We start from the raw sequence: 131,248 nt of genomic DNA on the forward strand, positions 1-131,248 counted from the left end.
CTCTCACCCATAACGTGTAACAACGCTCATGAGCTCAATGGCGAGCAGAATCAGCCAATTACTCGCTATGACTCATGCGAGTGCGACAACCAATGACGGCATGGGAGTATGCAACATGCAGGGATTATGCAACCCAAGTCTTTGAGCGAGTCCGCGATGCCGGGCCTCCAGGAGGGTTGGGCTCATACGCCCTTGACGACCCGGGGAAAATGAGCAATCGATCAGATGAAGCCGGCTCTTCATGAAGAGCAGTAGGCCGGACCGTCCGACCTTCCATGTCCTGAGCACGCGAGGCCGACACGAGCGGCAGTGTGAGAGGCATCAATCACGCAGCTGTCTGGGAACGGGACAGAAACACTCTCCTGAGGACCGGCGTCAGCAGACGTCGTTCTGGCACACCCGACACTCGGCCCCTGCGATATGGAAATGAAACATTCACATGGCGCAATAAACAACTTCAAACGAGAGGGGTGAACAAACCAACTTCGCTTACCAAGCCGAATTTGGACACATTGTGGACGCACGACCCGAACACAATTAACCGGCTCTCTCCAGGGTTGCAGCAACTTATGGGATGTGCTCACGGGCACCTGTGGACAATGCCACCAGGCCCTGTCACCCGGCGACCAATCGCACAGGGAAACACGAGCCCCCTTCAGTCGCTCGTCAGCCAACTGTCTGGCTCGGGAGTTGACACTGGAAGCTTCCTGCACTTCGGAGAGCTTTGCAAGAGTGAAACGAACGGAATCTGAATTTTTTGACACTTTCAGGACCGGCGCGGCTTGCAACTGGGTGGATCATATTCCCGTCCATACATCAAAAAGAAGGGAGTGTAGCCGGTGGATGTGTGAGGGGCCATCTTGTAGGCGGCGAGAACCTGCAGGGACATGCAAGTCCCAATCCAGCTGTGACTCGCTGACCAGGTGACTCAACATGGAAATCAGCGTTCTATTCAGGTGTTCGACCATGCCATCCGTCTGCGGACGGTATGGTGACGTGCGCACCTTCTTTGTCCCCAGCAAATCGCAAACCTCATGCAGCAGTTTCGACGATTTTTTTACCTTGATTGGTCAGGGGCCACCCTTATCCAGGAGATAGCCATTAAGGAATGCCTCGGTCACAGCTATAGCCGATTGATTTGGGAGTGGCCAGGCCATATGCCAGCGTGAGAAATACTCAACGTCAACGAGCAAGTATTTGTTGCCTCGCACGGAAGTTGGAAATGGACCGAGAATATCGTGAGCAACTAGCTCGTTAATTTGCGACACCTGAATGGATTTCAGCGGAGGGCAACAAGATTTCGCCGGCGGCTTCCGCCGCGCACATTGTACGCAACCTTTAAGCAAGTTTTCAATGTCTGGGGCCATGGCCGGCCAATAAAAATCCAACTTGAGCGCGGCCAGCGTTTTTTGCACACCCAGATGTAACAGACGTTAATGGATGGCCAAAACAACCTCGCCACGCAGAGTGGTAGGGACAACAATAGCGTACCAGCATAATCCACTGTCCCAGTGCATGAGCAGCCTGTGCCGCAGGACAACCGAGGCGACACCACGTGTAGCCGCCTCACCAGCGGTCTCTCTGACTTGCCGTCATAATTTAAGCAAGGACACATCTTCTGCCTGCAAGCCCCCCCACACCTCGTAGTCCAACCCGATTACCGAATCCCACGTGGCCGGGATGTTGCCCAACCCACCCATCGTGTCCGCGGCGGACACAACGAAAGGGGGGGGGGAGGTTGACTCGGCCGGTCTACAACGACCGGAACCCGAAAAGCATGCACACCCGCCACCCGCAGGCAATCGCGACAGGGCATCAGCGTTCGTGTGATGAGAACCTTTGCGATACGTTAAACGGAACGAAAAATCCTGTAGGATCTCAAACCAGCATGATAATTGGCCAGAGGGCTGATCCACACGCAGCTGTCGGGCTGTGACGGTTCCACCTGAAGACGGAAGCTTGTGTTGCTTCCGAAACGTCGTGATTTTTATTTTATTTAACTTTTATTAATTTTAATGTTTTACCTACATGACTTTACCGAAAAAACCTAAGAATATGAATCCCATTGCAACCCAGCCAGGACCAATTCCATTAATCGCTGGAAAGTTGCCGGCGCTAAGTGGAGCCCCATTGACAAGCGGTTAAATTGGAATAGGCCGTGCGGCATACGGAAAGCCGTTTTTGGTTTAGATTCATCATCCAGAGGGAGCTGCCAGAACCCTGACAGTAAATCCAACGTGGAGAAGAACCGCGCCCCCGCCAGGGCGTCAAGCGATTCATCCATCCGAGGGAGCGGATATGCATCGGCTACAGAGATCTTGTTTAGCCGATGAAAATCAACACAAAACCGCAAGGAGCCATCGTGTTTTTTCACTAACACGATGGGTGCACCCCAAGGGCTGGTAGAAGGGATATGATGTCCGCAGCTAGCATGTCATCTACGGCCGATTTGACATGATCCTTTTCGGCGGGACTCAACCGAAAAGGATTTTGACGGATTGGTGTGCTGTCACCCGTGTCAATATGGTGTCGCAGCAGTTTAGTACAGCCAATATCATATTTGTGTCGACTAAAAACATCGGAAAAATCGCACAGAAGGGTTCGTAGTTAATCACGCTGTGAGTCGGACAGGTCCGATGATTCCGCACAAAGCGCATCCAGCCACCCCTCATCACGGTCCGAATGCGGTTGTGACGGAGGAGTGGTGCCCACATGTCCAATGACCGGTTCCTCACAAGGTACCGGCGTTGCGTGCGCAAGCATGGTCCCTTGAGGAACCACAGCCGTTTGCAACCCAACATTGAGGACCGCGATGAAGGGGTCCCCGTCCCCTTTTACAATGGTCTGGGCCGCTATCAAATCAGGTCCATTGACCCCGGCCCTAGACGGTCCCAACAGAACACCCCGATCCCCAATCCCCTTAGCGAATGGTCGACGCAGCCTCAGAGGCACGAGCATCTGAGCCCCCAGCGGTACGCGTACCGTCCTCGTAACAAGCGCTTGTACCGTTGCAAATGCCATACGGACAGTAGCGGGGGAGGACAAGAACATCATACGTCGGCCCGATGGGAGTTCGATGCAATCTTGGTCAATCAATATTCGAATTGGTGTTTTGGCCAAAAAGTCCGTCCCCGAAGGAGACCAATACCGGCCCAGATAATTTGATGTCCCCAATACAAATTTGCGTGCGGATCTGTCTGATAATGCCCAGCGAGCCCCCTTTGGCAGCATAGCACGGAACATCAATGGGGAGCAAAGGACGGCTTTGAACGGGGAGAATGTTGTAAATTAAATCGGACACAATTGTCGCCGATGCTCCTATATCAACTAAGACCCGCACATTTTAACCCCATCAATATGCCCACAACGACCGACGACCCCGCCGACGCGGCAGCAACGCGGTGGGCCAACTCAGACCACTGGCCCGGTTGGAACGCCCTCCCCATCGCGGCACATTTCGATGCAACGACAGCCGATTTCCGAACCCCATTCATTGCAGTGCGTGAGTGTGTCACAGGTGTGTGTGTAGGCCAAACATGTGGGGTGCCACGACTTGCCGGAGTTCGCTGTGGAGCCTTGGGTAAAGGCGCATCGTCCGGCCGAGGCGTCGCACCGCGCTGTCGAGGAGCCCGGCATCCCGAAGCCACATGGCCCCGGAGGCCACAGTTGTAGCACCGCGTGAGTGCCCCAGTCGGCTTGGGTTGATCCTGGTGGCTCGGCCCGTCCCGAGCTGGCCGGCCCCCGGATCTCCACTCCGTCGGGCGACCCACAGCGCAGACCTCTTCCAATGGGAGGGTGGTTGCAGCCACGGTATGCCTGGCCGCCGCCTTGCTGGCCTTGCGACGTTGGGACAGCAAGTTTGCGTGGATGTGCCGTGCGGCCCGCAGGGAACACATCTCCTTATCGTCTTGCGCCAAGACGACGATGTCCAAATCGTCTGCCAACAGCAATATCTTCTCAGCCACCATAGCGTCCACCCCTTCCTCGTTCATCCGCGGGAAAGCCGTCTTCGCCAAGGCCAGGAGAGCCGTGCGGTATGCCAGGGGCGATTCCTTGGCGCCCCGCTGATGGTTGTAAAACAGCTGTCTGCAATCGGAAGGTGGTCCATAGACTGCAGACAGGAGTCGAAGCGCCGCCTGCAGCATGGCGCGCGCCGATCTCGGCGCCGTAGTGAGGGTGGCGAGAGCGTCGCTGTCCAGTGTCGCCGGCAGCGTGCGTAGCGCCTCGTCGTCCGTCCATCGCGACATTTATTGATGGGCGAGGAACCATCTTTGGAAGGTTCCCCAGTCGCCGTCTTCCGCCACAAACTCTTTGAGGACCGGCAATCGCTGCTGGAACGAGGCCTCCACAGCCGTAGATCGCCAACCGTCGTTCCCGCCATTCTGTACAGTATCGGCGGGAACGGCGGACGCCATCAGCGGTCGCACTGCTGGTGACGCGCTGGCCGCTGTCTGGCATTTGCCGCCGTCGGCCGCTGTTGATGACGTGGCGGTTTCTGGTCGGCGACAGTCGGTCACATGATATGGCCCGGCCCCACCCTCAGCACCCACTGTACTGATGGCGGCAAATTAAACCTCCAGCCCCCAGGCGAGTGATTTCTTCCAGCTTGGCGGCTGCCGCGTAGAGTAGCTCCACCAAGCGGGAGTGAGCCACCTGCAGCCCGTCAGCCGACGTTCCCCACCCGTCCGGCTGCTGCGGTATCGGTGGACTCGGCCCCAGTTGCTCGGACCCGCCCTCGGCGAGTTAAGGCTCTGAGTCGGCCGAGGTGTCCTCCTTGCCAGGTTCCTTTGTACGAGCCGTCCACCTTGTGTCCATCTTTAGAAGACCACTTCTGACTCCAGTTGTAGTAGGTTCAATGAGACTTGGACGACGTAGTCGGAGGCACACTTATTTATTAAACGTTTCACTCAATACAGGCCACGGTATACAACACTCGAAGGGGTATCGGCCCTTTCACCCGTCTAACAGGGAGATCCCACTATCTCTATCTCGGCTAGCCTACTCCCAGGTCCTCCACTACAGAGCTAGGGGAGGCTAGCTGATCCAGCTCTGGCCAAGCTAGGATCACGGCACCCTTAGTCACCAGACCGGCTCTTACAAGAGCATCAGCTCTGGGCTCTCGGGGCCACACCACTGGCTTGTCCTGGTCGGTCCGTAGAAGGACAGCGATCCAGGGGAGTCCCAGGGCCTATCTAGACGGTCTTTCTTCTTCGCTGGCTTAAGCTAAACACTGAACCCCGAGCCCACCGGCTCACCGCCTTATATAGCAACTCCCCCCCCCCCCGAGGGGTGGGGCCGTGGGGGATCACAGCGCCGTTTCAGCCCCCCAGGCTAAACGATGCGGACGTGGATGTAAGCATCCTTCCGCGTGCAGGCATAACCACCCCTGGTGTATTTGGTCGCCCTCCCGTAACACCTGTACACATGGGAAACTTTGAAACATGAGCACTTGCCTCGAGTACATTAAAACACACATTTTAGTTTAGATATGTTGATGACAATTTGGTTGTCTGGCCACATGGTAAAGATACACTTAATGATTTTCTAAATAATCTCAATGCACAAAACCCGGCCATCCAGTTCACCATGGAAATGGAGGTGAATAAAACACTCCCGTTCCTAGATATTTTGCTTGGACATGGCAAAATAACAAACAGCGTTTACTGAAAGGGAACGCACACTGATGCCTATCTCAATGCAGATTCACATCATCACCCAGCTCAGAAATCCTCTCTTATTAAGACGCTCATACATCGGGCTAAACAGTGTCAGATGGTGAAAGTCTAGTGAGAGAGATTAAACATATTAAAGAAGCACTACGACAGAATGGCTACAATAATGCTCAAATTAACAGAGCACTGAATGCCAAATCACGATCGAAAAGCAACACGGCTGAAAGTGATCAGATTATTAAAAGAATATAAATACCGTGATTTTAAGCTTTCGTCGCTGCAGGAATCCATACTTTTTGGTTCTTTTGGTAAAGTCACGTCGGTAGAAGAAATAATAGATCACGACGTTTCGATCGCAACAACAAGCGACCATCTTCAGGTGAGAGAATCAGACTGCTGTGGACGAGGCATTATATTGACCACGAGAGGTGGGAGGGAGGGGGGGTTGCTGCATCGGGCAAGAGGGTGGGGCCAGCGATTGTGAGAGATGGACTGTAGGGCATGTGAGCATGAGAGTGCAATCCAAAGGACATGTGAGCATGAGAGTGCAATCCAAAGAACATGTGAGCATGAGAGTGCAATCCAAAGGACATGTGAGCATGAGAGTGCAATCCAAAGGACATGTGAGCATGAGAGTGTAATCCAAGGACACGTGAGCATGAGAGTGTAATCCAAAGGACATGTGAGCATGAGAGTGTAATTCAAAGGACATGTGAGCATGAGAATGTAATCCAAAGGACATGTGAGCATGAGAGTGCAATCCAAAGGACATGTGAGCATGAGAGCGCAATCCATAGGACATGTGAGCATGAGAATGTAATCCAAAGGACATGTGAGCATGAGAGTGCAATCCAAAGGACATGTGAGCATGAGAGCGCAATCCATAGGACATGTGAGCATGAGAGTGCAATCCAAAGGACATGTGAGTATGAGAGTGCATACTCTTAGTTCTTTCGGTAAAGTCACGTAGGTAAAAAATGAAATTAAAATTAATAAAAATTTAAAAAGAAAAATCACGACGTTTCGGAGGCAACACAAGTCTCCGTCATCAGGTGGGACCGTCACAGCCAGATTTGCTGCATCAAGTGAGGCAAAGATTCAAGATGTAAGCCCTTAAATGCAAGTTGAGGGGGGAGGAGAGGGGGGGGGGAGCTTATCAGAATGTGGTAGCCAATGAATAGAACGCATCGGGAGGGAGGGGGGCGGAGCTAAAAGAAGGCACGAAGTGCTACGTAGAACGTATCAGGAGGGGGGAGGGGGCGGGGCCAAAAGAATGCACGAAGTGGTACGCAAGAGCCGGCGACGTGGACGTGGTTGTGTGCAAGTAACTATTGTTGCACATGCTAACGTATTGGACGGGGAGGGGGAGGGGGGGCTAATATAAGGTATGGGGTGCAAGTGTACGTGGAGCGGTAGTGTAGCGGTTAGCGCGCTGCGCTATGAACCTGGCGACCCGGGTTCGATTCCCGCTCACGGCTAACACCAGTGACAATTATCTGAACCGGTCCTGGGACTCCCCTAGGTCGACTCAGCCTTAAATGAGTACCTGGTGCGGTGTGTAAATCATCGCCACTGGGGAGACAAAGGCGGTCGGGTGTGGTGCTGGCCACCCACCCCCTCGTGTACCGTTCCAGCCTTCATAGGTGCTCGCTAACAGCACTTGCCCCTACAGTCTGTTAAGGCTATACGGGGGATCTTTGTTTATCTTTGTACAAGCACCTGTTGATACACATGATAGAAAAGAACGAAAATGCCCATGTTTATACCAGTGTTGGCTGACAATAAAGAGAGTACTGTTAAACACTGGGGATGTTAACACTCGGTAAAGTAAAGTAAAATAGTGCCTGTCAGGTAAGATGGTCCAAAAATGTGTAATTAAGTATTTTTTGCATGGTTGATAACATCTTTCCAATGATTACTAAGTTTGTACCCATCATCACGGTTGAAATTATGTCTGTGTTTGTATATCTGAATGGCTTCGTGTACAAACCTTTGATGGTAGCCAGAGGGTTTGCAGAGCACCTTAGTCTCGGAGAAAACAATCTCATGACTTAACCGAAAGAACCAAGAGTATGAATCCTTGCAGTCACGAAAGCTTCAAATCTAGAATATGAGAGTGCAATCCAAAGAACATGTGAGCATGAGAGTGCAATCCAAAGGACATGTGAGCATGAGAGTGTAATCCAAAGGACATGTGAGCATGAGAGTGCAATCCAAAGGACATGTGAGAATGAGAGTGCAATCCAAAGGGTATGTGAGCATGAGAGATCTAAGAGAGAGGCATAGAAAGACAGAGACACACAGAGTCGGAAATAACAGCTGACATAGGCAGGTAGGATGGAAACATCACAGTCATTTAAGACTTTACCTGGTTAATAACGTCCTTCCAATGATTGCTCAGTTTGTACCCATCCTCTCAGTTGAAGTTGTGTCTGTGTTTATATATCTGGATGGCTTAATGAAAAAATCTCTGAAGGTAGCCAGTAGGTTTGCAGAGTACTTTCGTCTTGGAAAATCAATTTCGTGTGAGCCCACAGCGTTAAAACAATAATCAGCAACGGCAGAGGTATTGGTCCTACCGTGCCTCACATCTGCCTTGTGCTCACGAACGCGGTCCGAGATATGTCGTTTCGTTTCCCCAATGTAACTGCTGCTGCAACCATAACTCAGTTTGTAGACGCCAGAGTATTGCATGTCAGGAATCACATCCTTTACAGATGGAATCAAATCACGGATTTTGTGTACTGTGTTAAAATGAACATGGATCTTGTGTTTGTTTAAGATTTTGAAAATATTTTGGTAACCCCTGCTATGTACGGTAAAGTGATGGTTTGATTAGATCCTCAGAAGGTAGTCTCCGCATGGCTGGTGAGACAGCTTTGCGGATTGTACGGTCCGAGTATCCGTTCATCCTGAGGGCTTGGTGTACGTGCTCCAACTCATTGGCTAGGTGGTGCTGGTCGGAGATGCAATGGGCCCTATGGTGTAGTATTTTGATGAGGGAATTATTCTGGGCTGGATGGTGGTGGGAGTCAGGCTTTATATAGGCATCCGTGTGGGTGGCTTTCCTGTAGACCGAATGTCCCAACGAGCCATCAGGTCTCTTCTCGATCAAAACATCCAGGAATGGTAGCTTGCCATCCTTTTCCACTTCCATGGTGAATTTTATGGCTGGGTGTGTGGAATTGATGTGGTTGATAAATTGGTTCAGTGCTGGCAGGCCATGTGGCCAAATGACGAACGTGTCATCTACGTATCTCTTCTACAAGGAAGGACGTAGGGTGGATGCCTAGATGTCATCTGTCTCAAATTTTTCCATGAAAACATTCGCTACCACTGGCGATAAGGGAGAACCCATTGGGATACCCTCATTTTGTTTGTCGAATGTGCTATTCCAGGTGAAGTGTGTGTTGCTAAGGCAGTGCCTTACCAAAGTTGGTACATCTGGATTCAGTCTTTGTTGGACCGAGTCTTCAATTATTGCTAAGGTGTCAGGTACAGGTACGTTGGTGAACAGAGAGACTACATCGAAACTGACAATCAAATCATCTGGAGACAGTGAGATGTCCTTGATTAAAGAAACCAAGCGAGCAGAGTTAAGTACAGCTGAGGTGGTCTTGCCCGTGGAAGGAAGCATGGTCTCAAAAGGAAATCGGGCCAGTTTGTAGGTGGGTGAGTTAATGGTGGAGACGATAGGACGGAGCAGGGTACCTACTTTGTGGATTTTTGTAAATAAAGTGCAATACAACACAGAGAGTTGGCAAACATAACAGTTAACACCCTACCTGGTTGATTACGTTCTTCCAAAGATTGCTAAATTTGAGAGAGACAAAACACAGACACGGAGACACATAGACAGACACACAAGCAGAGAGAAACTCACACAGAGACAAACAGAGAAAAACACACACATAGGCACACAGAAACACAACGCCTATGTGTCGAGGCCTTAAATAGAGAGAGAAGGGGGGCAGAAAGGGGGGGGATTTGGTAGAGAACAATGAACAAACAAGCACGGCCTGCCCATAGTGGACGGGAGAGCTCGACACTGGATTTCTAAACAACTGTAGAGGAGCACTGCGGAAACCCAACGAGGGGCAACCGTGGGAAGGGGTCCAAGCAGAAAGGGGAGTGCCAGAAGGGCGAGAGAGGAGGGTAAATAGAAAGAGTGAGACGTCTGCTGGTGGGGAAACCAGGTAGAAGGAGGAGAGTCAGGTAAAAGGGAGGAGCCTGGGCTAAGGGGATAGAACCTGGACGGAAAGGGGAGAGAGAGAAAGGGGAGTCAAAGAGAGAGAGAGAGAAAGGGCAATCAGAGAGAGAAAGAGAGGAGGCAGGTAGCAGGGAGAAAGTTTCCTGGGCCGGAGAGACAAAGGAGGCTAGGGATGGAAAAGTACGGGGTAGCCCGGACGAAGGTCGAGGGAGTCGGGAGAGAGGGCTAGAGACAGGGAGTAGTGAGTACTCGCGACGGAACGAAGAGTGCAGACGTTGGTGTTAATAAACGGCAAGCAGCCCTGAATATTCAACCCTGGTCTCCGTCTGAGTCTGCAATCCCACAGGGCATCCTGAAGCACGACTCTACACAACCAAGCCCATAGCGGACGGACGAGCTAGACACTGGACTTCTAAACAAACAAGCACGGAGAAAGCAAATTTAGTAAAATTAGGAAGTTTAACGCAATGCAACACAGAGAGTCGGTTATTGCATTGCGCACCGCCTTGCTCTCGCAATGCAGCGGAGCGAGACAGGACCATGAGGGCCACATCATAAAGGGAGCCCATGCCCCCACAACAAAGGAAGGGGAGGGGAAAGGCTCATGGGAAGGCCGACCCCCCAATCCCCACCCCCCACTACAATGGGGGGGCCGCCCCACACCACAAAGGGGGCCCATCCCACGTCACAAGGGGGGGGGGCACTTCACACCATACGGGGAATCCAGCCCGCACCCCAGTGGGGAGCCCACCCCACATAATAAGGGGACATTCACCCTGCGACCCGTTCACATCCATCCCCCGTCACCTCGCCATACACCGCAGGATAGTGAGCCGCCGCCTGGTCAGTGGCCGGACTCAGCCACACAATGGAAGAAGCTGGCAAGGTGGGTGGTAGTGGCTGCGTCGGGAATCTTGGTCCTGGTTGGTGCAATCGCGGGAGTCCTGGTTGACACGGGGGCATCGGCCACGATCATCTCGAGCACCATGCACGAGATGCTGCAGGATAAAAAACGGCCTTTAGTCCCCGTCAAGACGACGTTTGTCACAACAAATGGAGAGAGTGTTGACTTCTGGGGCCAGGTTGAAGCCCCGATACAGATTGGGCAGCTTTCGGTAGCAGAACCCATCCTTGTCTCTGCAACGTTGCCCGTACCCTGCCTGTTGGTGATGGATTTTCTGAGGCAAATGTTTATGAAAATCGATCTAGCCAACGGGCGGGTGGAAGTCCAGGGAACACATCTCCATTTCCTGAAGGTGGAGCGGGCCGGCCAGGGGGTAACCTATGTGCAGGCTCTGGTCAGTGAGTCTGTCTCCGATCCCCCGGCAACCCAGATGCTGATATTGCTGCAATATCGGTCCTTCCTCGTGACAGCCCCGCCGGACTCACCCATCCTGGTGTCTTTGGCGCCAGCCACCATGGATCACCACGCACTGGTGGGGGTTGAAACTATTGTCCAGGGGAACCAGCATCTGTTCATTCAAGTGCTGAACACCTCAGAGAGAGCAGCGACGGTGCAAGCGGGAACAGTTCTGACCCACGTTAGTCCTTTTTCACTAGGAGTCCCCGGGACGGGGCCAGAGATTATGGGAAGCATCAGCCAGTCCGAGGACAGAGGGGACGACTTATGGATGGACCAGTTGGCTGAGCTGGATTTGCAGCCTGACCAGAAGCACCAGCTGCACTCATTACTGCTTGGAGTTCTCCAACGTGTTCAGCCAGGAACCGTTCGACCTAGGATGCACGCATCTGTTGCTCCACCACAATCAACACAGAGGACGCCACACCCCTATGCCAAAACACATATAGAATGAACCCCATCGAAAAAGGGCACATTCAATAAGCAGTGCAGGAGATGCTACGGGCTGACATCATTTCCCCATCCTCAAGTCCCTGGGGGGCACCGGTGGTCCTAGTCAAGAAGTCAGATGGGTCATTGAGATTCTGTATGGACTTCCGCCGCCTCAATGCTGTCACGCTAGCTGACGCATATCTCCTACCACGTATCGTCAACTCACTTGATTCACTGGCAGGAGCTAGAATTTTCAGTACGCTGGATTTATTGTCCGGTTTCTCGCAGATCCAACTGGACGTGAACTTCCGGCCAAAAACAGCGTTCCAGACACCGCAAGGACCTGTTCGAGTTCAACTACCTGCCTATGGGCCTCCAGACCACACCGGTGAGGGAGCGAGAGCGAGCATCAGTCAGCCAGGGTTACTCTGGGGCATGACACTCTGGCTGACCTGTTGTCACGTAACCGAATGATACCTGGAGGGGGGCCACTGGTGGACGGGGGCCGAGGGGCGGTCACGTGGTCCCGAAGAGCTCTCGAGAAGATTTGAGAAGGAGCTCAAGAAGCCTGGAAGGTGGGCGGGGCTAGGGGCAGAGCCAGCCCCAGCCCAGGAGAATATAATGAGAGGTCCGTGAGGAGCTCGGGGTTCTTCAAGTGTTGGTGTTCGAAGATCCACGTCGGGGAGAAGAAGTCTCTAGCCACGCAGTCCGAGCTTGTGGTCCGAACCAGGATAGCAAACCGTGTCTAGTTCTGCCGTAGCGTGGTTAAATGGCCATTCGAGACCCGAGCGTAGGTTGTGTTATGTTGCACATTGGTTGTGAATAAATAGTGTTGCCCCCAAGTTAACATCTGCAACTCAGTTGGACTCACTACACCTGCAAGAGTACAGGTACCAGGTGGTGCATCGCAAGGGGACAAGACACGCCAACGCGGACGCATTGTTCCGGCTGACACCCCAGGGCCCTTGTGCATGCAGCACAGGTACGGCACGCTGCAAGGAGGCAATGCTGGAGGGAATGGTCATCGCTCCCGTACACACGGCAGAGGGCGCACAGGGTGAGGTCCAGCTGATTGACCACGACCTGGGGCTAATCTTGGACAATTAGAGACGTCTACAGCAGGAGGTGGCCCCCCTGCGAGCACTACGTGCATCAGCGGAGGTAGGGGGGAGGAGTATGTCATATGGGAGCACCTCCTCATGCGATTGAACCCAGAGGGACGCCAGTGATGCCTGGTGGTTCCGGAGTCACTGCGTTGACAATTGGTCATGGAAGTGCACTGCCGCCAGCTGATACACCTGGCTGGGTGGAGAACACTGTCCACATTACAGGGTCGGTACTTCTGGCCAGGCATGACCGCTGACGTGCACCGATGGGTCACAACCTGCATCGAATGCAAGCTGCGGAAGCCACCACCCCAGGTAACCCGGGCCCCCCTGCAGCCTATCACGGTGGCTAGGGTCAACGAATTTGTCACGTTGGACATCCTGGGACTACTGCCGGTCACGCCACGGGGAAATAAATACCTGTTTGTTGGAGTTGAGTACTGCACGAGGTGGCCGATGGCGTAGGCCCTCCTGGACCAAACAGCACAGACTATTGCCGATGCCTTCATGGGGGGCTACGGTATGTTCTTGATAAGGGGGCACCGGAGCGGTTGCTCATGGATAAAGGCAGGAATTTTTATTCGCAGCTACTAAAGGACGTCTGCTCTATCCTGGGCACTGAAAAGGTCCAAACATCTCCGTATCATCCCTAGACTGATGGGATGGTGGAGCAGCTTAACCGCACCATAGCAGCCATGCTGTCCCAGTGGTGGACGAGAACCACTTCGATTGGGACCTCCACATCCCGTCGGTCTTAGCGGCATACAGGGTGGCCCCACATGCAGTGATGGGGTTTTCGCCATTTTTCCAGATGTGAGATCCCATTCCACCTATTGAGGTGCAGCTGAAATACATTCCCGGGAGAGCCAACGCATGGCCAACGGCAATAAAGGCCTCCATCATTTATTTGAGGGAGGTCCACCAAGCAGCCGAGGCCGCATCGGCCACCAGCCAAGGGAGCAATGTAGGGATACGGGAAAGGACAGTGACAGCCAAGCCCTTTAAAGTTGGGGACCAGGCATGGCTATACTGTCCTCAGGTGCCAGTCGGCCTCTCACCAAAACTGCACCGACCCTGGAAAGGCGCCGGTCAGGGTCGTTAAAGCACTCCGACCTCAGTGTGTCCAGGTCTAACTGGGTAAGCGACGATGGTTGTGCACCCCACCCGCCTTAAGCCATACATCTCTCCACTTCCATCACCACCATCGTCACCGCCATCATCATCACCCCTACTCGGGCCAAGGTCACTGGCCACCACTCGCCGACCTGCAGGGTGATCAGTGCTCTGTGTTCCCTTTCCACCTACAGCACCCCATGTGAGGCCTGACTAGGAGGCAGCACAACCGGGGATCACAAGAACTGGAGAGACAGCAGCACCGGACAAGGCGACACCGGCGCCACCGAACCGGGGACTGCGACGAGAGGGCCTCTGACGGAGGGAGCCTCCGCGGTCATCTGCAGCCTGTGGATGTTCGGACTGTTACGGGGCTCTGGCTGGAGACCCGGACAGACCGTTCAATTGTTGTTGTTGTGTTTTATTGAATTGTATGGTTGTGGGGGGTTAAGGGCTGTTGTCACTGTAAGTGGGGGGGGGGGGGGGGGCTCATGGGGAGACTGAAATGGTCGATGGGGTAGGCAGAACCGCGGACGTTTTTTCCGGGGGGGGGGGGGGGTGGATGTAAGGGATGTCAGGGGAAGGATTCCCACCAATAGGAGGAGGGCAGTGGGACGGTGAGAGGGGAAGGGGGAGGAGCAGGTGAGGAGATGTAAGAGAGGAACTGGCAGGGAAAGTGGGGAGAGAAGGCTGGGGACGAGGTGGACTGGGGGAACCTTGTGTCGGCTCTCCTTTACAATTGTATAGGGTGGCTAACATTGTGAAGTACCGGTGAAGACGCTTGACGCCGAGGTTGAGGCACACGTATATTTATTCACAATACGACAGTGGGCATATACACACTCGAGGGGGTATCGGCCCCCTCACCCGTATAACTCGGGATACACCCCTAGCTAACTCTGTCCTAGCCCCGAATCCTCCACTAATGGGCTAGGGGAGGCTAACTGGCCCGACACTGGTAAGTCGGGCCCGGTACCCGGAGTTCCAGACCAGCTCTTACAAGAGCACCGGCTCTGGCTTTCGGGACCACGCCACTGGCTCAGTCCTGTCCGGCCCTGAAAAGGACATCGAACCAGGGGAGTCCAGGGCTCTATCTAAGACGTCTTCAGTCTTCTTCCCTTAGCTTAAACATAACTGACTTGAGCCCTTTGAACATCCCCTTTTATACCCAACCCCTCCCTGAGGGGTGGGGCCCCGGGGGATCATAACGTTCGAACCAGCCCCCCCCAGGGTGTCTGGCTCGGACGTCGTAGAGGGCACCTCCTCGTGCACTTACGTAGCCCCGCCCACTGTGTTTGTTTTCCATAGGCTGCCATGCATAACGAGCCCTCTCTTTAACACCCCTACATCACCCCCCCCCCACCCCCCGCATAGCTTGCAGCCGTCCCGGCTGCCAACATACAAAAATGACAATAAAAGTGCATTTACACCTTGACCGCGCGTGTGCCTCACTATTTTTCAACAATAACAAGAACAGCAACAAGAACACAACAAAATGCAACAGCAAGAAGAGAAAACAACCCGACGCACCCCCCCTTGAATAAATACGAATTCCGTAGAAAAACAACCTATATACACATCTTCCGGCCTCATAACAGTCTGCGCATTTTTGCGCGCGTCCTTGCAGCGGGCCCCTCACACGGGGTAACCCGGGTGGCGGACCGTCAGGTGGCAATTGTCCGTCCCGGAGTGAGTCCTCATCCGATGCCGCGCGACCGTCGGTATCCCCAGGAGGGGTGGTCGGGCGTGAGCCCGTCAGTCCTGATGCACCTGGAGGTGGCACGGCCGGCAAGGCATTAGGTGAGAACGACGGAGACGGACCCAATGAGACGGTCGACCCCCCACACGTTTGGCCACGCATGTGTGAAGTGGGTTTGTGTACCGCAACGAAGGGTTTTAACCTAGAGGGGTGCACGAACCATCGCCGCTTCCCCCATTTAATGCGCACGCACTGTGGTCGCAAAACTTCGACCACCTCCACAGGGCCCCGCCACGGCCGCGCCAGCTTAGAGGAGGTAGCCAGGGGCACTTGGGGACAGTGCAACCATGCCTTGTCCCCCGGCTTCCACTGTATCATGTGCGCCCGACCCAGCCTGAGGCGCTCATTCGCCTTTTGACGGAGGTCCGAGTTTAGCATCGCAGCATCCCGCGTCTCTGTTAATTTGGCCAGATTAAATTTGACGTGGTCAGCCAATTTAGTTTTCCCTTGCGGCTCGGGGATCTGCAGCTGGGCACGAACAGGCGGGTCGGGTTCGCGACCGTACATGAGGTAAAAGGGGGAAAATCCCGTAGCTGCATGGGGTGCCATCCGGTATGCCGCCAAGACCCCTTGAATATGCAGGTCCCAGTCAGTCTGCGAGTCCGAGACCTGCTGTGACATCATTGACGTAATGGTGCGATGCAGGCGCTCGACCATCCCGTCAGTTTGCGGGTGATACGGGGAGGTACGAATTTTCTTCGTGCCTAAGAGGTCACAGACTTGTTTGAGTAATTTACCGGAAAAATTTCTGCCCTGGTCGGTCAGCAGCCGCTCCGGAGCACCTTTGTCCAGGACGTATCCCTGAACAAAGGCCTCCACAATGGCTGCTGCCGACTGGTTGGCAAGGGGCCAGGCCATAGGCCAGCGTGTAAAATACTCGACACCAGTCAACAAATACCTATTGCCCCTGGGGGTGGCGGGAAATGGGCCCAAAATGTCCAGCGCGACAAGCTCATTTATTCTGGACACTTTGATCGATTGCAAGGGCGGGTTAGACTCCCGCGCCGGCGGTTTCCGTTGCGCACACCGAGGGCATGATCCCAATAGATCCCCAACATCCCTCGTCATGCCAGGCCAAAAAAAATCAAGTTGTAGCAGTGCAAGAGTCTTTTGGGTCCCCAGGTGTAATAGGCGCTCATGCGCGGCCCACACCACCTTGCCTCGCAACTCAGAAGGGACCACCAGCCGATGTCGCTGAGATTTGCCGTCCCAATGCATCAGCAGACCTTGCACCATTTCCCATGCATCCGAATCACCCTTCACCCGCCCAGCACCCCCGACGCGACGACGCCACCCGAGGAGGGAGGTATCCTCCATTTGGAGGCGCCCCCATTCAGTGACGGGCAACCCCAACAGGGAATCTCTTCCCTGTTGTTCGATCGAATTAGTAATTAATGTTTCGTCGTCGTCGGTGGCTGCCAAGACCGGAACCGATGCGTCCCCTGAAGGCCTGCAACGTCCCGACCCCAGGAGGCATGCACATTCGGGGGTGGTTGGCATGCGCGACAGAGCGTCCGCATTCGTATGGCGAACGCCCTTACGGTAGGTGGTTTCCAAATCAAAGTCCTGGAGAACCTCCAACCATCGAGACAACTGTCCCGATGGTTGTTGAACTCGCAGGGCATACTGTAGTGCCGCATGATCTGTGCGGACGGTGAAATGCCGACCGTACAGATATGGGCGATACTGTTGGATGAAATAGACAATTGCCAACAGTTCCCTACGGGTGACACAATATCTTTGCTCCGCAGGAGACAACACCCGACTACCGTACGCGACCACCCGTTCCACGCCATCAACCACCTGGGAAAGCACACCCCCAATACCCGTGTTGCTCGCATCGGTGTCGAGCAAAAAGGGCTTAGAAAAATCGGGGTAAACCAAGAGAGGGGCTTTTACCAGGGCGTCCCGAAGGGAGCAGAAAGCAGCCTCCTCCTCTTGACCCCAGTGGAACCGAACCCCTTTAGATGTTAAAGCGTGCAGGGGTTTGGCAATTGTCGCAAAATCAGCGACGAACCGTCGGTAATACGACGCGAACCCAATGAAACTCCTGACCTCTCCCACCGAGGTGGGAGTCGGCCAGGAGCTGACACACTGCGTTTTGGCGGGATCGGTAGCAATACCTGAGCGTCCCACGATGTGCCCCAAATAACGCACCGAATCGCGCAACAAATGGCATTTTTGGGGTTTGAATTTCAAATTAGCAGCCCGCATCTTTAGGAAAACCGCCCGCAACCTCTGGAGATGTTCATCAAAAGTTTTACCAAAGACGATAACGTCATCCAAATAAATGAGGCACGACTCCCATTGCAATCCAGCCAAAACCAATTCCATCAAACGCTGGAAAGTTGCCGGCGCTGAGTGTAAGCCCATCGGCAACCGGTTGAATTGGAACAGGCCGTGCGGTGTACGGAAAGCAGTTTTAGGCTTTGAATCATCGTCCAGAGGAAGCTGCCAGAATCCCAAAAGTAAATCGAGTGTGGAAAAGAATCGCGCTCCCGCCAAGGCGTCCAGCGATTCATCCATCCGAGGGAGCGGGTATGCGTCGGCAACCGAAATTTTGTTAAGGCGCCGAAAATCAACGCAAAACCGCAACGATCCGTCCTGCTTTTTAACCAGGACAATCGGCGCTCCCCAAGGGCTGGTGGAAGGAGAAATGATGTCGGCGGCCAACATGTCATCAATAGCCGATTTGACATGGTCCTTTTCGGCGGGACTCAACCGAAACGGATTTTGACGAATTGGCGCGCTGTCACCCGTGTCAATATGGTGACGCAGCAGGTGAGTACAACCCAAATCGTATTTATTCCGACTAAAAACGTCGGAAAATTCCCGTAGTAGTGTTTTAAGTTGTTGACGCTCTGAATCTGACAGGTCCGTTGATCCCGCACAAAGCGCCTCGAGCCACCCTTCATCGCTGTCCAAATGCGGTCGCGGCGCAGGGACAACGCTGATGTGATTTGCGACGGGTTCCTCACATGGCACCGGCGTTGCGTGAGCAAGCACGGTCCCCTGTGGGACCACCACCGTCTGCGAGCCCACATTGAGGACCGCGATGAAGGGTTCACCGTCCCCTCTTACTATGGTCTGGGCCGGAAGTAAATGAGGTCCACTAACCCCGGCCCTAGACGGCCCCAGCAGAACCCCTTGGGCCCCAATATCTATGGCGAAGGGCCGCCGAAGTTTCAAAGGAATCAACATTTGCGCCCCCGGAGGGACGCGCACCGTTCTCTCTACGAATGCCGGCACCGTCGCGAACGCCGTCCGAGTCGTAACTGGCGATGGCAGAAACGCCATGCGTCTGCCCGACGGGAGCTCAATACATCCCTGGTCGATTAATATCCTAATCGGCATTTTGGCCAGGAAGTCCGTCCCCAGCAGGTACGGAACCGCCAGCGAGGAGGAAACAAAAATCGGCCCAGACAATTTAATTTCCCCAATACAAATTTGGGCACGAATTTGTCCGATGATGCCAAGTGAGCCCCCGTTAGCCGCATAGAATTGTACGTTAACAGGCATCAAAGGACGGCTCCGGACAGGGAGAATATTGTAAATTAACTCCGAAATAATGGTCGCCGATGCTCCCGTATCGACCAGGATGCGCACTTCAACCCCGTCGATGTGCCCCACAACGGCCGACGACCCCGACGATGCGGCTACCACACGATCGGCCAGCACGGACCACTGGCCGGGTTCGATATGAGTACCCGGAGTGGTGCGTGATGGTGCGATGGTGCGCGATATCGGCCCCCCTCTCGTTGCGGTGTTTGAGTGCGTGACGGGCGTGTGTGTGGGCCAAACGTGTGGGGTGCCGCGACTCGCCGGGTTATGATGGTGGAGCTTGTGATGAGGCCCATCGTCCCGTTGAGGTGTCGTCCCGCGCTGACGAGGAGAGCGGCACCCCGAGGCGACGTGGCCCCGGACGCCGCAGTTAAAACACCGCGGGAGCGCCGTCGGAGGTGACGGATGGTCGGAACGGCCCGACCCGTCCCGGCCCGACCGTGCTCCCGTCGCCTGTTGCCGTCGGTGGTCGACGGCGTAGAGCTCCTCCGTCGGAAGGGTGGCTGCAGCCACCGCACGCCCCGCCGATGCCCTGCTGGCTTTCCGCCGGAGCGACAGGAGGTTGGCGTGGAGGAGCCTTGCCGCCTGGAGCGATGTCATCTCCGCGTCCTCCTGCGCGACCACAGCGATGTCAAGGTCGTCTGCCAGGAGGAGGATTTTCTCCGTGACCATAGCATCCACGCCGTCGTCGTCCATACGAGGGAAGGCCGACTTAGACATCGCCAGGAGGCTCGTCCGGTATGCTAGGGGCGACTCCTTGTCACCCCGCTTGCGGTCGTAAAATTGCTGTCGGCATTCAGCCGATGGTCCATAGACCCCGCCCAGCAGCTGTAGTGCCATCGGTAAAGTAGTCCGCTTCTCTCTCGGCGCCGATGTGAGGGCGGCGAGCGCGTCGCCGTCGAGGAGCGCCGGCAGCGCGCAGAGAGCCTCCTCATCGGACCATTTCGCCATCTCCTGATGGGCGAGGAAACGTCGGCGAAAACCGGCCCAGTCTCCCTCCGCGCCGATGAACTCCTTCAGCGGGGGCAGTCTCTGATGAAGCGCAGCGGTTGTTGTAGACTCCCGCAGGCTGATGTCACCACCACTCGGCTGTGCGTCGGTGCGAACGGCCGATGGGATCGCCTGTCGCGGTTGTGATGACGCTGCAGCTTCAGCGACGGCGATGTCGGAGCGGATGTCCAGGCTGGCCACGCCCTGAACAGCTGTAGCGTCGATGGCGGGAATTTCAAATTCGGACTGCTCCGAAATGGCGGGAAGGCGCCCTGGTCGTTGGCTCGCCTCGCCCCGTGTTGGATCACCGGCCCCTAATCGCGTGATGGTCTCCAGCGTGGCGGCAGCGGCATACAGCAGCTCCGCCAGCCTCCCGTGAGCCAGCCGTAACGCGTCTGGCTGCGGCCCCTTTTCATTTCGATGCCCCGGTAAGGAGGCGTCAGGCCCCGGCTGCACCATGTCTTGTGGAGCCGTCTCGGGCTCGACGATCTCGGCAGTGTCTTCCTCCTGCGGTACTTTGGCCCGCGCTGTTTTCCGCGTGTCCATGTTCGAATTACTTCTGACACCAGTTGAAGTACCGGTGAAGACGCTTGACGCCGAGGTTGAGGCACACGTATATTTATTCACAATACGACAGTGGGCATATACACACTCGAGGGGGTATCGGCCCCCTCACCCGTATAACTCGGGATACACCCCTAGCTAACTCTGTCCTAGCCCCGAATCCTCCACTAATGGGCTAGGGGAGGCTAACTGGCCCGACACTGGTAAGTCGGGCCCGGTACCCGGAGTTCCAGACCAGCTCTTACAAGAGCACCGGCTCTGGCTTTCGGGACCACGCCGCTGGCTCAGTCCTGTCCGGCCCTGAAAAGGACATCGAACCAGGGGAGTCCAGGGCTCTATTTAAGACGTCTTCAGTCTTCTTCCCTTAGCTTAAACATAACTGACTTGAGCCCTTTGAACATCCCCTTTTATACCCAACCCCTCCCTGAGGGGTGGGGCCCCGGGGGATCATAACGTTCGAACCAGCCCCCCCCCAGGGTGTCTGGCTCGGACGTCGTAGAGGGCACCTCCTCGTGCACTTACGTAGCCCCGCCCACTGTGTTTGTTTTCCATAGGCTGCCATGCATAACGAGCCCTCTCTTTAACACCCCTACAATTGTATAGGATAGTTAACATTGTATAGGATGGTTAACATTGTATAGGGTGGCTAACATTGTCTAGGATGGTTAACATTGTATAGGATGGTTAACATTGTATTGGGTGGCTAACATTGTATAGGGTGGTTAACATTGTATAGGGAGCTTAGCATTGTTTAGGATAGTTAACATTGTATAGGATGGTTAAAATTGTAAAGGGTAGCTAACTTTATAAAGTGTGATTAACATTGTAGCCGCAAACCGTATGGACAAACCCAGTTAAAACCGGTTTTCGGTTTGTCCTAGGTATGTTGTTGTTGATGATGTAAACCTAGGATGGGATGGTGCTGTTGATTATGTTGTAGTAGTAAAACGTAATATTGATGATGATGTAGACGCCTTTATGATGGGCTGCTGATTATGCCGATGATATAGATGTAGAAGCTATGGTGATGATGTTGTAGGAATAACGATAATGATGTTGTTGATGTAGAAGCTGTGGTGATGTAGGAGGAGCGTTAGGGATGATGTTGATGATGGATTGAGCGTGATTCATAATGGAGGAGTGTGGGAGAGAGGGAGGGAACGCGTCTCTAACCAGATCCACGTGGCCCCCCTCCCCCGCCAGGCATCGGACCCCTTTGAAGGGATCGTGGCACCCCGGGGTTAAGGGGTCACCGGGTCCCAGGGGTCTCAGGGGTCGGGCTGGAGGGGGTAGGGGGGAGGGTGTCTGTTTGAAGGTGAAATGCTCTGCTTTGTGCCTGTGTGGGGAGCGGTGGCGCAGCGGTTAGCGGCCACCCGAGTTCAGAATCAGAATCATGGCCAACAACAGTGACGATTATCCTGGGCCTCCACCTTGCGCGGTGTGTAAACCACCACCCCCCTAGCGTGCCATGCCAGCCTTTGTATGTGCTCACTGTTCCGGCATTCATAGGTGCTGTTAGCAAGCACCTATGAAGGCCGGGACTAGAGGGTAATCTTTGTGTGTGTAATAGTACGAGTGTGTTTATATATGTCCGTAACCGTGTATTTGCGTAATGCTGTGGAAGCTACCTGGTCTGTCGCTCCACACGTAGCGTCGGGTTTTCTCGACCACAGTCATGCCGTCCCTTCTCTATGCTTTTGAAATGTTGACCCCTCTATTGGAACATCTGCGCCGGTTATAAACCTTCAGGCTGGCCTGCCTACAATCCATCCTGGGTTTAACCAGGCAAGATTGTGTGAGGAGCTCACAAATCTTTGAAAGATCTGGACAAAGTCCCATCAGTGAGCTCCTCCGGCAGACAAGGCTGCATTGGCTGGGTCATGTAGCCCGCATGCCCAGCCACCGCATGCCGAAACAGATTTTGTTTGACCAGATCGAGGGGGCTAAACGGGCACGACACGGGCTGGAGAAAAGATGGAGTGACGCGCTACGGGAGCATGTGGAGCTGAGTGGACTTGTCAATTACTGGTACCAGTGGTGTCATGATCAGCCTCTATGGAAGAGGCTCGTTGAAGGAGGCATACTCTTAGTCGCCCTCAGCAACAACGGAGGGCGGAGGAGCGACGCTCACAACAACGAGCGGAGCGTCGGGTGTCTAAAACGCAGCAAATTGGGACAGTTGGGGGTATAGGTGGTGCATCTGCCAGTCATCTCAGTCACCGGACCCATGGCACCTGGGTCAGTCGCGTGACCTCCTGCCTTGGACACCGCACGTGATGACCTCAAAGTGCACCCAGCCTGGTACAAGCACCGTGGCGATCGGCAGTTGTTGCTGCAAACACGTGTGCACGTGTTTGTGTGCGTGTACACACGTGTATGTGTGTGTGTCTTTGTGTGTGTGTTCACATACCTCGCGTATCCCTTATCCTGGGCTGGGGGAGGGGCAGGGGTATGGGGGAGTGGGGAGGGCAGGAGTGGGGAGGCAGGGGTAGGGGTCTCATTATTGCTCAAGGGTCACAGGACACGTGACTCGAGAGCGAGAGAGGAGAGAACCGAGCAGATCGAGAGAGGGAGAGAGACGGGAGACGAGAGCAGCAGAGGTAAGGGCACACGGCAGAGTGCGAGACCCAGAGACCGAGATCCAGAGACAAGGATGATGGTGGTGGTAATGATAATGAAGGTGGTGGTGATGATAATGATGGTGGTGGTGATGAAGATGGTGATGATGGTGGTGGTGATGATAATAATGATGGTGGTGATGAAGATTGTGATGATGGTGGTGGTAATGATAATGATGGTGGTAGTGATGAAGATGGTGATGATGGTGGTGGTACTGATAATGATGGTGGTGATGAATAAAGTGATGATGGTGTGTATGTTGACATCGGTGATCATGATGATGATGATGGTGGTGACGCCGATGATGTTGGGAGTGATGAAGGTGTTGATGATGATGATCATGGTGATGGTGAGGATGGTGGGGGTGGTGATGACGATGATGCAGACGGTGATGACGATGGTGATGATGGTGAAGGTGGATAATGATGCTGATGATGGTGACGATGATCAACGCAAGTGACGATTATCTGAATTGGTCATGGGCCTCCTCTAGGTTGACTCAGCCTGAAATGAGTACATGGTGCGGTGTGTAAACATCGCCACTAGGGCGACAAAGGCGGTCGGGCGTGGTGCTGGCCACCCACCCCCTCGGGTGCCGTGCCGGCCTTCATAGGTGCTCACGAACAGCACTTGCCCCAACAGTCTGTTAAGGCTATATGGGGGACCTTTGTCTTTGTCTTTGATGATGGTGATGTTAATAACGTTGTTACTATTGTGAGCGATGCACGCGGTTGCTGCAGCTGCTGCTGATGATGCTCCTGATGCTGTTGCTTCTTCGAGTGATGATATTGATGATGAATGTTGAACTTATTTCGCACCGTGAAGATGGTGATGATGGTAGCCAACGGAGCTCGACGCCCCCTGCACTAAGGAATCCGTTGCGTGAACAACGGAACGCATCTTGACCGCTCCATTCAATAGGACCTCTCGCTCCCATCTCTTAATCACAATATTAATATTTTACCCTGCTAAAGCGCCTTGGATCCGGTGTACACAACAACGACAACAGTAGCCGCCATTCGCCACTAAGTGGCCGTGACGTCACCACGGCGCCTGTGCCAGGCTGGGTGCACTCCGAGGTCATATGAAGTGTCGAAGGCTCGCTGCTGGCAGGAGGTCACGGGACAGACCCAGGTGGTGCCATGGGGTTGACTGACTGAGATGAGTGGCCGATGCACCACCTCTGTCCCCCACTGTGCCAACTTGCTGCGTTTTAGCCACCCGGCGCTCCGCTCGTTGTTGTGAGCGTCGCTCCTTTGCCCACCGTTAAACAAAAAGACAAAGATCCCTCGGATAGCCTTTCGCAGACTGTTGGGAGAAGTGCTGTTCGCGAATACTTGTGAAGGCCGGCACGGTACATGAAGGGGAGGGTGGCCAACACCACGCCCGGCCGCCTTTGTCTCCCCAATGGCGATGTTAACTACACACCGCACCAGGTACTCAATTGAGGCTGAGTCGCCCTAGGGGACGCCCAAGACCGGTTAAGATAATCGCCACTGGTGGTGACCGCGAGCAGGAATCGAATCCGGGTCGCCAGGTTCGTAGCGCGGCGCGCTGACTGCTACACTACCGTGAAACACACACGTAGGCACACACGCACACAGTCCAACGGACGTGAATTCCACATCCTGAGGGGGGGGGGTGGACCACAGGAGGAGAGTCCCGGTCACCCATCATCATCGTTGTACGGAAAAATGGCCTGGCCACACACAGCCAAGAGCGGCGTAACGAGCAGGGGGGAGGGTGGGGGCTTGCCTCTCCCCCCCTCAAGCTCTGCAACCCTCTACATATGAAGGTGTTATCGGCCAATTCATTGGGTGCTTTTACGTGTGGGAAGATACCGGAGCACCCGGGGAGAGAGTACATGCGCGTACGTGCGAGGGGGAAACACTCTATCCCCGTACAGATGGAACAGACGCAGGGCACAGCGCCTCGACGCTCACGGCAAGTGAGTCTAACGACAGCCGTGTGCCATGGAGCGACCTTCCAGGAAGCGCCGTGTGGCGGTGGAGCCACCACCACCCAGGCCGATGTCTTGCGAGGGCCTCCCTAACCCACCTCCCCCACCCTCCAAGTAGTGGTTCTTCATTGCAAGGCTCGCGGTGGCCTGCAGTGCGGCCTGCAGCAATACACAGCGAAGCGCATTCCCACCTCGTCGTCGTCATTGTGATGCTGTGACGAACCCAACAATGGTTTCAAATGGAGTGGGGGGCCCTCCTCACACTACTGACGATGTCTTGTCGGCGAAAGTGCCCCCCCCCATCATCACCCTCTCTGACAATGAGTGGAGGACACTGCTCTTAAAGGGACCTCTCTTAAAGGGACCCTTCCCTTCCCGTCTCTCACGGGACCCACCCTGTACCGATCCCCGTCTCGTGCAGGGACCTCGCGTGCGTCACTGACAGCGCCATTCCTCAGCATCAACCCAAGAGCAATGGCTCGCCCGGGCTCCCCGTTCTGGCAGCTCGCCCGAATGGCGCCTCTCCTGCTGCTGCTGCTGGCGGCAGCGGTGGTGGGGTCGGCCTCCGGCCTCAACTACTACCGACCCCGGCAGGAGGGGGGGAGCCCTGCCCCGCTGCAGGGGGGCACGCCGCAGGGGGACTGCCCCGCGGAGTGTGAGTGCCCGGCGCGCTGGCCCGAGTCCCTCTACTGTGACGGTCGCGGCCTCAAGGTGATGCCGCCCATCCCGGCGAGGATCCGCTTCGCGTTCTTCCAGGTGCGTGAGAAACGGGGCCCTTTAAGAGATGGGTGCCCTTTAAGAGAAGGGTACCCTTTAAGAGATGGGTATTCTTTAAGAGGTGGGTACCCTTTAAGAGAGGGGTACCCTTTAAGAGATGGGTACTCTTTAAGAGGTGGTTGTCCTTTAAGAGAGGGGTACCCTTTAAGAGATGGGCACCCTTTAAGAGATGGGTACTCTTTAAGAGGTGGGTACCCTTTAAGAGAGGGTACCCTTTAAGAGATGGGTACTCTTTAAGAGGCGGGTTCCTTCAAAAGACGGGTCCCTTGAAGAGGCGGGTACCCTTTAAGACGCGGGTCCCTTTAAGAGGCGGGTCCATTTTAAAGACACGGATATCTTTAAGAGACGGGTCCCTTTAAGAGGCGGATCGCTTTAAGAGGCGGGTTCCCTTTAAGAAACGGGTCCCTTTAAGAGTTGAGTGCCTTTAAGAGTCGGGTCCCTTTAAGAGACAGGTTTATTTAAGAGGATTCCTTTAAGATGCGGATCGCTTTAAGAAACAGGTCCCTTTAAGAGGCGGGTCCCATTTAAGAAACAGATCCCTTTAAGAGGCGGGTCCCTTTTAGGATCGTATCCCTTTAAGCGGCGGGTACCGTTAAGAGACGCGTCCCTGTAAAACATGTCCCCTTCAGGCATGGACTGTACCTTCAATAGTCGATTCCCTTTAATACATTTTCCTTTCAGAGATGCGTCTCTTTAAGAGGGGGTCCCTTTAAGACTTGTACATTTACGAGAAGGGTCCCTTTAGGGGCCGTCCACAAATAACGTCACGCGATTTTTGACGATTTTTGACCCCCCCCCTCGTCACACGGCGTCATAAAAAGACTGACCCCCCTCAAATATGACGTCACAAAGCTCGCCCCCTCCCCCAAATAAAACATGCTTCAAATCGCTTGAAACTATTGTCATTGTAGTGCGTATTTAACGTGGCGCTGCACTCTGATGTTGTAGGAGAAAACATTTATTAAAAAGTCTATTTAATTAAGTAGAACGTGTCAATATTTAAGAGAGGGGTAAGAGAAGGGTCCCTTTAAGAGAAGGGGCCCTTTAACAGACGGGAAAGAGAGGCACCTTTACAATGGAACAGGTGCAGCCAAGCGCTGTCAGACGGGTCTGTGACTTGGTGAGCGAGTGGCGTGGTGAGCGAGTGACTGGGTGAGCGAGTGACTGGTCGAGCGAGTGACGTGGTGAGTGACTTGGTGAGTGAGTGACGTGGTGAGTGACTGGGCGAGCGAGTGACGTGGTGAGTGACTTGGTGAGTGAGTGACGTAGTGAGTGACTGGGCGAGCATGTGACGTGGTGAGTGACTTGGTGAGTGAGTGACGTGGTGGGTGACTGGGCGAGCGAGTGACGTGGTGAGTAACTGGGCGAGCGATTGACTTGGTGAGTGACTTGGTGAGTGAGTAACGTGGTGAATGACTTGGCGAGCGAGTGACGTGGTGAGTGACTTGGTGAGTGAGTGACGTGGTGAGTTACTGGGCGAGCGAGTGACGTGGTGAGTGACTTGGTGAGTGAGTGACGTGGTGAGTTACTGGGCGAGCGAGTGACGTGGTGAGTGACTTGGTGAGTGAGTGACGTGGTGAGTTACTGGGCGAGCGAGTGACGTGGTGAGTGACTGGGCGAGCGAGTGACGTGGTGAGTGACTGGGCGAGCGAGTGACGTGGTGAGTGACTTGGTGAGTGAGTGACATGGCGAGTGACTGGGCGAGCGAGTGACGTGGTGAGTGACTGGACGATCGAGTGATTTGGTGAGTGACTTTGTGAGTGAGTGACGTGGCGAGTGACTGGGCGAGCGAGTGACGTGGTGAGTGACTGAGCGAGCGAGTGACGTGGTGAGTGACTGGGCGAGCGAGTGACGTGGTGAGTGACTGGGCGAGCGACTGACGTGGTGAGTGACTGGGTGAGCGAGTGACGTGGTGAGTGACTGGGCGAGCGAGTGACGTGGTGAGTGACTGAGCGAGTGAGTGACGTGGTGAGTGACTTGGTGAGTGAGTGACGTGGTGATTGACTGGGCGAGCGAGTGACGTGGTGAGTGACTGGGCGAGCGACTGACGTGGTGAGTGACTGGGCGAGCGAGTTACGTGGTGAGTGACTGAGCGAGTGAGTGACGTGGTGAGTGAGTTGGTGAGTGAGTGACGTGGTGAGTGACTGGGAGAGCGAGTGACGTGGTGAGTGAGCGACCGGGTGAGGAACTCGGCACGTGAATAACCGGGTCAGCGTCGGGTGAGTGGATAAGTGTGGGTGTGTAAATAGGTGACCGGGTGAGTGAGCAGGTAAGCGGTTGAGTGAGTGCCTGGGCGAGCAGGTTTGTGATTGACTGGGAACATGGATGACTGGGGAGCTGGACCGGTACCACCTGGGACCTCTGTGGTCTACAGGAGGTTCTGCTGGTCCGGTTCTGGCTCCAATCACTCCGAGGGATGGAACAGTCTTCCATCGACGGGAGGTGATGAACGGTGGTGGTGGCGGGGGTGGCTTTACCCCCCCCCCTCCGCCCCATCGAAGATGAACATCCCAAGTGCTGGCTAAAGTTGCCCCTCGGGAGTCACCCCGTCAGGTGAATTTCATGCCTGAGTGGGCCATGATGGCGGCGATTGAGCTGAAGTTATTTAAAGGCGTGGAACAGATCAGCTGGGATTTAGATTTTTTCTTTTTTGCAATCTTATGCAGCGGTAAGGGCCCCAATGAGCTGCTGCGACGCTCTATGTCACATTTATCAGCGCGGGTCTCGCTTACGACGGCAGGAGGCTGTGACGGAGTGATTTCAAATTGTCTGGGGGCGATCGCTGCTATGGCACAGCCTTCTCGGGCTTGGCCACGTTTGGGGGTTTGGCGACCTTATAAAGGCCCTGACGGTAGGAGGCCGCTCGACTTTCTGTGCAGCCCATTCGACTTGTAATCACTAACGCGCTCTTTCGGCATCGACACATTGACACAACATCAGTGATGCCCGCCGGGTCCGAGCAAGGACATCTGCTGGACTACATAGTTCCTGAACAGCAAATGTGGGCCCATGTCCTTGACACCAGGGCCTACCATGGAGCCGATTAGCCCACTGACCATCGTCTTGCCATTTGTAAGATGCGCCTGCCTGATGTGGTACAGGAGGATGTGGAGCTGAGTGGACGTGCCGATGACCGGTACCAGCGGTGTCAAGATTGACCTCTCTGGAGGTTTGTGAAGGATGCTGCTACTAGGCAGTTGGAGGCAGTCGTCCTTCAACAATAACGAGCGGAGTACCGAGTGACTAAAAACGCAATGAGTTGGCGCAGTGGGGGAGCACAGGTCATCTCAGTCAGTCAACCCATAGCACCTGGGTCTGTCCCGTGACCTCCTACCAGCAGCGAGCGTTCAACACTTCACGAGGCCTCAAGGTGCACCTGGCCTGGCACCAGCGCTGTGACGATGTCACCGCCACTTAGGGGCGAATGGTGGTTGTTGTTGAGTGAATGGATGGGTGAGTGGGCGAGTGGGTGAGCGAGTGAGTGGGGGAGGGGGGGCGGGGGTGAGTGGGTGGGTGAGAAGGTGGGTGAGTGGGTGGGTGGGTGAGTGATTGGGTCAGTAGGTGAGCGAGTGGGTGGGCTAGTGGGTTAGTGAGCGAGTGAGCAACTCTATGCAGGATAACCAGCTGGACGTGGTGCCGGAGGGTGCGCTGAGGAACGCCACGCGCCTGGAATGGCTCGTGCTGCAGAGGAACCAGATCACTGAGCTGGACAGCGGAGCTCTCGCACGCCTCGGGGAGCTGCAGAGACTTTACCTCGACTTCAACAACCTCACCCAGGTGGCTCACCACCACCACCGCCAACGCTCACCAGCAACACTCACCACCAACAACAACAACACGAAGTGGCGGTGACGTCACCACGGCGCTTGTGCCAGGCTATGTTCACGTTGAGGCCACGTGAAGTGTCGAACGCCCGCTGGCAGGAGGTCACGGGGCAGACCTAGGTGCCATGGGTCAACTGACTGAGATGACTGGATGATGCACCACCTGTGCCCCCTACTGTGCTAATTTGCTGTGTTTTAGCCCCCCGGCGCTCCACTCGTTGTTGTGAGTGTCGCTCCACCGCCCTCCGTTGTTGTTGGAGGGGGACTGCCTCCAACTGCCCAATGGTGTTCTTCACAAATCTCCTCCACAGAGGCCGATCTTGACACCGCTGGTACCAGTCATAGTCAAGTCCACTCAGCTCCACATCCTCTTGTATCACATCACTCCATCTCTTTTCCAGCCTGTGCCGTACCCATTCAGCTCCGAACAAAAGCTATTTAGGCATGCAGTGGCTGGGCATGCGGGCTACATGACCCAGCCAACGCAGCCTTGCTTGGAGAAGAGCTCACCGATGGGACTTTGTCCAGATCTTTCAAGGGTTTGAGAGCTCCTCACACAATCCAGCATGGTTAAACCCAGGATGGATCGTAGGCAGGCCAGCCTATATATTTCTCACTAGCGAAGATGTTCCATTAGGGGGGTCCACATTTCGCAAGCGTAGAGAAGGGAGTGCATGACTGTGGCCGAGAAGACCAAAAGCTTCGTGTGGAGCGACATACCAGGTAGCTTCCACACAGCGTTAAGCAACTGATGAAAAGATAATGCCGCTCGACTGATTCGGAGTGAGACCTCTGCTGTCAAACCGCAGCCGGTCCAGTCTGGTCAAACGCAGGATTGATCGTAAGCATGCCAGCCTGAATGTTTGTAACCGGCGCAAATGAAGGGAGGGCATGACTGTGGCCGAGAAGACCCGTAGCTTCGTGCGGAGTAGCAGACCAGGTAGCTTCCATACAGCATTACACAGCCAATGAAAATATAATGCTGCCCGAGTGATTCGGAGCTGGTCATAAGTACACTGCCCAGGTATTGGAAACTCTCCACCCTCTCCACAACTGCCCCATCACCAATTGGGAGTTGTGGGGGTGGAGTGTCTGATGATACAAAATACCCAGGCAGGTGCTTAGTTTTGGTGGAGCTGATGATAAGGCTCGACCTCTTAGTAGCACGCTCCAGGTTCAGTAGCAGCGCCTCCAACTCCTCCTCTGAGTGAACAGCAATTACCAGATCATCGGCATACGTAACATGGCTGACCAATAGGGAGCCATCCCTTGACCGCACCCTGGCATCGATAAGCCTCCCATTGTATCTGTACCAGATGGAAATTCCTCAAGTACAGCCATCGAAGGCTTCACGAGCTACATGATCGAAATATATGGCAAATAACGTGGAAGCCAGAGGACATCCCTGTCGCACCACAAGGTGAACAGGGAATGACTCGGACTCCCAGCCACGTAGTTTTACCCGGGCCTGCCCACCATCATGAAGGCCTTTAATAAATGTGAGCAGAAAGTCAGGGACTTTGAAAGCACGAAGAACAACCCAGAGCCCAGGCCTACTGATGGTATTGTAAAGGTGAGCCGACACAAGGTTGCAGGGGGTTCGTCTTTTATTCTTTTTCTCCCATCCACACCTCGTTCCCCAGCCGTCCCAATCTCGTTCCCGCCAACCAATCCTTCTTCCCGCCCGTTCTCTCCCTCATATCTCCTGGCTTGCTCCTCCCCCTTCCCCTGTCACCGTCCCACTCCCCCTCCTGTTGGTGGGAAACCTTCCCCTGACACCCCTACAGTATCATAGGCCTTGACCAGGTCAATAAGGCAGAGATGAAGGTCTTGTTGGAATTTATTACACCTCTGCTGTAGCAGACGGACTCATCAGGACCACCACTCATCACCACCGCCAACACTGACCACCACTCACCACCACCATCACACTCACCACCACCATCACACTCACCATAATCACCATTACAATCCACACCACCGCCACCACCACGACCACGATGGCACTCACCACCCACCATCACCACCATCACACTCCTCATCATCACCACCATCACACTCCTCACCACCATCGCACTCCTCGCCACCAATCGCATTCACCATCATCGCCATCACAATCCTCACCACGACGACCATCAACCGCTCATGCTCGCACAGCCCCGGTGACCCCTCTCCCCGACCCCAATGGCGACTGCCAACCCCCCGGCCTCCCCCCGCAATCTCCCCCCGCACCGCCCCCCCCTCCCCGGACCCCCAGGTGCCCCCCTCCCTGCCGCTGTCCCTGCTGGACCTGCGCCTGGGCCACAACCGCATCTCGTCGGTGGCGGGCGGCACGTTGGGAACGCTGCACAACCTCACCTCACTGCTGATGCACAACAACCTCCTGGGAGAGGGGGGGTTTGGGGCCCTAGGGTCCCTCAAGGTGAGTGGGGACGGGGGGAGAGGGGGGCAGGGGGTGAATAAGTGAGAGGGTGAATATGAAGGTAAATGAGAGGCTGAATGGGAGGGCGGATAAGAGTGAATGAAAATTGATTAGCGAAATATTAAATGAAGCGAATGACAATGAATGAGTGAATAAAAGTGACTGACATAGTGAATAATAATTAATGAGTGCACGACTGCATGGATGAGATAGTAAATGGCTCAGTGAATGAAAGAGTGAATGAGATAGCGAATCATATGGTAAATTTATGTGAATTAGATGAATGGCTAAGACAATAAGAGAGTGAATTTGAGAGTGAGTGACAGGGTGAATGATTGAATGAGAGAGTGAATGAGAGGTTGAATGAGTATCAATGGACTAGCACTGCGCTCCCTGCCCAAGTCACCCCACCCCCGCCACAGCCCCCTGAGTGCGTGAATGAGTCGATGTGTTAGTAAATTAATGATGTAATGGATGAGTGTAATAATTAATGTAAGTGAAAATGTAATTGTCAATGGGTGAGGGAGCGGGTGGGAGTCTTTGTTAGTGGGTGGGCGGATGGGTGAGTGTCTCGGTAATCGGATGGGTGAGTGTCTCAGTGAGTGTGTGAGTGTTTTGGCGAGTGAGTGAGTGAGTGGGTGAGTGTCTTGGTGAGTGTGTGAGTGATTCGGTGAGTGAGTGGGTGGGTGTATTGGTGAGTGGGCGAGTGAAGGAGTGAGTGTCTCGGTAAGTGAGTGATGAGTGAGTGTGTGAGTGTTTCGGTGATTGAGTGTCTGGGTGAGTGTTTCAGGGAGTGGGTGGGTGAGTGAGTGTGTGGGTGAGTGCCGCGGTAAGTGAGTGGGTGAGTGGGTGGGTGAGTGAGTGGGTGAGTGAGTAGTTGAGTGAGTGGCCGAGTGGGCGAGTGAGTGGCTGAGTTAGTGGCCGAATGGGGGGAGTGAGTGGCTGAGTAGGTGAGTGAGTGGCTGAGTGGGTGAATGAGTTAGTGGCTGAGTGGGTGAGTGAGTGGCTGAATGGGTGAGTGAGTAAATGAGTGGGTGAGTGAGTGGCTGAGTGAGTGGCTGCGTGGGCGAATGAGTGGCTGCTTGGGCGTGTGAGTGGCTGAGTAGATGAGTGAAAGACCGAGTGGGTGAGTGAGTGGCTGAGTGAGTGGCCGAGTGGCTGAGTGAGTTAGTGGCTGAGTTGGTGAATGAGTGAGTGGGTGAGTGGGCGAGTGAGCAGATGAGTGGGTGAGTGAGTAGCTGAGTGGGTGAGTAAGTGGATGAGTAAGTGGCTGAGTGAGTGGCCGAGTGGCTGAGTGAGTTAGTGGCTGAGTGGGTGAGGGAGTGGCTGAATGGGTGAGTGAGTGGCCGAGTGAATGGCTGCGTGGGTGAATGAGTGGCTGATTAGGTGAGTGAGTGGCTGAGTGGGTGAGTGAGTGGTTGAGTGGGTGAGGCGGTGAGTGAGTGGCTGAGTGAATGAGTGGCTGAGTGGGTGAGTGAGTGGCTGAGTGGGTAAGTGAGTGGCTGAGTGGGTGAGTGAGTGGTTAAATGAGTGAGTTGGTATTTGTATCCCCCCCACCCCAGTCTCTGCGTCGCTTGGATCTGTCGGGTAACGCGTTGCGCTCGCTGCCCACGCCGCTCCCCGCGACTCTGCAGCAGCTCTACCTGGACCACAACCTCGTGCCCTCCATCCCCAGCGGCTTCCTCAAGGTCGGGTCACTCAACGGTCCCGGGCTCACGATGCTCTCGTGCTGTCGTTAAGCTGATCAAACATTTTACTGTTACCACGTAAAGCCCACTGAGCTATTAGCCCAACGAAGTGACTTATCCATACTCTTTGGTTGTTTTGGTAAAGTCACGTAGATAGAAAATTATTAATAGATCACGACGTTTCGATCACAACACAAGCGACCGTCTTCAGGTGACAGAGAGACAGCTACTGAAACAATGTCTTATATAGGCCTGAGATGGGTGCAACCTCAGGGTAAGAGGGCAGGGCTAGAGATGGTCTCCCTGAGGCTGTGGAAGTGGCTATTTTATCAATAGAGATCCTACCAACAGCTTAGTTACGAAAACCAACAATGTCATCACTAACTCGACTTCTCTATTTGAACCAACCAAGCTGCTCTCTCTAAAACATTCTGCTGCTAGACCACCCAGATTTTATGGCCTTCCAAGAATCCACAAAGAAGGTACATGTCTCGGACTGTGTTCGCGAACACTAGGCAGATCTGAAGCACGGTAGGACCAATACCTCTGCCGTTGCGGATCAATGTTTTAACGCTGTGGGCACACACTAAATTGATTTCTTCAAGACGAAGGTACTCTGCAAACCCTCATCAAGGATGTGTTCATGAAGCCATCCAGATATGTAAACACGGACACAACTTCAAACCGAGAAGATGGGTACAAATTGAGCAATCATTGGAAGGACGTGATTAAATAGGTAAAGTCTTAACCTGCTGTGATGTTTCCAACCTTCCAACGATTTTAGCTGACTCTCTGAGTTGCATTATTAGGTTGGATGTCTTTGTATTGACGGGCTGGATGTCCTTCTCGCTCAGTTACTGATGCTGCGACATACTGAGCTCGTGCATTGACATGCTAATCTCTCACAATACAATAGCCACTTCCACAGCCTCAGGCAGACGATCTCTAGCCCCGCCCTCTTACCCTGAGGCTGCACCCATTTCAGGCCTATATAAGACCTTGTTTCAGTAGCTTTCTCTCTGTCACCTGAAGACGGTAGCTTGTGTTGTGATCGAAACGTCATGATCTATTAATAATTTTGTATCTACGTGACTTTGCCGAAAGAACCAAAGAGTATGGATTCCTGCAGTCACGAAAGCTTCAAATCAAGATTGAAGTGGCTTATCATCCTGTTGATAAGGGCACCATGGAGACGAGATGTTAGTTACCTCGCCTGGTATGCAGGAGGTCGTGGCTTCGATCCAGACCCTGACACCTGCTGTATATTTTGAGTTGTCTCTCAACATGATCATGTGGATTTTTCTCTGGGTCCCCCCGGGTATTCCCTACACATTTACAATCAACATCACGTGTTTAGAGTATTTGGCTGCATTAATTTTGCACGTGATGGTAAGCCACTTCACGCGATCGCCACGGGGAGAGAGTGCCGCAAACTCCAAATATACAGCAGGCATCAGGGTCGGGATCGAATCCACGACCTCCTGTATACCAGTTACGGCCAAGGTAGGATGAGGTAACGACCCGGGCCAAGGCCAGGGTCAGGGCCAGGCCCAGGGAGGGTAAGTCTCCCTTGCACGCGCGTGGTGGCGCAGTACCGGGGCCGCACCACGAGGGTGCGCCACCACCACGGGGAACTCGTGGACGGGGGTGGGGGGGATCTGGCAAAGAGGGGCACCCAGGATTTGGCCCCGATTCCGGGAGGAGGGATGGTCCTCATCATGTTGAACGACCGCTTTTATCCCTGCCACTGACTTTGACCCCCAATCACCCAGGGTGTGTCTCAGTGTTCGCGTGTCTACGCGCGAGCCCATGTCTCCCCATCCCCGCGTCTCATCTCCGCGTCTAATCTCCATGTCCCCATTGTGCCCCCCCCCCGCCCCCCTCTATCTCTCCATCATGACCCATTGGCGGGTGACCCCGGTACCCCCAGGCCTTACCCGAGCTGCAGTACCTGCGCCTATCCCACAACGCCCTGGGGAGTGCCGAAATCCCGGTGGAGGCATTCAACTCCTCGGCCTCCCTCCTCGAGCTGGGCCTGAGCTTCAACAACCTGTCCCGTGTGCCCGCCCTGCCTGCCTCCCTGCAGCACCTCTACCTGCAGGGCAACAGCATCCGTGGTGAGCGACTCGCACACTGTAACGGTCCACGTGCCCCTACATGTCACGTGCCCCACGTGCCCCCTATGAGCCACGTATCCCGCACCCTGTGCCCTACCTGCCCCATGTGGCCCACGTGCCACCTGCCCCACGCACCACGTGTGACCCACGTGCCACGCGCCCCACGTGCCTCGTGCCACGTGTCCTACGTGTCACGCGCCACGTGCCCAAAACCCAGCACCCCTTCGACGCGGAGATGTGAGTGGTAATTTACGATGATTCCGCCTGGAAAGCCTCAGCGAGTCTCGAGACTCTCTGTCAAGAGGGTCCTGCCGAAGTAAGTTGGTAGTAGGGGGCGATGCTGCTGCTGCTGCTGTGCGATCCCCATTGAGGTGCCACGGTGGCTAGGAGGTCGTGGGTTCGATCCCAACCCTTGACGCCTGCTGTATATTTGGAGTTTGCGTGTCTCACTATCCCCGAGGTCCCGTGGATTTTTCTCCGGGTCCTCCGGTTTTTTTCCTCCACATTTACAATCAACACCATGCATTTAGAGAATTTGGCTGCTGCTATAGATTTCCACATGATAAGCCACTTTTATTGGGCTATCATTGCGATAGTCAGGACCGCTTCTGAAAAAGAGTTACGGAGCACAGTGGGCCTTGACCTGGTAAAATAATGTTGTTGTTGTTGTTGTTGTCGTTGTTGTTGTTGTGCGTGCTCCCCAGAGCTGGACGCGCAGGCGCTGTGTGGAGGGGGAGGTGTAGTAGGGGGCCCCGGGGCCCCCCGCGGTCTTCGCCGCGTCCGCCTGGACGGGAACCCCCTCCCCCGGGGACTGCTGCCCCACCTCGCCTCGGCCTGCCCAGGACCCGAGCTCGTCTTCTGAGACCTGACCCCGAACTCGACCTTGGCTTTCACCTGAGATGACCGCACCCTGACTCCGAACTCGACCTTGGCTTTCACCTGAGATGACCTCAATCTGACTCCAAACTCGACCTTGGCTTTCACCTGAGATGTCCTCACCCTGCACACCAAACTCGACCTTGGCTTTCACCTGAGATGATCGCACCCTGACCCCGACCTCGACTTTCACCTGAGATGACCTCACCCTGAGATGGCTCTTGCGCGGGATTGTCTGGGACCCGAGCCCGTCTTTTGAGACCTGACCCTCACACGAGATGACCTCCACCTGAGATAACCTTGACCCATGTATAATGCATGTCTCTGACCCCCCGTGCCAGCATGACCTCGACTCTGAGATGACCCTGACCTTCACACCGGCATTGACCCTGATGACAATGACCCGACCTAAGCCATGGCCTGCATTCAGCACGACCCTTCACCTATGAGCTCACCTTGACCCTGGCACTCTCCGACCTGGATGCTGGGCCATAGGTGGTCTTCTAAATCGTGACCCCGAGATGACCCTGCCTTCACCCTACCCCTTCTCCCCCGAGCTGCCTTGACCTTGACCGTGACCCCAGTTCCGGCGTCTCGTCGTGACCGTGTCGCCACGTGGACAGCGCTCGCGTCTCAAATATAATCAACAGCAAGAAACCCCCGCGTGCCCTTTGTGATGTTCATCATAATCAGCAGTAGCATCATCAGTAGTATCAACAACATCAATATCATCATCATCAACAACAAGATCACCAGTCTTCTTGGTTCTTTCGGTAAAGTCACGTAGAAGGGAAGTAATAAAATAATAAAAATAAAACATAATAAAACAATTCTCACGACGTTTCGGCCACAACGCAAGTAGCCGTCCTCAGGTGAAAACCAGGTCTGTCGAGGTGACAGCGTCTGAATGAAACAGCACACGTGCTTGGAGCATGTATATAAGCTGGGTTGGAAAGGGGGAAAAAAAAGAGCGGGCGCCTTGACAAAAGAATATGCATATCAAGAGGAATTTAGCATATTTATGGGAAGTGCAGGTATTTGATTAGTACTACTTATGCCCGTGCATTATGCAGGATTAGCAGCATCAAAGGGAGGGGATATGGGAAATGCAGGTATGTGGTGATTAGTACTACTTATGCCCGTGCATTATGCAGGATTAGCAGCATCCCCCCTTCCAACCCAGCTTATATACATGCTCCAAGCACGTGTGCTGTTTCATTCAGACTCTGTCGCCTCGACAGACCTGGTTTTCACCTGAGGACGGCTACTTGCGTTGTGGCCGAAACGTCGTGAGAATTGTTTTATTATGTTTTATTTTTATTATTTTATTACTTCCCTTCTACGTGACTTTACCGAAAGAACCAAGAAGATGAATCCCTGCAGTCACGAAAGCTTTAAATCGAAATTTAAGATCGCCAGTATCATCAGCAGCAGCATCGAAATCCTCATCACCAGCAAGATCATCATCAGCATCATCATCATCACAGCAAGATCATGAGTATCATCAGCAGCAGCATCAATACTCTTTGGTTCTTTCGGTAAAGTCACATAGGTCGAAAAAATAATAGATCACGACGTTTCGATCGCCACAAAAGCAATCGTCTTCAGGTTGGAGAGAGAAACAGGCTGCTGAAACAAGTCCTTACATATATAGAGCCGAGAGGGGGGGGGGGTGTGATTGATGCACCTCCACGGCGACGAAGAGCTGAGGAGGTGGCCATTGTAGCCACATGTAGCATGTCAATGTAGAATCTCAATGTAGGATGTCAATGTAGCATGACAATGTAGCATGTCAATGTAGCATTTCAATGTAGCATGTCAATGTAGAATGTCAATGTAGCATGTCAATGTAGCATGTCAATGTAGAATCTCAATGTAAAATGTCAATGTAGAATCTAAATGTAGCATGTCAATGTAGAATGTCAATGTTAAATGTCAATTTAGCATGTCAATGTAGCATGTCAATGTAGAATCTCAATGTAGCATGTCAATGTAGAATCTCAATTCAGCATGTCAATGTAGCATGTCAATGTAGCATGTCAATGTAACATATCAATGTAGAATCTCAATGTAGAATCTCAATGTAGCATCTCAATGTAGCATATCAATGTAGCATGTCAATTTAGAATCTCAATGTTGCATGTCAATGTAGTATGTCAATGTAAACGAGGGACTCTCTCCTTCCCTCGATGTGGTGTTGTCCCTCGTTTGTTCACCTCGTTGTCTAACGAACTGGATGTCTCACTAGCACAGTCACCATTGCTTTGGTTCGTTTACATTAACATGCTACATTGACATTCTACATTGACATTCTACATTGACATGCTACATTGACATGCTACATTGACATGCTACATTGAGATTCTACATTGACATTCTACATTGACATGCTACATTGACATGCTACATTGACATGCTACATTGACATTCGACATTGACATGCTACATTGAGATTCTACATTGGCATTTTACATTGATATGCTACATTGAGATTCTACATTGGCATTTTACATTGACATGCTACATTGAGATTCTACATTGACATGCTACATTGACATGCTACATTGAGATTCTACTTTGACATGCTACATTGGCATTCTATATTAACATTCTACATTGACATGCTACATTGACATGCTACATTGAGATTCTACATTGACATTTTACATTGACATGCTACATTGAGATTCTACATTGACATTTTACATTGACATGCTACATTGAGATTCTACATTGACATGCTACATTGGCATGCTACATTGACATGCTACATTGAGATTCTACATTGACATTTTACATTTACATGCTAAATTGAGATTTTACATTAACATTCTACATTGACATGCTACATTGACATACTACATTGACATTCTACATTGACATTCTACATTAACATGCTACATTGACATTCTACATTGACATTCTACATTGACATGCTACATTGACATGCTACATTGACATTTTACATTGACATTCTACATTGACATTCTACATTAACATGCTACATTGACATGCTACATTGAGATTCTACATTGACATTCTACATTGACATGCTGCATTGAGATTCTACATTGACATGCTACATTGACATGCTACATTGACATGCTACATTGACATGCTACATTGAGATTCTACATTGACATGCTACATTGACATGCTAGATTGAGATTCTACATTGACATGCTACATTGAGATTCTACATTGACATGCTACATTGAGATTCTACATTGACATTCTACATTGACATGCTACATTGGCATGCTACATTGACATGCTAGATTGAGATTCTACATTGACATGCTACATTGACATGCTACATTGACATGCTACATTGACATGCTACATTGACATGCTACATTGAGATTCTACATTGACATGCTACATTGACATGCTAGATTGAGATTCTACATTGACATGCTACATTGAGATTCTACATTGACATGCTACATTGAGATTCTACATTGACATTCTACATTGACATGCTACATTGGCATGCTACATTGACATGCTACATTGAGATTCTACATTGACATTTTACATTTACATGCTAAATTGAGATTCTACATTAACATTCTACATTGACATGCTACATTGACATACTACATTGACATTTTACATTGACATTCTACATTGACATTCTACATTAACATGCTACATTGACATTCTACATTGACATTCTACATTGACATGCTACATTGACATGCTACATTGACATGCTACATTGACATTTTACATTGACATTCTACATTGACATTCTACATTAACATGCTACATTGACATGCTACATTGAGATTCTACATTGACATTCTACATTGACATGCTACATTGACATGCTACATTGACATTCTACATTGACATACTACATTGACATACTACATTGACATTTTACATTGACATGCTACATTGAGATTCTATATTGACATTCTACATTGACATTCTACATTGACATGCTACATTGACATGCTACATTGACATTCTACATTGACATGCTACATTGACATGCAACATTGACATGCTACATTGAGATTCTATATTGACATTCTACATTGACATGCTACATTGACATGCTACATTTACATGCTAATCTCTCACGACACAATGGCCACCTCTCCTCAGCTCTTCGTCGCCGTGGAGGTGCATCAATCACACCTCCCCCCTCCCCCCTCTCGGCTCTAGTTATGTATGGACTTGTTTCAGCAGCCTGTTTCTCTCACCAACCTGAAGACGATTGCTTGTGTGGCGATCGAAAAGTCGTGATCTATTATTTTTTCGGCCTACGTGACTTTGCCCAATGAACCAAAGAGTATAGATTCCTGCAGTCACGAAAGTTTCAAATCAAGATTGAGCAGCATTAATATTAGCAAGATCATCAGTATCAGCAGCAGTGCAGCATCAGAATTACCATAATCAGCAGCAGCATCAGAATAATTATTAGCAGCATCAATATCATCAGCAGCATCAATATCAATATCATCAGCATCATTATCAGCATCAACAGCATCAATATGCTAATCTGCAGCCTCAATATCATCAGCAGCATTAATATCATAATCAGCAGCATAATATCATAATCAGCAGCATAATATCATCATCATCTGCAGCCTCAATATCATCATCATCAGCAACATCAGCAAGCGAAGTGACGGATCGTAATGAAATGGGCCGGGTCAGTCTCTCTCCACTGCCGGCTGAGTACGATGATGGTGGTGGTGGTAGTGATGGTGGTGGTGATGGTGGTGATGGTGGTGGTGGTGATGATGGTGGTGGTGATGGTAGTGATGGTGGTGGTGATGGTGGTGATGGTGGTGGTAGTGATGGTGGTGGTAGTGATGGTGGTGGTGATGGTGGTGGTAACCATCGACTAGTCATCTGTAAGATGCGCCTGCCATTCTTCCACTCCGGTGGTGGGTGTACACCCAGGACCCCATTCCAACCTAAAGTGGCCTGGTCTCAGTTAGCTGATGAAAGTTGCAAGCGAGAATTTCATCATCGCTTGCGGCTGGGGTTGGCATCGTCCCCCACTCCTCCTGATGTCGAGGGTAAATGAGCGAGGTTTAGCTATCATTCAGTCCATCCTCACCTCCTCCATCACCGTCTGGTACGCTGCTGCAACTGCCAAGGACAAGAGCAGACTGCAGCGTATCATCCGCACTGCTGAGAAGGTGATTGGCTGTAATCTACCAACCCTTGAGGACCTGCACACTTTGAGGACCCTGAAGCGAGCGAGGAAGATTGCGGACGATTCCTCGCACCCTGGATACTCTCTGTTCCAGCTACTCCCCTCCGGCAGAAGGCTGCGGTCCATCAAGACCAAAACCTCACGTCATAAAAACAGTTTTTTCCCATCTGCTGTTGGCCTCATCAACAAGGCAAAGGGCTTAAAATGACTTTTACACTTAAAATGACTGTTACACTTACTATGACATTTTATCTACATAATTACACCTTTCCATACTTACAACGTGTAATCTTATTTGTATTTTTGTATTTTAAGATTGCTTAATACGGCTAATTAACATTTAACATTCGCATTTTATAAGGTCTACTTATTCATAATTTTAAAGATTTTAGCCCTTTGGTATTACTTATACTTTGTAACGTTAGTATAGTTAGAGTGTATACCTTTTATATAAGTTTAGATTCCTACTTGTTCAATGTATGCACCGTCCCGCCATAGTGAATTCCTTGTTTGTGCAAACTTACATGGCGATTAAAACCGTTTCTGATTCTGATTCTGTAACTCATGCAGCTGCAATGGCTGCTTTGGGTACGCGGTCCAGACCTCCCCAGAGACCCTGGCTGACAGAGGAGGTGTTCAGGATAGTTGAGAAAAAGCGACAGGCCCACTCTCATCGGCTACAGCATCCCACGTCAGAGAATGAGGAGGCTTACCGCAGCGTTTGCTCGGAGGTTCGGAGAGCCGTAAGGCGCTGCAAGGATGGGTGGTGGTCGCAGGTTGCTGAGGAGATGGAGTCTGCCTCAGTGGCCCGCGATCACAAATCACTATTTAACTCCATCAAAAAAGTAGCCTGCAGCGCCACACCTATTTCCATCATTAGAGGAAAAAACGGTGATCCAATCTCCGACCCCCAGGAACAGGTTTGCAGATTTGCTAAGCATGTCTGTGAGATCCCGGGGGAGGAGAAATACCTCAGCCAGGAAAACATCATGGCACAAAGTGGGGATAACCCTGCTGAGGCTGCGGTGCCTCAAATATTGGAAGAAGCCACCCCCTGTGAGTGGTTGGCTGAGGTGCCATCTGTTGAGAAAGTACTGAAGGCGATCCGGCGTCTGAGACCAGGAAAGGCACCGGGCAGAGATGATCTCCCAAGCGAAATGCTGAGGGAGGGTGGCGTTTGTGCACAGACTGCCCTATATGACATCATAACAACAGTCTGGACCACTGGACGTGTTCCGCAAGATTGGAAGGATGCCCTGGTGGTCCCCCTCTTTTTAAGAAGGGGGACCGCACAGACTGTAACAACTACAGGGGCATCTCACTCCTCAGTGTGCCGGGAAAGGTCCCGGCAAGGATTATTCAACATCGCCTTGCTAGGCACGCTGAGGAGAGGCTTGTGGAGCCCCAATGCGGTTTCAGGAAAGGGCGGTCCTGCACAGATGACATCTTTTCTGTCCGTCTGCTACAGCAGATGTGTAGTGAATTCCAACAAGACCTACATCTCTGCTTTATTGACCTGGTCAAGGCCTATGATACCATCAGTAGGCCTGGGCTCTGGGTTGTTCTTCATGCTTTCGGAGTCCCTGACCCTCTGCTCACGATCATTAAGGACCTTCATGATGGTGGGCGGGCCCGGGTAAAACTACGTGACTGGGAGTCAGAGCCTTTCCCTGTACACCTTGGGGTGCTACAGGGATGTCCTCTGGCGCCCACATTATTTAACATATATTTTGACGTGAAGCCTTCAATAGCTGTACCGGGGGAATTTCCATTTTGTACAGATATAATGGCAGGCTGATCGATGCCCAGGTGCGATCAAGGGATAGCTCCCTATTGGTCAACCACGTTATGTACGCCGATGATTTGGTAATAGCTGCTCATTCAGAGGAGGAGTTGGAGACGCTGCTGCTGAGACTGGAGGTGGGGCCTTACCATCATCCCTACCAAAACTAAGCACCTGCCTGGGTATTTTGTACCATCGGACACTCCACTCCCACAACTCCCAATCGGTGATGGGGCAGTAGTGGAAAGAGTGGAGAGTTTCCCTTACCTGGGCAGTGTGCTTATGACCGGCTCCAGTTTAACAGCAGAGGTCGCACTCCGAATCAGTCGAGCGGCAATGTCTTTTCATCGGTTGCGTAGCGCTGTGTGGAAGCTTCAAGTTTTCTCGGCCACAGTCATTCCCTCCCTTCTCTATGCTTGCAAAACGTGGACCCCTCTAATGGAGCATCTTCGCCAGTTGGAAACATTTAGGCTGGCCTGCCTACGATCAATCCTGGGTTTATCCAGGCTGGATTGTGTGAGGAGCTCACATATCCTTGAAAGATCTGGGCAAAGTTCCATCGGTGAGCTCCTCTGGCAGGCAAGGCTGCGTTGGCTTGGTCATGTAGCCCGCATGCCCAGCCACCGCATGCCTAAACAGCTTTTGTTCGGCCGGATCGAGGGGGCTAAACCGGCACGGCACGGGCTAGAGAAGAGATGGAGTGATGTGGTACAGGAGGACGTGTAGCTGAGTGGACTTGCAGATGACTGGTACCAGCGGTGTCAAGATCGGACTCTGTGCTCTGTGGAGGAGGCTCGTGAAGGACGCTACTGGGCAGTTGGAGGCAGTCGCCCTCCAGCAACAACGGAGGGCGGAGGAGCGATGCTCTCAACAACGAGCGGAGCGCCGGGTGGCTAAAGCACAGCAAGTTGGCACAATAGGGGGCACAGGTGGTGCATCAGCCAGTCATCTCGGTCATCTCAGTCAGTCGACCCGTGGCACCTGGGTCTGCTCCGTGACCTCCTGTCAGCGGGCGTTCGACACTTCACGTGGCTTCAAGGTGTACATGGCCTGGCACAAGCGTCGTGGTGATGTCACCGCCACTTAGTGGCGAATGGCGGTTGTTGTTGGTGATGGTGGTGGTGATGATGATGATGGTGGTGATGGTGGTGGTGGTGATGGTGGTGATGGTGGTGGTGATGGTGGTGATGGTGGTGATGATGGTGGTGATGATGGTGGTGGTGATGATGTTGGTGATGGTGGTGGTGATGGTGGTGATGGTGGTGGTGATGGTGGTGGTGATGGTGGTGATGGTGGTGTTGATGGTGGTGATGATGGTGGTGATGGTGGTGGTGATGGTGGTGGTAATGGTGATGGTGGTGGTGATGGTGGTGGTGATTGTGGTGATACCTGGATCTGGATCCCCGGGATGTCCCGGCAGTTTGGGTTCTGGCTCCGCCTCTCGGGGGGGGGGGGGGGGGTGACCCCCCCCCCCCATCTCTACAGAGACCGCAGCTGCAGCAACACTCCGCACACAGACAAAGTTCGCCCGTGTAGCCCACACAGCCTGTTGGGGCAAGTGCTGTTAGCGAGCAGCAGCGCCGATGGACGCGCGCCTATGGCGGAGGCTGTGTGGCCAGGGAAACCACATGCGCCCGGCCGCCTTTGTCTCCCCCAGTGCTGATGTTCAACACACACACGCGGCAGCCGGCAGAGGAGTAACTCGTTTAATGTCGAGACGATCGAGTTGGCGGAGGCGGCGAGAGCGGCTGTGGTATCGCTCGCCACTGACGTTGACCGTGAACGGGCGACTCGAGCATCTGGCAGTGCGCCAACCGCTGTGCCACCGTTCCCCACACTCATGCCAAACAAAGACAAAGATCACCCGTGTAGCCTGGAAAGACTGTTGGGGCAAGTTCCATTAGCGAGTAACACCTATGAAGGCCGGCACAGCGCACAAAGGGGGGGGGGGGCGTGGTGTGGCAAGCGCCACGCCCGGCCGCCTTTGTCTCCCCAGTGGCGATGTTGTATACACCGCACTAGGTACTCATTTAAGGCTGAGTCGACCTAAAAGGGGAGGTCCAGGAGCAGCTCAAAAATATCGCTCGGGTCGCCGGGTTCGAAGCACAGTGTGCTAACCACTGCGCCACCGCTCTTCCTACATACGCACTCATCATCGCATGTATACGCGTGTCTAAATCCATACACACACATACACGTATATGTGTACACGTACTATATATACACACACACGTATGTTTTGGTACATTTGCATGTTCACACACACAGCAACAACAACAACCGCCATTCTCCACAAAGCGGTGGTGACGTCACCACGGCGGATGTGCCAGGCGAAGTGCACATTTCAAGCCGCGTGAAGTGTCGAACGCCCGCTGGCAGGAGGTCAGGGGCCACACCCAGGTGCCATGGTTTGACTGACTGAGATGACTGTTCGATGCACCAGCTGTGCCCCCTAATGTGCCAACTCGCTGTATTGTATCAGCCCAGCGCTCCGCTCGTTGTTGTGAGCGTCGCTCCTCTGCCCTCCGTTGTTGTTGGCGGCTCAGCTCCACATCCTTCCGTACCGCATCACTCCATCTCTTCTCCAGCCCGTGTCGTGCCTCTGTAGCACTCTCTATCCGGCCAAACACAAGCGGCTTGGCATGCGGTGGCTGAGAATACAGGCTACATGACCCAGCCAACGCTACATGACCCAGCTAACGCAGCCTTGCCTGGCGGAAGAGCTCATTGATGGGACTTTGTCCAGATCTTTCAGGGATTAGTGAGCTCCTCAAATAATCCAGTCTGGTCAAACCCAGGATTGATCGTAGGCATACCAGCCTGAATATTTCTAACCGGCACAAATGAAGGGAGGGCATGACTGTGACCGAGATGACCCGTAGCTTCGTGCAGAGTAGCAGACCAGATAGCTTCCACACAGCATTACGCAGCCAATGAAAATATAATGCTGCCCGAGTGATTCGGAGCTGGTCATAAGCACACTGCCCAGGTATGGAATCCACTCTCTCCAAAACTGCTCCATCACTAATGGGGAGTTGAGGGAATTGGAGTGTTTGATGGCAAAAAATACCCAGGCAGGTGTTACGTTTTAGTGAGGCTGATGGTAAGATACCATCTCTTAGTGGCACACTCCTGGTTCAGCAGCAGAGCCTCCAACTCCTCGTCTGAGTGAGCAGTAATAACCAGATCATCAGCATACGTAACATGGTTGACCAAAAGGAAGCCATCCCTCTACCGCACCCGGGCATCGATCAGCCTCCCGTTGTATCTGTACCAAAAATATTCTCAATCTAGATCATGTTAAATAATGTGGGAGCCAGGGACATTCCTGTGAGCAGAGAGTCAGAGACTCCAAGAGCACGAAGAACAACCCAGAGCCCTGGCTTATTGATTTATCGTAGGCCTTGACCAGATCAATAAAGCAGAGATTTAGGTCTTGTTGGAATTCTCTACACCTCTGCTGTAGCAGGCAGACAGAGAATATGGCATTACTGCCCGGAACTTTTCCTGGTCTCAGACTTTGGATCGCCCCTCGCCCGTCCTCCACAGATGGCACCTCAGGCAGCCATTCAGAAGGGCTGGCTCCTTCTGCCAATATTTGAGGCACCGCAGCCCCAGCAGGGTCGTCCCCACTTTGCCCCATGATGGTGTCTGGGTTGTGGAAATTTTCCACCCCCAAGACCTCATAGAAATGCTATGAAAACCTACTGACCAGTTCCTGGGGGTCAGAGATTAGATCTCCATTCTTTCCCTTCAGGATGGTGATAGGTGAGACACTACAAGTTACTTTGTTGATGGAATTAAAAAGTGTAACGTGTCCACCACTCAACCTTTTAGTGCCACACGACTCTCTGAACCTCCGAGCGAAGGTGGTGTTAAGCCTCCTCATTCTCTGATGTTGGATGTTGTAGACGTCGGGAGTGGGACTGTCGTTTTTTCTCGACCAGCCAGAACACCTCCTCCTTCAGCCAGGGGAGGTCTGGACTGCATACCCAATGCAACCAAAGCAGCTGCATGAGCCACAGTCCTGAACCTCACCCATTTCCCCTCAGCATCAGGAGGAGTGGGGGGGACGATGTCAACCCCAGCTGCACGCAATGTTGAGGTACCTGCTTGCAACTGTCCTCAACGAGCCGACACCAGGTTACTGTATGTTTGAATGGGGTCCTTGATGGACACTCACTACCGGAGTGGAAGAATGGCAGTCGCATCCGGCAGAAGACAAGAGCACAGATCAGCTCCACGGTAGGTCCTAGTGTCAAGGGTATGGGCCAGCATTCACTGTTCCGTCACTTTATAGTCCAGCAGATGTTTTTTGCTTGGACCTGGCGTGCATACATGGTGGTGTCATGTGGATGTACCGATGCCGTAACGGCGTGTTGGTAATTACAAGCCCATGGGCTGCACAGAAGTCGAGCAGCCTCCTTCTATTATTATTGAGCTGATCTGGCCCATGCCTTAAAATTACTCTGACCCAGGTGTCTGCGTCATGACCGACTCAGGGATTAAAGTCACTCAACAGGATGACTCTATCCCGAGGGGCCACTTTAGTTAGCACCTGGGACAGGAGGTCATATAAGTTGTCTGACTCATCGACCTTGTCTGCATCCCTCCACTGATCATCATCTTCAGTAGGAACTTAAGCCACCACCATGCCTCGCCTCTTGTTGATGGGAGGCGAGCCCACAGCAGCCTGGAAGCGTATTATTAAATAAGATACATTACAATTCCTTATGAGGGAAACAAACACTAACTGATTACTAGTGTAGCATAATCACAATAAAACACATGCCAAATGATTACTAATCTACAACTCGCATCGTAACAATATCCTGATTACTAATCTAGTATATAATTACAATCACCCCCCTCAAATCTTTGCACCTGATGAGTTAATGAGTTAATGATGGCGTCACCCTGCTGCTGCTCTATATAAGAACGGGAGACACAGCAGAGCCTCACCATTCTGGCGAATTGCCCGATGATGCTGGATGTAATTACCAGCGAAACGTCGTACTCAAATTGTAAATGTTGTGGTTTCACGCTTCAACACACCGGTGGGCTAAAGCAGTGAACTATTTGTCTTTTGTCAACGTGACACTTTTTTACTGATTGGCCGTGTCGGGTGGTGGAGGGTTACGACACATTTATAAATAACGCGATCTAAACCCAAAAACGTTGATTATGAATAATATTGGTCACGAAAGCCTACGTGTTAAACAGGCCTGTATATGTGTGTACATACAGGTGTGTGTGTGTACATATGTAGTGACATAAGAAGGGAGGGGCTGCTGGGGGCTCTGGGATCCCAGGCGAGTCCAGACGCTTAAGCCTCTGGGCGCCAGGCGCTGGGTTCCCAGGGGGTCCAGACGCTTAAGCCTCTGGGCGCCAGGCGTTGAGTTCCCAGGCGCTTAATCCCCTGGGCGCCGCCAACGGGGGGGGGGGGGGGGGGGGCTGTGTGTGCTCTGTGGGATGTCTGGTGGTGCACACGGCCCCACCCCTCGTTGGACCAGGCATAAAAGGAGAGCTCCCTGGACGATCGGGGCCCAGTTGTAACTGAAGACCCAAGACCCACGACCAGCCATCTGAAGACCCTGGGATGCTGTGAGAGCCAGTGGTGGGACTCTGGAACTCCCGACTCTACGACCTTGTGAGGGCGAGCGTAGCCAGAGTAGAGTATCTAGAGTATCTAGGCTGTGTAGCTAGGCTGTGTACCTAGGCTGTAACAGAGTATCAGGACTGTTGGAGTGTTGTATTGTAATAAAGAAGTTACATCTACAAGTGTCTCCGGAACCCGTTACATTTGGTGTTAGAAGTGGCTATGGAGACAAGAAGTAAGCCACGTACCTTCAGTCCTGACGGCGATGAAGAGGAGCAGGCAGCGATGGGGCGGCCAACGCCGGCCGACAGCGACGCCGCACCGCCGGCTGAGCAGCTGTCTGCTCCGCCGACCGTCCCCTTTCCAGCGTCGGGAGCAGAGATGGAGGAGGCGCTGCTTCGCCTCGCAGAGCTGCTCTGCGCCACCGCCTCCCTCCTGGGCGAGCTGCGGTGCTCGCGGCCGATGGCGGCGGGAGGGAGAGAGGAGGCGCGGCGCTCGCCCGAGCCCGCCGCCGCCATTCCCCCCACGGATGTGAGGGATACTTCCGGGAATGACATCACTTCCACCAGAGGAGCAGTGACCGCTGGGAGCGACGTCACTTCCGGGCCCAGCGTGTGCCAACCCGACGACGCCGCGTCATCAGCGCTGCATCCCTCACCGCCGGGTGACAGCTGTTGGCAACCTAGCAACGCCGCGTCATCAGCGCTGCGACCTTCACTGCCGGGTGACAGCTGGCTTCAACCTAGCATACCGCGTCATCAGCACTGCGACCGGACAGTGAGGGCGCCATTCTTACTGTAACCAGCGCCGGGGCCGGCACATGGACCGACACGCTGCTCGCCGCCTTTGCTGCTCTGGCCAAAGGTTGGAGGTCGGGAGACCAGGCCCCTCACACTTCGTACATTTACGCGCTCCGGATTAATGATTTTTGTTGTTGACATTTTCTTCGTTGTCGTCGGGCAGTCGTGACTGTTGTTGGGTAAACTGTGTGGAGCTTCGCCCGTGAGTGTTGTCAATGTGTGTGCGAAACTTTGCTTGTGATTGTTAACAATGTATGGTTTATATTGAGCTTTGTTCGTGATTGTTAATGTAAATCTTGTGCTGTCATTGTTAACGATGTATATATTGTATGGGGCATTTATCTTGAGATGGTGACATGCTGCCAAGGATTTGGAATTGTCATGCTGGTTCTCAAATATCTTGGGGTGCAGATCCTGACCAGGATGGCCCAGCGGGTGTTGCGTGTCTAACACGAGAGTTGTGGTCCCGTCATGCTATGGCTGACGGCTTGACCTGACAGCCCGGAGATAGAGACACTCCGTGGCATGTCTAGCCTAGTGGGCTGTGTGCTCACATGGCTCAGAGAGTATGGTCCCGTCATGCTATGGCTGACGGCTTGACCTGACAGCCCGGAGATTGAAACACTCCGTGGCATGTCTAGCCTAGTGGGCTGTGTGCTCACATGGCTCGGAGAGTGTGGTCCCGTCATGCTATGGCTGACGGCTTGACCTGACAGCCCGGAGATTGAAACACTCCGTGGCATGTCTGGCCTAGTGGGCTGTGCGCTCACAGGGCTCGGAGAGTGTGGTCCCGTCATGAAATAGCTGACGGCTTAACCTGACGGCTCGGAGATTGAAACACTCCGAGGCGCGTTGAAACAGTGGGCTGGAGATTCGTGGTGTTCAGGTGTAGTCCCGTTACGTTGGGACTGTATCCCTCAGTTGTCAGGGTGCATGTTGTGCAGGGAGTGAACAATGGGTCGTCTCAGGTCGGTCGGTACAGCTATATGCTGCGATGCGAGTCTTGGAGAGAGGTTGGGTCTCAGATCGGTCGGTACAGCTATATGCTGCGATGCGAGTCTTGGAGAGAGGTTGGGTCTCAGATCGGTCGGTACAGCTATATGCTGCGATGCGAGTCTTGGAGAGAGGTTGGGTCTCAGATCGGTCGGTACAGCTATATGCTGCGATGCGAGTCTTGGAGAGAGGTTGGGTCTCAGATCGGTCGGTACAGCTATATGCTGCGATGCGAGTCTTGGAGAGAGGTTGGGTCTCAGATCGGTCGGTACAGCTATATGCTGCGATGTGAGTCTTGGAGAGAGGTTGGGTCTCAGATCGGTCGGTACAGCTATATGCTGCGATGCGAGTCTTGGAGAAAGATTGGGTCTCAGATCGGTCGGTACAGCTATATGCTGCGATGCGAGTCTTGGAGAGAGACTGGGTTGAAGTCCCCCCTGATATGGCCGACGTGCGCGGTTTTAGGATGGAGACGCCACGTTGGAAAGGCGGGGGGTGCAAACGGTTGACATGTAATGTCGGTGGTGGTCCTCATTGAGGGCTGCAGGGACGCAAGCACGGGATGCCTTGGAGATGCGGTTCGCGTGTGTGGCCACCATTTATGGACAGGAGCAGGCAGATTTATTTTGGTTGTCATGTAAATTTTATATATATATTTAAAAATGTAGATACTGGAGCAGCCCTGAAGTGCGACTTCTTTGCCCAGTACATGGGTCGGCCCTGAAGTACGACTTCTCGACCCGGGACGTAGACAGACGTCCGGATAAGTGTGTGTAGAGGGATGCTCGACATGTTGGTCTTCGCCTTCTCTCCACCTGACTGATGGGAGGCTGGCAGAGTGGTGTGGATCCCTGCCATCCATGCGGTGGTTGTGTGATTTCGGTTCGATTACCGGTGTTGGTTGTGCATCCAACGCGTCGGAATCTGTATATTTGTTGTTGTTAATTCCCCGTTTTCTATGCGGATCCCGAGGAGGGCTAGGTGTGCCGCGGGTCGTTTGTTCACGTGTCATTGCTTCACCTTTTTGTTGATTGATGCTTGTATATAGTGTAGAGTTGTACAGGTTGGTTATGGTTTTTATGGTTGCTTTCTTGTTCTCTTTTCTTTTCCTGTTGAGGCTCGCATATTTTTTTTCTCTCTCTCCCTTTCGTTAATTTAAATTTTCTAATTATTGACAGCCGGGATGGCTGGAGGCTACGTAGAGGGGGGTAATGTAGTGACATAAGAAGGGAGGGGCTGCTGGGGGCTCTGGGATCCCAGGCGAGTCCAGACGCTTAAGCCTCTGGGCGCCAGGCGCTGGGTTCCCAGGGGGTCCAGACGTTTAAGCCTCTGGGCGCTAGGCGTTGAGTTCCCAGGCGCTTAATCCCCTGGGCGCCGCCAACGGGGGGGGGGGGGGGCTGTGTGTGCTCTGTGGGATGTCTGGTGGCGCACACGGCCCCACCCCTCGTTGGACCAGGCATAAAAGGAGAGCTCCCTGGACGATCGGGGCCCAGTTGTAACTGAAGACCCAAGACCCACGACCAGCCATCTGAAGACCCTGGGATGCTGTGAGAGCCAGTGGTGGGACTCTGGAACTCCCGACTCTACGACCTTGTGAGGGCGAGCGTAGCCAGAGTAGAGTATCTAGATTATCTAGGCTGTGTAGCTAGGCTGTGTACCTAGGCTGTAACAGAGTATCAGGACTGTTGGAGTGTTGTATTGTAATAAAGAAGTTACATCTACAAGTGTCTCCGGAACCCATTACACATACACGCCTGTGTGTGTGTACATACAGGCCTGTGTGTGTATATACACACATACACGCCTGTGTGTTTATATAACCTGTGTATATATATATATATATGCACATACAGGTGTGTGTGTGTGTGTATGTGTACACACACATACAGGCCTGTGTGTACACACACACACAGGCCTGTATGTGTGTGTATAAAGACAGAGTCAGGCTTGGGGGGTATCCCCCGCTGCACCGGTCGCTCTCTTTACACGGCGATCGCCACGATGAACCCCCGGCAAGAATCTCAGCTATGCAGAGAAATCAAGACGGGGGGTGGCGGTAGGCTGGTTAATAGAGGGGGCTCTGTGTGAGACAGAGGGGGGGGGGGGTATGGAATGTGAGAATGCCCGCACCCCACCGCGACCCAATACCCCAGGGCTCGAGTTCAATTCCTCCCACGGGTCCCGGGGCAACCCAGGCCGAGGCAGATTGCTCTGAGCCCGATCGAACAACAACACAAATGCATGGCGACGGTTCGGGCAATGGCCCTTCTTCAGTGCACATCATTTACATTGTACGAAGAAGAGCCATTGACCCGAAACGTCGCCTATGATTCATTATTAGGTCACAAGACAAAGATGCCCCGTAAAGCCTGAACAGACTGTAGGGCAAGTGCTGATAGCGAGTAGCACCTGTGAAGGCCGGCACGGCACACGAGGGGGTGGGTGGCCCATACCACGCCCGGCCGCCTTTGTCTCCCCAGTGGCGATGTTTACACACCGCACCAGGTGCTCGTTTGAGGCTGCGTCGACGTAGGGGACCGTTGTTATTGGCACGAGCACTGTTTGTTGTTATTGGCACAATCACTGTTGTTGTTGTTATTGACATGGAGCGTCGCTGCCCGGGCACCGTTGTTTGTGAATCGCTGCCAACGCAGCCGCAGCAGCAGCAGCAGCGTCACCAGATAATTTGTCGAATAAAGAAGAGGGGCAGGGAAGCCCATCGCCGACAAAACGTCCTGGCAGTGTCACCAGCGCGACACTGCTGATGAGACACTGAATGTCGAAACCTGGCCCTGGTCACTCGACGCGTGGCGGTTGAGCGGCGTGGAGTGGCAAAGCTGCGGGGAGAGGCCGAAGACAAACCCGGGACGATGTTCGGGACGAATTAAAATAATCGCCACCGACGTTGGCCGTGAGTGGGAATTGAACTCGGGTCGGCGCGGCCACCACCACGCCCGACCGCCTTTGTCTCTCCCGATGCTGATGTTTACACAGTGCACCAGGCGGGCAATCGACTAATGTCGAGTCGACCTCGGGGAGGCCCCCGGGACCGGCTTCACATTCGCCACTGACGCTGGCCGTGGTGGCCAGGAGATGTTGACCACCTCGCCTGGGACGCAGAAGGCCGTGGGTTCGATCCTGACCCTGACGATGCCTGCTGCTGTATATTTGGAGTTTGCATGTTCTCAAGTAAATTTTAAAAAATATATATTTTACCAGCTAAGGCCCCGCTGAGCTGCTATGTAGCAATGTTTTCAGAAGAGACCCTTCACAGATGATAGCTCAACCAAGTGGTTCATCATCATCACGTGGACATCTATAGCAGCAGCCAAATAACTCCTAAATGCGTGAGGTTGATTATCAATGAGGGGAAAACCCGGAGGACCCAGAAAAGGATCCACACAACTACGGAGAGAGAGACACGCACACTGCAACTATACAGCAGGCATCGTCAGTCGGGTTCGAACACGCGACCTCCTGGATGCCAGATCGCGTGGATTGTTCTCCGGGTCCTCCGGTTTTCCCCTCCTCGTTTGGAATCAACATCACACGTTCAGAGGGTTTGGCTGCTAGACATTTCCACGTGATGATGATGATAAGCCACTTCGCTGAGCTGTCATTTGTGATAGCCAGGCTCGTTCCTGAAATAGAGCTGTTATACAGCTCAGTGGTGGGCCTTGCCTGGTTCAGTAAAACTTGTAGTTGTGACCTCGGTATGACTGTTGGGGCAAGGGCTGTGAGCGAGCACCTACGAAGGCCGGCACGGCACACCCAGTGATGATGGTTACACACCGCACCAGGTACTCATTTGAGGCTGAGTCGACATAGGGGAGGTCTAGGACCCGTTCAGATAATCGTCACCGGTGGTGGCCGTAAACGTGAATTGAACTCGGGTGGCCAGGTTCGTAGCGCAGCGCTAACCGCTATACCACCGCTCCCTACGACACACATACGACATACTACACACTACACAATACATACTACACGCACTACACACACACGACACGCACTACACACACACACGACAGATTACACACACTGCACACACTACACACGACACACTACACGACACACTACACACACACTACATACACTGCACACACACACTACACACACGACACACTATACACACACTACACTACACACACAACACACACACTGCACACTACACACACGCTACACTACACACTACACACACGGCACACTACACACACTGCACACTACTCACACACTACTCACACACTACACACACGCTACACTACACACACTACACTACACACACGTAACACACGTAACACACACACTACACACACACACGACACACACTACACTACACACACTACACACACACACTAAACACGCTACACACACTACACACACTACACACACACTACACACACACTACACACACACTACACACACACTACACACACTACACACACTACACTACACACACGCTACACTACACACACCACTCACACTACACTACACACTACACACACTACACACATGCTACACTACACAAACACTACACACACTACACTACACACACTACACACACTACACTACACACACACTACACACGACACTACACACCACATACACTACACGACACACTACACACACACACTACACACACTACACTACACAAACTACACTACACACACACACACTACACACACTACACACACACTACACTACACACACTACACACACGCTACACTACACACACACTACACACACCACACACTACACACACTACACACACACTACACTACACACACACTACACACACACTACACTACACACACACTACACACACGCTACACTACACACACACACTACACACACCACTCACACTACACTACACACTACACACACTACACACATGCTACACTACACAAACACTACACACACTACACACACTACACTACACACACACTACACACGACACTACACACCACATACACTACACGACACACACACACTACACACACTACACTACACACACACTACACACCACACACTACACTAGACACTACACTACACACACTACACACACGTTACAGTACACACGTGCTACACTACACAGTACACACACTACACTACACACACACTATACACTACACACACTACACACACTACACTACACACACTACACTACACACTACACTACACACACTACACACACACACACTACACACACACTACACTACACACTACACTACACACACTACACACTACACTACACACTACACTACACACACTACACTACACACACTACACTACACACACTACACTACACACGGTACACTAAACACAAGGCGCACAACTCCACGAGAGGCGGACATCTCCCGTACCGAGAGAGACATTCGCCAGGGGGGGGGGGGTCATTGCGAAGGGCGCGTTCTGGACGGGTGCCGGGGTTTGTGTTGGCGCGGGACGCGGAGAGCAGTTTCCACTCCACCCCCACCGCCCGAGACCCCCAACTTACCCCTCCTCCTCCACCCCCTTCTCCACCCTCTCCTCGAGCCCCCACCCCTCCCACCTGCCTCCTCCGCGAGCCCCCCTCCACCTTCCCCCCTCCCCCTAACTCCCCCCCCCCTCAGCCTCCTCCGCAAGCCGACCCCCCCCCCCCAACTTCCTCTTCTTCCACGAGCCCCCCTCCACCCTCTCCCCCCCCCTCACGTTCTTCCTCCGCGATTTCCCCCCCCCCTACACTTTCCCCCCATCCATCCCCACCTTCCTCCTCCTCGAGCCCCCCCCCATTCATCCCCCCACCTTCCTCCTCCTCCCCCCTCCCCTCCTCCCCCCACTCATCAGCCGGCCTCGTGTGCACGGTGTCTCGATTTGACATCGCCATCACCGTCACCATCACAGCCACCACCGTCACCAACAAAAGCAAAGATTCCCCGTGTAGCCTTGATAGATTGAAGGGGCAAGTGCTGTTAGGTGGCCAGCACCACGGCCGGCCGTCTTTGTCTCCCCAATGGCGATGTTTACTACACACCGCACCAGGTACTCATTTGAGTCTGAGTCAACCTAGGGGAGGCTTAGGGCCAGTTCAGATACTCGTCACCGGTGTTAGTGGCCATGAGCAGGGAATCCAACTCGGGTCACCTGGTTCGAAGCGTAGCGAGATAACCGCTGCGCCACCGCTCCCGACAGCATCGCCACCACCATCACAACCACCACCATCACAGCCATCACCATCATCCTCATTGCCATCACCATCGCGTTGGACGGCCTGGAATCCAGCGCTGTGGAGGCAGCAGAAGCGAGGGTTGGTGGATCACGCACGGATGGGTTGTTGTGAAACTCCCTCCTACAGCAGCAGTGTGTGGACTAATCTCCATCTGTTCCATCTCACTCCCTCCTACAGCAGCAGAGTGTGTGGACTAATCTCCATCTGTTACATCTCACTCCCTCCTACAGCAGAGTGTGTGGACTAATCACCATCTGTTACATCTCACTGCCTCCTACAGCAGAGTGTGTGGACTAATCTCCATCTGTTCCATCTTACTCCCTCATACAGCAGCAGAGTGTGTGGACTAATCTCCATCTGTTCCATCTCACTCCCTACTACAGCAGCAGAGTGTGTGGACTAATCTCCATCTGTTACATCTCACTCCCTCCTACAGCAGCAGTGTGTGGACTAATCTCCATCTGTTCCATCTCACTCCCTCCTACAGCAGAGTGTGTGGACTAATCTTCATCTGTTACATCTCACTCCATCCAACAGCAGCAGAGTGTGTGGACTAATCTCCATCTGTTACATCTCACTCCCTCCTACAGCAGCAGTGTGTGGACTAATCTCCATCTGTTCCATCTCACTCCCTCTTACAGCAGAGTGTGTGGACTAATCTCCATCTGTTACATCTCACTCCCTCCTACAGCAGAGTGTGTGGACTAATCACCATCTGTTACATCTCACTGCCTCCTACAGCAGAGTGTGTGGACTAATCTCCCTCCATCTGTTCCATCTTACTCCCTCCTACAGCAGCAGAGTGTGTGGACTAATCTCCATCTGTTCCATCTCACTCCCTACTACAGCAGCAGAGTGTGTGGACTAATCTCCATCTGTTACATCTCACTCCCTCCTACAGCAGCAGTGTGTGGACTAATCTCCATCTGTTCCATCTCACTGCCTCCTACAGCAGAGTGTGTGGACTAATCTTCATCTGTTACATCTCACTCCCTCCAACAGCAGCAGAGTGTGTGGACTAATCTCCATATGTTCCATCTCACTCCCTACTACAGCAGCAGTGTGTGGACTAATCTCCATCTGTTCCATATCACTCCCTCTTACAGCAGAGTGTGTGGACTAATCTTCATCTGTTACATCTCACTCCCTCCTACAGCAGCAGAGTGTGTGGACTAATCTCCATCTGTTACATCTCACTCCCTCCTACAGCAGAGTGTGGACTAATCTCCATCTGTTCCATCTCACTCCCTCATACAGCAGCAGAGTATGTGGACTAATCTCCATCTGTTCCATTTCACTGCCTCCTACAGCAGCAGAGTGTGTGGACTAATCTCCATCTGTTCCATCTCACTGCCTCCTACAGCAGAGTGTGTGGACTAATCTCCATCTGTTCCATCTCACTCCCTCCTACAGCAGCAGAGTGTGTGGACTAATCTCCATATGTTCCATCTCACTCCCTACTACAGCAGCAGAGTGTGTGGACTAATCTCCATCTGTTCCATCTCACTCCCTCCTACAGCAGCAGTGTGTGGACTAATCTCCATCTGTTCCATCTCACTCCCTCGTACAGCAGCAGTGTGGACTAATCTCCACCTGTTCCATTTCACTCCCTCCTACAGCAGCGTGTGTGTACTAATCTCCATCTGTTCCATCTCACTCCCTACTACAGCAGCAGAGTGTGTGGACTAATCTCCAGCTGTTCCATCTAACTGCCTCCTACAGCAGTGTGTGGACTAATCTCCATCTGCTCCATCTCACTGCCTCCTACAGCAGAGTGTGTGGACTAATCTCCATCTGTTCCATCCCACTGCCTCCTACAGCAGAGTGTGTGGACTAATCTCCATCTGTTCCATCTCACTCCTTGCTACAGCAGCAGAGTGTGTGGACTAATCTGAATCTGTTCCATCTCACTCCCTCCTACATCAGCGTGTGTGGACTAATCTCCATCTGTTCCATCTCGCTCCCTTTTACAGCGGAGTGTGTGGACTAATGTCCATCTATTCCATCTCACGCCCTCCTACAGAAACCTGTGTGGACTAATCTCCATCTGTTCCATCTCACTCCCTTCTACAGCGGAGTCTGTGGACTAATCTCCATCTGTTCCATCTCACTCCCTCCTACAGGAGAGTATGTGGACTGATCTCCATCTGTTCCATCTCACTCCCTCCTACAGGAGAGTATGTGGACTGATCTCCATCTGTTCCATCTCACTCCCTCCTACAGAAGAGTATGTGGACTGATCTCCATCTGTTCCATCTCACTCCCTCCTACAGGAGAGTATGTGGACTAATCTCCATCTGTTCCATCTCACTCCCTCCTACAGGAGAGTATGTGGACTGATCTCCATCTGTTCCATCTCACTCCCTCCTACGGGAGAGTGTGTGGACTAATCTCCATCTGTTCCATTTCACTGCCTCCTACAGCAGCAGAGTGTGTGGACTAATCTCCATCTGTTACATCTCACTCCCTCCTACAGGAGAGTATGTGGACTGATCTCCATCTGTTCCATCTCACTCCCTCCTACATGAGAGTGTGTGGACTAATCTCCATCTGTTCCATCTCACTGCCTCCTACAGCAGAGTGTGTGGACTAATCTCCATCTGTTCCATCTAACTCACTTCCTACAGGAGAGTATGTGGACTGATCTCCATCTGTTCCATCTCACTCCCTCCTACAGGAGAGTATGTGGACTGATCTCCATCTGGTCCATCTCACTCCCTCCTACAGGAAAGTGTGTGGACTAATCTCCATCTGTTCCATTTCACTCCCTCCTACAGCAGCGTGTGTGTACTAATCTCCATCTGTTCCATCTCACTCCCTACTACAGCAGCAGAGTGTGTGGACTAATCTCCATCTGTTCCATCTCACTGCCTCCTACAGCAGAGTGTGTGGACTAATCTCCATCTGTTCCATCCCACTGCCTCCTACAGCAGAGTGTGTGGACTAATCTCCATCTGTTCCATCTCACTCCTTGCTACAGCAGCAGAGTGTGTGGACTAATCTGAATCTGTTCCATCTCACTCCCTACTACATCAGCGTGTGTGGACTAATCTCCATCTGTTCCATCTCGCTCCCTTTTACAGCGGAGTGTGTGGACTAATGTCCATCTATTCCATCTCGCTTCCTCCTACAGCAGAGTGTGTGGACTAATCTCCATCTGTTCCATCCCACTGCCTCCTACAGCAGAGTGTGTGGACTAATCTCCATCTGTTCCATCTCACTCCTTGCTACAGCAGCAGAGTGTGTGGACTAATCTGAATCTGTTCCATCTCACTCCCTCCTACATCAGCGTGTGTGGACTAATCTCCATCTGTTCCATCTCGCTCCCTTTTACAGCGGAGTGTGTGGACTAATGTCCATCTATTCCATCTCACGCCCTCCTACAGAAACCTGTGTGGACTAATCTCCATCTGTTCCATCTCACTCCCTTCTACAGCGGAGTCTGTGGACTAATCTCCATCTGTTCCATCTCACTCCCTCCTACAGGAGAGTATGTGGACTGATCTCCATCTGTTCCATCTCACTCCCTCCTACAGGAGAGTATGTGGACTGATCTCCATCTGTTCCATCTCACTCCCTCCTACAGAAGAGTATGTGGACTGATCTCCATCTGTTCCATCTCACTCCCTCCTACAGGAGAGTATGTGGACTAATCTCCATCTGTTCCATCTCACTCCCTCCTACAGGAGAGTATGTGGACTGATCTCCATCTGTTCCATCTCACTCCCTCCTACGGGAGAGTGTGTGGACTAATCTCCATCTGTTCCATTTCACTGCCTCCTACAGCAGCAGAGTGTGTGGACTAATCTCCATCTGTTACATCTCACTCCCTCCTACAGGAGAGTATGTGGACTGATCTCCATCTGTTCCATCTCACTCCCTCCTACATGAGAGTGTGTGGACTAATCTCCATCTGTTCCATCTCACTGCCTCCTACAGCAGAGTGTGTGGACTAATCTCCATCTGTTCCATCTAACTCACTTCCTACAGGAGAGTATGTGGACTGATCTCCATCTGTTCCATCTCACTCCCTCCTACAGGAGAGTATGTGGACTGATCTCCATCTGGTCCATCTCACTCCCTCCTACAGGAAAGTGTGTGGACTAATCTCCATCTGTTCCATTTCACTCCCTCCTACAGCAGCGTGTGTGTACTAATCTCCATCTGTTCCATCTCACTCCCTACTACAGCAGCAGAGTGTGTGGACTAATCTCCATCTGTTCCATCTCACTGCCTCCTACAGCAGAGTGTGTGGACTAATCTCCATCTGTTCCATCCCACTGCCTCCTACAGCAGAGTGTGTGGACTAATCTCCATCTGTTCCATCTCACTCCTTGCTACAGCAGCAGAGTGTGTGGACTAATCTGAATCTGTTCCATCTCACTCCCTACTACATCAGCGTGTGTGGACTAATCTCCATCTGTTCCATCTCGCTCCCTTTTACAGCGGAGTGTGTGGACTAATGTCCATCTATTCCATCTCGCTTCCTCCTAAAGCGGAGTGTGTGGACTAATCTCCATCTGTTCCATCTCACTGCCTCCTACAGCAGAGTGTGTGGACTAATCTCCATCTGTTCCATCTCACGCCCTCCTACAGAAACATGTGTGGACTAATCTCCATCTGTTCCATCTCACTCCCTTCTACAGTGGAGTCTGTGGACTAATCTCCATCTGTTCCATCTCACTCCCTCCTACAGGAGAGTATGTGGACTGATCTCCATCTGTTCCATCTCACTCCCTCCTACAGGAGAGTATGTGGACTGATCTCCATCTGTTCCATCTCACTCCCTCCTACAGGAAAATGTGTGGACTAATCTCCATCTGTTCCATCTCACTCCCTCCTACAGGAGAGTGTGCCTTCAACACGAACATCACCAACCACCATGGCCCCTGTGTGAGCGGTGATGTCCCATCGCGGCTCACGTCCCAGCCCACTGGGTGGCAGAGGCTGCTGCACCCACTCAGGCGCACAAAGACAAAGATTTCCCCGTGTAGCCTTGACAGGATGTTGAGGCAAGTGCTGTTGGAGAGAACCGCTTTTGAAGGCCGGAACGCAACGGCTCACGAGGGGGCGGGTGGGTTGGTGGCAAACACCACGCTGATGATTGACGCACCTGGGTCCTCATTAAAGGCCGGATCACCTTGGGGAGGCAACAGGACCGCTTCAAATATTCGCCACTTATGTTGGCCGTGAGCATTTCACCGGGGTTGTCACGACATCCACAACAGAGCGCACACAACAACAACCGCCATTCGCCACTAAGTGACGGTGACGTCACCACGACGCTTGTGCCAGGTTATGTGCACCTTGAGGCCACGTGAAGTATCGAACGCCCCCTGCAGGAGGTCACGGGGCAGACCTAGCAGGTGCCACAGGTCGACTGACTGAGATGACTGAGATGACTGGCTGATGCACCACCTGTGTCCCCTACTGTACCAACTTGCTGTGCTTTAGCCACCAGGTGCTCCGCTCATTGTTGTTAGCATCGCTCCTCTGTCCTCCGTTTTTGTTGGAGGGCGACTGCCTCCAACTGCCCAGTAGCGTCCTTCACGAGCCTCCTCCACAGAGGCCGATCTTGACACCGCTGGTACCAGTCATCGGCAAGTCCACTCAGCTCCACATCCTCCTATACCACATCACTCAATCTCTTCTCTAGCCCGTGCCGCGCCTGTTTAGCCCCCTCGATCTGGCCGAACAAAAGCTGTTTAGGCATGCGGTGGCTGAGCATGCGGGCTGCATGACCCAGCCAACGCAGCCTTGCCTGCCGGAGGAGCTCACACCATGGGACTTTGTCCAGATATTTCAAGGATGGATCGTAGGTAGGCCAGCTTAAACGTTTCTAACCGGCGAAGATGTTCCATTAGGGGAGTCCACACACACACACAAAGGTAGCCTGAACAGACTGTAGGGGCAAGTGCTGTTAGCGAGCAAGTATAAAACATGGCACAGCACACGAGGGGGTGGGTGGCCAGCACCACGCCCCAGGTACTCTTTTGAGGCTGAGTAGACCTAGGGGAGGCTCAGGACCGGTTTAAACAATTGCCACTTTTTTGTCGTGAGTGGGAATCGAACTCGGGTTGCTGGCTTTGTAGCGCAGTGCCTAACTATATTACCGCTCCATCACCCTGACACACACCCTGACACACACACCTTCACACTCACCCTCTCACACACACTCACACACCCTCACACACACCTCCCAGACACCTCCTCACACACACACCCTCACACACCCTCACACCCACAAACACACGTATACCCACACACACCCTCACACACATCCTCTCACACACACACACACACCCCCACACACACACCTTCACACCCTCACACACCCTCACACCCACAAACACACGTATACCCACACACACCCTCACACACATCCTCTCACACACACACACCCCCACACACACACCCTCACACAAACCCCCACAAACCCTCACACACACCCACACACACACCCTAACAAACCCTCACACACCCCCCCAACACACACCCTCACACACACATACTCACACACCTTCACACACACACCCTCACACACCCTCACACCCCCCCCCACACACACCCTCACACACACATACTCACACACCTTCACACACCCACAGACCCCCCACACACACACCCTCACTCACACATACTCGCACACCTTCACACACACACACCCTCACACACCCTCACACACAACCCCCCCACACACACTCTCACACACACATACTCACACACCTTCACACACCCCCCCACCCCCCCCACACACACCCTCACTCAGGATCTGCTGGCTTGGAATGGCTCCGCCTCCGCTCCCCATGCGAGACGCCGCTCCCATCCCAAGTTTCTCTCCGCTCGGCTTGGGAGAGCGGAGAGAGAGAGAGGGGGGAGAGAGGAGAGAGTGGAGAGAGAGGAGAGAGAGCGGAGAGAGAGGGGAGAGAGAGGGGAGAGAGAGGCTTCTGCTGCTGCTGCTGCTGCAGAGACAGTATCGTCCCTCTCCGCGTCTCCGACTCGCTGAGGAAGGGGGACAGGGAACCCTCGCTCCCAACTCCTCGTCATCCTGAGACAGGAGGTAGGGTTACTCCTCATCCCCCTCATCATCTCCCCTCATCATCTCCTCTTCCCCCTCCTCATCTCCTCTTTCCCCTCATCCCTCATCACCTCCCCTCATCATCTCCTCCCACCTCATCTGCTGCACGTCATCGTCCCTTAACCTCAATGTCTTTCATTGACCTCACGTGAAGCACCTCAATTCTCATCTTCTTTTACCTCCTCTGGTCGACCCCCCCCCTCGCCTCCGAACCCGCAAACTCCGTCACCGCGGGCTCCTGCCGTGTTGATGCCCGCGGTGCACGGGAGATTGAAACTTCTCCCGGCCTGCTAACGACATCGATAGCAGGAGCAGAAGCATCATCGCCACAACGACCACCACCACAACCCCCACAACCACCTCCTGCTGCTGCACCAACACATTCACTGTCATCATCACGGACTTCTTCAACATCACAATCATCATCACAATCATCATCACAATCATCATCACGAGTGCCAGAAGCAATAGCAAAAAAACAATCACAAACCACCAGCACCATCACCACCATCACATTCACCATCAGCAGTACCACCACAACCATCAGATCCACCACCACTATAGAAACCATCACCACCATCATCACCACCATCACCACCATGATATCCACCATCACTATCACCACCATCACCTCCACCATCACAACAATCATCACCACCACCATCACCACCACCATCACCACCATCACCACCATCACCACCACCATCATCACCACCACCATCACCACCATCACCACGACCACCACCATCACCACCACCATCACACGACCACCACCACCCCGCGCCCGCAACCTCCTATTAGCGGACTGTGGAGCGGAGGCCGGCCTTGGATTGAACTTGAGCACGATGACTGCGTGGACTCACTGCGCACAGAGACGCCACAAGGGCACCGTGAAGACGATGATGAAGGCGATGATGAAGGCGATGATGATGGTGGTGGTGGCAATGATAGATGATGTTGATGGTGGTGGTGGTGGCAATGATAGATGATGTTGATGGTGGTGGTGTTAATGGTGATAGACGTGGTGGTGGTGATGGTAGCAATAGAGATGATGGTAGTGACAGCGGTGTTGGTGAAGGTGAAGGTAGAGATGATGATGATTCTCAGGAGAGGGTGATGTGGGTGCGAGAAAGATGATGGGGAGTATGATGGTGACGATGCCATATAAATGATGGAGATGCCGGAGGTGATGATTCTAAAGAGTTATGAAATGGTGATGGAGATGGGCGAGATGATGGTAATGATGGAGCTGATAATGATGGAGCTGATGATGGTGGTAATGATGATGCAGCTGATTATGATAGTTGTAATGATGATGATGGTGCTGATGATGATGGACCTGACGATGATGATGTTGATGGCAATGATGATGATAAAGCTGATGATGATAGTGGTAATTATGGTAATGAGCTGATGATGATGAAGGAGCTGTTGATGTCAATGATGATGATGGAGCTGATGGTGATACTGGGAATGTTGGTAATCATTAATCTTATGATGATGGAGCTGAGGATGATAGTGGTAATGATGGATCTGATGATGATGATGGAGCTGATGATGAGGACGGAGCTGATGATGGAAACAATGTCGAACGCATCGACAAAACACAAACGCATGCACGTGGCTCCCCGTCTCAGCCAACCAATAGAAGAAATCCTGGGCAGCCCCCCAAACCCCATCCAACGCAGCGAGACTCTGGGACCCCTCACTCCAAGGACACTCAAGAGGAACGGACGCGGCTTTCTAGACGAGGGAACTTCCGCGGATTTCTGCTGACCCCGCAGAACGAGACGTGAGCTCAGCGGAGCTGGAAAGAATGCGGTCCCAAGTGGCTGCGCGGATTCACTTTCCTTGCAAGGGGGGAGTTGGTTAGGCGGGGGAGAGGAGGGCTTCTTCGATATTTTACCATGGGTTTACCATGACCACCAGGAATTTACCATGGTTACCTTGTGCTCCCGTGCTCTTGGCCATGGGTTTTCCACGCAATGTATTTTTTTTAGAATGGATTTACCACCAACCCTATGACTTTACCATGAGTGACCGAGATTGACCATGGTTTTAACATGCACTCTCGTAATTCACCATGGTTGCCATGGGCTCCAAGGCTTAACCATGGATTTAACCATGAGCTCCCCGACTTTACCATTGTGCTCCACAAGGTTATGTGCCTTTTCCATGGACTGCGTGGTTTGACCACGGGCTCTTACCCTGTGCCCCGTATCCCCTTTGGCTCCTTCAACCACCTTCTCACTGCGCCACCGTCCACGGTAACTTTTGGTGTGGGCCACGGTGGCTAGGAGATGTTAACTACCTTGCCTGGCATGCAGGAGATCGTCCGTTCGATTCCAGCCCTGACGAAGCCTGCTGTATATTAGGAGTTTGCGTCTCTCTCTCTCTCCTCATCATCACGGTGTGTAGGAGATGTTAACTACCACGCCTGTTATACAAGAGGTCGTGGGCTCGATCCCGACCCTGACGACAGCTGCTGTATATTTAAAGTTTGTGTCTCCCTCTCTCTTTCATCGTCAGCACGGTGGTAAGTAGATATTAAATACTTCGTCTGGTCTGCAGGAGGTCGTAGGTTGAGATCCCGCCCCTTACGCCTGCTGTATATTTGGAGTTTATGTGTCTCTCTCATCATTATCACGGTGGCTAGAATATATTAACTACTTCGTCTGGTGTGCAGGAGGTCGTGGTTTTGATCCCGACTCGCTTATGCCTGCTGTATATTTAAAGGTTGCGTGTCCCTCTCTCATCATCATCACGGTGGATTGGAGATGTTAACTAACTTGCCTGGGATGCAGTAGGTCGTGGGTTCGATCCCAGACCTGACGATGCCTGCTGTATACTTTGGGTTTGCGTGTCTATCCCTCTCATAATCATCATCACGGTGGATAGGAGATGTTAACTACCTCACCTGGTATGCAGGAGGTCGTGCGTTAGATTCCGGCCCTGACGATGCTGTATATTTTGAGTTTGCGTGTCCCTCTCTCTCATCATCATCATCACGGTGCCTAGGAGATGTTAACTACCTGGCTTGGTATACAGGAGGTCGTGGGTTCGATCCCGACCCCGACGATGCCTGCTGTATATTTTGAGTTTGCGTCTCTCTCTTTTTTACAGAGGAAACAAGAAGATGCTCGGTGTCGTCGCCACTTTGCTTCGTTCATCATTTAGTTTTTTATGCTTTGCTTTATGTAAATCCGCCCCCCTTTTTAAATGAAAGATTTCACAATAGATTTCACGCTCTGCTCTCATTACCCCTTCCCTATCTCTCTACCCCCCCCCCCCCTCTCTCTACCCCCTCTCTCCCTACTCTATGTCTATGTTCCCCCTATGTTTTCTATGTAATATTTGTAATATTAATATTTTATGTATATATATATATTTTAGAAGTTCTGCATCTGCACCCAGCCCTTCTCGCAGTCCTACGGCCTCCGACGGGTAGCTCATATCTGCATGCAGAGCTGTTCTGCCACCGAGCACATGGCCTCCTCCAGCGCAAACTGCTCCTTGAAGGTCGGCACTGCGTGGGTCAGCCGCGCATGGCGGAACTCCAGCCACACCCTGGCTCCGACCAGAGCGCGGACGATGCCCAGGCTGCTGGCCGGACATTTCCCCTCCACAGCCACCTTCCTCGCCCTGTATACGGCGAGCTTGGTGTAGCCAACGAGCACATTGACCAGCCCCTGAAGATGTTGGGATCCGTCCCCTTCGGGTATCCAAAGATGAGGACCGTCGGGGAGAAGTGGAGGCTGAACTTTAGGAGGATGTTTCTCAGGACCTTGAACAGCGAGTCCAGGCTCTTGCACTCCACGTATTTGTGCGCCACCATCTCCACTTTACCGCAGAACTGGCACTCCGGGGACGTGTCGGTGAAGCGCACCAGGGAGGTGTTGGTGGTGACGGTGCCGTGGTCGATGCTCCAGCTGAGGTCGCCGATGCGGTTGTACGTCGGGCTGGAGTAGAGTTGCCTCCAGCAAGGCTTCTCCGGAGAGATGCAGGGCAGGGCTTTCCTCCAGGCATAGTCCTTGTGGCTCCTTAGGGTGTCCTGTTGGTGAAACCGGACCATGTAGGAGTAGAGCACCTTCCTCTTTACATTTGCGAAGACCACCTCCGGTAGGTCTTCCAGCCGGCACAGGTTGTGATCCGCCTTCGTTTGTCGGCATTGGCCATGCAGTGGCACGACGGAGAGCTCCGGTGGAGGGGGACTGAGAGGGGCCTCGTCATCCCCAACGCCGATGGGGGGGGGGGGGGGGTTCTCCCCGCTGCCGCTGAGAAGGCCCCCTTGGCTTCGGCCAGGAACCGGGCAGCCACCCGGAGTGACTGCAGCCCTGTCTTTGCGGCCATGTCTGCTGGTCCGAGCCACCAGCCCCGTGTTCCAGGCTCCAACAGATCTCCCATCCTGGTGAGCCGCACGTTGGCAAGGCGCCTCTCCATGCTGGGGATGGCGGTGGTGGATGGCAGCTTTGTCTGTGGGTTCCTGAGGATCGGTTCGAAGACCAGATCCTTGGCCGATCGCGGCTGGTTCAGCCTCCTGATGGCGAGTGAGCTCCATGTCTGCAGGACGCTTCTGTAGAAAGGTGGCAGCTGCCCCAGTGGGAGGCCCTGCAGGTCCATGTAGCATAGTTGTTTGGAGCACTGCAGACCCCCCAGCTGTTTCAGGAGGAAGGAGACCGTGACACTCCAGGCCGGTGCAGGGGCGGCGTGCAGGAACTTTTGCGCGGCCTGCAGTCGGAAGGTGGCCAGCTGACTCCGCACGCACACCAGCCCATGACCGCCCTCGTCCAGTGGCAGGGCCAGGACCCCAGCCGCGACCCGGTGTCCTCCGCCCGACCAGAAGAAGTCGAGGACTCGCTTCTGAAGCGCGTTGACGAGGCTCATTGGGGGGTGCCGGGAGAAGAGTCGGTGCCACAGCATGGATGTCACCAGCTGGTTCACCACCAACGTCTTTGTCCTGAAGGTGAGGAACTTGCACAGGCAACTCCAGGTGCCCAGCTGCTCCTTCACCTTCTCCTCCAGCTCGAACCAGTTCCTCTGCGGTGGTTCCTCCTCTGGTCCGAGGAACACTCCCAGGTGGTGCAGCGATGTTGTGCTCCAATTGATGGCTTTTGCCTTCTTGGGACACTCGGTCATGTCCCACGCTCCAACCAGCAGGCCGCTGCACTTTTGCCAGTTCATTTTTGAAGAGGAGGCCTTCGAAAAATCCTCCTGGCACTCGTGCAGCAGGGCGACATCATTCAGGGAACGCAGGATGAGGACGTCGTTGGCGTATGCCGTCAGGACAAACTCGACACTTGGTTCACTGAGCACCAGGCCGCTGAGTCTCCGCCTTATGAGACTCAGGAAAGGCTCTAAAGCCAGGGCATGAAGTTGGCCTGACAATGGGCATCCCTGTCTCACTCCTCGCTAGAATTTGACCGGGGCAATGAGGGCGCCGTTGACCTTGATCATGCACTTGGTCTTGGTATAGAGTAGGCGGATCGTTCGGACAACTCTCCTCATCATCACGGTGCCTAGAATATGTTAACTACCTCGCCTGTTATAAAATAGGTCGTGGGGTCGTTCCCGACCCTGACGACATCTGCTGTTTATTTAAAGTTTGTGTCTCTCTCATCATCATCGCGGTGGCTAGATGTGACTACCTCGCCTGTTATACAAGAGGTCGTGGGTTCGATCCCTACGCTGACGACAGGTGCTTTCTATTTAAAGTTTGTGTGTCTCTCTCTCAACATCATAACTGTGGCTAGGAGATGTTAACTACCTCGCCTGTTATACAGGAGTTCGTAGGTTCGATCCAGTCCCTGACGACGCCTGCTGAATATATAAATTTTGCGTATCTCTATCTCATCATCATCACGGTGCCTAATATATGTTAACTACCTCACCTGGCATGCAGGTGGTCGTGCGTTCGATTCCAGCCCTAATGATGCCTGCTGCATATTTGGAGTTTGTGTCTCTCTCTCTCATCACGGTGCGTAGATGTTAACTACCTCGCCTTTTATATAAGACGTCGTGGGGTCGATCCCGACCCTGACGACAGCTGCTTTATATTTAAAGTTTGTGTCGCTCTCTTTCTCATCATCATAACCGTGGATAGATGTTAACTACCTCGCCTGGTATACAGGAGGTCGTGGGTTCGATCCCGACCCTTACGCCTGTTGTATATATTGAGTTTGTGTCTCTCTCATCATCACGGTGGCTACGAGATGTTAACTACCTTGCTTGGTATGCAGGAGACCGTGGGTTCGATCCCGGCCCTGACGACGCCTGCTGTATATTTTGAGGTTGCGTGTCCCTCTCTCTCATCATCATACGGTGGCTGGGAGATGCTGACTACCTCGCCTGGTATACAGGAGGTCGTGGGTTGGATCCCGACCCCGACGATGCCTGCTGTATAGTTAGATCTTACATTGACATGCTAATCTCTCACAATACAGTGGCCACCTCCGCAGCTTCATCGTCGTCGAGATAGCTCTCCGATCTTACATTTACATGCAAATTTCTCACTTTAACATCACTAGCCCCGCCCACTTCGCTTATGACCCTTGGGATACACCCATTTCAAACCTGTAAAACATCCTGCCTCAGCAGCTTTCCCGCAATTTTTTCTTCTGATTACGATTGGTTGTGTTGCGATCGAAACGTCATAGTTTTTGTTATTTTTTGTTATTTTCTTTGAACCTATCTACGTGACTTTACCGAAGGACCCAATGATATATATTTAGACTTTAAATATCTCTCTCATCATCATTACAGTGGCTATGATATGTTAACTACCTCGCCTGATATACATGAAGTCGCAGGTTGGATCCCGACCCCGACGATGCCTGCTGTATATTTGGAGTTTGCGTCTCTCTCTCATCATCATCATCATCACGGTGTATGGAAAATGTTAACTCGCCTGGTATGCAGGAGGTCGTGGGTTCGATCCCGGCCTGACGATACCTGTTGTATATTTGAAGTATTCATGTATCGCTCTCATCATCACGGTGCATAGGAGATGTTACCTACCTCGCCTGTTATACAGGTCGTGGGTTCGATACCGACGATGTCTGCTGTATATTTACAGTTTGCGCGTCTCTTTCTCATAATCATCATCACGGTGGCTAGGAGATGTTAATTACCTCACCTGGTATGCAGGAGCTCGTCGCTTTGATCCAGACCCTGCTGATGATAAACCGCCACTTCGTTGAGCTGTCATTTGTGATAGCAAAGTCGCTTCTGGAAAAGATCTATACGAGGAGTCCTCTACTCACAAACATTCGACTTTCCAATTTTCAGAGATAGAAACAGATCTGGTCCGCATGTCCAGTTGCCTGTTCGGAGCAAGAGTCTTAAGTTCAACCGTCACGCAATAGATGGGGCTGGTGGCATCTATACCTTCAGAAAATGAAGAACCAGTGGCATCTACATCTGCAGAAAATGAAGAACCAGTGGCATCTACATCTGCAGAACACGAAGAACCAGTGGCATCTATAGCTGCAGAATATAAAGAACCAGTGGCATCTACATCTGTAGAACGTGAAGAACCAGTGTTATATACATACGCAAAACGTGAAGAACCAATGGCATCTACATCTGTAGAACGTGAAGAACCAGTGGCATTTACATCTGCAGAACATTAAGAACCAATGTCATCTACATCTGCAGAACGTGAAGAACCAGTGGCATCTGCAGAACGTGAAGAACAGTGGCGTCTACATCTGCAGAACATGAAGAACCAGTGGCATGTACTTCTGCAGAACATGAAGAACCAGTGGCAACTACATATGCAGAACATGAAGAACCAGTGGCATCTACATCTGCAGAACGTGCAGAACCAGTGGCATTTACATCTGCAGAACATGGAGAACCAATGGCATTTACATCTGCAGAACATGAAGAACCAGTGTCATCTACATCTGCAGAAAGTGAAGAACCAGTGGCATCTGCAGAACGTGAAGAACAGTGGCATCTACATCTGCAGAACATGAAGAACCAGTGGTATGTACATATGCAGAACATGAAGAACCAGTGGCATCTACATCTGCAAAACGTGAAAACCCAAAGGCATCTACATCTGCAGAACGTGCAGAACCAGTGGCATTTATATCTGCAGAACATGCAGAACCAGTGGCATTTACATCTGCAGAACATGAAGAACCAGTGTCATCTACATATGCAGAACATGAAGAACCAGTGGCATCTACATCTGCAGAACGTGAAAAACCAGTGGCATCTACATCTGCAGAACGTGAAAAACTAGTGGTATCTACATCTGCAGAACATGAAGAACCAGTGGAATCTACATCTGCAGAACGTGAAGAACCAGTGGCATCTACATTTGCAAAACGTGAAGAACCAAAGGCATCTACATCTGCAGAACGTGCAGAACCAGTAGCATTTACATCTGCAGAACATGAAGAACCAGTGTCATCTACATCTGCAGAACGTGAAGAACCAGTGGCATCTGCATCTGCAGAACGTGAAGAACCAGTAGCATCTACATATGCAGAACATTAAGAACCAGTGGCATCTACATCTGCAGAACATGAAGAACCAGTGGCATGTACATCTGCAGAACATGAAGAACCAGTGGCATCTACATTAGCAGAACATGAAGAACCAGTGGCATCTACATCTACAGAACGTGAAGAACTAGTAGCATCTACATCTGAAGAACATGAAGAACCAGTGGCATCTACATCTACATTACGTGAAAAACTAGTGGCATCTATATCTGCAGAACGTGAAGAACCAGTGGCATCTACATGTGCAGAACGTGAAGAACCAGTGGCATCTACATCTGCAGAACATGAAGAACCAGTGGCATCTACATCTGCAGAACGTGAAGAACCAGTGGCATCTACATCTACAGAACGTGAAGAACTAGTGGCATCTATATCTGCAGAACGTGAATAACCAGTGGCATCTATATATGCAGAACATGAAGAAACAGTGGCATCTACATCTGCAGAACGTGAAAAACCAGTGGCATCTACATCTGCAGAACATGAAGAACCAATGGCATCTACATCTGCAGAACGTGAAGAACCAGTGGCATCTACATCTACAAAACGTGAAGAACCAAAGGCATCTACATCTGCAGAACGTGAAGAACCAGTGGCATCTACATCTGCAGAAAGTGAGGAACCAGTGGCATCTGCAGAACGTGAAGAACAGTAGCATCTACATCTGCAGAACATGAAGAACCAGTGGCATGTACATCTGCAGAACATGAAGAACCAGTGGCATCTATATATGCAGAACATGAAGAACCAGTGGCATGTACATCTGCAGAACATGAAAAACCAGTGGCATCTACATCTGAAAAACGTGAAGAACCAAAGGCATCTACATCTGTAGAACGTGCAGAACCAGTAGCATTTACATCTGCAGAACATGAAGAACCAGTGTCATTTACATCTGCAGAACGTGAAGAACCAGTGGCATCTGCATCTGCAGAACGTGAAGAACTAGTAGCATCTACATATGCAGAACATGAAGAACCAGTGGAATCTACATATGCAGAACGTGAAGAACCAGTGGCATCTACATCTGCAGAACATTAAGAACCAGTGGCATGTACATCTGCAGAACATGAAGAACCAGTGGCATCTACATCTGCAGAACATTAATAACCAGTGGCATGTACATCTGCAGAACATGAAGAACCAGTGGCATCTACATCTGCAAAACATGAAGAGCGAGTGGCATCTACATCTACAGAACGTGAAGAATTAGTAGCATCTACATCTGCAGAACATGAAGAACCAGTGGCATCTACATCTACAGAACGTGAAGAACTAGTGGCATCTACATCTGCAGAACGTGAATAACCAGTGGCATCTACAACTGCAGAACGTGAAGAACCAAAGGCATCTACGTCTGCAGAACGTGCAGAACCAGTGGCATTTACATCTGCAGAACATGAAGAACCAGTGTCATCTACATCTGCAGAACGTGAAGAACCAGTAGCATCTGCATCTGCAGAACGTGAAGAACAGTAGCATCTACATCTGCAGAACATGAAGAACCAGTGGCATGTACATCTGCAGAACATGAAGAACCAGTGGCATCTATATATGCAGAACATGAAGAACCAGTGGCATGTACATCTGCAGAACATGAAAAACCAGTGGCATCTACATCTGAAAAACGTGAAGAACCAAAGGCATCTACATCTGCAGAACGTGCAGAACCAGTGGCATTTACATCTGCAGAACATGAAGAACCAGTGTCATTTACATATGCAGAACATGAAGAACCAGTGGAATCTACATATGCAGAACGTGAAGAACCAGTGGCATCTACATCTGCAGAACATTAAGAACCAGTGGCATGTACATCTGCAGAACATGAAGAACCAGTGGCATCTACATCTGCAGAACATTAATAACCAGTGGCATGTACATCTGCAGAACATGAAGAACCAGTGGCATCTACATCTGCAAAACATGAAGAGCGAGTGGCATCTACATCTACAGAACGTGAAGAATTAGTAGCATCTACATCTGCAGAACATGAAGAACCAGTGGCATCTACATCTACAGAACGTGAAGAACTAGTGGCATCTACATCTGCAGAACGTGAATAACCAGTGGCATCTACATCTGCAGAACGTGAAGAACCAAAGGCATCTACATCTGCAGAACGTGCAGAACCAGTGGCATTTACATCTGCAGAACATGAAGAACCAGTGTCATCTACATCTGCAGAACGTGAAGAACCAGTAGCATCTGCATCTGCAGAACGTGAAGAACCAGTAGCATCTACATATGCAGAACATGAAGAACCAGTGGCATCTGCATCTGCAGAACGTGAAGAACCAATAGCATCTACATATGCAGAACATGAAGAACCAGTGGCATCTACATATGCAGAACGCGAAGAACCAGTGGCATCTACATCTGCAGAACATGAAGAACCAGTGGCATGTACATCTGCAGAACATGAAGAACCAGTGGCATCTACATCTGCAGAACATGAAGAACCAGTGGCATCTACATCTATAGAACGTGAAGAACTAGTAGCATCTACATCTGGTGAACATGAAGAACCAGTGGCATCTACATCTACATAACGTGAAGAACTAGTGGCATCTACATCTGCAGAACGTGAAGAACCAGTGGCATCTACATCTGCAGAACGTGAAGAACCAGTGGCATCTACGTCTGCAGAAGATGAAGAACCAGTGGCATCTACATCTGCAGAACATGAAGAACCAGTGGCATCTACATCTGCAGAACGTGAAGAACCAGTGGCAACTACATCTACAGACCGTAAAGAACTAGTGGCATCTACATCTGCAGAACGTGAGTAACCAGTGGCATCTACATATGCAGAACGTGAAGAACCAAAGGCATCTACATCTGCAGAACGTGCAGAACCAGTGGCATTTACATCTGCAGAACATGAAGAACCAGTGTCATCTACATCTGCAGAACGTGAAGAACCAGTGGCATCTGCATCTGCAGAACGTGAAGAACCAGTAGCATCTACATATGCAGAACATGAAGAACCAGTGGCATCTACATATGCAAAACGTGAAGAACCAGTGGCATCTACATCTGCAGAACATGAAGAACCAGTGGCATGTACATCTGCAGAACATGAAGAACCAGTGGCATCTGCATCTGCAGAACATGAAGAACCAGTGGCATCTACATCTGCAGAACATGAAGAACCAGTGGCATCTACATATGCAGAACATGAAGAACCAGTGGCATCTGCATCTGCAGAACGTGAAGAACCAGTAGCATCTACATATGCAGAACACGAAGAACCAGTGGCATCTACATATGCAGAACGGGAAGAACCAGTGGCATCTGCATCTGCAGAACATGAAGAACCAGTGGCATGTACATCTGCAGAACATGAAGAACCAGTGGCATCTACATCTGCAGAACATGAAAAACCAGTGGCATCTACATCTATAGAACGTGAAGAACTAGTAGCATCTACATCTGCAGAACATGAAGAACCAGTGGCATCTACATCTACATAACGTGAAGAACTAGTGGCATCTATATCTGCAGAACGTGAAGAACCAGTGGCATCTACGTCTGCAGAAGATGAAGAACCAGTGGCATCTACATCTGCAGAACATGAAGAACCAGTGGCATCTACATCTGCAGAACGTGCAGAACCAGTGGCATTTACATCTGCAGAACATGAAGAACCAGTGTCATCTACATCTGCAGAACGTGAAGAACCAGTGGCATCTGCATCTGCAGAACGTGAAGAACCAGTAGCATCTACATATGCAGAACGTGAAGAACCAGTAGCATTTACATCTGCAGAACATGAAGAACCAGTGGCCTCTACATCTGCAGAACGTGAAGAACCAGTAGCATCTGCATCTGCAGAACGTGAAGAACCAGTAGCATCTACATATGCAGAACATGAAGAACCAGTGGCATCTGCATCTGCAGAACGTGAAGAACCAATAGCATCTACATATGCAGAACATGAAGAACCAGTGGCATCTACATATGCAGAACGCGAAGAACCAGTGGCATCTACATCTGCAGAACATGAAGAACCAGTGGCATGTACATCTGCAGAACATGAAGAACCAGTGGCATCTACATCTGCAGAACATGAAGAACCAGTGGCATCTACATCTATAGAACGTGAAGAACTAGTAGCATCTACATCTGGTGAACATGAAGAACCAGTGGCATCTACATCTACATAACGTGAAGAACTAGTGGCATCTACATCTGCAGAACGTGAAGAACCAGTGGCATCTACATCTGCAGAACGTGAAGAACCAGTGGCATCTACGTCTGCAGAAGATGAAGAACCAGTGGCATCTACATCTGCAGAACATGAAGAACCAGTGGCATCTACATCTGCAGAACGTGAAGAACCAGTGGCAACTACATCTACAGACCGTAAAGAACTAGTGGCATCTACATCTGCAGAACGTGAGTAACCAGTGGCATCTACATATGCAGAACGTGAAGAACCAAAGGCATCTACATCTGCAGAACGTGCAGAACCAGTGGCATTTACATCTGCAGAACATGAAGAACCAGTGTCATCTACATCTGCAGAACGTGAAGAACCAGTGGCATCTGCATCTGCAGAACGTGAAGAACCAGTAGCATCTACATATGCAGAACATGAAGAACCAGTGGCATCTACATATGCAAAACGTGAAGAACCAGTGGCATCTACATCTGCAGAACATGAAGAACCAGTGGCATGTACATCTGCAGAACATGAAGAACCAGTGGCATCTGCATCTGCAGAACATGAAGAACCAGTGGCATCTACATCTGCAGAACGTGCAGAACCAGTGGCATTTACATCTGCAGAACGTGCAGAACCAGTGGCATTTACATCTGCAGAACATGGAGAACCAATGGCATTTACATCTGCAGAACATGAAGAACCAGTGTCATCTACATCTGCAGAAAGTGAAGAACCAGTGGCATCTGCAGAACGTGAAGAACAGTGGCATCTACATCTGCAGAACATGAAGAACCAGTGGTATGTACATATGCAGAACATGAAGAACCAGTGGCATCTACATCTGCAAAACGTGAAAACCCAAAGGCATCTACATCTGCAGAACGTGCAGAACCAGTGGCATTTATATCTGCAGAACATGCAGAACCAGTGGCATTTACATCTGCAGAACATGAAGAACCAGTGTCATCTACATATGCAGAACATGAAGAACCAGTGGCATCTACATCTGCAGAACGTGAAAAACCAGTGGCATCTACATCTGCAGAACGTGAAAAACTAGTGGTATCTACATCTGCAGAACATGAAGAACCAGTGGAATCTACATCTGCAGAACGTGAAGAACCAGTGGCATCTACATTTGCAAAACGTGAAGAACCAAAGGCATCTACATCTGCAGAACGTGCAGAACCAGTAGCATTTACATCTGCAGAACATGAAGAACCAGTGTCATCTACATCTGCAGAACGTGAAGAACCAGTGGCATCTGCATCTGCAGAACGTGAAGAACCAGTAGCATCTACATATGCAGAACATTAAGAACCAGTGGCATCTACATCTGCAGAACATGAAGAACCAGTGGCATGTACATCTGCAGAACATGAAGAACCAGTGGCATCTACATTAGCAGAACATGAAGAACCAGTGGCATCTACATCTACAGAACGTGAAGAACTAGTAGCATCTACATCTGAAGAACATGAAGAACCAGTGGCATCTACATCTACATTACGTGAAAAACTAGTGGCATCTATATCTGCAGAACGTGAAGAACCAGTGGCATCTACATGTGCAGAACGTGAAGAACCAGTGGCATCTACATCTGCAGAACATGAAGAACCAGTGGCATCTACATCTGCAGAACGTGAAGAACCAGTGGCATCTACATCTACAGAACGTGAAGAACTAGTGGCATCTATATCTGCAGAACGTGAATAACCAGTGGCATCTATATATGCAGAACATGAAGAAACAGTGGCATCTACATCTGCAGAACGTGAAAAACCAGTGGCATCTACATCTGCAGAACATGAAGAACCAATGGCATCTACATCTGCAGAACGTGAAGAACCAGTGGCATCTACATCTACAAAACGTGAAGAACCAAAGGCATCTACATCTGCAGAACGTGAAGAACCAGTGGCATCTACATCTGCAGAAAGTGAGGAACCAGTGGCATCTGCAGAACGTGAAGAACAGTAGCATCTACATCTGCAGAACATGAAGAACCAGTGGCATGTACATCTGCAGAACATGAAGAACCAGTGGCATCTATATATGCAGAACATGAAGAACCAGTGGCATGTACATCTGCAGAACATGAAAAACCAGTGGCATCTACATCTGAAAAACGTGAAGAACCAAAGGCATCTACATCTGTAGAACGTGCAGAACCAGTAGCATTTACATCTGCAGAACATGAAGAACCAGTGTCATTTACATCTGCAGAACGTGAAGAACCAGTGGCATCTGCATCTGCAGAACGTGAAGAACTAGTAGCATCTACATATGCAGAACATGAAGAACCAGTGGAATCTACATATGCAGAACGTGAAGAACCAGTGGCATCTACATCTGCAGAACATTAAGAACCAGTGGCATGTACATCTGCAGAACATGAAGAACCAGTGGCATCTACATCTGCAGAACATTAATAACCAGTGGCATGTACATCTGCAGAACATGAAGAACCAGTGGCATCTACATCTGCAAAACATGAAGAGCGAGTGGCATCTACATCTACAGAACGTGAAGAATTAGTAGCATCTACATCTGCAGAACATGAAGAACCAGTGGCATCTACATCTACAGAACGTGAAGAACTAGTGGCATCTACATCTGCAGAACGTGAATAACCAGTGGCATCTACAACTGCAGAACGTGAAGAACCAAAGGCATCTACGTCTGCAGAACGTGCAGAACCAGTGGCATTTACATCTGCAGAACATGAAGAACCAGTGTCATCTACATCTGCAGAACGTGAAGAACCAGTAGCATCTGCATCTGCAGAACGTGAAGAACAGTAGCATCTACATCTGCAGAACATGAAGAACCAGTGGCATGTACATCTGCAGAACATGAAGAACCAGTGGCATCTATATATGCAGAACATGAAGAACCAGTGGCATGTACATCTGCAGAACATGAAAAACCAGTGGCATCTACATCTGAAAAACGTGAAGAACCAAAGGCATCTACATCTGCAGAACGTGCAGAACCAGTGGCATTTACATCTGCAGAACATGAAGAACCAGTGTCATTTACATATGCAGAACATGAAGAACCAGTGGAATCTACATATGCAGAACGTGAAGAACCAGTGGCATCTACATCTGCAGAACATTAAGAACCAGTGGCATGTACATCTGCAGAACATGAAGAACCAGTGGCATCTACATCTGCAGAACATTAATAACCAGTGGCATGTACATCTGCAGAACATGAAGAACCAGTGGCATCTACATCTGCAAAACATGAAGAGCGAGTGGCATCTACATCTACAGAACGTGAAGAATTAGTAGCATCTACATCTGCAGAACATGAAGAACCAGTGGCATCTACATCTACAGAACGTGAAGAACTAGTGGCATCTACATCTGCAGAACGTGAATAACCAGTGGCATCTACATCTGCAGAACGTGAAGAACCAAAGGCATCTACATCTGCAGAACGTGCAGAACCAGTGGCATTTACATCTGCAGAACATGAAGAACCAGTGTCATCTACATCTGCAGAACGTGAAGAACCAGTAGCATCTGCATCTGCAGAACGTGAAGAACCAGTAGCATCTACATATGCAGAACATGAAGAACCAGTGGCATCTGCATCTGCAGAACGTGAAGAACCAATAGCATCTACATATGCAGAACATGAAGAACCAGTGGCATCTACATATGCAGAACGCGAAGAACCAGTGGCATCTACATCTGCAGAACATGAAGAACCAGTGGCATGTACATCTGCAGAACATGAAGAACCAGTGGCATCTACATCTGCAGAACATGAAGAACCAGTGGCATCTACATCTATAGAACGTGAAGAACTAGTAGCATCTACATCTGGTGAACATGAAGAACCAGTGGCATCTACATCTACATAACGTGAAGAACTAGTGGCATCTACATCTGCAGAACGTGAAGAACCAGTGGCATCTACATCTGCAGAACGTGAAGAACCAGTGGCATCTACGTCTGCAGAAGATGAAGAACCAGTGGCATCTACATCTGCAGAACATGAAGAACCAGTGGCATCTACATCTGCAGAACGTGAAGAACCAGTGGCAACTACATCTACAGACCGTAAAGAACTAGTGGCATCTACATCTGCAGAACGTGAGTAACCAGTGGCATCTACATATGCAGAACGTGAAGAACCAAAGGCATCTACATCTGCAGAACGTGCAGAACCAGTGGCATTTACATCTGCAGAACATGAAGAACCAGTGTCATCTACATCTGCAGAACGTGAAGAACCAGTGGCATCTGCATCTGCAGAACGTGAAGAACCAGTAGCATCTACATATGCAGAACATGAAGAACCAGTGGCATCTACATATGCAAAACGTGAAGAACCAGTGGCATCTACATCTGCAGAACATGAAGAACCAGTGGCATGTACATCTGCAGAACATGAAGAACCAGTGGCATCTGCATCTGCAGAACATGAAGAACCAGTGGCATCTACATCTGCAGAACATGAAGAACCAGTGGCATCTACATATGCAGAACATGAAGAACCAGTGGCATCTGCATCTGCAGAACGTGAAGAACCAGTAGCATCTACATATGCAGAACACGAAGAACCAGTGGCATCTACATATGCAGAACGGGAAGAACCAGTGGCATCTGCATCTGCAGAACATGAAGAACCAGTGGCATGTACATCTGCAGAACATGAAGAACCAGTGGCATCTACATCTGCAGAACATGAAAAACCAGTGGCATCTACATCTATAGAACGTGAAGAACTAGTAGCATCTACATCTGCAGAACATGAAGAACCAGTGGCATCTACATCTACATAACGTGAAGAACTAGTGGCATCTATATCTGCAGAACGTGAAGAACCAGTGGCATCTACGTCTGCAGAAGATGAAGAACCAGTGGCATCTACATCTGCAGAACATGAAGAACCAGTGGCATCTACATCTGCAGAACGTGCAGAACCAGTGGCATTTACATCTGCAGAACATGAAGAACCAGTGTCATCTACATCTGCAGAACGTGAAGAACCAGTGGCATCTGCATCTGCAGAACGTGAAGAACCAGTAGCATCTACATATGCAGAACGTGAAGAACCAGTAGCATTTACATCTGCAGAACATGAAGAACCAGTGGCCTCTACATCTGCAGAACGTGAAGAACCAGTAGCATCTGCATCTGCAGAACGTGAAGAACCAGTAGCATCTACATATGCAGAACATGAAGAACCAGTGGCATCTGCATCTGCAGAACGTGAAGAACCAATAGCATCTACATATGCAGAACATGAAGAACCAGTGGCATCTACATATGCAGAACGCGAAGAACCAGTGGCATCTACATCTGCAGAACATGAAGAACCAGTGGCATGTACATCTGCAGAACATGAAGAACCAGTGGCATCTACATCTGCAGAACATGAAGAACCAGTGGCATCTACATCTATAGAACGTGAAGAACTAGTAGCATCTACATCTGGTGAACATGAAGAACCAGTGGCATCTACATCTACATAACGTGAAGAACTAGTGGCATCTACATCTGCAGAACGTGAAGAACCAGTGGCATCTACATCTGCAGAACGTGAAGAACCAGTGGCATCTACGTCTGCAGAAGATGAAGAACCAGTGGCATCTACATCTGCAGAACATGAAGAACCAGTGGCATCTACATCTGCAGAACGTGAAGAACCAGTGGCAACTACATCTACAGACCGTAAAGAACTAGTGGCATCTACATCTGCAGAACGTGAGTAACCAGTGGCATCTACATATGCAGAACGTGAAGAACCAAAGGCATCTACATCTGCAGAACGTGCAGAACCAGTGGCATTTACATCTGCAGAACATGAAGAACCAGTGTCATCTACATCTGCAGAACGTGAAGAACCAGTGGCATCTGCATCTGCAGAACGTGAAGAACCAGTAGCATCTACATATGCAGAACATGAAGAACCAGTGGCATCTACATATGCAAAACGTGAAGAACCAGTGGCATCTACATCTGCAGAACATGAAGAACCAGTGGCATGTACATCTGCAGAACATGAAGAACCAGTGGCATCTGCATCTGCAGAACATGAAGAACCAGTGGCATCTACATCTGCAGAACATGAAGAACCAGTGGCATCTACATATGCAGAACATGAAGAACCAGTGGCATCTGCATCTGCAGAACGTGAAGAACCAGTAGCATCTACATATGCAGAACACGAAGAACCAGTGGCATCTACATATGCAGAACGCGAAGAACCAGTGGCATCTGCATCTGCAGAACATGAAGAACCAGTGGCATGTACATCTGCAGAACATGAAGAACCAGTGGCATCTACATCTGCAGAACATGAAAAACCAGTGGCATCTACATCTATAGAACGTGAAGAACTAGTAGCATCTACATCTGCAGAACATGAAGAACCAGTGGCATCTACATCTACATAACGTGAAGAACTAGTGGCATCTATATCTGCAGAACGTGAAGAACCAGTGGCATCTACATCTGCAGAACGTGAAGAACCAGTGGCATCTACGTCTGCAGAAGATGAAGAACCAGTGGCATCTACATCTGCAGAACATGAAGAACCAGTGGCATCTACATCTGCAGAACGTGCAGAACCAGTGGCATTTACATCTGCAGAACATGAAGAACCAGTGTCATCTACATCTGCAGAACGTGAAGAACCAGTGGCATCTGCATCTGCAGAACGTGAAGAAACAGTAGCATCTACATATGCAGAACATGAAGAACCAGTGGCATCTACATATGCAGAACGTGAAGAACCAGTGGCATCTACATCTGCAGAACATGAAGAACCAGTGGCATGTACATCTGCAGAACATGAAGAACCAGTGGCATCTGCATCTGCAGAACATGAAGAACCAGTGGCATCTACATCTGCAGAACATGAAGAACCAGTGGCATCTACATATGCAGAACATGAAGAACCAGTGGCATCTGCATCTGCAGAACGTGAAGAACCAGTAGCATCTACATATGCAGAACACGAAGAACCAGTGGCATCTACATATGCAGAACGCGAAGAACCAGTGGCATCTACATCTGCAGAACATGAAGAACCAGTGGCATGTACATCTGCAGAACATGAAGAACCAGTGGCATCTACATCTGCAGAACATGAAGAACCAGTGGCATCTACATCTGCAGAACATGAAGAACCAGTGGCATCTACATCTACAAAACGTGAAGAACTAGTAGCATCTACATCTGCAGAACATGAAGAACCAGTGGCATCTACATAATGTGAAGAACTAATGGCATCTATATCTGCAGAACGTGAAGAACCAGTAGCATCTACATATGCAGAACATGAAGAACCAGTGTCATCTGCATCTGCAGAACGTGAAGAACCAGTAGCATCTACATATGCAGAACACGAAGAACCAGTGGCATCTACATATGCAGAACGAGAAGAACCAGTGGCATCTACATCTGCAGAACATGAAGAACCAGTGGCATGTACATCTGCAGAACATGAAGAACCAGTGGCATCTACATCTGCAGAACATGAAGAACCAGTGGCATCTACATCTGCAGAACATGAAGAACCAGTGGCATCTACATCTACAGAACGTGAATAACTAGTAGCATCTACATCTGCAGAACATGAAGAACCAGTGGCATCTACATCTACATAACGTGAAGAACTAGTGGCATCTATATCTGCAGAACGTGAAGAACCAGTGGCATCTACATCTGCAGAACGTGAAGAACCAGTGGCATCTACGTCTGCAGAAGATGAAGAACCAGTTGCATCTACATCTACAGACCGTAAAGAACTAGTGGCATCTACATCTGCAGAACGTGAGTAACCAGTGGCATCTACATCTGCAGAACGTGAAAAACCAAAGGCATCTACATCTGCAGAACGTGCAGAACCAGTGGCATTTACATCTGCAGAACATGAAGAACCAGTGTCATTTACATCTGCAGAATGTGAAGAACCAGTGGCATCTGCATCTGCAGAACGTGAAGAACCAGTAGCATATACATATGCAGAACATGAAGAACCAGTGGCATCTAGATATGCAGAGCGTGAAGAACCAGTGGCATCTACATCTGCAGAACATGAAGAACCAGTGGCATGTACATCTGCAGAACATGAAGAACCAGTGGCATCTACATCTGCAGAACATGAAGAACCAGTGGCATCTACATCTGCAGAACATGAAGAACCAGTGGCATCTACATCTACAGAACGTGAAGAACTAGTAGCATCTACATCTGCAGAGCGTGAAGAACCAGTGGCATCTACATCTACATAACGTGAAGAACTAGTGGCATCTATATCTGCAGAGCGTGAAGAACCAGTGGCCTCTACATCTGCAGAACGTGAAGAACCAGTGGCATCTACATCTACAGACCGTAAAGAACGAGTGGCATCTACATCTGCAGAACGTGAATAACCAGTGGCATCTAGATCTGCAGAACGTGAAGAACCAAAGGCATCTACATCTGCAAAACGTGCAGAACCAGTGGCATCTGCATCTGCAGAACATGAAGAACCAGTGGCATGTACATCTGCAGAACATGAAGAACCAGTGGCATCTACATCTGCAAAACATTAAGAACCAGTGGCATCTACATAACGTGAAGAACTAGTGGCATCTATATCTGCAGAACGTGAAGAACCAGTAGCATCTAGATATGCAGAACATGAAGAACCAGTGGCATCTACATCTGCAGAACATGAAGAACCAGTGGCATCTACATCTGCAGAACGTGAAGAACCAGTGGCATTTACGTCTGCAGAACATGAAGAACCAGTGGCATCTACATCTACAGAACGTGAAGAACTAGTAGCATCTACATCTGAAGAACATGAAGAACCAGTGGCATCTACATCTACAGAACGTGAAGAACTAGTGGCATCTATATCTGCAGAACGTGAAGAACCAGTGGCATCTACATCTGCAGAACGTGAAAAACCAGTGGCATCTACGTCTGCAGAAGATGAAGAACCAGTTGCATCTACATCTACAGACCGTAAAGAACTAGTGGCATCTACATCTGCAGAACGTGAGTAACCAGTGGCATCTACATCTGCAGAACGTGCAGAACCAGTGGCATTTACATCTGCAGAACATGAAGAACCAGTGTCATTTACATCTGCAGAATGTGAAGAACCAGTGGCATCTGCATCTGCAGAACGTGAAGAACCAGTAGCATCTACATATGCAGAACATGAAGAACCAGTGGCATCTAGATATGCAGAGCGTGAAGAACCAGTGGCATCTACATCTGCAGAACATGAAGAACCAGTGGCATGTACATCTGCAGAACATGAAGAACCAGTGGCATCTACATCTGCAGAACATGAAGAACCAGTGGCATCTACATCTGCAGAACATGAAGAACCAGTGGCATCTACATCTACAGAACGTGAAGAACTAGTAGCATCTACATCTGCAGAGCGTGAAGAACCAGTGGCATCTACATCTACATAACGTGAAGAACTAGTGGCATCTATATCTGCAGAGCGTGAAGAACCAGTGGCCTCTACATCTGCAGAACGTGAAGAACCAGTGGCATCTACATCTACAGACCGTAAAGAACTAGTGGCATCTACATCTGCAGAACGTGAATAACCAGTGGCATCTAGATCTGCAGAACGTGAAGAACCAACGGCATCTACATCTGCAAAACGTGCAGAACCAGTGGCATCTGCATCTGCAGAACATGAAGAACCAGTGGCATGTACATCTGCAGAACATAAAGAACCAGTGGCATCTACATCTGCAAAACATTAAGAACCAGTGGCATCTACATAACGTGAAGAACTAGTGGCATCTATATCTGCAGAACGTGAAGAACCAGTAGCATCTAGATATGCAGAACATGAAGAACCAGTGGCATCTACATCTGCAGAACATGAAGAACCAGTGGCATCTACATCTGCAGAACGTGAAGAACCAGTGGCATTTACGTCTGCAGAACATGAAGAACCAGTGGCATCTACATCTGCAGAACACGAAGAACCAGTGGCATCTACATCTACAGAACGTGAAGAACCAGTGGCATCTACATCTGCAGAACGTGAAGAACAGTGGCATCTACATTTGCAGAACATGAATAACCAGTGGCATCTACATCTGCAGAGCGTGAAGAACCAATGCCATCTACATCTACAAAACATGAAGAACCAGTGGCATCTACATCTGCAGAACGTGTAAAACCAGCGCGCTAACCGCTACCTCACCACTCCCCCCTTACTCCCTCAATACCAACAGGCGACATTCGCCACTAAGTGATGGTGATGTCATCAATGTGCCTATGCCAGGCTAGGTGCACTTCTAAGCCATGTGAAGTGTTGAAGCCTCGCTGCTGGCAGGTCATGCAACAGACCCAGGCGGTGCCATGGGTTGAGTGACTGAAATGACGCCTTGCGGATGTGATACCTGATGTACCCCCCCCCCGTGTCTCACCCCCCCCCCCCCCCGTGGCTCACACTCCCCCCACACACAGAGCCACCATGAATCCCGGCCACCACCATCGCACGCCACGTCTGCTGCCACTGCTCCTCCTGCTGCTTTTGGTGCTCCTCCTGTCTCTGCTGTGCGGGGCTCAGCGGACCCCTCGCCCGCGGACCGGTCCCGCCAAGAAAGCCCAACAGCAGCAGCAGAAACAACAGCAGCAGAAGCAGCAGCAGCAGAAGCAGCAGCAAGAACAGCAGCAGAAGCAGCAGCAGCAAGCAGAGGAGGAGGAGGACGTGGGAGCGGGCCCTCTGCTCTACTTTGGGCCGCAGTTCTACTCGGACTGCCCCCGCGAGTGTTTCTGCTCGCCAGACTTCTCGACGGCACTGAACTGCGAGAGCCGGAGGCTGAGCGCCGTGCCCGGCCTCCCGAACCGCACGCAGCACCTCTACCTGCAGCACAACCGCATCTCGGCGGTACCCCTCGAGCCTTTCCAGAACGCCAGCGAACTGCGGTGGCTCAACCTGAACCGCAACAAGATCGCCAGCAACAAGGTGGCCAAGAACGTCTTCTCCAAGATGAAGAACCTGCTGCACCTCTACATGGAACACAACGACCTGAAGGAGCTGCCCTTCCCGCTCCCCAGCAGCCTGCAGCAGCTAAAGCTTGCGCACAACCGCATCGCGCGGCTGCCGGGTGCCGCCTTCAACAAGCTCCCGAACCTCCTCCTTCTCGACCTGAGCTCCAACCAGATCCAGGACGGCGCCCTCTCGGGCGAGATCTTCCGCGGCCTGAAGGGTCTCATCCAGCTGAACCTCTACAAGAACAAGATCACCAAGATGCCACCGCAGCTGCCCCGGGGACTCTACCAGCTCTTCCTGGAAAGGAACTCCATCGCCGAGATCCCCGAGAGCTACTTCGACACACTCGATCACATCTTCTCCATCCGCCTCACCTTTAACAAGCTCACCGACTCGGGCCTGCCTAGGAGCATCTTCAACATCTCCACGCTGCTCGAGCTCTCGCTGGGACACAACGGGCTGACGCGCGTGCCCCTCTTCACCCCGCGCCTCGAGCACCTCCACCTCGACCACAACCACATCAAAGGTGCGCTGGGCAGGTGGTGGATGACAGAGATGGAAGGTGGTGGTTGTGGATTAGGGATGTGCAGGCGAAGACGGTGAATGAGCAGGTGGCGATAGTATTGGAATTGATGGTTGATAAAACATTTTAAGGATTGGTGGTTAAGATAGTGGTGGTGGTGGATGAGTAGATGTGGGGAGACAGCGCAGTGGTTAGCTCACTGCACTTTGAACCCGGCGACCTGAGTTCGATTCCCGCTCACGACTAGCATCGGTGATGAATATCTGCATCGGTCCTGGGCCTCCCCTAGGTTGACTCAGCCTCAAACGAGTACCTGGTACGGTAAACATCGCCACTGAGGAGACAAAGGCGGCCGTGCGTAGTGATGGCCACCCACCCCCTCGTGTGCCGTGCCGGCCTCTATAGGTGTTCACAAACAGAACTTGCCCCAACAATCTGTTAAGGCTATACGGGGGGATCTTTGTATTTGCAGGTAGTGATGGTGGTGGTAATGGTGCAGGTGGTGAATTTGGGATGTAGAGAGGAAGGTGGTGACTGAGGAGGTGGGGATGGTATTGAAATATGGTAATGGGGATGGAGGAGCAGATGGTGGTGGTAGTGGTGCAGCATTAACAGATGGTAGAATTGGTGGATGCCCATGTGGTGATGGTCATGATGGAGGTGTTGGTGGAAGATATGGTGTTAACGTTGGATGCGATGTGAATGATGGTGTGGTGTGGTGTAACCCATGCTGTGGTGTGACTTATCCCGCGGTGTGGTGTAACCCGTGCTGCGGTGCGGCGTGACCTGTGCTATACACTGTGGACCTGTGAGGAGCGATGGCGCGGTGGTCACCCGGTTCGATTACCCGCCCATGGCTAACATCCATCTGTGACGATAAATCCCGAATCGTCAAAACTCGCCCCTTCCATGAGTAGTGTTTGATGCGGTGGGTAAACATCAGCACTGGGGCGGGGGAGACAAAGGCGACCGGTCGTGGTGGCGGCCCCGGCCTCGATCAGTGCTGCTCGACAGAGCCGTCCCTAGAGCACGCGGCGAATCAGGGCGATCGCCCCGGGCCCCGTGCATTACGTGGGGGGGGGGGGGGGGGGGCTCGCGCTTCGAGGTCACGGCGTCAAGAGCAAAAACTTCTGGCTTAGTTTGAAGCCGTTTGGTGGCTGTGGCACGCGGTGCGATGTTCCTGCAGCCCTGCCAATGGGGCGGCCCCTGTCACCCACAGCCCCTCGCCCCCTGCGTCCTATTGGGAGGCTACCGGTCGCGGTCGGGTTGACTTTTGCGTTCCGTGTTTGTGGTTTATTTTAGCACGTAGGCTTTCGCGACCAATATCATCCATAAGAGGTTTTTTGGGGTTAGATAAGACGTTTTTTGGGTTAGATCGTGTAAATATATAAATGTGTCGTTAAAACCCACCACCACCCGACACAGCCAACTAGTAAGGGTTGTCACGTAAACAGAACGTGCCAATTCGTCACTAGCCAAGCCACAACATTTACAATCTGAGTACGACGTTTCGCCAGTAATTACAACTAGCTTCATCAGGCGACAGCCAGATTTGTGGAGAAGTCCACCTGTTTCGTTCCTTATATAAAGGTGTAGATGTGGTGACCCCACTTCTGCGCTCTTGCGAAAAGTGGGGGGGGGGGGAGGCGATTAATGAGTCAACCCTACATTATGCATGCGCATTATGCGAGCCCTTTGATCTTGTCCTTCCACGTCCATTGTGTGTATTAAAAAATATGCATTACCGAAACTATCAACAGAAGGTGTCTACAGGATTAACTGCACTTGTGGCAAATGTTATGTTGGGCAAACAGGACGAATGATCAGCACGAGACTAAAAGAACATCAGAGAAATCTTAAATTCTCCCGAATACAACTGTCAGCAGTAGCAGAACACGCGTGCCAACAAGGTTTGATTTTTATGTTGAAGTTTTGTGCAAAACTAGCTACTACTGGCCAAGACTAATTAGATAATCTATCGAAATTTAAATAAAGAAAAATAATTTAACCGTTCAGATAGCTACCGACTGAGTGCTGCGTGGAAGCGAATAATCAAATAATACATTATTTAAATGGATGCCTATACAGGCCACCATACTTCAATAGGGATTATCGTTGGTAGAAATATTTTAATACACACAATGAACAGGAAGGATAAGTTCAAAGGGCTCGCAAAATGCGTATGCTTAATGGACGTTGACTCATTAATCGCCTCTCCCCCACTTTTCTCAAGAGCGCAGAAGCGCGGTCACCACCTCTACACCTTTATATAAGGAACGACACAGGTGGACTTCTCCACAAATCTGGCTGTCGCCTGTTGAAGCTAGTTGTAATTACTGGCGAAACGTCGTACTCAGATTGTAAATGTTGTGGCTTGGCTCTCCAATACACCGGCGTGCTGTACTAGTGACGAATTGGCATGTTCTGTTTACGTGACAACCCTTACTAGTTGGCTGTTTTGGGTGGTGGCGGGTTTTAACGACACATTTATATATTTATGCGATCTAACCCAAACAACCTCTATTATGGATTTGTGGTTTATGTTTGTGGTGGTTGGGTGTTTGTGGTCTGTGCCCACCGCGTGATGCCCGCGTGCCATGGCCGCCCGCAGCGTGGAACGTGTCCGAGGTGTGTGACGTTCGCAACCCGATCCCGGCGGCGGGGCCCGCGCGCCTCCGCTACCTGCGCCTCGACGACAACGAGCTGAGGGCCCTGAGCACCACCGAGATCATCATCTGCTTCCCGCTCCTCCACGCCTTCATGATCTGACGAGGTGACGCGAGCTCACCGCCACCATTAATATCGTCATCACAAATCAAGGTCGTCGTCATCCTCATCATCGTGAACATAATGATGATCACCCATATCATCATCACGAATCAAGATCATCATCATGATCGTCGCAATGGTTATAGCGAGATGACCACCGATATAATCTGAGTGATTTAAAGAGGACAGCTTGTCACGAGGTTATTGATCATCATCATCACCAGGCCACCATCACTCTGAGAGTTCGTCACCACCATCACCACGAGGTCGTCGTCTTCTCCTTCTTCATCACCACCACCACCAACATCACGGGGAGGTATCGCAAAACTAACGCCTCTCGTTTCTCCTCAATTGGCTCCCCCCCATCGCCTCCGTATGAGTTGTTCGGCTTACAGAGGGGTAAGAGGTGCAGCCCAGCAGCTGCTTTGGCCTCCCCCCTTCCATGCTGTGGTTCTCCACGTCTCGGCGTGAGACCCCCCCCCCCCCCCACAAAAGAAAAATCCCACACCTCCGATTAGCACGGTCGGCTATGTACGGTGGCAAAGAAGTTCAACGTACATCAACATACGTGCGTCTGTGGCCAACACCGTCTGCGCGTGTGGCATTGAGAGAACAAAATGTAGAAATATAATGGGCAACGTTTCGGGCAATGGGCCCCCCCGCCCCTTCTTCACAGCGCGTGGATAGAGTGGATGAGTTGGAGACTTGTTTACACCACGCGGAGGTGGTGGGGGGCAGGGCTGATAACAATCATATTCGAGACGTCTTTACTGACGATGAGCGGTTTGTAAATTGGACATAGGAAGAGTTACGCGAATAGAGTAATAGTTAGAGTAATCGTTATAATGATAGCAATAATAGGAATAGTTAGAGGCATAAAATAGAGTCATAGTTACGCAAATAGAGTGGCTATTGAGTAGCAAACACCTTGAATAATCAGAAACCTATTAAAACCAAATACACTCATTCATGCTAAAAGTGTATGTGCTATGAAGGGCTGCTGCTCGAAACGTCGTCTATTCTATTTCCCCCCATTTAAGACGACGCACGCACGGGGTCTAATGACGAAAGCGATGGTTGTTAATCTCACGATGATTGAGATACTGGCGACCCAGATGTGGTGATATCATGACAATGTTCATAATGGTGATAGTGTAATACGATGGAGATTATGTAAATCATGACGGATGATCATGGCGATCATGATTATAAACATGGCGATCATCATGATTGTAATCATGGCGATCATGATTGTAAACGTGGCGATCATGATTGTAATCATGGCGATCATCATGATTGTAATCATGGCGATCATCATATCATGATTGTAATCATGGCTATCATCATGATTGTAATCATGGCGATCATGATTGTAATCATTGCGATCATGATTGTAACCGTGGCGATCATCATGATTGTAACCGTGGCCGATGCGCTATAATGGGCCACTGCCCGAAACGTTGCCCATTATATATTTCCCCTCCTGAAGACCCCCACACGCACACGGCGGTGGTGGTGTTGACACGGAACGCGCCGAGTCGTTGTTGGCTGTCCTTGTGCACCACTGCCAATAATCACAAGGTCAACATCATCACAGTCGTCAACATCATCATTACCGTAATCACCACCACCACCACCATCATCATCTCGCTGTCTCGCCTGTCCCTGTGTCGACTGTCCTGACCTCAGGTCGCCTCTTAAAAACTCTTCAACGGTTCGAATCCAAATTTGAATGTCACCAGAATCATTCTCATCCTCCTGCTCGTCCCATCGCCATTGCAACCACTCCACCCTTCGTCCCGACCATAACCCAAACCACTACTCGTTACGCACGCCCACGGTCCCGTGTGTTACCACCTCTCCGTTGAATTGATTTGAACTTTGTTTAAATGTGTGTAACGGCTTTCCTACGCACACGTGGCGACGACGTTTACACGCCACGCGGGTGAGGATGGCTCTCCTCGATCTCTCTTTGTCCATCTCTGTATCTCTATCAATTTATATCTCTGCATATCTCTCTCTCGCATAACCTCCCCCCCCCAGGCCCGCCGCATGAGCGTGCGAGGCGTCGTCTTCGTCGGTGCGCTCGTTTATCTCGGTGCTTGATTATTTGTTTACTAAGTTTTAGCGCAGGGGTGGGGGAAGCCAAACCGTGACGTCACCTCACACGACCCGTGACGTCACCTCACACGACCCGTGACGTCACCTCACACGACCCGTGACGTCACCTCACACGACCCGTGACGTCACCTCACACGACCCGTGACGTCACCTCACACGACCCGTGACGTCACCTCACACGACCCGTGACGTCACCTCACACGACCCGTGACTTCCACATGTTCCACAGCCGCTGAAGGGCCCACCACTTTGATATTTATCTATCGCCGCAAGTCGCAACTTTTCCGCGCTCACCGGGATCGAGAGGGGGAATAATTTCCACCTCAAATTCTGGTGTCGTGCCCGGCCACGTCGCCCATCACTGCAAGGGGCCTCCTCCTCCTCGCAACTCCTCGGGGGTGGACGCGCACGCTTCACCCTGTGACCGTCTGGCCAACGGGCAAGAGGCACGGAGGCCGGGCGACACTTGAGCCATGGCCAGACGTCCACGCTTGCGCAGCCACCACGAAGCGGTTTGCAGGAAAGGGCCCCTCAAGCCCCACCCCTGGTTTAGGTAAAGAGCTGTCGCCGCGTCGGTTTGGGCACGCCCAGGCCACCCTCTCGTATGGTGCTTTACAAAATAAAACGTATCGGAAATCAACGACCCCGCGCTGTCCTTTGCACGCGAGCGACGGCACGTGCCCGACGTTTTGGTCACGCCGCCGGGGGCCTGGCGATTGACGACGACTGGCGTCTACCCCTCGTGCGGCGGGGAAGAGTTTCTGCACGAGGCGTCGTGGGCACGCGGTGGGCCTGAGCCGGCTCGCGGAGTGAGAGTCGCTTCCTGCTCCCCCAAGTTAGCGTCGTGAGGCCACAGAGCGGGCAGTGGAACGCCACCTTCCAGTGGTGGGGGTAAATAACTGGTGGGGGTAAATGACTCCAAAAGGTCGTCCACTGTTGATCTTCGCCACCAAATTAGAAGGGGGGGATGATGGGCAGAGTCAACCCCCCCCCCCGTGCAAGCTGTGTGTGTGGGGGGGGGGGGTCTTGTGTGTGAGCGTGCGCCTGCGCCCTGAGCCACCGAGCCATTGGATTTCTGGCTAACAGCGGTGGCGTGGAGGAGGTCGTCTTCGCCGCACACGAGCACAGTACCTGGGCACGATGCGCGAACATCAGCACGCGGAAAGCCCGAAGGCTTCTGGGCATATTGTGGTGGCCACACCACCACCCTTCACAGGTGTGCCGTGCCGGCCTTCACAGGTGTCCCGTTCCGGCCTTCACAGGTGTGCCGTTCCGGCCTTCACAGGTGTGCCGTTCCGGCCTTCACAGGTGTGCCGTTCCGGCCTTCACAGGTGTGCCGTGCCGGCCTTCACAGGTGTGCCGTGCCGGCCTTCACAGGTGTGCCGTGCCGGCCTTCACAGGAGTGCTGTGCCGGCCTTTACAGGTGTGCCGTGGCGGCCTTCACAGGTGTCCCGTTCCGGCCTTCACAGGTGTGCTATTACGGCGTTCACAAGTGTACTGGTCCGGCCTTCACAGGTGTGCCGTGCCGGTCTTCACAGGTGTGCCGTTACGGCCTTCACAGGTGTGCCGTGTCGGCCTTCACGTGCTGCTCGCTCTCCGCGCTTGCTCCAACAAGCCCATTCAAGGCTACAGAGGGGCGGGGGATCTTTGTCTTGTTAGGGCTCGATGGTATCTTGTTAATGAGGTGCACGAGAACAAGGGAGCTTTGTACAACCCGCCCGGAGCGATATCGAAGGTGAACAATGCCCCCCAATGCACCTGCAGCCTCCCCCATGCCATCCTTGCCGCACGCATGGCTGGAAAAGGCATTCGCCAAACCCCCATTGACCAGCATGGGTGAGGCAGTCAAACAACCCTCATGATTGACATGTCTTGAGGAGGCCTTCATCCAATAATTGCCACATGGCTGGAGTAGCAATTGAATGTAACAGATGAGACGGTCCGACGGTGTTTCTGGCTATTATGAGATAAAGAAAAAAATCGTGAAAATGCATTCACCTTGGGAAGCGGTCTTAAGGCCATTTTTCAGGAGAATGCTGCTGCCGCTGCTGCTGCCACATTGCGTTGTTTGGCCGTGAATTCCCCGAGCGGTGAGAGTTTGGCTTTGCGTGGGGAGGAAGCTCGGAGGACACGGAAAAAAACCCCACCAAGCGCACGAAAGACTCCGCACAGACGGATTCAAGAATCTGGCGCATCTCCTGCTCACCTCATAGTCCCAACACCCCACAACCATGCACACTGCTGCACCAAGCAGCAGGGAAACATCATCCCGGATGCAAGCAGCCCGATCTTCACGGGTGAAGCTCTCCATACGGAGCAGGGCTGCGTGTGAAACCCACAGCGCTGTATTTATTATTGTTATTACTACAATACCATCGCGATTATTTAAATACATAGGCAGCTGAAACACAACAAGCACAAATTGCCACCCCTTCACCCACCGCAGTCACTTATATATACACACATGTACACTGCCCTGTCCCACTGGCACATCCGGGCCACGCTGACGCGGGGTGATGATGCGCTGCTGCTGCTGGACTCACGAGGTGTCCCAATCTGACTCGGGGCCAAGCAGGGCCAGGGGCAGGGAAAATGACCGGTTCACGTACGTGACGTCGGTCGGTACGCAGGTGGGGTTCACGCAGCATCACCGTGTCACGCCACCCGCGTTTCCGCTCGTTCACTGCACGCGCGTGACGTTAGTCGGCATGGCTCGGCTTCCACAGTGGAAAAATAAACCGACCAGGCGCCCCCCGACGCGGCCCGGCTTGCCGTCTCCCCGTCTCCCCTAGACCGTCACCCCGTAGGCGTCACCCCGAGGCCATCTCCCCCGCCCCACGGGGCATTGCGCGCCACGACGGTCCTCGGGAGGGGGCCCGCAGTGGGACTAATAAATAACATTGCACATCTCGGCTGAAACGCGGGCGAGGCCGAGGCCTGTCTTTTGCGTGGCCCACCAACCTCCACACCTGGTGGCTCGGCAAGGCAGGGGGATGCGGTGGAGCGCCAACGAGTGGTTCGAATCGTGGCGAGCGTCATCTGGAGGTGACCAACGTCACGCCGCCTCCTTCACACTCGCGTCCCTGTTTAGTTTATCCCATCCCAATCAGCCAAACGGCCGTCTCCGGATGAGGTTCGACATTAAGGGGGGGGGTGGGGGTTCTCTGAGACACTAAAACCGGTCGAGAGGTTTTCTCTTGTTGAACCAATGCAGCGGAAATTATGGACTCACCGACAGCAGAACATACAGTTCAGAACATGCAGCACAGAACACACAGTACAGAATGTGTGGTACAGAACACACAGTACAGAACGTGCGGTACAGAACACAGGAAAAAACGTGCTCACATTGGGAAGAACGGAAAGTTCAACAAAAGGGGCTAGGAATGCCACCTCGACTGGCTCAACGAGCCAGGCCATGTGCGGGCAGGAAGAACCCCTCGCGTTGCCACAGCGGGGTGAGCTGCCCGCGTCCCAAGTGACCTGGACGGGTGGCAACGACCAGCGGACACACGCGGGGACGAGTTCCGGGCGAAGAGAGGCGCGGCATGCGGGGCGAACACACGGCGTGGACAAGGACAGAGCGCGCGGGGAGCGACGCTTGCGGGAACCGGAGGCACGGCAGTGGGAGCGATGGAAGAGTGAATGCGATCGAGTGAAAGAATGGTGAGTGAGTGGCCGAGCGGGTAGGTAGGTAAGTGAGCACATGAGTGGGTATGTGAGAGAGAACTCGTGGGTGAGTAGACACAAGAGTGATGAGGTAAGGGGGTGAGTGAGCGGGTGAGAGTGGGTAGGTGAACGAGTGGGTGATTGTGTGAGTTGTGACCTGCAGTGTGGTGGTGGTGGTAGTGGTGGTTGAACAAAGTGCGGCGGTGGTTGTTGAACACAGTGCGGTGACGATGGTGGTGGAGAGGTGCCCCGATACACTGATGGCATCTCAGAGCGCTTAACATCAACGCATTGCAACACAGGCGGGGTTAGGGGGGTGCTGGATCGCCAAGTGTTCCGTCCAAGGGCATCCCCCAGTGGCAGCTGTCTCCATGTGCGGCATAAGTGTGCTGCCACTTGGGGCACGGAGTGATCACGGTGGACACTGCCAACGGTGGACACTGCCCATGGCGAACACTAACCAGGGTGGACACTAACCAGGATGGACGCCGCCCTTGGTGGACATTGGCAGCAGTTTCCACCGTCGCAGTACAGAGCGACGAACCAAACGAGCGATCGCGCGACCCGCTGGGACGGGGTGGGGGGGGTCTCTTTCCGCTAGCGCCGCAGGCGTCGCCACCATCGCCGCCATTACTCTGGCGGCGTCGGGGGCCAGCGGAGGAGGCCGGTGAGGGCCCCGCGTGAACGCCAGGCCGCGGCCAGCACGGCGACCAGCACGGCGGTGGCGGCGACGCGGGCGCGCGTGCGCAGCAGCGGCGTCAGGAAGCCGGCGGCCGTGGAGACGAAGACGAGCAGCACGGCGACGAGCGCCAGCAGCACGTTGATGAGCTTGCCCAGCAGCGCCCGCGCGTCGCCTGCACAACCCTCCAGCCCCTCCAGCTGCACCACTTGCTGCTGCTGTTGCTGCAGCTCCAGCTTGGAAACGCGCGTCTGGCAAGACTCGAGGGCCTCCTGCACGCACGCGCGGGCGGGCGGGTGGATGAGCGGTTCAGTGAGCGAGTGGGCGGCTCGGTCGGTGGTTGGGTGGTGCAGGATGGTAACGCTGCGGTGGCTGTGAAATATGCCATCAGGGGAAGGCCAATTCCATCGGCTGATCCCCTCATGGTGCTTGCAGCCACCACAGCGGCCAACGGGAGCTCTGGAAGGGTGCGAGGGGGTGGTAACACCTCCACCTTCAATTCAATTTCGACAAAACCACAATATAAATATCTAATTAAGCTTGTTCCGGAGGCCCTGGGGGGACAGGCCACGACGTCTCCTGGCCAAACCCCATTTGGGGCAGCCAGGTTCTTCCATAAACGTAAAATGTCCGAATGCTCACTGCGAAGGAGAGGCTGCCACTCCTCTGTCAGGAGCTGGACCAGTACCACCTGGATCTCTGTGATATTCAGGAGGTCCGGTTGACTAGCCCTGGCTCCAGTCACCATGAGGGGTGGACAGTCCTTGACTCCGGGCAGACTGCCAAACAACAAAGGAATAGAGGGGGAATGGGAGCATGGTGGTGAGGTGTGGGAAGCTCTAAGCCCCAGGCTACTGTGGGCTTGTCTCCCCATCAACGCAATGCGAGGAATGGTGGAGGTGTTGGTGGCATTTGCCCCCACCGAAAATGAACATCAGTGGAGGGATGCAGGCAAGGCCGATGAGTCAGATGCCATCTATGACCTCCTGTCCCAGGTGATAGCGAAAGTGGCCCCTCGGGAAAGAGTCATCCTGTAGGGTTATTTTAATGCTTGAGTTGGTCATGATGCTGGCACCTGGACTGGAGTGATTGGAAGGCATGGGCCAGATCAGCTCAATAACAACGATAGGAGGCTGCTACACTTCTGTGGAGCCCATAGGCTTGTAATTACCAACACTGTTTTGGCATCGGCGCATCCACACAACATCATGGATGCATGCCGGGTCCAAGCAAAAACATCTGCTGGACTATATAGTGATGGAACAACTGATGCGGGCCCATATCCTTGACACCAGGACCTACTATGGAGCTGATCTGTCCACTGGCCATCGGCTTGTTATCTGTAAGATGCACCTGCCATTCTTCCACTCGGGTGGTGGTTGTCCATCTAGGACCCCATTCAAACCCACAGTGGTCTGGTCTCAGCTCGCTGATGAAAGTTGCCTTCAGCTGGGGTTGGCATTGCCCTCCTCCTCCTGATGCCGAGGGGAAATGGGCAAGGATTAGGACTGTGGCTCAAGCAAGTGCAATGGCTGCATTGGGTACGTGGTGCAAACCTCCCCAGAGACCGTGGCTGATGGAGGTGTTCTGGCTGGCTAAGAAAAAGCGAGAGGCCCACTCCCACTGTCTACAGCATCCCACATCAGAGGTTCGGAAAACTGTGTGGTGTTGTAAGGATGAGTGGTGGTCTGGTATGCTGAGGTAATGGAATCTGCCTCAGTAGCCCGAGATCATAAATCACTGTTTAATTACATAAAAAAAGTTACTTTTAGCACAGGGGTGGGCAAACTTTTTGACTCGCGGGCCACAATGGGTTCTAAAATTTGACAGAGGGGCCGGGCCAGGAACAGATGGATGGAGTGTTTGTGTGAACTAATATAAATGACATGTAAAATCATTACATGAAAGGATTTGGCCTTTAACAGGTAGCAAAGCATTTATTTGCAAGGCAATTTTACAAATTGCACAAACATGAACAATACAAAAACATGTCGTAACGTGACTGATCAAACATCATGAAAACATCTGAGGCCTGCGCCAAACCAATTACCTCACTTTAACTTCTTTATTATCTACATTAACAGGTTAGAGCAGCCACGCAGGCTGTGTGTCGGAGATTTGGCTCCAACCTCGCTGCAGCAACACATCATCACTTTCAGTGTTAGTGGGAACAGTGTTGTTGATCTCCCATTTTTGCCAGTGCATCCAAGTCTGGAGTTATTTTGGTTGTGGCAATTCTCAGGATAGATCTGAGGTGCTGATCCGTTAACTTTGATCTGTGACAGGCTTTGTTGGCGTTCATGACGCTGAATGTCTACTCACACACATAAGTCGAGCCAAACAAAGTCAGTATCTTCTGTGCAGTCCTCCGGAGGTTTGGAAACGTGGCTCTGTTAAGTGAAGCATAAAAGTCATTCAGTTGAACTTCTCCTTTAGGACGGAGTCAGACTGAAGATCTATCAGTTCCAACTGCAGCTACTGTGGTGCTGTTTCAGGGTCTTGTGACAGGGGACAGGACACCAGTTGAAGTGACTGTTCAATGATTTAAAAATCAGAGAACCTACGGCAGAATTCTCCGTACAGGTCCTCAAGTGATTTGCTGTATTTTTTTGCGTTTCGCGGTGCCTCTTCCTGCATGGCAAGTGTGGGGAAATGAGCAAAAGATTTAATCACAATTTGTCCGGAGAACAAAGTGAGCTTGGATTTGAAGGCTTCCACATGTTTGTACATGTCGTGAACAAACTGATCTTTCCCCTGCAGTTTCACATTCAGCTCATTCATGTGTGAAAATATGTCCACAGCAAACGCAAAGTCACTAAGCCAGTTCTTGTCGCTTAGCTCAGGGAATTCGTCAGATTTCCTCATCAGCTCCAAAAATGCGATGATGTCCTCTTTCAGCTCCCACACTCGTTGTAACTCTTTCCCCAAACTTAACCAGCGGACACGAGAGTGGTACAGCAAGTCCTGATGATCCGCATCAAGTTTCCTCCAGGAAGGTAATAAACTGACGGTGCTGAAGTCCCCTTGCTCGTATAAAGTTCACAAGTTTTACGACTGGATTCACGACATGATTAAGCTGCAATACAGACTTACACAGGGATTCCTGATGGATGATGCAGTTGAAGGAAAATAAGATCCTGGACAGGGTTTTCCTCTTTCACTTTATCCTGGATTCCTTTCAGCAGCCCAACATTTTTTCCAGTTAAATTTGGCGATCCATCCGTTGTGACATTGACAAGTTTACTCCAAGGAAGCGTCATTCTTTCGATGACAGCAGATACCTGGTTATACAAGTCCTCCCCGCGTTGTTCCTTTCAGGGACTCCATGGTCAAAAACTCCTCTGTTATCGCAAAACTGTCGTCAATACCTCGGATAAAAATGAGGAGCTGAGCAGTGTCTTTGACGTCCGTACTTTCATCCAGTGCTTGTGAATATAATTCAAAGGAATAAGACTTTTTGTTTAATTGACTGGCTATATTTTTATCAATCAGTTCCACACGGCGAATCACAGTCCTGCGTGATAAACTGACTTTTTCAAATTTCCTTTTGATCTCCGGACACAAGATGTCTGCTGTTTGTACCATGCATTCTTTTACAAACTTGCCTTCGGAGAAAGTGGTAATGAGTGGTAATGTTGGTGAGAAGGTTTTAAATAAAATTTAAATCAAAGTGAAGAAGGAAATTATTGAAAAGTTCGTATAAGTAATGATTTTTCAAACTTTAATTATGTTTTCTGTGCTTAAAACTCTTTAAAAAACTGGGAGTTAAGCTTTGTTTGTTTTGTTGAATTACACAAAACGTAACAGTTATGTATATAACTTTTGTTATATTAAATTCCTCGTAAGATATTAATTGTGTGAGTGTAGTCATACCCCTCCCCCTCATTCAAGCCGTAATTTAGAGAGCGAAAGCGCCGAGTACGTAAATTGCTCACGTAAGAACCCGTTAATCTCTTCTCACATCATTCATACGATGATGCGGTGAAGTAAACGTTCATACGATATTACGGTGAATGCTTCCAAAAACAATACTGTACCCAAATATTACTGTTAACTTACTTTCAATAGAAACATGAATTGCTCATACCAATATTCTCTCTCTCTCAGAATCGACCGACTGATGTAGCTGACGAAACAATCATCTTGTTGAACGATTCTAAACCTTGATGCGGCAATGTTAGTTTTCCCTGTTGTTCAAGGTTTTCTCAGTGTTATTCAATGTTTTTACATTTAGTATACTATTACACTGATTTCTATGGCATAATTAACTATTTTTGTGCTTAATAATCTTAAAAAAAACAATATTTATATACAGTTCGTAGGAGTCTGGAACGGATTAATCGTATTTACATACAATCCAATGGGGAAATTAGGTTCGAGTCATGACCAAACCGGTTGCGACCAAAGTTATGGAACGAATTATGGTCGTGACCAGATGTTCTCCTGTACACCACTCCCGGTCAAAGTGCGCTAACTATTGGGGAAATGGGGCATTACAGGAGGAAGGTAAAATTTAATTTAATAATAATATTTGTACAAGTTCGGCGGGCCGGATTAAAAAGCCCAACGGGCCGTATACGGCCCGCGGGCCGTGCTTTGCCCATATCTGTTTTAGCACCACACCTATCACTGACTGTGATGTTTACATCCTACCTGCCTATGTCAGCTGTTATTTCCGGCTCTCTGTGTCTCTCTCTCTATACCTCTCTCTTAAATCTCTCATGCTCACATGTCCGTTGCATTGCACTCTCATGCTCACATGTCCTTTGGATTGCACTCTCATGGTGCTAAGCTCTCATTAACACTGCTGTTGTGCGCATATACAGGCATGATACTCTTATGCGGCGACGGAAGCTCATTTCATGCTAATCTCTCTCCCTAATCCCTTTCTCCTCAATCTCCCCCATTAACACAACTGACGTGCTTGCGTCCGGGGGTGGAATTCCTTTCCAGCTCAGACCCCGCTTGCTTGCCCATCGCCACATATATAACCTCTTGTTGTAAGAGCTCTCTCGCTAGTTCACCAGTTCCACTGCTGGATTCATTTTTTTTCCGCCTGAGGACGACCGCTTGTGTTGCGATCGAAACGTCGTGATCTATTTTATTTATACCTACGTGACTTTACCGAAAGAACCCAAGAGTATGGATTCCTGCAGTCACGAAAGCTTCAAATCATCATTATAACAGTCTGGACCACCGGATGGGTTCCGCAGGATTGAAAGGATGCTGTGGTGGTCCCCCTCTTCAAGAAGAGGAACCGCAGAGACTGTAACAACTACAGGGGCATCTCCCTCCTTAGTGTGCCAGGAAAGGTCCTGGCAAGGATTATTCAACATCGCCTTGCTAGGCACGCCGAGGAGAGGCTTGCGGAGCCCCAATGTGGCCAGACCAGGGCGGTCCTACACAGATGGCATTTTCTGTGTCCGTCTGCTACAGAAGAGATGTAGGGAATTTCAGCAGGACCGACATCTCTGCTTTATTGACCCGGTCAAGGCCTATGATACCATCAATAGGTCTGGGCTCTTGGTTGTTCTTCATGCTTTCGGAGTCCCTGATTCTCTGCTCACAATCAGTAAGGACCTTCATGAAGGTGGGCAGGCCTGGGTAAACTACGTGGTCAGGAGCATCGCGCACCGCGATTCCCTCTTTACCTTGGGATAAAGAACAGGGATGTTCTCTGGCTCCTATTTTATTTACCATATATTTCGACCACGTTGTTAGATAAGCTTTTCATGGCTGTACCGGAGGAATTTACATCTAGTACAGATACAATGGGAGGCTGATCAATACCCGGGTGCGGTCAAGGGATGGCTCCCTATTGGTCAACCAGGTTACGTATGCTGATGATCCGCTGATTGCTGCTTACTCAGAGAATGAGTTGGAGGTATTCCTGCCCCATCTCTTTTTGTGCCACTAAGAGGTGGGGCCTTACCCTCAGCCCCTACAAAAACCAAGCACCTGTCTGGGTATTTTGTATCATCAAACACTCCACCCCTTCACCTCCCCATTGGTGGTGAAGCAGTTGGGGAAAGAGTGGAGAGTATCCAATACCTAGTCATTGTGCTTATGGTCAGCTCCAGTTTGACAGCAGAAGTCTCGCTCAGAATCAGTCGAGCTGCATTATGCTTATGTAATGCGGGCGTAAACGGCTTGGCGGATGTGACGTCATGTGGGGAGGAGTCAGGGTCACGTGAGAGGGAGATGGTATAGCGGTGAGACAGGAAGAGATCGGGGCCAGTCGGGTAAGGGAAGAGTGGAGACCGCGTTGGGTGGTCGCCGTGCCCTCAGCCTTGTGGCTGAGGGGATCGGTGACAGCGCCAGCCAGTGGGATGGAAGAGAGTTGGTTGGAGACTGGACGAGGGTGAGGCCACGGAGGGCGAAAGCTGGGAGCAGCGAGTGCAGCAGAGAGGCTGCGTGTGGGAGACAGCAGCGAGGCTGCTAGGGGCTACAGCAGCCTGGGGCTGCAGAGCAAAAGGGCTACGGGAGCGACAGCAGCCGGAGGGGCTGCGTGAGTGGGAACAGCAGCAAGGCTGCTAGAGGCTACGGGAGCGACACGAGGAGACCAGCAGAGAGGCTATTGGTGACGACGGGTGCGGAAGCAGCGTCGGCGACGAGCGGAGGGCCTGAGAGTGAGACAGCCGTGTGGGAAGAGAAGACGAACCGAATAAAGGACACCAGACCAGATACTGTGATCGAGTCCTTTATTACACTGGTGTCAGAAGTGAAACGGCATCTCAAAACAACTTAGAGAAAGAAAAGAAATGAATATTCCTGCCCCATCATCAGGTACATCATCCGACGACGACGACCTTCCTCAGACGGTGGACCTGCCTGCGATGGAAGAGGAGATCCGTGCTGGAACGAGTACGGGTCCGGGTGAGAAAGGTGTCGCCGCGTTGGTGGACCTGTCTGTGCCGGAGGACGCCAACTTACGATGGAGACAGATGGCGGCGCAGATGGAGACCTTGAAAATCGTGCTGGCGCAACTGTGTGAGTTCACCACGCCGAGGACGGCGTCGGGGAGGCCCGGTGGTGATCCGCAGGCCTCCGCCTTTCCTGCGCTGCCAGCGCCATCTGCCACGTGGCACGAAGACGCCATCTTGGGCGTGGCAGGGGAGAAACGGCGGGAAGCCGCCATCTTGTCTTCACCGCGGCGGGAAGACGCCGCCATCTTCAACATCGCGGCGGAGAAGCAGCTTTGCGCTGCCATCTGGAGGTGCCTCGGGGAGAGCAGCCTGCAGTGAGCTGCTGCGCGAGGACGAGCTGCGAGGAGAGGACGACGATGCTGCGGCTGCTGGGGCGGGAGCTTCCCGTCCTGGCTCGGGTGCGTGACAACGGAGCAGTCAAGTCGCCGAACGAGTTCTGCGAGGCGTCTCAAGTTGCCACCCTGCCGTCCTCTTCTTGCTGCAGCCCCGGGCGAGTCGTAACGATAAGCACCCGGCCTTAACACACACCTCACCCATCTTTCGAGGGCCGGGGGGCGATTGTGTTTTTTCTCTCATGACTCGATTGTGCGGAGCGCGGTTCGGACTGTGTGTATGTGTGTGTAATAACGATGAACGCGCTATCTGCTTGTTGCTTGGTGTCAATATAAGTGTGTGCGTGTGTTGAGAATGGACGGAGAGTCTGCTGTATTTGCTGAGTGTCAAATTGTGTGTGTGCGCTGCGGCGTGGAGTTGTTATCTTGATGGCGAAGTTAATTATTAACTCGGGAGCGTCGGGTATCTTGCGCTGTATTATCTCGTGGGTTACCTTGTGCGATGGGCTTAATTGAAAAAAAAATATATATATTTTGGTGTATTGTGCTGCGAGGTGCTATGTGCGATGTGGTTTTTGCAAGAGAGAGAACGTTTGTGTTGTTGCTGCAAAGTTACGACAGGATTAATGGTGTGTTGGTTGCCTGCAGATCTGCTTGCTATTGTGCTTAAATGTACGCGTGTGATCGCGATATGCTGACTGTATGTGCTGTTACACCGTTCTGTACGGTTATGGGGTGCAATGCATTGGTTGACTATTGGGGTTTGGGATTGTTATTATTTGTGCGTACCTGTTTGGAAATTGGTAACTAATTCGAGGGGAACCCAAAAATTTGGTTGTATGGTTGTTGTGCATACGAGATTGCGTGTATATTATAGAGGGGGACCCTAAAATTTGGTTGTATGGGTGTTGTGCACACGAGATTGCGTGTATATTATAGGGGTAATTGAGCTTTTTGAAAATGAGGGTGCGCGATGACGCCGTTGTGGGTGGCTCAGATGTTAATGCTAATGGGATCGTAAATGGGCGCCAAGTGGCGTCGTGTATTCGGTTGATCGCATGCAGCCACGAGTTGCTTTGCGAGTTGGGTTGTGTAACCAATGTGGTTGGTAAAATATTGGTTAAAAATTCCCCGATATGACTGCTGCGCGCAGCAAGCTGGGGCTGTGCGTTTATCGTTGTTGGGGTTGTTACAATAAGACGGAGGATGCATTTTGTGACCCCCAGCAAAGGGAAGCTGGGGTGCACGAATGGAGAAAACTGGCCACGTGTTCGCACGTTGGGCCGCCATTTTGCGCGCACGCGGGGTATGGCGACGATGCGCTTTGCGGAAAGGGCCGCCATTTTGAGTGCGCGCGAGATATTGCGCGAACGCGCTGGGCGAAGGGGGCCGCCATTTTGAACGCGCGGGAAAAACCTCGGTGGGCCAAATATTCCATCTGTTATGCCTGCCATTGTTGATTGGGTGATGCACGTGTTGTAGTCACATCAGCCTATAGTTAATGGCTGACCTGACAGCCCGGAGGCGAAACCTCCGTGGTATGTCTTAAACTAATGGGCCATGTGCTCATATGGCTCGGGGAGTCATGGTTCAGTTGTGCGGTGGCAGACTGAACCTGGTGTGCCGGGGGCTCACGGGATCTGGGTTAGGGTGTTATTGTCTCTATAAGAGAACATTGCCCCATGGGGGGAGTCCATGGGGTCTGGCATTGCCGGGGGATGAACCTTCCCTGGGCTATAAAGCATCAGACTATACGAGGCTGGTGTGTGTCCATCTCTGATGGGATAGTAAGGGAGGAGCATGGCCGAGTTGCTGCTCATCCCCGAAATTGCACTAACCGAGAGTATGGTCAGTGGATGTTGCTGTGGGTTGACGACCACGGTGAGGGTTACGGCGAGTTAAACGTTACCGCTGGGGAGCGTGGCTCTCTCCACGCGAGGGTGTGCGATTAGGCGTTTTGTTGGTTTGTTGAGAGTGACTGTGGGTACATGCTGTGTACGTCTGAGGTCTGTGCTGGTCCTCAAGGGAGGACTGCTGGTGGGTAAGAGCAGAATTTTTTTTTTTGTTGTTGTTGTCACGTGTAAATAATATTGTTGTTAAAATGTAAATACTGGGGCATCGATCGCGGTTAATTCGGGTATTGGGGTTTTTTTTTTTTAAGCGGGCCGGATTTACATCATCTCCACTACCCTGAGGCCGGGTGGCTGTTGTGTACGACATGCGGATGTGCGTTGTTGTGCTGTGCCTCAGGGGATTGGATTCTCCTTCTCGTCACAGATTCTTCAGCTCCCGTCGCACTGGGTGTTACCTGGTGTGCTAGCTGGATGAGGACTTGAAGGAGCAATTGAGCGCCGTTCGTCATTCTGCTCTACCACTTGTTGGACTTGATGTTGGACTTGAGCCGAGCGGATGGAACAACAACATGGACACGCTTTGAGACACCACATTTCTGGGTTGTGCGCGTGTGCCATTTTTGCGTGTTGGTGGCCGTTGTTGTGCTTTGTGCTATTATTATTCTTGTTGTTCTGTTCCGGTTCCTGATCCTTCCCCTTTTGTTACTTGTTGTTGTTATAAGGTCTATTGTGTCTGGGGGACTCCTGGTTGTGATGCCTTCGCCCGCATTATTTTGTTCTGTTTCAGCCGAGGACGGCTGGAATTTTCTCTACGGGGGAGGGTGGTGTAATGCGGGCGTAAACGGCTTGGCGGATGTGACGTCATGTGGGGAGGAGTCAGGGTCACGTGAGAGGGAGATGGTATAGCGGTGAGACAGGAAGAGATCGGGGCCAGTCGGGTAAGGGAAGAGTGGAGACCGCGTTGGGTGGTCGCCGTGCCCTCAGCCTTGTGGCTGAGGGGATCGGTGACAGCGCCAGCCAGCGGGATGGAAGAGAGTTGGTTGGAGACTGGACGAGGGTGAGGCCACGGAGGGCGAAAGCTGGGAGCAGCGAGTGCAGCAGAGAGGCTGCGTGTGGGAAACAGCAGCGAGGCTGCTAGGGGCTACAGCAGCCTGGGGCTGCAGAGCAAAAGGGCTACGGGAGCGACAGCAGCCGGAGGGGCTGCGTGAGTGGGAACAGCAGCAAGGCTGCTAGAGGCTACGGGAGCGACACGAGGAGACCAGCAGAGAGGCTATTGGTGACGACGGGTGCGGAAGCAGCGTCGGCGACGAGCGGAGGGCCTGAGAGTGAGACAGCCGTGTGGGAAGAGAAGACGAACCGAATAAAGGACACCAGACCAGATACTGTGATCGAGTCCTTTATTACACTTACATCAGCTGCGTAATGCTGTGTGGAAGCTACCTGGCCTGTCACTCCACATGAAGCTTCAGGTCTTCTCGGCTATGGTAATGCCCTCCTTCCTCTATGCTTGAAACACATGGACCCCCCTAATGGAACATCTTCGACAATTAGAAATATTCAAGCTGGCCTGATTACAATCTATCTTGGGTTTAACCAGGCAGCATTGTGCGAGGAGCTCACAAATTCTTGAAATATCTGGACAAAGTCCCATCGGTAAGCTCCTTTGGCAGGCAAGGCTGCGTTGGCTGGGTCATGTAGCCCACATGCCCAGCCACCGCATGCCTAAACAGCTTTTGTACAGCCGGAAAGAGGGAGCTAAACGGGCATGGCAAGGGCGAGAGAAGAGACGGAGTGATGTGGAGCCGAGTGGACTTGACGATGACTGGTACCAGTCGTGTCAAGATCGGTCGCTGTGGAGAAGGCTAGTGAAGGACGCTACTAGGCAGTTGGAGGCAGTCGCCATCCAGCAACAATGGAGGGCAGAGGAGTGACGCTCACAACAATGAGGGGAGCGCCGGGAGGCGCTCCCCTCATTGTTGGCGGGGGGGGGGGGGTACAGGTGGTGCATCGACCAGTCATCTCAGTCATCCCATGGCACCTGGGTCTGTCCCGAGACCTGCAAGCGGACGTTTGATACTTCACGTGGCCTTAAAGTGCACATAGCCTGGCAGAAGCGCCGTGGTGACGTCACCACCACTTAGTGGTGAATGGCGGTTGTTGTTGCGAGTTTGGTGAGTGAGTGGGTGGGTGAGTGGATGGGTGAGTAGGTGGGTGAGTATGTGGGTGAGTGGGTTGGTGAGTGTGTGGGTGAGTGGGTGAGTGGGTGGATGAGTAGGTGGGTGGGTAAGTTAGTGAGTGAGTGGGTGAGTGAGTCAGTGAGTGGGTGGGTGGCTGGGTGGCTGGGTTAGTGGGTGGGTGGGTCAGTGGGTGAGTGAGTGGGTGGCTGGGTTAGTGGGTGGGTGGGTGAGTGTATGGTTGGGTGGGTGAGTGGGTGAGTGAGTGGAAGAATGGGTGAGTGATTGAGAGAGTGGGTGAGTGAGTGGGTGAGTGAGTGTGTGGGTGAGTGGGAAAGTGAGTGGGTAAGTGAGTGAGTGGGTGAGTGAGTGGGTGGGTGAATGGGTGAGTGGGTAGGTGAGTGACTGGGTGAGTGAGTGAGTGAGTGAATGGGTGAGTGAGTGAGTGAATGGGTGAGTAGGTGAGTCAGTTGGTGAGTGAGTGGGTGAGTGAGTGGGTGAGTGAGTAGGTGGGTGGGTCAGTGGGTGAGTGGGTGGGTGGGTGAGTGGGTATGTGAGTGGGTGAGTAAGTGGGTGGCTGAGTTAGTGGGTGGGTGAGTGTATGGTTGGGTGGGTGAGTGGGTGAGTGAGTGGGGGAGTGATTGAGTGAGTGGGTAAGTAAGTGAGTGGGTGAGTGAGTGAGTGGGTGAGTGAGTGAGTGGGTGAGTGGGTAAGTGAGTGAGTGAGTGGGTGAGTGAGTGGGTGGGTGAATGGTTGAGTAGGTAGGTGAGTGTGTGAGTGAGTGGGTGGGTGAGTAGGTGAGTGACTGGAGTGCACATAGCCTGGCAGAAGCGCCGTGGTGACGTCACCACCACTTAGTGGTGAATGGCGGTTGTTGTTGCGAGTTTGGTGAGTGAGTGGGTGGGTGAGTGGATGGGTGAGTAGGTGGGTGAGTATGTGGGTGAGTGGGTTGGTGAGTGTGTGGGTGAGTGGGTGAGTGGGTGGATGAGTAGGTGGGTGGGTAAGTTAGTGAGTGAGTGGGTGAGTGAGTCAGTGAGTGGGTGGGTGGCTGGGTGGCTGGGTTAGTGGGTGGGTGGGTCAGTGGGTGAGTGAGTGGGTGGCTGGGTTAGTGGGTGGGTGGGTGAGTGTATGGTTGGGTGGGTGAGTGTATGGTTGGGTGGGTGAGTGGGTGAGTGAGTGGAAGAATGGGTGAGTGATTGAGAGAGTGGGTGAGTGAGTGGGTGAGTGAGTGTGTGGGTGAGTGGGAAAGTGAGTGGGTAAGTGAGTGAGTGAGTGGGTGAGTGAGTGGGTGGGTGAATGGGTGAGTGGGTAGGTGAGTGACTGGGTGAGTGAGTGAGTGAGTGAATGGGTGAGTGAGTGAGTGAATGGGTGAGTAGGTGAGTGAGTTGGTGAGTGAGTGGGTGAGTGAGTGGGTGAGTGAGTAGGTGGGTGGGTCAGTGGGTGAGTGGGTGGGTGGGTGAGTGGGTATGTGAGTGGGTGAGTAAGTGGGTGGCTGAGTTAGTGGGTGGGTGAGTGTATGGTTGGGTGGGTGAGTGGGTGAGTGAGTGGGGGAGTGATTGAGTGAGTGGGTAAGTAAGTGAGTGGGTGAGTGAGTGAGTGGGTGAGTGAGTGAGTGGGTGAGTGGGTAAGTGAGTGAGTGAGTGGGTGAGTGAGTGGGTGGGTGAATGGTTGAGTAGGTAGGTGAGTGTGTGAGTGAGTGGGTGGGTGAGTAGGTGAGTGACTGGGTGAGTGAGTGATTGAATGGGTGAGTGGGTGAGTGAGTGGGTGAGTAAGTGGGTGAGTGGGTGGGTGAGTAGGTGAATGACTGGGTGAGTGAGTGAGTGAATGGGTGAGTAGGTGAGTGAGTGGGTGAGTGAGTGGGTGAGTGAGTAGGTGGGTGGATCAGTGGGTGAGTGGGTGGGTGGGTGGGTGAGTGGGTATGTGAGTTGGTGAGTGAGTGGGTGGCTGAGTTAGTGGGTGGGTGAGTGTATGGTTGGGTGGGTGAGTGAGTGGGAGAGTGATTGAGTGAGTGGGTAAGTAAGTGAGTGGGTGAGTGAGTGAGTGGGTGAGTGAGTGGGTGGGTGAATGGTTGAGTAGGTAGGTGAGTGTGTGAGTGAGTGGGTGGGTGAGTAGGTGAGTGACTGGGTGAGTGAGTGATTGAATGGGTGACTGGGTGAGTGAGTGGGTGGGTGAGTGGGTGAGTAAGTGGGTGAGTGAGTGGGTGGGTGAGTAGGTGAATGACTGGGTGAGTGAGTGAATGGGTGAGTAGGTGAGTGAATGAGTGAGTGGGTGAGTGAGTGAGTGAGTGAATGGGTAAGTGGGTGAGTGGGTGAGTGTGCTGCGGGGCCGGCGTGCGTACCTGTGTGTCGCGCGCCCTCTCGTAGGCCTGGTACGCCACCTTCTCCTCCATGCTCACCAGCTCCTGCCTCAGGTTCATCATCTCATTCTGGTGGAGTTCCGTGAGGTCGCTCAACTGCTCCTCCAGACGCTCGAACCTACGGACATTACAACAATAATGTTAAACAATACCACTACAACAAACACGTTGAAATAATAATAAGTCCCCAACCGCCGAGCGCAGAGGTTAGGGGCGTTGAGCCAGCACCGCTGGGAGCCTGGGCTCCAGTCCGGGTTTCATCATCAGCTATAGACTCACACAGAGACCCATAGACTCACAGAGACCCACATACTCACACAGAGACCCATAGACTCACACAGAGACCCATAGATTCAGACAGAGACCCACAGACTCACACAAGAGACCCATAACTGACACAGAGATCGGTAGACTCAAAGAGACCCATAGACTCACAGAGACCCACAGACTCACACAGAGACAGATTGTCATTAATTGCGCTCCCAAGATGCAGTGAACGGCAGCTCTTATCACGAGTTGCTTCTTCTTTCGTATGGCTGATGTAAATGCAAAGTAACAACTACAAAGTCTGTGTTCACACCATAGTGACCACATAGTGTGACCACAGTCCCACACCACAGTCCCACACCACAGTCCCACACCACAGTCCCACACCACAGTCCCACACCACAGTCCCACACCACAGTCTCTCACCACAGTCTCACACCACAGTCTCACACCAGTCTCACACCACCGTTCCACACCACAGTCTCACACCACAGTCCCACACCACAGTCTCACACCACAGTCTCACACCACAGTCTCACACCACAGTCCTACACCACAGTCCCACACCACAGTCCCACTCCACAGTCTCACACCACAGTGTGACCACAGTCTCACACCACAGTCTCACACCACAGTCTCACACCACAGTCTCACACCACAGTCCTACACCACAGTCCCACACCACAGACCCACCCACAGTCCCACTCCACAGTCTCACACCACAGTCTCACACCACAGTCTTACACCACAGTCCCACACCACAGTCCCACACCACAGACCCACACCACAGTCTCACACCACAGTCTCACACCACAGTCCCACACCACAGTCTCACACCACAGTCTCACACCACAGTCTCACACCACAGTGTGACCACAGTCTCACACCATAGTCTCACACCACAGTCTCACACCACAGTCCCACACCACAGTCCCACACCACAGTCCCACACCACAGTCTCACACCACAGTCTTACACCACAGTCTCACACCACAGTCCCACACCACAGTCCCACACCATAGTCCCACACCACAGTCCCACACCACAGTCTTACACCACAGTCCCACACCACAGTCCCACACCACAGTCTTACACCACAGTTCCACACCACAGTCCCAAACCACAGTGTGACCACAGTGTGACCACAATCCCACACCACACCACAGTGTGACCAGACCGTAGTGCAACGTGTAACGATGTGATGACCTGATCCCACAAATACGAGGAGACATCACAGTGAGCGCTGACGCAGTAATCTCCACATCTCCACATATATATAAAAGGCAAAGTTGTGATTATGTGTGTCTGTTCAAAATGTTTAGCGTACTTTCTGACATGCAATAAACTGGAAATTTGCCATGTGGGTACTTTCCAGACTGAACACCATGCAAAAATTATAAAAATAAATTTTGGGGGGGGGGGGGGGGGGGAGCTCAATAATGCATATATTTTTTGCACAGCAAGTGAGCTGTGACGTCAAATCTGTCATGTGACCCGCACGTGTGGAAGCGTAAGGCATTGTAGTGTAGCGGTTAGCGCTACGCTGCGCTACGAACCCGGCGACCCGAGTTCGATTTCCGCTCACAGCCACCACCGGTGACGATTATTTCAACCGCTCCTAGGCCTCCCCTAGGTCGACTCAGCCTCAACCGAGTAACTGCTGTGGTGTGTGAACATTGCCACTGGGGAGACAAAGGCGGTTGGGCGTGCTGCTGTCACTCACCCCCTCATAAAGTATAATTGGTATATCAGCATTATTAATTATTAATTTCGAATTTTATATTATTCATATTAGTATAATTATTATACTATTATTATACAAAAAAATCTGATCATACTAGTATTATTAGTATAATAATAATTAATATACTAAGAATAATTACACTTTTCATACTTATACTAATAATATACTTATACTAATAACTATTATTAACTATTACACTCATACTAATTACACTATGTAAAACAATCTTGTTCCTGCGTAGTAAGTGTTATTTTTTAATTGCTTATGCCTAAAAAGTATAGAAAATGGCGATTATTCCCCACGCACTTTTCTTTTGTGTCCAGGACTTATTGTGAACGAAAGACACAAATGCACACACCACGTTTCCTCATTGAAATAGGTACATTTAAAAAATATCACTGTCCTGGTCACAAAAGCAAAGTGTGTGGGGAATAATAGCCATTTTCTGTACTTTTGAGGCATAAGCAATGAGGAAATGACACTTACTACCCAGGGATTGTTATTGTTACACAGTGTTATTATTAGTTGTATTTAGTTTAGAGGAAGAGAGTCTCACAGTGACTGTATTCATACACATATTTGAAGGTATCAATACTACTCAAAATTAATACTACTCACAATCAATACTACTCACAATTAAGTTATCATGCAGCGTCTTGCTATCACGCCGGTCTAGGACTTCCTCCAAGAGGGTTGGCGGATCGCGATACTTCATGATGCTGCTCGAATTGATGCAATAACCAGGATGCATTAATCACCGGGCTTGGTTCACGGTAGCCCGCAGGTCATTTTTTATGACTACAGTAAAACCTCATCATTTCGGTATTTGATCATTCGTAATTGGGGATAATTTGGCACGGCTAAGGCCTTCGGCACATATACAGTATCAGTAATACGCCACGAGGCGAATCGCCGTACCAAATGGTCCAATTTCAGCATACACGTGGAGCAACAGCGGGCGGCACAACCAAAACAACGACTCTGTCTGGTGGCTGCGTGCATGGTGAGCGTCAGTGCAGACCTGTCGCTTTGGACTTGACCTTGTTTATGTGCACTCTGTGCAGAAACGTCGTCTATGCCTAAATCAAGAAGTAATAGCAAGGGACTGAAGTATGAATCCTTTCGTCTGTGAGACAAATCAAAAGTTTTGGATAGAATTGATGCAGGGTGTGTCGATACGTGTGGTGTGTGAAGAGTTTGGAAAAATATGTATTGGGCAAGAGCCATTGAGGAGTACCACTGTACACAATTCAGAATATTGGATAATTCGGCAAGGCCAGAGGTCCATATGTGTGGAATTAACAAGGGTTTGCTGTACATTTTTTGTAGAATGATTTTTCTTAACATTCTCTGTTATCTGTTTATATATCTGTTGATTCGGGGATGGGGGGGGGGGCCTTGTAGCCGACCGGGCCCCTATGTGCTACGTGACGCTGCCGCATACCCACACCCAATAGTCGCATCTCTGGGCCTACTCCACTGCTGGCTTAAAACTTGAGCACCACGGTGCCGGATTCAAGTGATACTGCGCTCCGTTCACAAAGCACTCTTTCAGCAAACCGTGCGTATGTTGAACTTCGTTGGCACTGCATGTGGCCAACCTTGATAATCAAAGGTGCAGGGGAAAGGACAGCAAACTAAAGACAAAAAGAAGTTCTAAAGAAATTAGTTTGCCAATCTCGATGATGATATAAAGTGCACAGCTCCCAGCAGCTTCCTAATAGGGGAAGGAATAGGCTTATAGAGACCCACAGAGATCCAGACTCATATAGAACCATGTAGTTCCAGAGACTTATATAGAACCACAGAGACCCATAGAGACCTATACTCATATGTATGTATGCTGAGCTTCTTTGGCACCAGACGTAGCCCACCGCGCTAACTGGAGGTGCGGGGGAAGGAAGGAAACAAACACAAAAAGCAGTTCTAAAGAGACGAGTGTGTCAATCCAGATGATGATTTAAAAGTGGCGTAGCTCCCAGTGGCTTGCTAACATGGGAAGGAGCAGCGTTCGACCGACACACGGTGCAGCACTATAGTCCTTGTTCTAGGAGTTGGAGGGCCTCGCACTCGGTCTGTGTCCGTGCCCCTCTGCCGGACACGCTCTCGGCAAAAAAAAAGGTTTCTGAGCTCGGGGCCTAATCCGGTCCTTCGAGGCCCTCGTATTTGGAAATCTCTCTGCCTGAGGAACCGCGCCTCGCCCCTGAGATTCTTGCATTGAGAAAGGAACTCTGACGCTAACTAACCCCGAGGGTATGTGAGGTGAACTAGAGAGGGTTTTGTTTTTGTTTGCTGTATGGCACTTGGAAGCCCTTTGTTGAGGCTGCTGTGCCTTATAATCACGTAAATAATGATGATGGTGATGATGATGATGACGATGACGATGATGATGACAATGATGTTGATGATGACGATGACGATGATGATCGTGATGATGATGATAATGATGATGGTGATGATGATCGTGATGACGATGATGATGACGATGATGTTGATGATGACGATGATGATGATGATGTTGATGATGGTGATGACAATGACGACAATGGTGTGGGCGGTGGAGGTGCTGGAGGCACCGGTAGCGCTCCTCGTGCAGGCTCTGTGACAGCACGGCGTACTCCTGCTGGTGCTGAGCCTTCACCGCCTCCAGCAGGTGGCCCAGCCGCGCCTGCACGCACAAAGACAAAGGTCCCCCGCATAGCCTCAGCGCGCTGTCGGAGGTGCTGAGCGCCATTACGGCGAGCGGCGCCCGTGAAGGAGTCGGTGACCAGCACCGCACCGGGTGCTCGTTTACGGCTGAGCCGACCTAGGGGAAGTCGAGGATCGGTTCTGACATTCGTCACCGATGTTGGCTGTGAGCGGGAATCGGGTCGCCGGGTTCGCGCTTTGCACCGCGCCACTGCTCCCCACATACGCAAACACCCACGCAGGCGTCAACACATGCACACAAAGACAAACATTCCCCGTGTAGCCTTCACAGACAATTGGGGCAAGTGCTATTAGCGAGCACCTATGAAGGCCGGCACGGCACACGAAGGGGGTGGGTGGCCAGCACCACGCCCGGCCGCCTTTGTTTCCCCAGTGACGATGTTTACCGTGAGTGGGAATCGAACTCAGGTCGCTAGGTTCGTAGCGCAGCGCGCTAACAGCTATGCTACCACTGCCCACAAACGCACACTGGGCATGAACACGGTATACACACACGCAGAGGCACGTGCAGACATAAACACGCACAGGCAAATTGGTTGGAACACATACACAGATGCAAACACACACACACAGGGATGCATAAATCGAACCAGAGCTCACCAAACACTGCATCGCCTATTGCTCACTTACCACACCACATCACACACACCGCATTACGCTTTGCTCACTCACCACACCACACACCGCACACGCTGCATCACGTGTCGCTCACTCACTCACCTGCGCCTCGCGAATCTCTCTCAGCTCCTCCACCACCGTCTCCAGGCCTCTTCGCTGAGCCTCCGAAAGTCCCCCCATACCTCCACCACCTCCACCGCCACCACCGCCGCCACCGCCGCCGCCAACGCCACCACCACCACGAGGGCTGCCCCCCCCTCTGCCCGTGCCGCCCCCGTGCAGCGCCGCGCCGGCCGGCCCCCCGGCCCCCGCCAGCGGTGCCAGCGCCAGGCCCAGGCCGCTCTCCGCGCCAAGGGAGCCGGACGTGGCGCTGGAGCAGTCGTCGTCGCTGCCGGCGCCAGCGGGGAGAGTGCGACGACGACGCAGGCGCTGCGGGGCCCCCGGTGGCGGTGGAGGATGGCGCCAGCATCGTGGTGGAGGAGGAGAGACCCGGGGAGGCGTCATCGGCGGTGGAGTTGGCGGCGAAGTTGGAGGTGGAGGAGGGAGCGGCGGAGAGGTGGCTGGAGTGCAGCGTGGGCAGCGAGTCGTCCAGTGTGGTATGCTGGGGGGTGGGGAGGAAGGTGATGGTGGAGATGGTGAAGGTGGCGGTGGTGAGGGGCAGTAGTGCAGCGGTTAGATTGCTGCGCTACGAACCCGGTAACCCGAGTTGCCGGCCCCCAACACAAGTGACGATTATCTGAACCGGTCCTGGGCATCTCCTGGGTCAAATCAGTCTCAAATGAGTACCTGGCAGGGTGTGTAAATATCGCCATTGGGGAGACAAATGCCGGCACGTGTGCCGTGCCGGCCTTCATAGGTGCTCTCTACCAGCACTTGCCCCAATGGTCTGTTTAGGCTATACGGGTGGGCGAGGGGATCTTTGTATTTGGTGGTTATGATAACTACAAAGGTCAGCTACAAGGTCGCCTGCTGCCAATGGCATGGCGCTTCGACTATCGGTCGTCCACGTGATAATGATGATGAAAAGCCACTTCCTCGAGCTAGCCTTTGTGGTAGCCAGGGCAACTTCTGAAAACGAGCTATCTATAGCTCAGTGGGGGCCGTATCTAGCGAAATAAAAAATGTTTAAGATAGAGACATCTCTTCATTAAAGCCCCCACCTCATCCTTAACGGCCCCACCTCATCCTTAAAGCCCCCACCTCTTCTTTTTTAAAGCCCCCACCTCTTACTCCTTAAAGCCCCCACCTTTTATTTCTTAAAGGCCCCACGTCCCTCGCCCGGCTGCCATGGCAGTGACTTATGATTATTCATGGGTGAATAATCACAAGGGTGAACAATCGCACAGGTAAGCAATAGCACAGGTGAGCAATCACAGGGGTAGACGAGCGGCCGGCTGCGTGGCCCGCGAGGCGCCAACACCTGCAGGTCGTGCAGGTTGTCGGCGCTGCCGAAGTGGTGGCGGAAGAACTCGCGGGGCCGGTGGACCACAGCGCCGGCGGCCGAGTGGGACAGGCCAAGGAGGCCGCCCCGCACCGTGTCCACCACGCCCTCGCCGAACCCGCGCAGGGCCACCCCCTTGGCGTGCCGGGGGCCGGCGCCGGGGGCCGTGCCGGCGCCTCCGCCCTGGGAGCCGCCGCTACCGCCGCTGCCACTGCCGCTCTGCTCCATCTGCGGGGTGATCGGCAACGCTGCGGTTGATGATTTTAAAACTCACAATCAGTCTTAACCACGAGCAGTACTTGCGGTGAACGTGCAAACAAACATGGCTCTGATAATTATTAATATACGGCATTGTCTATGAAAGCGATTGGCCTACACCAGAGACAGCAGCCTTCTTGAGGGCCTAGTCTCACGACCAGCGTCAGACCGGAGAACAACGCCAAAAAAGCGAACAGCACAAAAACAATGCCACACGTGTAATGCGAGCAAGGATTGAGGGGGGGCGGAGTCTGGGTCACGTGGGGAGTGGGTGGAGTTAGGGTCACGTGGGGGAGAGGATTTAGGGAGAGAACCGGAAGGGGAAGGGGGAGTTGAGACGGAGTGAAACAGGAGGAGGCCACGCTGGGCAAGACGGAGAGTGTGGCGCGGTCGCCACGCGGTCGGAGACGTCGACACCGACAGCCATCGGTGTCAGACGAAGAGAGCTAACGGGAGCAGTGAGAGGCTAGCTGTGAAAGGGGCAGCAGTGACGCTAGATAGCGGGGCAGTGGTGTGGCTGCAAGGATTGCCTGACGGGGCAGCAGGGAGACTGCATATTGGAGCAGCAGGGAGACTGTATAACGGGAGCAGCCGAGGGCTGTGGAGAGGTCGTTGAGCGGGACGCGGGCCCGAGCGAGACGCCGTGGTATCGAGATTCAACGAACCCAATAAAGGACAACGGAGATCGACATCTGAGAGAGAGTCCTTTATTACATTGGTGTCAGAAGTGAAACAGCATGTCAAAACAGCTCAGGAAGAAGACCGTCCCTGCACCATCTTCGGCAACATCTTCCGACGACGACCTCCCTCCAGCAGTGGCGCTACCCACGATGGAGAAGGAAAGCGGAGCGGGGACGAGCGGGGTTCCAGCCGTGCAGGACGTGGCCGCCTCGGTGGGCCCATCCGCACGACTGGACGCTGACGAGGGATGGCGACAGGTGGCGGTGCAACTGGAGGCGCTGAAGACGGTGTTGGCGTAATTGTGCGTTCTCGTGACGCCGGCGACGACTTCGGGGAGGCCCGGCGAGGAACAATGGGCGGGGCCTTGCCGTCGCCGTCAGCCCTCTCGACCACGCGGCACGAAGACGCCATCTTGGGCGTGGCCGAAGAAAACGGCAGGAAGCCGCCATCTTGCGCCCTCTGCCGCGGGAAGCCGCCATCTTGCACACGTTGCGGAGCGACGCCATCTTGTCGCTGCCGCGCGTGTCACCATCGGAGGAGGACGGAGGAGCAAGAACCCGCAGCCGTCATTTAACAACGGTCAAAGAATTCTCAATCGGCGGCGATTGGAGCGCATTCGCCTGCCGGTTTCAAGCGGCCGTACGCTCCGCCATGTGGACGGACGCGGAGGCCCTGGAAGTCTTACCAACACTTCTCGACGACGAGTCAGTCCGGTTCTTCCACTCCATCAAGGCCGACAAGAAGAAGACGCTGCAGGGTGTCTTCGAGGAGATGGCGGATGCGTACTAGCCTCCGGACAACGCCCATCGGAGATTTGTTCAGCGCCAACGGGCGCCTGATGAATCGCCGGTGGCCTACAGAGGTGCAGTTCTGGAACTGGCGATGGTGGCATACCCCGAGACGGAGCCCGATTTGTTGGAGCCCCTCGTGTTGGGCAAAATGCTCGAATTATCTAGAGACCTGGGGATCCCCATGCCGGTGTGCAGCCATGATAAATTGACGTCCCGTGCTGTGGCTAAGTGTTTGGACGCTCAATTTAATCTCCGACGCTGGAAGCAGGTGTCGGCTTGGACGGGGGGGCCCGTCGTTGAAGGCGGTGCTACGGGGTGGGATCCTACGAAGGCAATCTACGTTCCTGACGACAAGGGTCCGCAGGAGTTGACGGCCGCCTCCGCCCAGTGGCCTGCTCGGGGGGGGGGACGGGGCCGAGGTCCGCGCCGCCGGCGCGGGAGCGTCGGGACAGGGGGGGTGCCGCGCGTCGGAACGACGTGGAGTGTTTCCGCTGCGGCCGTAAGGGCCACTTCGCCAGGGACTGTTGGGCTCGCATCCCGGGGCCGCCCCAGCAGGAGGCCTCGACCACGGACGCCGCGCGAAAAGACCCACCAGTACAGGCAAGTCGGTGCACACCAGACACCCGGCAAGGCCTGTCACCTCATTCATCACCATCGCCGCGCGGTCCGCGTGTCGTTAACAACAAGGTGCCTCCGGTTGACCCATGTCGCTCGCTGACGCAATGGCGCCGATTGGCACGCAGGGTAGTTGCGGCCACTACGGGGTCGTTCACGGTACCGGGTTCCATTCGGGGGGTCGAGGTGCGTATTTTGGTGGACTCCGGTGCGTCCGCGACCATTATTTCGGATGTCATTTTCCATCTTTTGGGCATTCCGCCAGGGAGAGTGCATAGCGGCGAATGGGGGAAGTATGGGCATTGTGGGCCAGGTGGACGCCAACATATCCATCGGGGGGGTGTCGGCTTCAGGGACCGTGTTGATCTCTAGGTCCCTCGCGGTACCCTGTTTGTTGGGGACTGATTTCCTGGCAAAAATGCCCATTCAAATAAGGATTGATCAAAACTGCATTGAATTACCGGGGGGGGGGGGGGGGCGTAAAATTTCGTTCCTACCGTCGCCATGGAGCCGGTCTGCCCCTGTTTGCCAGGTGCAGGCGCTGTCCCAGGTATCTGTTGACATTCCACCTGGTTCGCAGATGCTTATCCCGTTGAGATATCGGAAGCCAGTACCTGGCGTTGAGGGAGCGCGGGGGTTCTGTTATCGCCGTCCACGGCTATAACGGGCGGCTCGGCGCTGGTTGGGGCACAAACAATTGTCCGGCCGGGCCAGCCCCCGTTCTTACAGGTGCTAAATGGGAGAGCAGAGAATGTCAGTGTCCCGGCTGGAACGGTTGTGGCTCACGCCACGACCGCGTTCACAACCCATGACAACCGGGTCTGCCGGGACATGGTAGGGGGGGTTTCGGGGCCAACGTGGCAGGATGACCGTTGGGTTGCCAAGTTATGTGGGGAGAATTCATCCCTGACCAGAGAGCAACGGTCCGCGCTTCGCGCGCTGTTGCTAAGTTATTCCGACGTGTTCAGCTCGGATGATTTTGACTTGGGACGCACCTCCCTGCTTTCCCACCACATTGATACAGGGGATGCCGCTCCGATTCGGTTGAACTCGCATCGGTTGAGCCCAACGGAGCGGGATCAGGTTCGCGGGGCAGTGGAGGACATGCTAGCTGCTGATATTATATCCTCGTCTAACAGTCCATGGGGCGCGCTGGTAGTCCTTGTAAAAAAGGATGGGAAACTGTGATTTTGCGTCGATTTTCGGAAATTGAATAAGGTGTCCGTCGCAGACGCGTACCCACTTCCGCGTATGGATGATTCCCTCAATGCCTTGTCTGGGGCAAAGTTTTTTTCAACATTGGATCTCTCTTCGGGATTCTGGCAGCTTCCCCTTGACGAGTCCTCGAGGGAAAAGACGGTTTTTCGCACGCCGCAGGGACTGTTTCAGTTTAATTGCCTCCCGATGGGCTTGAATGTGGCTCCCGCCACTTTTCAGCGGTTGATGGAGCTGGTGTTAACGGGTCTGCAGTGGGAGACATGTTTGATTTATTTAGACGATGTCATCGTCTTTAGCCGCACATTTGACGAACATTTGCAGAGATTGAAGACGGTTTTTGCTAGGATGCGCTCCGCAAATTTAAAATTAAAACCGAAAAAGTGTCACCTACTGCAACGATCCGTGCGTTATTTGGGACACATAGTCAGTGCGGACGGGGTGGCCACGGACCCGGAGAAGACGGCGTGCGTCCGTAACTGGCCAACCCCGGCCTCGGTTGGGGATGTACGTCGCTTCTTGGGGTTCGCCTCATACTATCGCAGGTTCGTCCCGAACTTTGCTATGATCGCTAGGCCCTTGCACCTCCTTACGGGTAAGGGTCGGAGGTTCAGTTGGGGTCCGCTGGAGGAAGCGGCGTTTCAGGGCCTACGCGATCGGTTGGCGACGGCGCCGACATTGGACTATCCGGATTTTGATAGACCATTTATTCTGGATACAGACGCTAGTGACACTGGGATTGGGGCCGTTCTGTCACAGTCCAAAGGCGGCGTGGAGTGCGTGGTAGCCTACGGTAGCCGTGTGCTGTCCCTGGCAGAAACCCGCTACTGCGTCACTCGCCGCGAATTATTGGCTATTGTCCATTTTCTCTACCAATATCGGCCGTATCTTTACGGCCGGTCATTTATTGTGCGCACAGACCATGCGGCTCTGCAATATGCCCTGAGGGTTGACCAACCATCTGGCCAACTGGCACGATGGTTGGAGACTCTGCAGGAATTTTCCTTCGACATACAATATCGGAAGGGGTCGCGTCATGCGAATGCGGACGCACTTTCCAGATTACCGCAGGGGTCCCCTTGCGCTTGCGCGTCGGGTACGAATAGGTGTACGCCGGTTCAGCTACCCCCTCGGCCTGTCGTGTCAGCTGTCGAGGTGCCTGGGGCTCCGGTGTGCCCAGGACCGGCCGATGGGGTTCTGAACCTGCCGCGCTCGGTATGGATTCGCGAACAATTGCTTGACGACTCGTTGGGGGCTTTACGGAGTCAGGCTGCGAAGGGGGCGGGGAGATTGCTGTCCGGTGGGACGCCGGGGGCCGCTCTCCGGGATGGTTTGCTCATGTGGAGAGAGGGATTGCATGACCGCTGGCGTCTGGTGGTACCGTCGTCGCTACGGTACGAATTGATTCGGACTCTGCACGGTGACACTTTATTACATCTTGAGGTGCAGAAGACTTTGTTAACATTACAGCGAGACTACTTCTGGCACGGCATGACGACGGATGTCTTCGGACACATTCGTGCGTGTCCCGAGTGTGCCCGGCGGAAGCCGCCTAAAAACCCTTACGTGCCGCCGGTGCAGTCTATACAAGTGTCTCGAATAAACGAGTTGGTGGCGCTGGATATTTTGGGACCTTTCCCGCCATCCGCTAGGGGTAATAAATATTTGCTGGTCGGGGTGGAATATTTTTCCTGCTGGCCGATGGCTTGGCCCTTACCCGACCAGTCGGCGGCGTCTATCACGGCCGCCTTCCTATTTGGGTGATGGACAAAGGGGCGCCGGAGAGGCTACTCACGGATCAGGGGCGAAATTTTTCTTCCAAATTGTTGGCGGAAGTGTGCGCTGCTCTGGGAACCAAGAAGGTTCGTACATCTCCTTACCACCCGCAGACGGATGGCATGGTGGAACGCCTTAATCGGACGCTGTCGGCCATGCTATGTCACACGGTTGACGAGAAACAAGCTGATTGGGACTTGCATATACCTGGGGTACTCTCCGCGTATTGGATGACGCCTCATGCGTCCACTGGGTATTCTCCTTTTTTTCTCATGTACGGCCGCGAGAATGTGCCGCCGGTGGAAGTACAGCTGAGTACGGGGGCAAAGGGTCCTGTTAAACCCCTCCCCGAATACATTCAGGACACGGTTCGACGCGTCGCCGAGGCACGGGAGGGGGCCCGGTTGGCTACTGCCAAGACTCAGGCGCGAAACGAGTGTTGCGCCCGGCGCTCAACTGGTACATGCCCCTGGCGAGTGGGGGACATGGCATGGCTGCACTGCCCGCAGGTGCGGCCGGGGACCTCCCCTAAGCTTCATAAACCATGGCAGGGGCCGGTTAAGCTTATTTAAGTCCCTAACCCGCAATCCGCACGGGTTCGATTCGGATTGCGGCGCTGGTACGTTCATACGTCTAGGCTGAAGCCCTACATGGACCCGCGGATGGATGCATCATCCCCTGATGTTGCCTTGCCGGTGTCTGTTGCGCCCGACGCACCTCTGCCCTTGCCTGTTGACTCTGCAAGCGCGCCTGTCGTGCCTTCTACAGACGAACCAGCCATGACGCAGGCGGATGTGGCGAATCCTGCTCTGGGTGGGCCTACCACGGCGACAGGGCCACTTGGCCCCGCTGCCCTTCCAACCCCACCACAGACACGGTTGCCAGAGACCCCGTACTTGGGTCTCCCTGGGGGACGGGACCTTGGCGTTGACGGGCCTCCAACAGCGGCGGGCGGTTCAACTCCCGTCGATCTTAAGACCCCGTCGCATTCTCGGTCCGTGGGGGTACCGCCGCCCGTTCGGGACGGGCCGGCGACCCGCACGCGTTCCAAATCCCTTTCCTTTCGTTGATTGTTATTGTTCTTGTTCTTGTTATCGTTTTATATTCTCCGTTGTCCAGTAATGCCAAATGGTTCCAATATTGCTCGCATTATTTTCTTGTAATTAGGGGGAGGGGTCGTGTAATGCGAGCAAGGATTGAGGGGGGGCGGAGTCTGGGTCACGTGGGGACTGAGTGGAGTTAGGGTCACGTGGGGGAGAGAACCGGAAGAGGAAGGGGGAGTTGAGACGGAATGAAATACGAGGAGGCCACGCTGGGCAAGACGGAGAGTGTGGCGCGGTTGCTACGCGGTGGGAGACGTCGACACCGACAGCCATTGGTGTCAGACGAAGAGAGCTAACGGGAGCAGTGAGAGGCTAGCTGTGAAAGGGGCAGCAGTGACGCTAGATAGCGGGGCAGTGGTGTGGCTGCAAGGATTGCCTGACGGGGCAGCAGGGAGACTGCATATTGGAGCAGCAGGGAGACTGTATAACGGGAGCAGCCGAGGGCTGTGGAGAGGTCGTCGAGCGGGACGTGAGCCCGAGCGAGACGCCGTGGTATCAAGATTCAACGAACCCAATAAAGGACAACGGAGATCGACATCTGAGAGAGAGTCCTTTATTACACACGTATCAGAGCATTCATAGCTGGGGGTGACCCGCTATATCACATATAAACTGACGCTATATCAGTCAAAAACTGACGCTATATCAGTCATAAACTGACGCTATATCAGTCATAAACTGACGCTATATCAGTCATAAACTGACGCTATATCAGTCATAAACTGACGCTATATCAGTCATAAACTGACGCTATATCAGTTATAAACTGACACTATATCAGTCATAAACTGACGCTATATCAGTCATAAACTGACGCTATATCAGTTATAAACTGACGCTATATCAGTCATAAACTGACGCTATATTAGTTATAAACTGACGCTATATCAGTCTTAAACTGACGCTATATCAGTCATAAACTGACCCTATATCAGTTATAAACTGACGCTATATCAGTCACAAACTGACGCTATATTAGTTATAAACTGACGCTATATCAGTCATAAACTGACGCTATATTAGTTATAAACTGACGCTATATCAGTCTTAAACTGACGCTATATCAGTCATAAACTGACGCTATATCAGTTATAAACTGACGCTATATCAGTCATAAACTGACGCTATATTAGTTATAAACTGACGCTATATCAGTCATAAACTGACGCTATATCAGTTATAAACTGACGCTATATTAGTTATAAACTGACGCTATATCAGTCATAAACTGACGCTATATCAGTCATAAACTGACGCTATATTAGTCATAAACTGACGCTATATCAGTCTTAAACTGACGCTATATCAGTCATAAACTGACGCTATATCAGTCATAAACTGACGCTATATCAGTCTTAAACTGACGCTATATCAGTCATAAACTGACGCTATATCAGTCATAAACTGACGCTATATCAGTTATAAACTGACACTATATCAGTCATAAACTGACGCTATATCAGTCATAAACTGACACTATATCAGTCATAAACTGATGCTATATCAGTCATAAACTGACGCTATATTAGTTATAAACTGACGCTATATCAGTCTTAAACTGACGCTATATCAGTCATAAACTGACGCTATATCAGTTATAAACTGACGCTATATCAGTTATAAACTGACGCTATATCAGTCATAAACTGACGCTATATTAGTTATAAACTGACGCTATATCAGTTATAAACTGACGCTATATTAGTTATAAACTGACGCTATATCAGTCTTAAACTGACGCTATATCAGTCATAAACTGACGCTATATCAGTCATAAACTGACGCTATATCAGTCTTAAACTGACGCTATATCAGTCATAAACTGACGCTATATCAGTCATAAACTGACGCTATATCAGTTATAAACTGACACTATATCAGTCATAAACTGACGCTATATCAGTCATAAACTGACACTATATCAGTCATAAACTGATGCTATATCAGTCATAAACTGACGCTATATTAGTTATAAACTGACGCTATATCAGTCTTAAACTGACGCTATATCAGTCATAAACTGACGCTATATCAGTTATAAACTGACGCTATATCAGTTATAAACTGACGCTATATCAGTCATAAACTGACGCTATATTAGTTATAAACTGACGCTATATCAGTTATAAACTGACGCTATATTAGTTATAAACTGACGCTATATCAGTCATAAACTGACGCTATATCAGTTATAAACTGACACTATATCAGTCATAAACTGACGCTATATCAGTCATAAACTGACGCTATATCAGTCTTAAACTGACGCTATATCAGTCATAAACTGACGCTATATCAGTCTTAAACTGACGCTATATCAGTTATAAATGGACGCTATATCAGTTATAAACTGATGCTATATCAGTTATAAACTGACGCTATATCAGTCATAAACTGACGCTATATCAGTCATAAACTGACGCTATATCAGTTATAAACTGATGCTATATCAGTCATAAACTGACGCTATATCAGTTATAAATGGACGCTATATCAGTTATAAACTGATGCTATATCAGTTATAAACTGACGCTATATCAGTCATAAACTGACGCTATATCAGTCATAAACTGACGCTATATCAGTTATAAACTGATGCTATATCAGTCATAAACTAACGCTATATCAGTCTTAAACTGACGCTATATCAGTTATAAACTGACGCTATATCAGTCTTAAACTGACGCTATATCAGTCATAAACTGACGCTATATCAGTCATAAACTGATGCTATATCAGTCATAAACTGACGCTATATCAGTTATAAACTGACGCTATATCAGTTATAAACTGATGCTATATCAGTCATAAACTGACGCTATATCAGTTATAAACTGACGCTATATCAGTTATAAACTGACGCTATATCAGTTATAAACTGACGCTATATCAGTCTTAAACTGATGCTATATCAGTCATAAACTGACGCTATATCAGTCATAAACTGATGCCATATCAGTCATAAACTGACGCTATATCAGTTATAAATGGACGCTATATTAGTTATAAACTGATGCTATATCAGTTATAAACTGACGCTATATCAGTCATAAACTGACGCTATATCAGTCATAAACTGACGCTATATCAGTTATAAACTGACGCTATATCAGTCATAAACTGATGCTATATCAGTCATAAACTGACGCTATATCAGTTATAAACTGACGCTATATCAGTTATAAACTGATGCTATATCAGTTATAAACTGACGCTATATCAGTTATAAACTGATGCTATATCAGTTATAAACTGACGCTATATCAGTCATAAACTGACGCTATATCAGTTATAAACTGACACTATATCAGTCATAAACTGACGCTATATCAGTCATAAACTGACGCTATATCAGTCTTAAACTGACGCTATATCAGTCCTAAACTGACGCTATATCAGTTATAAATGGACGCTATATCAGTTATAAACTGACGCTATATCAGTCATAAACTGACGCTATATCAGTCATAAACTGACGCTATATCAGTTATAAACTGATGCTATATCAGTCATAAACTGACGCTATATCAGTTATAAATGGACGCTATATCAGTCATAAACTGACGCTATATCAGTCATAAACTGACGCTATATCAGTTATAAACTGATGCTATATCAGTCATAAACTAACGCTATATCAGTCTTAAACTGACGCTATATCAGTTATAAACTGACGCTATATCAGTCTTAAACTGACGCTATATCAGTCATAAACTGACGCTATATCAGTCATAAACTGATGCTATATCAGTCATAAACTGACGCTATATCAGTTATAAACTGACGCTATATCAGTTATAAACTGATGCTATATCAGTCATAAACTGATGCTATATCAGTTATAAACTGACGCTATATCAGTTATAAACTGACGCTATATCAGTCTTAAACTGACGCTATATCAGTCATAAACTGACGCTATATCAGTCATAAACTGATGCTATATCAGTCATAAACTGACGCTATATCAGTTATAAATGGACGCTATATCAGTTATAAACTGATGCTATATCAGTTATAAACTGACGCTATATCAGTCATAAACTGACGCTATATCAGTCATAAACTGACGCTATATCAGTCATAAACTGACGCTATATCAGTCATAAACTGATGCTATATCAGTCATAAACTGACGCTATATCAGTTATAAACTGACGCTATATCAGTTATAAACTGATGCTATATCAGTTATAAACTGACGCTATATCAGTTATAAACTGACGCTATATCAGTTGTAAACTGATGCTATATCAGTCATAAACTGATGCTATATCAGTCATAAACTGATGCTATATCAGTTATAAACTGACGCTATATCAGTCATAAACTGATGCTATATCAGTCATAAACTGACGCTATATCAGTTATAAACTGATGCTATATCAGTTATAAATGGACGCTATATCAGTCATAAACTGATGCTATATCAGTTATAAACTGACGCTATATCAGTCATAAACTGATGCTATATCAGTCATAAACTGACGCTATATCAGTCATAAACTGACTCTATATCAGTTATAAACTGATGCTATATCAGTCATAAACTGACGCTATATCAGTTATAAACTGACGCTATATCAGTCATAAACTGACACTATATCAGTCATAAACTGACGCTATATCAGTCATAAACTGACTCTATATCAGTCATAAACTGATGCTATATCAGTCATAAACTGACGCTATATCAGTCATAAACTGACTCTATATCAGTTATAAACTGATGCTATATCAGTCATAAACTGACGTTATATCAGTCATAAACTGACGCTATATCAGTTATAAACTGACGCTACTTCAGTCATAAACTGACACTATATCAGTCATAAACTGACGCTATATCAGTTATAAACTGACGCTATATCAGTCTTAAACTGACGCTATATCAGTCATAAACTGACGCTATATCAGTTATAAACTGACGCTATATCAGTTATAAACTGCCGCTATATCAGTCATAAACTGACTATATCAGTCATAAACTGACGCTATATCACATATAAACTGACGCTATATCAGTCATAAACTGACACTATATCAGTCATAAACTGACGCTATATCAGTCATAAACTGACGCTATATCAGTCATAAACTGATGCTATATCAGTCATAAACTGACGCTATATCAGTCATAAACTGACGCTATATCAGTCATAAACTGATGCTATATCGGTCATAAACTGACGCTATATCAGTCATAAACTGATGCTATATCAGTCATAAACTGACGCTATATCGGTCATAAACTGACGCTATATCGGTCATAAACTGACGCTATATCGGTCATAAACTGACGCTATATCAGTCATAAACTGACGCTATATCGGTCATAAACTGACGCTATATCGGTCATAAACTGACGCTATATCGGTCATAAACTGACGCTATATCGGTCATAAACTGACGCTATATCGGTCATAAACTGACGCTATATCAGTCATAAACTGACGCTATATTAGTCATAAACTGACGCTATATCAGTCATAAACTGACGCTATATCGGTGTTTGAACATCTTAATACCTCTTGCTTTATTGGCAGAAAGGGTAAAACCTATTCTTACTTTTCATACTTTGAAACTGGCAAAAAGGCATCCCGTGATATGGTTGGTGGTTTGTTCCCTGGGCGGGTGCTCCGTTCGCCTCGTTTTACGCACATGGACAGCTATCTGTAAACTACTCAACTATTTTGACTTTACCAGGTGTAAGCTGCTGTGTAGCTCTTATTCAGAAACGACCCTGGCCAACGGAAATGACAGCTCGACGAAGTGGCTCGTCACGTGGTCATTTATAGCAGCCAAATATTCTAAACGGCTGATGTTGATTCTGAATGCGGAGGAAAAAACTGGAGGACCCAGAAACAAATCCACGTGACCACATGGAAAAAGACACGCAAACTCCTAATATACAGCAGGCGTCAGGGTCGGGATCAAACCCACGACCTCCTGCATACCAGGCGAGGTAGATAACATTTCCCGGCCATCGTGGCTGCCACTAGGGGTCCCCCCCCTACTGGTTAGACTGCAGCAGGGCCCCTGCGGATCACTGCTCCAGTCCTGTACACGCCTCTCCTGCTCCACTCAGGCAATTTAAATCTCTATTGGAAACTCATCTCTGTAGAACCGCTTGTTGCTGTGTGTTAGTTTGTTGTACTTCCCCCTGCATCTCCGATAAAGCACAGTTGACTACAGTTGGCTACGTACGCTGCGGAAAAACCTCGGTGCCTCGGGGCCTCCGGGTCTCTGGGCCTTTGGGTTCACCGGG

General features: G+C 51.5%; 2 protein-coding genes and 1 pseudogene across 2 annotated transcripts; 2 read left to right on the forward strand and 1 right to left on the reverse strand.

Moving 5' to 3' along the window:
* Nucleotides 1-23,270: 23,270 nt before the first annotated feature.
* LOC133356719 (fibromodulin-like) lies at nt 23,271-42,782 on the forward strand. The gene is made up of 7 exons (XM_061574363.1): nt 23,271-23,367; nt 25,768-26,102; nt 29,739-29,900; nt 32,205-32,369; nt 33,932-34,057; nt 35,988-36,174; nt 36,879-42,782. Exons 2-7 carry the CDS (start codon nt 25,821-25,823, stop codon nt 37,034-37,036), a joined length of 1,080 nt encoding a protein of 359 aa, XP_061430347.1. The 5' UTR covers nt 23,271-23,367; nt 25,768-25,820; the 3' UTR covers nt 37,037-42,782.
* Nucleotides 42,783-64,499: 21,717 nt separating this feature from the next.
* Nucleotides 64,500-94,413, forward strand: LOC133356631 (keratocan-like). Its single transcript, XM_061574252.1, has 3 exons — nt 64,500-64,669; nt 87,832-88,886; nt 91,495-94,413. Exons 2-3 carry the CDS (start codon nt 87,839-87,841, stop codon nt 91,650-91,652), a joined length of 1,206 nt encoding a protein of 401 aa, XP_061430236.1. The 5' UTR covers nt 64,500-64,669; nt 87,832-87,838; the 3' UTR covers nt 91,653-94,413.
* Nucleotides 94,414-96,109: 1,696 nt separating this feature from the next.
* On the reverse strand, nt 96,110-118,769 carry LOC133356630 (transmembrane and coiled-coil domains protein 2-like; annotated as a pseudogene).
* Nucleotides 118,770-131,248: the final 12,479 nt, after the last annotated feature.

Source organism: Lethenteron reissneri, chromosome 55 (genome assembly GCF_015708825.2).
Source record: "Lethenteron reissneri isolate LAM-NWPU_2019-01 chromosome 55, ASM1570882v1, whole genome shotgun sequence".
NCBI lineage: Eukaryota > Metazoa > Chordata > Hyperoartia > Petromyzontiformes > Petromyzontidae > Lethenteron > Lethenteron reissneri.

Bases quoted from the DNA above. Each gene is read 5' to 3' on its own strand.
- LOC133356719 (XM_061574363.1), top strand. From the start codon at position 25,821: ATGGCTCGCCCGGGCTCCCCGTTCTGGCAGCTCGCCCGAATGGCGCCT. The intron at 26,103-29,738 runs GTGCGTGAGAAA...AACTCTATGCAG, and splicing joins TCCGCTTCGCGTTCTTCCAG to GATAACCAGCTGGACGTGGT. The intron at 32,370-33,931 runs GTGAGTGGGGAC...CCCCCACCCCAG, and splicing joins GGGCCCTAGGGTCCCTCAAG to TCTCTGCGTCGCTTGGATCT.
- LOC133356631 (XM_061574252.1), top strand. From the start codon at position 87,839: ATGAATCCCGGCCACCACCATCGCACGCCACGTCTGCTGCCACTGCTC. The intron at 88,887-91,494 runs GTGCGCTGGGCA...GGCCGCCCGCAG, and splicing joins CGACCACAACCACATCAAAG to CGTGGAACGTGTCCGAGGTG.